Source organism: Salmo trutta, chromosome 13 (assembly GCF_901001165.1).
Source record: "Salmo trutta chromosome 13, fSalTru1.1, whole genome shotgun sequence".
NCBI lineage: Eukaryota > Metazoa > Chordata > Actinopteri > Salmoniformes > Salmonidae > Salmo > Salmo trutta.
This window is the reverse complement of record NC_042969.1, coordinates 53,161,680-53,304,444: the sequence shown is the minus strand read 5'-3', so window position 1 is coordinate 53,304,444 and position 142,765 is coordinate 53,161,680. Positions and strand designations below refer to the sequence as shown.

Here is a 142,765-nt window from a genome sequence, read left to right as displayed (position 1 = left end):
GAACTTATGGAATGATTTGTACCAAATGCAATTATCTTAGTTTTAAAGATATTCAGGACCAGTTTATTACTGGCCACCCCATTGGAAAACTGACTGCAACTCTTTGTTAAGGGTTTTAGTGCCTTCATTAGCTGTGGTTGCTGATGGGTATATACAGTATGGTTGAATAATGTTTAATGCCAGTGGCAGGTCATTGGTAAAAATAGAAAAGAGTAGAGGGCATAGAGAGCTGCCCTGCGGTACACCAAACTTTACATGTTTGACATTAGAAAAGCTTTAATTAAAGAAAAGGGGTTCTATTAGATATATAGCTCTGAATCCACAATATGGAAGAGGTTGAAAAGCCATAACACATACGTTTTCTCAACAACAGGTTATGGTCAATAATATCAAAGGCTGCACTGAAATGTAACTATACAGCTCCCACAATCTTCTTATTGTCATATGGGCTATTTTTTAGCCCTTTCCTGGGTAGTTTATCAGAGATAGACATAATATGGAAAAGAGCAAACAAAGAAAGAGAAAAAAAATACATTCAGCAGTTCAATAATCAGTTGGTGTATGGTTATGTGTGTGTGCTGCGGGGTTGAAGCTATGAACCCATAGGCTTGGCTCTCTCATCCCTTCTAGGCTTTTGGGAGGGAGGGTGGACAATGAGCTTGTCATAGCTGATGTAAGCAATGTCCCCAAGCGCTCTGGCAGCTTTCATGGCTGGGATAAGTTATTTCCTCTTCTGGCGCACAGCTTCAGGATAGTCCTCGTTGAGGATTATGTACTTTCCTCTCAAGTTCTTGGCTCTTTCCAGAACAGCTACCTTGTCCTTGAACCTCAGAAACTTGAACACTTTTGGCTTGGGCCTGTCACCTGGGCCGGTGGTGGGTTTTCCGTCCACAACAATGTTGTTCCGTCTTGATTGTCCCTCGAGATAATTAGATTGTTCCGTCATTGTTGTCATGGGTTCACATACAGAAATTATGTCCTCTCACAATGACTGACAGATTTCTGTCATCTTGCCGTTCTCCTGTTGAAATATCATACTCATTTCGGCTTTTCATCTAGTAGAATTCGGTGCACACATTTTCTTTTCACTGCCATTCTTGCACTGACTCTATTATGCACACTCACTGAACTCTACCCACACACTCACACATACTACACTGACACTCCAACACATGCACGCACGCACACACACACACACACACACACACACACACACACACACACACACACACACACGCATGCACGCACACACACACTACATATGCTCACACAAAAAGTAAACACACACACACGCATATTGACACCACACACACATAGCCTCGCTGTTGTTATTTTTTTGAGTTACCATTATTTAGCAAAACAAATAAAAAATAAATTTTAACTGTTCTATGTTTTGAAAGGCCTCGTAAGTAAGCATTTCACAGTAAAGTCTACACCTGTGGTATTCAGCACATGAGACAAATACATTTTTTTTCATGTGATTTGACTATTGAGGAAGAGAATCATCTTTCCACACCACCTCACTGGGAATAAAACTGGTTGAATCAATGTTTTTTCCATGCCATTGCAACAAAAAAATGTCACGTGATGACATTGAATCAATGTCGAAAACTGATTGGATTTGAAAAGGTCATCCCCTAACTTTTTAACCTAAGTCCAATGACATGGTAAATGTATTTGTTGATTTCAAATTGAATTGACGTTAGTTGACAACTCAAAAGTAGATGTTGAACTGACGTCTGTGCCCAGTGGGACGTGTGTTTAACAACAGCTGATCATCAGAATAGGTGATGCGCTCCACAAAAATGAACATATAGTGTGGAACATGCACAATTGCACGTTCGATGACGACTTCTCAATATGGATGAGTAGTATGTTGACATTTGTTGCTTACTGCATACTTTTGTACTCAACAGGACGTTCTAAGTAGTATGTAGTAAAATTAGTAAACAGTATGCAGTTTAAGTAAATTGTACGCAAGCCAGATTTCGGACATGGCCATAGTCAATACAGCACACCTGTACCACGTTCTCAGATTGCAGAAAAAACAGTGTCCATGGGCTATCAAAATAGCATAATGTAGGCATACAGAATCCAGAGCCCAGTTTCATAGCTTTAAATCTAGACTTAGGGCTGTGAAAGGAGTGGTAGATTTTTATCTTGCAGACTTATGGCTGCCTATAGTTTTCAAGGGTTCACTTGGTCTGAAACCTTCCACAAGGATAACCATTTCACAACATTGAGGGACACTGAGTTCAGAGACAGGTGCTTGGCACAGTTCACCATCGACTCTCACTCACACTATTGACATTTTTACGCACTGTGCCAATATAAACCAAAGAGATGGCCACAAGAGGATTCTGACTGAAGAGAGTGCAAAGACAGATCAATAGCGCTACACAGAGCTGTGACAAGATGCATGCACACCTGTGATAGACGTGGCTGGATAAATATACTGCATGTTGTGTTCGAATCAACATCTACCAGTTTTGACAAGCCAATTTCTCCCAGGCACAGTATGTAGCATAATCCAATTTCTATAGACTTTGTATGGATGGATGTGAAATCTTTGTCAGCTAGTGGTTTGTGAAGACTAAGAAATGTCCCGTTAAAAGTAGTTGGTGAATGATTTCTTAAATCATGTGTTCTTGATAAGTGACAGCTAAGGCAAATACATTTATTATGGTTCGTTGGACAACAATTCTAGTATGACAACAATTCTACCATGACAACAATTCCATTACTAAGTAATACAATATAAAAACAATAAAAAATAACTTATTCCAAGAAGCAAACCATTCAACAAGCATGCTAAACAGCTCTGTCTCTGCAGTCTCGAGTGCATTGCTGTGCCATGATGAATCGTGATTGGCTACATGAGAAGGAGAAGGAGTATGACCTCTCTAGGACACAACAAAGCAAAAAATGTTTAATCATCTGTATGAATGTCTCATGCTATGTACTCTTCATTTGATAACCAAAACAAATGATTCCATTTCCAATCTGATCCATATCACTCAGAATGTCTCTCAGAAGAAGAAAGAGAAACGTTCGGAGATGATGAGGCTTTTATGTGGCTCCATTTGTTTTATATCTGTCAAATAGAGTATATAATTTAATTACTGCTGTACAATCCAAGCAAGAGTGGAAAGACAAAAATATACAAAATATGGGATATTCTTTGATGGGTAAACCCTTTATTATACTACTATTGTTCATGTTTGATTGTTCAATGTGACTATTACTTAAAGGATGAATATGGCAAGCATACAAGGTGTAATAAAAAGATGATACAGTATACAATAAGTACATGTATAGATTGTACATGAATGTAACATGAAGAGTGCGAAAAGAAACAGGAGTCTTTTCCATAAGCAAAATATGCCACACACTCTGTGGGAAATAAATAATTGTGACATTACCCTTTCACAGTTGACATACAGTGGCTGGCGAAAGTATTCACCCCCTTGGCATTTTTCCGATTTTGTTGCCGTACAATCTGGAATTAAAAAATATTTTTTGGGGGTTTGTATCATTTGCTTTACACAACATGCCTACCACTTTGAAGATGCCAAATATTTTTTTATTGTGAAACAAACAAGAAATAATACAAAAAAATAGAAAACTTGAGCGTGCATTACTATTCACCCCCCCCCCCCCAAAGTCAATACTTTGTAGAGACACCTTTTGCAGCAATTACAGCTGCAAGTCTCTTGGGGTATGTCTCTATAAGCTTGGAACATCTACCCACTGGGATTTTTGCCCATTCTTCAAGGCTAAACTGCTCCAGCTCCTTCAAGTTGGATGGGTTCTGCTGGTGTACAGTAATCTTTAAGTCATACCACAGATTCTCAATTGGATTGAGGTCTGGGCTTTGACTAGGCCATTCCAAGACATTTAAATGTGTCCCCTTAAACCACTCGAGTGTTGCTTTAGCAGTATGTTTAGGGTCATTGTCCTGCTAGAAAGTGAACCTCTGTCCCAGTCTCAAATCTCTGGAAGACTGAAACAGGTTTCCCTCAAGATTTTCCCTGTATTTAGCACCATCCATCATTCCTTCAATTCTGACCAGTTTCCCAGTCCCTGCTGATCAAAAACATCCCCACAACATGATGCTGCCACCACCATGCTTCACTGTGGGATGGTGTTCTCGGGGTGATGAGAGGTGTTGGGTTTGCGCCAGACATAGCATTTTCCTTGATGGCCAAAAATCTCAATTTTAGTCTCATCTGACCAGAGTACATTCTTCCATATGCTTTGGGAGTCTCCCACATGCCTTTTGGCGAACACCAAAAGTGTTTGCTATTTTTTTTCTTTAAGCAATGGCTTTTTTTCTGGCCACTTCCATAAAGCCCAGCTCTATGGAGTGTACGGCTTAAAGTGGTCCTATGGACAGATACGCCAATCTCCGCTTTGGAGCTTTGCAGGGTTATCTTTGGTCTCTTTGCTGCCTCTCTGATTAATGCCCTCCTTGCCAGGTCTGTGAGTTTTGGTGGGCGGCACTCTATTGGCAGGTTTGTTGTGGTGCCATATTCTTTCCTTTTTTAATAATGGATTTAATGGTGCTCCGTGGAAAGTTAAAAGTTTCTGATATTTTTTTATAACCCAACCCTGATCTGTACTTCTCCACAACTTTGTCCCTGACCTGTTTGGAGAGCTCCTTGGTCTTCCTGGTGCCGCTTGCTTGGTGGTGCCCCTTGCTTAGTGGTGTTGCAGACTCTGGGCCTTTCAGAACAGGTGTATATATATACTGAGATCATGTGACAGATCATGTGACACTTAGATTGCACACAGGTGGACTTTATTTAACTAATTATGTGACTTCTGAAGGTAACTGGTTGCACCAGATCTTATTTAGGGGCTTCATAGCAAAGGGGGTGAATACATATGCAGGCACACTTTTCCGTTTTTTATTTTTTAGAATTTTTTGAAACAAGTTATTTTTTAAATTTCACTTCACCAATTTTGACTATTTTGTGTATGTCCATTACATGAAATCCAAAGAAAAATCCATTAAAATTACAGGTCGCAATGCAACAAAATAGGAAAAATGCCAAGGGGGATGAATACTTTTGCAAGGCACTCTATTACCATTGATACATTTTTAAAAACAGTGTGAAGGTTATCCAAGCTGTTAAATGGGTAGGTGAATAACAAATGGATAACCTGTGAAAAAATAAATGGAAAGTTGCCATTGCAACAATCCATGACATTGCATAATAGCTGTGGCTGAGGTGGAAGTGATCCAAGCCTTGATTGCTGTAAGCCTAATGAGCTTCATGAACACAAACAGGCTGCCGAAATACCCCGTCATCCAGGGGCATGCTTACTAGGCTGGATATATATAACATTTCACATTGCATGGCTAATTCCATTCACCTCTCTGTCACATATCCTGGATTATTATGTAGAGCAAGCCACAGCCATAATATGGCTTTAGAGCAAGGAGTGATAGTTTTTGCAAATGTGAACACTACCACTCCATAACCACTGTCTTATACCTGCAATAGTTTTATATTACTAGTCAGTTTACAAACAAATATAGAGATTGGATAGATTTTTGGTTCTCAGGGACCACATTTCAACCATCACAGAAACTAAGGTTAAACAACTATACACCAACTTCTATTTTCTCCAACGTTCTCTAAGATGGTTTTAAAACTACTGGTAATTATTTCATCAGAATTAGGTCCTTGGTCAACCCCTTCAAGTGTTTGTTTGCCACTCTTAAGACTTGTTATCCTATTATTGGTGGATTATTATGGCGGCTTATTCAGTGTTGATTGACAATGTTTTATATAATGAGGCATTTCAGGAGCTTGCACTGTAATATAAGCAGTTCTGCAGACTCTGGTCAATTTATGACAACTTAGTTTAAACTGCTTAATCATTGTGAGAGAACTCGGAGCTGATCTTCCCCAGACTTTAGCCACAGACTGGCCATGGACTGGAGCCATAAAACTTACCATTCTCGTTACATGTACCAGTGAAATATCATTGCTTAGTAAGTGAGCTTATGAAAGTTTGGCTCTCAAATCAACCACGCCTTTTGTCAAACTCACCCACCCCCGGTTTAATCCCCCATTTCATGTGATTGGAATTAGTGGGGTGATTAATAAGCAGAGGAATGACTCTTGAATGTGCCAGTTTAGTGCTTTTGCTTCTTATGTAATAATGCTGCTGGATTGGTTTAACAAGGGCCAGAGTCCCAGAGGAATCTTTTCTCAGTGGAGATGGAGGGGGAAGGACAGGCTCCTTTCCCTTTCAGAGGTGAATATAAACACATAATTCAAAAGCAAGCGTGAGAAGGGAAAGGGGAGGAGGGGTATAAAAAGTGTTCCTCAGCCAATCGCTTTTTGAAGGCACAGTCCAGTACCGGTTTCTGAGAGTCCTCTATGTGTCTTTTGGCTCCAAGCGGGCTGTCATGTGCCTTTTACTGAGGAGTGGCTTCCGTGTGGCCACTACCATAAAGGCTTGATTAGTGGAGTGCTGCAGAGATGGTTGTCCTTCTGGAAGGTTCTCCCATCTCTACAGAGAAACTCTAAGAGTCTCGCAGGAATGTTTATTGTTTGTTCTTATTCTTGTTCTGTTAGTAGTAATATCTCCATCAACATTAGCTGAATATGTTTTTTTAGAACAACTTCTATTGCTCTAACATTTTATTGCTGAAGTACAGTGCCTTGCGAAAGTATTCGGCCCTCTTGAACTTTTCGACCTTTTGCCACATTTCAGGCTTCAAAGATAAAGATATAAAACTGTAATTTTTTTGTGAAGAATCAACAACAAGTGGGACACAATTATGAAGTGGAACGAAATTTATTGGATATTTCAAACTTTTTTAACAAATAAAAAACGGAAAAATTGGGCGTGCAAAATTATTCAGCCCCTTTACTTTCAGTGCAGCAAACTCTCTCCAGAAGTTCAGTGAGGATCTCTGAATGATCCAATGTTGACCTAAATGACTAATGATGATAAATAGAATCCACCTGTGTGTAATCAAGTCTCCGTATAAATGCACCTGCTCTGTGATAGTCTCCGCGGTCCGTTTAAAGCGCAGAGAGCATCATGAAGAACAAGGAACACACCAGGCAGGTCCGAGACACTGTTGTGGAGAAGTTTAAAGCCGGATTTGGATACAAAAAGATTTCCCAAGCTTTAAACATCCCAAGGAGCACTGTGCAAGCGATAATATTGAAATGGAAGGAGTATCAGACCACTGCAAATCTACGAAGACCCGGCCGTCCCTCTAAACTTTCAGCTCATACAAGGAGAAGACTGATCAGAAATGCAGCCAAGAGGCCCATGATCACTCTGGATGAACTGCAGAGATCTACAGCTGAGGTGGGAGACTCTGTCCATAGGACAACAATCAGTCGTATACTGCACAAATCTGGCCTTTATGGAAGAGTGGCAAGAAGAAAGCCATTTCTTAAAGATATCCATAAAAAGTGTCATTTAAAGTTTGCCACTAGCCACCTGGGAGACACACCAAACATGTGTAAGAAGGTGCTCTGGTCAGATGAAACCAAAATCAAACTTTTTGGCAACAATGCAAAACGTTATGTTTGGCGTAAAAGCAACACATCTCATCACCCTGAACACACCATCCCCACTGTCAAACATGGTGGTGGCAGCATCATGGTTTGGGCCTGCTTTTCTTCAGCAGGGGCAGGGAAGATGGTTAAAATTGATGGGAAGATGGATGGAGCCAAATACAGGACCATTCTGGAAGAAAACCTGATGGAGTCTGCAAAAGACCTGAGACTGGGACGGAGATTTGTCTTCCAACAAGACAATGATCCAAAACATAAAGCAAAATCTACAATGGAATGGTTCACAAATAAACATATCCAGGTGTTAGAATGGCCAAGTCAAAGTCCAGACCTGAATCCAATCGAGAATCTGTGGAAAGAACTGAAAACTGCTGTTCACAAATGCTCTCCATCCAACCTCACTGAGCTCGAGCTGTTTTGCAAGGAGGAATGGGCAAATATTTCAGTCTCTCGATGTGCAAAACTGATAGAGACATACCCCAAGCGACTTACAGCTGTAATCGCAGCAAAAGGTGTCGCTACAAAGTATTAACTTAAGGGGGCTGAATAATTTTGCACGCCCAATTTTTCAGTTTTTTATTTGTTAAAAAAGTTTGAAATATCCAATAAATTTCGTTCCACTTCATGATTGTGTCCCACTTGTTGTTGATTCTTCACAAAAAAATACAGTTTGAAGCCTGAAATGTGGCAAAAGGTCGTAAAGTTCAAGGTGGCCGAATACTTTCGCAAGGCACTGTATGCTCAGGAAATGTTATTAAAACCATCATGTCATAATGTCGCACTATAACTTTATGAGACCATTGTAGGAATATTCCCTGCTTGTTATTCTATTTCTCCCACATTTTGTTTATTTATTTAACCTTAATTTAACTAGGCAAGTCAGTTAAGAAAAAATCTTATTTACAATGACGGCCTACTTGTAAGGCCAAACGTGGACGACACTGGGCCAATTGTGCGCCGCCCTATGGGACTCCCGATCACGGCCGGTTGTGATAGAGCCCGGGATCGAACCCGGGTCTGTAGTGATGTCTGTAGCACTGCGATGCAGTGCCTTGGACCGCTGCACCAAGAACATTACCGGAACATTGTGTTATGACATTCCCTGGCAGCATAAGGCGAACCTTAATGTTAGAGGAACTTTCCAGTCATGTTTTTTCAGAACGAATTTCATCCAGACATGATTGCTGAATAATTTTTGGGGAACTTTACTGGAAAAATCATGTCATAACGTCACAGTATATCTTTATGAGAGCATTGTAGGAATATTCCCTGCTTGTTGTTATGGGTGTTTTTAATAACATTTCCATCAACATTAGCAGAACGTTCCCATAGTGTTTTCTCAGAATCATTTTGATTGCTTTGACATTTTGTTGTCACAGTATGTCCTAAAAACATAACTGATACATTGTGCTATTACATTACCTGGAAACCTAATGAGAACATTTGGGGAATGTTCTGTGGTGGTTGTTACAGATGTTGTGCACACCATTTTAGTGAACTTTAGGAGAACATTCCAAGGATATTTAATTTTCTAACATTTGTTGGTATCATCCTAATGTTACAGTAGATAAAACCCTAACTAGAACTTAATGTGAAACTTAGATAATGTTCTGGGAATGTTCCTGATTTGCTGGGAGGCGTCTGACATCCAATATCAAGGACTTATACAAAACCAATATTGTCCACTTACTTTTTTACATTTCAGTAATTTAGTAGATGCTCTTATCCAGAGCGACTTACAGTAGTGAGTGCATACATTTTTTGTACTGGGAATGTTATAATCACATCTACCCATAGTAACTGTAATTTGGTCCTCACTTTCCCAGAAACACACAAATGTAAGCCTTGTTGAGACCAGGGCTGGACTTAACTGCTGGTCAGATTCTCTATTAGAACGTCTGCTACACATGAAAAATAAGATAACATTTTTTTTTTTTAAACATTTAATGACGTAATTGTACTGATGTATCTCAAAGATTTACACACATTACCAAACAGACCAACACATTCTGGATTGCAGAGAAATAAAAACATGTCATGGTTTGTCGATTTTGATTTACTTGTGTCAAATTACCTCATCAATGATTATTTTGAACCGTGAGACTGTTTTCTTTTTCTATTTAGTTTGGACTGTCAGCCTTGCACACACCCCTCCTCTATTGGGTCATATTAGCCGTTTAACCACCAACATGGCTCCCTCTATCATTACAGTGACTAGTCATGTCAGGCACAGTCTGGCACTGTTGGGGACAAGAACCAGAGTCTTGGAGATTGTAGTGTGCTATTGACTAACGCAAGTTTGCACCCTGGGAAACCTTTGTCATTAGCATACATATGTACATACTGCATAGACTCACACTTAAAGATATACTGTGGGATCTTAAGCACAACAAATTAGTATCATATTACACGAATTGGATTCGTAAAATATCCCAAGAATTGCAAAAATCTTATGATAACATACAAATTGCTAAATTCGTTAACATAATGTGAAATGGGTGACGTAATACACAATTGGATGACCTAGTATGCAAAAAACGGGGACCCTTTTTGGCTCGTGATCCACACTTCTAAAACTAGTGGCTGAAATTATACAAAAGTTTGAGAGTGCATCTTTTAAAGTCAAATGTAATTTGATGATCCAGAGGTCGAGGGATATGCTGATTAGAATGACCTATAGCCTAGGCTACTGCTTGGTTATTCATGTAATGACTCATGTGTAGTCAGATCTAAAGAACACTCAAGGTGTCCCTTAAGGCAGTGTTGTCTATGCAGCACTTTTTTATTTATGATGAACAAACAATTACAGCGGGTTCCATAATGCCCCAATGGCATCTGTTCCTAGCCAGCAGCCTGCCTCAGAACACTGTCCAATCAGGCTTTAACAGGAAGTGATGTGACCGATGTAACGTGTACGCTGGGAGTTGGAAAGCAAGTACAGGGAGTGAATCATTGACTAAAGAAATAGAACATGGTACAAACAAGAGAAATGAAAAGCGTACAGACATGAAAACGAAGCAGAGTCAATAACACCTGAGGAAAGAACCAAGGGGAGTGACAGATATAGGGGAGGTAATCAAGAAAGGGATGGAGTCCTGGTGAGTGTCATGATGCCCAGGTGTGCGTAACGATGGTGGCAGGTGTGTGTAATGATTAGACAACTGGCAACAACGAGCGCCAGAGAGGAGGAGCGGGAGTAGATGTGACAGTACCCCCTCCCTGAGGTGCGGGAACCTGACGAGCCGGCTGAGGCGCGGGAACCTGACGAGCCGGTTGAGGCACTAGAACCTATCGAGCCGGCTGAGACGCGGGATCCTGACGAGCTGGCTGAGGCGCGGGAGCCTGACGAGCCTGCTGAGGCATGGGAGCCTGACGAACCGGCTCATGGCTGAGGCATGGGAGTCTGATGAGCTGGCTGAGGCATGGGAGTCTGATGAGCTAGCTGAGGCATGGGGAGTCTGATGAGCCAAACGTGTCTTGAGAACCTCTCGAGTTAGCTGAGGTATGGAAGCCTGACGAGCCAGCTGAGGCATCCCCAGTTGCTTCGGCCGAGGCATGGGAACCTGTACAGCTTGCTGAGGAACGGGAGCCTGATAAGCTGGGCAAGGCACGGGAGCCTGACAAGCCGGCCGAGGCATGGGAACCTGATGAGCCAGCTGAGGCATGCGGAGCCTTCCTAGCCAACCGAGTCTTGAAAACCTGACGAGCCAGCTGAGGCATGAAAGCCTGGTGAGCCAGCTGAGGCATCCCCGGTTGCTTCGGCAACGGCATTTGGACCCGAAGTCACCAGAAAAAAAATACACTCCCTGATGCTCCCCTTTGGTGAGGTGTTATTCTGTACCGTGTACGCTGGGAGTTGGGAAGCAAGTACAGGGAGTGAATAATTTAATAAATAAATAGAACATAGTACAAAACAAGAAACAGGAAAAGCGTACAGACATGAAACCGAAACAGAGTCAACACAGTTTCCTGACCGATTCCGCGTTTGGTTGATGATGTTTGTCCCCCATGAGACACTGTAGATGTGGAAGCGTATTTCACTTCCTCAAAATCCCCAGAATTAATCTAAAATAACTCAAGAAATATTTAGTCCCTAGGAGGGGTGCGTCACTTGAGTGGGTTGAGTCACTGACATAATCTTCCTGTCCGGGTTGACGCCCCCCCCTCGGGTTCGTGCTGTGGGGGAGATCTTCGTGAGCTATACTCGGCCTTGTCTCAGGATAGTAAGTTGGTGGTTGAAGATATCCCTCTAATGGTGTGGGGGCTGTGCTTTGGCAAAGTGGGTGGGGTTATATCTTGCCTGTTTGGCCCTGTCCGGGGGTATCGTCGGACGTGGCCACAGTGTCTCCCGACCCCTCCTGTCTCAGCCTCCAGTATTTATGCTGCAATAGTTTATGTGTTGGGGGGCTAGGGTCACTCTTTTATATCTGGAGTATTTCTCCTGTCTTATCCGGTGTCCTGTGTGAATTTAAGTACGCTCTCTCTAATTCTCTCTCTCTTTTTATTTTTCTCTCTCTCTTTCTCTTTCTCTCCTTCACACCCTCCTTCACACATTCTCCCATGTGTTAATACTATACTTACCTCCTGGTGTAGTGAAAACCGAGTTTTAAGGGCTTACACATCATAGTAAACATGCCTCGCTGGTATTTCTGGAACTGCCTGTAGCCTGTTATCACAAGTTCTCAAGATCTCGGTAGGTAAAGCATGATGGACACATTCCTCCACCCTTCTTTTTCCCAGGAGGCAGAAAGGAACTATCCTCTGCACCCATCTTAGACCACACTATAGGGGTGTCATCTGCAGGCCATAGCGGGGCCCCAGGCCAGTGTGGAAGGGACATATGGTTTAAAGAGGGGCTCTATGGGTGATACACTGTCTACGGGACAAGAGGAACGCTTAATGGATAGATAGATGGTCACTGGCGAATATCGAGGTAAGAGCTTGTTTTAGGTGCTGAGGAATGTAGTGCATCACAACATTACAACATCCATCTAGACTCATAAATCAAATAACAGGATGGAAGAATTCCACTGTAGTGAAACCAATGATTACAGATGAGCAATAAGCAGTGTATTCCCTATCTGTCAAACCACTATGTCCAGGTGTCTGTTAATCTTTAACGGTTTGCTGATGAGAATTTAGATACATATACAATGGGGGAAAAAAGTATTTGATCCCCTGCTGATTTTGTATGTTTGCCCACTGACAAAGAAAGGATCACTCTATAATTTTAATGGTAGGTTTATTTGAACAGTGAGAGACAGAATAACAACAAAAATATCCAGAAAAACGCATGTCAAAAATGTTATAAATTGATTTGCATTTTAATGAGGGAAATAAGTATTTGACCCCCACTCAATCAGAAAGATTTCTGGCTCCCAGGTGTTTTTTATACAGGTAACGAGCTGAGATTAGGCGCACACTCTTCAAGGGAGTGCTCCTAATCTCAGCTTGTTACCTGTAAAAAAGACACATGTCCACAGAAGCAATCAATCAATCAGATTCCATACTCTCCACCATGGCCAAGACCAAAGAGCTCTCCAAGGATGTCAGGGACAAGATTGTAGACCTACACAAGGCTGGAATGGGCTACAAGACTATCGCCAAGCAGCTTGGTGAGAAGGTAACAACATTTGGTGCGATTATTCGCAAATGGAAGAAACACAAAAGAACTGTCAATATCCCTCGGCCTGGGGCTCCATGCAAGATCTCACCTCGTGGGGTTGCAATGATCATGAGAACGGTGAGGAATCAGCCCAGAACTACACGGGAGGATCTTGTCAATGATCTCAAGGCAGCTGGGACCATTGTCACCAAGAAAACAATTGGTAACACACTACGCCGTGAAGGACTGAAATCCTGCAGCGCCCGCAAGGTCCCCCTGCTCAAGAATACATATACATGCCCGTCTGAAGTTTGCCAATGAACATCTGAATGATTCAGAGGACAAATGGTGAAAGTGTTGTGGTCAGATGAGACCAAAATGGAGCTCTTTGGCATCAACTCAACTCGCCGTGTTTGGAGGAGGAGGAATGCTGCCTATGACCCCAAGAACACCATCTCCACCATCAAACATGGAGGTGGAAACATTATGCTTTAGGGGTGTTTTTCTGCTAAGGGGACAGGACAACTTCACGGCATCATTTGATGGGGCCATGTACTGTCAAATCTTGGGTGAGAACCTCCTTCCCTCAGCCAGGGCATTGAAAATGGGTCGTGGATGGGTATTCCAGCATGACAATGACCCAAAACACACGGCCAAGGCAACAAAGGAGTAGATCAAGAAGAAGCACATTAAGGTCCTGGAGTGGCCTAGCCAGTCTCCAGACCTTAATCCCATAGAAAATCTGTGGCGGGAGCTGAAGGTTCGAGTTGCCAAACGTCAGCCTCGAAACCTTAATGACTTGGAGAAGATCTGCAAAGAGGAGTGGGGCAAAATCCCTCCTGAGATGTGTGCAAACCTGGTGGCCAACTACAAGAAACGTCTGACCTCTATGATTGCCAACAAGGGTTTTGCCACCAAGTACTAAGTCATGGGTTGCAGAGGGGTCAAATACTTATTTCCCTCATTAAAATGCAAATAATTTTATAACATTTTTGACATGCGTTTTTCTGGATTTTTTTGTTGTTATTCTGTCTCTCACTGTTCATATAAACCTACCATTAAAATTATAGACTGATCATTTCTTTGTAAGTGGGCAAGCGTACAAAATCAGCAGGGGATCAAATACTTTTTTCCCCCACTGTATATATTTTTACCCTTATTTTACCAGGTAAGTTGACTGAGAACACATTCTCATTAACAGCAACAACCTGGGGAATAGTTACAGGGGAGAGGAGGGGAGATGAATGAGCCAATTGTATGCTGGGGATGATTAGGTGGCCATGATGTTATAAAGGATCATATGAACTGGAAGGACCCTAATAGCCAAGCAATACATTATGACACAATTGCCTTAAGCCCCAAAATATTGCATTGTAACTGAAATGGGATTGGACAAATCAAAGACACATTCTTAATATATAGAACATAATTATAGCAAAGAAAAATATAGCCCAGGGCTGATGGGGACTTATAGGCTGTTGAGAGCAATATACCCAGCAAATTAACCATGGTACTTTTAAATGTAAAAGAGGTACCGCCGAGAACCTTTGGTTTAGTCTTCAAGCGGTCTTGATAGATTTTCATGATTCTAACCACTACCGAAGGACACTGTGTAGATTGTGTGGGTGGTTGTACTTTGAAAATAGCCCAGAGGTAGTATTTGAATGTCAGAACAGTGTTGTTAGTCGAAGGTCAAAAAATCCTTCATGTTTCCTTAATGGAAGCTTGGCAGGGAATGAGAGCAAGGTGGTGACAGCTTTGAATGTAGCCTAACCACTTTCTCTACAACATCAGAATTCAGCTCAACGTATGAATAGAAAGGTAAGTCTCCAAACTGCCTGCACATTGCAAGAAGAGTTTGCACATACGTACCCTTACCTGAGCATGCCTTACAAAGTACATATTGTATACTGTGTAAGAGTGCATGAGCGCATAAGAAATACACTACAAGTCAACATTAAAGCCAGGACACCTGCCTCTGTATATTATTCCTGAAACTCTCAATTCCACACATTTCCACTGCAAGTGCTGTAATTATTATGTTTATTTATTTATTTATTTTTATTTATTTATTTCACCTTTATTTAACCAGGTAGGCAAGTTGAGAACAAGTTCTCATTTACAATTGCGACCTGGCCAAGATAAAGCAAAGCAGTTCGACAACATACAAAAACACAGAGTTACACATGGAGTAAAACAACATACAATCAATGATGCAGTAGAAAAAAATAAGACTTTATACAATGTGAGCAAATGATGTGAGATAAGGGAGGTAAAGGCAAAAAAGGCCATGGTGGCAAAGTAAATAAAGCATAGCAAGTAAAACACTGGAATGGTAGATTTGTAGTTTGAAGAAAGTTCAAAGTTAAAATATAAATAATATGGATAATATGGTGCAAAGGAGCAAAGTAAATTAAATAATTAAATACAGTAGGGGAAGAGGTAGTAGTTTGGGCTAAATTATAGATGGGCTATGTACAGGTGCAGTGATCTGGGAGCTGCTCTGATAGCTGGTGCTTAAAGCTAGTGAGGGAGATAAGTGTTTCCAGTTTCAGAGATTTGTGTAGTTCGTTCCAGTCATTGGCAGCAGAGAACTGGAAGGAGAGACGACCAAAGGAGGAGTTGGCTTTAGGGGTGACCAGAGAGATATACTTGCTGGAGCGCGTGCTACAGGTGGGTGCTGCTATGGTGACCAGTGAGCGGAGATAAGGGGGGACTTTACCTAGCAGGGTCTTATAGATGACCTGGAGACAATGTGTTTGGCGACGATTATGAAGCGAAGGCCAGCCAACGAGAGCGTACAGGTCGCAGTGGTGGGTAGTATATGGGGCTTTGGTGACAAAACAGATGGCACTGTGATAGACTGCATCCAGCTTGTTGAGTAGGGTATTGGAGGCTATTTTGTATATGACATCGCCGAAGTCGAGGATTGGTAGGATGGTCAGTTTTACGAGGGTATGTTTGGCAGCATGAGTGAAGGATGCTTTGTTTTGCGAAATAGGAAGCCAATTCTAGATTTAACTTTGGATTGGAGATGATTGATGTGAGTCTGGAAGGAGAGTTTACAGTCTAACCAGACACCTAGGTATTTGTAGTTGTCCACAAATTCTAAGTTAGAACCGTCCAGAGAAGTGATGCTGGACAGGCGCGCAGGTGCAGGCAGCGATCGGTTGAAGAGCATGCATTTAGTTTTACTTGTGTTTAGGAGCAGTTGGAGACCACGGAAGGAGAGTTGAATGGCATTGAAGCTCGTCTGGAGGGTTGTTAACACAGTGTCCAAAGAAGGGCCAGAAGTATACAGAATGGTGTCGTCTGCGTAGAGGTGGATCAGAGATTCACCAGCAGCAAGAGCGACATCATTGATGTATACAGAGAAAAGAGTTGGCCCAAGAATTGAACCCTGTGGTACCCCCATAGAGACTGCCAGAGGTCCGGACAGCAGGCCCTCCGATTTGACACACTGAACTCTGTCAGAGAAGTAGTTGGTGAACCAGGCGACGCAATCGTTTGAGAAACCAAGGCTACTGAGTCTGCCGATGAGGATGTGGTGATTAACAGAGTCAAAAGCTTTGGCCAGGTCAATGAATACGGCAGCACAGTATTGTTTCTTATCGATGGCGGTTACGATGTCGTTTAGGACCTTGAGCGTGGCTGAGGTGCACCCATGACCAGCTCTGAAACCAGATTGCATAGCGGAGAGGATGCGGTGGGATTCGAAATGGTCGGTAATCTGTTTGTTGACTTGGCTTTCGAAGACCTTAGAAAGGCAGGGTAGGATGGATATAGGTCTGTAGCAATTTGGGTGTCACCTCCTTTGAAGAGGGGGATGGCAGCAGCTGCTTTCCAATCTATGGGAATCTCAGACGACACGAAAGAGAGATTGAACAGGCTAGTAATAGGGGTTGCAATAATTTCGGCAGATAATTTTAGAAAGAAAGGGTCCAGATTGTCAAGCCCAGCTGATTTGTAGGGGTCCAGATTTTGCAGCTCTTTCAGAACATCAGCTGAATGGATTTGGGAGAAGGAGAAATGGGGGAGGCTTGGGCGAGTAGCTGTGGGGGGTGCAGTGCTGTTGAATGCAGTAGGGGTAGTTAGGTGGAAAGCATGGCCAGCCGTAGAAAAATGCTTATTGAAATTCTCAATTATAGTGGGCTTATTGGTGATGACAGAGTTTCCTATCCTCAGTGCAATGGGCAGTTGGGAGGAGGTGTTCTTATTCTCCATGGACTTTACAATGTCCCAGAACTTTTTAGAGTTTGAGTTGCAGGAAGCAAATTTCTGTTTGAAAAAGCTAGCCTTGGCGTTTCTAACTGCCTGTGTGTATTGGTTTCTAACTTCCCTGAAAAGTTGCATATCGCGGGGGCAGTTCGATGCTAATGCAGAACGCCACAGGATATTTTTGTGTTGGTTAAGGGCAGTCAGGTCTGGGGAGAACCAAGGGCTATATCTGTTCCTGGTTCTAAATTTCTTGAAAGGGGCATGCTTATTTAAGATGGTGAGGAAGGCATTTTAAAAAAATAACCAGGCATCCTCTACTGACGGGATGAGGTCAATATCCTTCCAGGATACCAGGGCCAGGTCGATTAGAAAGGCTTGCTCGTTGAAATGTTTCAGGGAGCGCTTGACAGTGATGAGTGGAGGTCGTTTGACCGCTGACCCATTACGGGTGCAGGCAATGAGGCAGTGATCGCTGAGATCTTGGTTGAAAACAGCAGAGGTGTATTTAGAGGGCACGTTGGTTAGGATGATATCTATGAGGGTGCCAGTGTTTGCGGCTTTGGGGTTGTACCTGGTGGGTTCATTAATCATTTGTATGAGATTAAGGGCATCAAGCTTGGATTGTAGGATGGCTGGAGTGTTAAGCATGTCCCAGTTTAGGTCACCTAGTAGCACGAGCTCTGAAGATAGATGGGGGGCAATCAGTTCACATATGGTGTCCAGAGCACAGCTAGGGGCCGAGGGGGGTCTATAGCAGGCGGCAACGGTGAGAGACTTGTTTTTGGAGAGGTGGATTTTTAAAAGTAGAAGTTCAAATTGTTTGGGTACAGACCTGGATAGCAGGACAGAACTCTGCAGGCTATCTCTGCAGTAGATTGCAACACTGCCCCCTTTGGTCGTTCTATCTTGTCTGAAAACGTTGTAGTTAGGGATGAAGATTTCAGAGTTTTTGGTGGACTTCCTAAGCCAAGATTCAGACACAGCTAGGACATCCGGGTTGGCAGAGTGTGCTAAAGCAGTGAATAAAACAAACTTAGGGAGGAGGCTTCTAATGTTAACATGCATGAAACCAAGGTTATTACGGTTACAGAAGTCATCAAAAGCGAGCGCTTGGGGAGTAGGAGTGGAGCCAGGCACTGCAGGGCCTGGATTCACCTCTACATCCCCAGAGGAGCAGAGAAGAATAAGTAGAAGGGTACGGCTAAAAGCTATAAGAATTGGTCGTCTGTGACGTCCAGAATAGAGAGAAAAAGGAGCAGGTTTCTGGGGCCGATAAAATAGCTTCAAGGTATAATGTACAGACAAAGGTATGGTGGGATGTGAGTACAGAGGAGGTAAACCTAGGCATTTAGTGATTATGAGAGAGATATTGTCTCTAGAAACATCATTGAAACCAGAAGATGTCATAGCATGTGAGGGTGGAGGAACTGAGAGGTTGGATAAGGTATAATGAGCAGGGCTAGAGGCTCTACAGTGAAATAAGCCAATAAACACTAACCAGAACAGCAATGGACATTGCATATTGACATTAAGGAGAGGCATGCTTAGCCGAGTGATCAGAGGGTCCAGTGAGATTCAGACAGCTAGCCGGGCCATAGGTAGCAAGCTGGTGGAAGATGGAGGGAGGTCTGTAGTTATTATCTAACAGCCATAAAGGTGTATACACATACAGGTAAAGGATACTCAATGAGGGGCTGTGGAGTTTGATGTAAATCATTCACGACACTGACCTTTGTGCCCACTCAAACATGCTGCCTGGTTACCCAGCACGTCCCTTGCTGCCCGTTTCTGACAAAAATCGACTTGGAAAGTCTGCTGACTCGACCAAGCAGCTGCCCTCAGTATCCTACCCTAGATGTGTGCAGATGGCCGCGGCGGACCACACCCTTCTCAATATCTCCCCAAGTCAACATTCAAATCTGGCCATACCAGCCTGAGTCCCAAACGCTGCCTGTTACATCATGGCCTTGCTATTGGAACTGGAGGGACAGGCATTGACATCGTTTCATAGACATGGGCATGGCCACTTTCCATGTTTAAGACACAAGGTAGTTTCCAAATTCATCTCAAGCACACAACCTACTCATTCTCTTGCCGTCTTCCTCTTTCAACTCTTCCTCCATTCACCCACAGTTCAATGAGCAAACAAGCACTGGGGAAAAACAATAAACTGGAGTTATTGCGGTACACTGGGTGGTATCAATCGCGTTTTTAAAACATTTAAACGGAGGTGTATTTATAGAACCTGGTTCATAATGGCACACTTCCACAAGCAAACAGTCCCGCTTTTCAGCATCTATGGCATCTGGCCATGTCTTCTCTCCCCAGCTGCAGTTATTCTGAACATGCAGAATTGCTCATTTTGGCGTCTCTGTAGATTAGTGTTGTGTAAAGGCAGTATGGGTAAAGCAGACATATTGCAGACATATTGCTTGTTCCGAGGAATGCAATGGTGGAGTTTATGTCCAGACACAGAGAGCTGCTTCAGTGGACACAGAGATCACTGAGCAATGAATGACCCTGAGTTAGACATCATTCTTTAGATTCATTTGTCCATGGATCCACCATGATACTATAACACTAGAATGTTATGTTTTTGTTGTTGTTGTTCTATAAGACATAATAGTTTAAAGACAAGGGACATCTCGGAATCCAGGGATCAACTAACATCATTCAAGCACAGCAGAAACTCAGCGAGACTCCTGATTGACTGTTGAGAAAGGCTGCTTCTTAAAATATTAAACTGTGGGGAATTAGTAGAATCCCCACCATAGAGGAGCAGAGGCTAAATGAAAGCCGTGAGTCATCATCGTGGAAGTGTTCCAGTGTTAACAAGCAGCCTACCCAGCTAACAAATTTGGTTCTTTGGAAGTTGTGAGAACGTATGTTTTTGGTTTCACATTGGTTATGGGAACAAAGCCATGTGTTTCCTGACCGGTAAAACAGAATGTTTTTCAATTTTTTGAGAAGCAAAACTTTTTCTGGAAACGTTTATTTTTAGGCTGCAGGGAGGTTCTGAGAAATGTTACTCTGGTTCCTTGAAAGTTTTCCTGGGAAGATTTATTAAAACGCTGAGAACAGAAGTGATCGGTTATTTGGAGTTTTTGAGTAACTTCCTTAACTTTCACTGAATGTTTCAATTAGACTTTTAATAACACTGCTAGCTTATTTTTTGCTAACTTTTTAGAATTCCAAGCATAAATAGAAATTAATTTCCTTTTTTTTGTGACGTAGCATCAGAGGGATTTGAACCTATGATCTTCTGTTCTCTATCCATGGAATTACTCCATTGCGCCCCCAGATTGGACTTGTATTCATTGTTTTTTTACGCATCCAAAGTTGTTCATTTTAGTCTGTTCAAACAGACCCCATTTCAAAGGAAACAAGCTCTCAGTAAGATCAGGTGCGGGCAATTAGTGGGTGTGGCCAACACACCTGAACACACGATAGAGGATAGAGCGTTTTGTGTATGCTGAGAATGGAATGTATATGTTTTTAAATTTACATTTACGTCATTTAGCAGACGCTCTTATCCAGAACGACTTACAAATTGGTGCATTCACCTTATGACATTATTAGAATGTTCTCTGAACATTACTAAAGTTCCCTTGCATTATTTATGGAAAGTTTTCTTAACGTTCTCAGAACAATTTGAGAACATGACTTTAAATAGAATCATAAGGAAACATAAGTACTGAATTTCCCACAGAAGAACATTGTTTCTTTAAGGTGTAATTTGCAGAAATCACTCCACCGTTTCCTGCTTGCTAAAATCCTAATAGTTTGCCTAATTACAGTTTATGACAAAACAATCTAAACCGCTGTCAAATATCTTTTGAATAATATTGAATAATATTTTCAGCTGTTTGAAGCTGGTGTACAAAACTGAAAGTAAAAGATGCAAAATACAAACTAAAGAATGGAAAGCATAGAAATAGTGCACATAGAACACAGATACTAAAATGGCACCGGAAGAAATGGCAGCAGTTTTACGGGCGTCTAACCAATTGTGCTACTATGTGTTTTTCTTTCACGTTATTTGTAACTTTATTTGTACATAATGTTTCTGCCACCATAATTTACGGCAAAGAGCTTCTGGATATCAGGTCAGCGATCACTCACCTCGGATTAGACAAAGATATTTTCTTCAACAAGCAGGAAGCACAGGATATACTGCGAACACCCGGCAAGGCAGGCATCCCCGTTATTGGCAAGAGAAGGAGACGCACGTACAGAGGACACAGAGCGGGGTGCCTCGTAAGGATCCGGAGAAGACGAGTGGGAAAGCTACCATTACCGTCAATATTACTCGTCAATGTACAATCATTGGACAATAAATTAGATGAGGTACGATCACGAATATCCTACCAACGGGACATCAAAAACTGTAACATCTTATGTTTCACGGAATCGTGGCTGAATGATGACATGGATATTCAGCTAGCAGGATATACGCTGCACCGGCTAGATAGAACAGCACACTCTGGTAAGACGAGGGAGGGTGGTCTGTGCATATTTGTAAACAACAGCTGGTGCATGAAATCTAAGGAAGTCTCTAGATTTTGCTCGCCTGAAGTAAAGTATTTTATGGTAAACTGTAGACCACACTATTTGCCAAGAGAGTTTTCATATATACTTTTCGTGGCTGTTTATTTACCACCACAGACGGACGCTGGCACTAAGACCTCACTTAGACAGCTGTATAAGGAAATAAGCAAACAGGAAACCGCTCACCCAGAGACAGGGCTCCTAATGGCCGGGGACTTTAACGCAGGGAAACTTAAATCAGTTTTACCTAATTTCTATCAACATGTTAAATGTGCAACCAGAGGGAAAAAAATTCTAGATCACCTGTACTCCACACTCAGAGATGCGTCCAAAGCTCTCCCTCGCCATCTATTTGGTACATCTGACCACAATTCTATCCTCCTGATTCCTGCTTACAAGCAAAATTAAATCAGGAAGCACCAGTGACTCGGTCTATAAAAAAGTGGTCAGATGAAGCAGATGCTAAACTACAGAACTGTTTTGCTATCACAGACTGGAACATGTTCCGGCATTCTTCCGATTGCATTGAGGAGTACAGCACATCAGTTACTGGCGTCATCAATAAGTGCATCGGGGACGTCGTCTCCACAGTGACTGTACGTACATACCCCAACCAGAAGCCATGGATTACAGGAAACATTCGCACTGAGCTAAAGGGTAGAGCTGCCGCTTTCAAGGTGCGGGACTCTAACCTGGAAGCTTATAAGAAATACTGCTATGCCCTACAACGAACCATCAAACAGGCAAAGCGCCAATACAGGGCTAAGATTGAATCGTACTACACCGGCTCCGACACTTGTCTTATGTGGCAGGGCTTGCAAACTATTACAGACTACAAAGGGAAGTGTAGCCGCGAGCTGCCCAGTGACACGAGCCTACCAGACGAGCTAAATCACTTCTATGCTCGCTTCGAGGCAAGCAACACTGAGGCATGCATGAGAGCATCAGCTGTTCCGGACGACTGTGTGATCACACTCTCCATAGCCGATGTAAGTAAGACCTTTAAACAGGTCAACATTCACAAGGCCGCAGGGCCAGACGGATTACCAGGACGTGTGCTCCAGGCATGTGCTGACCAACTGGTAGGTGTCTTCACTGACATTTTCAACATGTCCCTGATTGAGTCTGTAATACCAACATGTTTCAAGCAGACCACCATAGTCCCTGTGCTCAAGATCACTAAGGCAACCTGTCTAAATGACTACAGACCCGTAGCACTCACGTCCGTAGCCATGAAGCGCTTTGAAAGGCTGGTAATGGCTCACATCAACACCATTATCCCAGAAATCCTAGACCCACTCCAATTTGTATACCGCCCAAACAGATCCACAGATGATGCAATCTCTATTGCCCTCCACACTGCCCTTTTCACCTGGACAAAAGGAACACCTACGTGAGATGCTATTCATTTACTACAGCTCAGCGTTCAACACCATAGTACCCTCAAAGGTCATCACTAAGCTAAGGATCGTGGGACTAAACATTTCCCTCTGCAACTGGATCCTGGACTTCCTGACGGGCCGCCCCCAGGTGGTGAGGGTTGGTAGCAACACATCTGCCACGCTGATCCTCAACACTGGAGCCCCCTTTGGGGTGTGTGCTCAGTCCCCTCCTGTACTCCCTGTTTACCCACGACTGCGTGGCCAGGTACAACTCCAACACCATCCTTAAGTTTGCAGACAACACCACAGTGGTAGGCCTGATCACCAACAACGACGAGACAGCCTATAGGGAGGAGGTCAGAGACCTGGCCGGGCGGTGCCAGAATAACAACCTATCCCTCAACATAACCAAGACTAAGGAGATGATTATGGACTACAGGAAAAGGAGGACTGAGCATGCCCCCATTCTCATCGACAAGGCTGTAGTGGAGCAGGTTGAGAGCTTCAAGATCCTTGGTGTCCACAGCACCAACAAACTAAAATGGTCTCAACACACCAAGACAGTTGTAAAGAGGGCACGACAAAGCCTATTCCCCCTCAGGAAACTAGAAAGATTTGGTATGAGTCCTCAGATCCTCAAAAGGTTCTACAGCTGCAACATCTGACACCAGGCGGTGTCAGAGGAAGGCCAAAAAATTGTCAAAGACCCCACATAGCCCAGTCATAGACTGTTCTCTCTACTACCACATGGCAAGCTGTACCGGAGCGCCAATTCTAGGACCAAAAGGCTTCTCAACAGCTTTTACCCCCAAGCCATAAGACTCCTGAACAGGTAATCAAATGGCTACCCAGACTATTTGCATTGTGTGTCCCCCAATCCCTCTTTACACTGCTGCTACTCTCTGTTTACCATGTATGCATAGTCACTTTAACTATACATTCATGTACATACCTCCTCAATTAGCCTGACCATCCGGTGCCCCCGCACATTGGCTACCCGGACTATTTGCATTGTGTCCCACCACCCACCACCCACCAACCCCTCTTTTACGCTACTGCTACTCTCTGTTTTTCATATATGCATAGTCACTTTAGCCATACCTACATGTACATACTACCTCAATTAGCCTGACTAACCGGTGCCTATATATAGCCTTGCTACTGTTATTGCCTCGCTACTGTATATAGCCTCGCTACTGTTATTATTCACTGTCTCTTTACTGTTGTTTTTCATTTCCTTACTTATCTATTGTTCAGCTAATACCTATTTTTTACTTAAAAATTGCACTGTTGGTTAGGGCCTGTAAGTAAGCATTTCACTGTAAAAGGTCTAAACCTGTTATATTCGGCGCACGAGACAAATAAACTTTGATTTGAGCTTTGATTTGATATACCCCTTTTTAGACTTGCTTTAAATGAGAATGGCAGATCTATAACTAACATTTCAATGTGAATTTGGTCAGGTTGTCCAAAAATATACATATTTCAGCTTTAATGTTCTTGGAACAATTTGAGAACATGACTTTAAAAAGAACCATGAGGAAACCTGTAGAAAACGTGATGCTGAAGTACCGAAATTCCCACGGAAGAATGTTGTTTCTTAACGTTCTCTGAACTATTTGAGAACACTCCCAATGTCAAACCAGTTGGAAAACGTTTCTAGAACATTACCCAAATGTAAATGAAATGTAACCATGTTTGAACTTTCAGGAAACAGTTTGTTAAAGTAATGAAATACCAAGAAAATAGCATTTTTTTTGTCAAGTTCCTTAAATGAACAGAGAATGTTCCAAAGCTAAGCAACTACCCTGCACCATTCCCAGAAAGTTGTGGGAAAGTTGTATAGAAAATAACCATAGGATAACCATGCTCTCACCACACTCTAAGAAATATATGGTTCTCAGAAAGTTATGCGCTAGCTGGGGACGCCGTGCAATAACACGCTTAGTGTCCGTGACGAGCTGTCAAAGACACACACCAAGCCCAAACACTGCAGGCTGCATAATACACACAACGGCACAGTTCAAACATCAAACATACATAACCAATCAGCACGCCCCCATGAACACACACACTCATGCACACACACTGAGGCATGCCCCACCCTTCACCTGTGGGGTGGGACCAGGGGTGACATTGAGTGATTATAACACAGTGTACCGTAAGATGAATACCGGTAAGCAAGTGTGGTCCCACCTTGTTATCACAGGCGAAAGCAGAGGATGACAGGTAGCCTCTTAAACGCATTAGCTTGTTACCCTCGTAGGGTTCCTGGATACCATGATAAACACACAGTGTGTATCATGGAGGCGTGGTATTATTGGCTCCCTTGATAAAGATGAGCAAAAAAGACTGTACAAAATAAATAATAAAAATACTTAGCTATATTGTATGATATTATGATATTATTTTATACTAACACAATTGCCCAGAGAAAGAGATTTTGTTTAACAAGTAATACATATATATTTTTTTAAGGTAAGGGTCAAAGTTCAAAAAATGTTTAATGAGATTGGAGAACATGTTGGACGGAATCTTAGACCATTCCTCCACACAGAATATTTCCAGATCCTTGATATCCTTCGTCTGCACTTATGGACTGCCCTCTTCAAGTCAAACCACAGGTTTCCAATGGGGTTCAAATCTGGAGACTGAGATAGTAATTGCAAAATGTTGATTTTGTGGTCAATTAACAATTTTTTGGTGGATTTTGATGTGTGCTTTGGGGTCTTGTTGGAAGATTCACTTTGAGCCAAGTTTCACCCTCCTGGCAGATGCAATCAGGTTTTTGGCTGAAAAATGTATTTATTTGATTTATTTCACCTTTATTTAACCAGGTAGGCTAGTTGAGAACAAGTTCTCATTTACAACTGCGACCTGGCCAAGATAAAGCACAGCAGTTCGACACATACAACAACAAAGAGTTACACATGGAATAAACAAACATACAGTCAATAATACAGTAGAAAAAAAGAAAACAAAAAGTCTATATACATATATAAATGTCCTGGTACTGGGTAAAGTTCATGATGCCGTTCACCTTAACAAGGGCCTCAGGACCAGTGAAAGCAAAATAACCCATAACATCAAAGATCCACCACCATATTTTACAGTAGGTATTAGCTATTTTCTGCAGATGCATTGTTCCTTCGAAGGCCAAACCCAGCACTGGTGTGCTTGGTCGAAGAGCTCTTTTTTTCATGTTGTATGACCAGTAAGTTGTTAGTTCATCACAACATCAGCAAGGGCTCTGAGAACCCATTTTAACAGTATAGAGTTTCTCCACTAGATAACCAAATCACTTCTAATGAAATGTGTGTCAGGAGTCAGAACAGTCAGTCCCAGGACGTGTACAGACTACTGGGGATTCTGGTTCGGTCCATATCCAGTTTTACTCCTATCACACCACTGCACATTAGAGTCCCGCGGTACATCCTCCGTCCCTGTGTCTAAATGGACAGAGCTGATAATGGCCACCACTGTCTAGGGGCCACAGTACTCCTTTCAGAAGGGGACCCAGAGTGAGAGGATGGGGACCCTGAGTGCAGTCTGTCGGGTGACCCTATGGTCCTCTCCCAACCCCCTCTGCTCCCTGGGCATTAGCAACAGGTGTGACAGGAGAAAAGCTGTGGGTGTGTCACCACTCAGGAAAAGCTTAAACCGTGTCTGAGTGGCGTGTGTGTGTGTAGGAAACTATAGGGGAGAGATAGAGAATATATAACAGCTCTACAATATGTCTAAGTTCAAAACCAGCAGTGTGAGGGTATTTAGGCAGAGTGTGTGCTCTATAATCATGCTTCTACATGTGAAAGACTGAGAGCAAGTATGTGTCCATGTTGTTCCAGAAATGACTCAATACTTCTATAATGCTCTTCATAAATGGGATGCCAAAACAGAAAATGGTTGGAATGTCACACCAAACACACTACATAAGAAATATTGATATGTTCCGTGACACTTTTTTCCATTTTTAAACATTTCTTCTGATCATTACTCAAGGATAGTAGTCAAATGGGAGTGGAGCAATACCAAATGTGGCAAGAAAATGGAATAGAATAATTTCTTAGGTCAACATCCTCACTCATGTCCTATAACTCATAAACGTCCTGTTTGTCACCAAAACACTTTCCCAGGAACATGTGGTAGGCTCCATTTTGGAATTTAACCACATGTACATGGCAAGGGTCAATCAGAGAGGGACAGTTGTTGATTTACTGTATCTAAAAACAGTATGCCTTCATGGAGTATCTATCAGGTACTGATGTGTACAAAATGTTGGATGACCAAACACACCTAAAATCAAATCAAATCCTCATCTGCAATGGAGTGCCAGCCATTTTGCGTTTATCAAAACGTTTTCAAGGAAAAAGATCTGCTTTGAATTTCAACAGAGTAAAGCCACAATCTTTTTTTCCATATAACCCTCTACGTTTTCCTAAAACATGGTGACTCAATCAAAAATAAATCCATTATCTTTTAAGAGCCACTGCACTTCTGATTTGGCCTCGTTTTCATTAATGCTCATAAAAAATTCTAGCGGCCATGACTGAAGGGCAAACGAGAGTTGTCTTGGGGGTGTGGTTTGATGTGGGTGTTTCTTGGGCGTGTCTTTGCCATTCAATCATAACAAACAAGGACAGTAGCTAGCCAGTTTGAGTTGAAACATTATTGAAAGCAAGCTGGCAACATGCATCAAGCATGTCGTCAGGTTTGCTTGATTATGAGATAACGTTAGCTAGCAGGGATCAAACCTGTCTTCAAGTGCAATGTTGGCTATGCAAATCTTCCTCTCACCTTACACGTTAGGGAGAGACTATGTATTTAGCTATTTACATCACAGTATCATTGTCTAATATCATAACAGTATAGCCTATTAAATAATGACTTGTAGCTTGCTACCTAACATAGAAAATGTAGCTACTTAACAACACACCAGTCTCAGGTTTGACGTTTGACAGCCCAAGTAGAAGCTAGTCAGATGTAATCCATATCCTGGCCATCTCCCCAAGATTGTTGAGCAACTTTATGGAAGCCCATTTTCACTACAGTAGCTATTTCCCGAGTAAGGGCAAGTACTAACCACACGTCTTGTCTGGGGAAGACGTTCCAGTGGGCAAGTTCGTTTTTCAATAATTCCATTGGTCCTCCTAAGGAGAGGTCTCTGCCCACCCGGGGCACCGGCCATGTAAAGCGAACTCGCCCTGTCTTTTCCTAGAAAACACGGGTGCCACCACATCTTAATAGTCAACAGGGGGCATGATTTGTTGACATAATTGTAATCCAAACCCTCAAGTAAGTCATGATGCAGCCACTTACCAAGATTGACTTTATGACCAAAGTGTTCCTATTTACACTTTGTAATAAATTTTGACACTAGAATAAATGTTTCTGACTCATATCAATGCCACATAGGCCGTTTTCAAGTTGGAAAGGGCAGTTAACCTTTAATGGTTCACCTCTTCATCTATATTGATTAAAGGGTTAGTTTGAGATTTTGGCAATGAATCCCTTTATCAGAGTCAGATGAACTTGTGGATACCATTTTATGTCTCTATGTCCAGAATGAAGGAAGTTAGAGGTAGTTTCCCAAGCCAATGCTAACTTGTTAAGTTAGCTTAGCTAACTAAGAAACTCCCGAAAATAGGCTATCACGTTACAGTTTTTCTCAATTGCTAAAACACTAAAACACATTGGCTGAACAAAGTTCTCAGTTGCCTGGACTCATTTAGCTAATTATGCAGTCTGTTGTCAATACCTTAAACCATTTCACATGGTAAAACACAATTTGCAGATCTCACTTAGACTTTTCAGCAAAACTCTAAACACATTCTCATTCTCAAAATACATTCTGCACTCTAATGCACATGTCATTCATACTGGTAAACACAAGTGGCAACAATCAAATACAAATAGAGAAAACATGTCATTGATTGAACACAACCAATCAAAATTGATTTAACCTGTTTCAAATGATGCGACAAAACCAATATAAGCCAGTTCAGAGAGCAAACAGGTTGTTGAAGGTGGGAAGGAGAAAGTCTGAGAATGGATAGAAGAAACAATGTGAGAGGACGAGGACGAGTGCGTATGCGAGGTGGGCAACGAGGAGGAAGAGGAGGAGGAGGGCAAGAAAGAGGAAGAGGAGGACGAAGAGGAAGACAAAGAGTGGAAATATCTGATGGAATTCGAGCAACAGTTATAGACCATGTTCTTGTCCATGGACTGACAATGAGGGAAGCAGGACATAGAGTGCAACCCAATTTGAGCCGATTTTCTGTGTCCACCATAGTAAGGACATTCAGAGAAGAGAACAGGTACAGTACACTACTACTTTTTGTAATTGCAAATTTACTGTTCTACACTATATGCAGCTGTTTCAACAGACATTTGTAAAGTTAGTCACTGTATGTATTGTACTGCATGAATATGTTTTGTAACTGCACAGCTACTTTTTGTAGAATTGCAAGGCTGCCACATGCAGGTGGAAGGACAGCTATATTCACTCGGGAGCAAGAGGCCGTTATAGTTGGCATGGTCCTTCAAGATAATGCAATACGACTCAGAGAAATCCAGGAACGAGTGATACAAGACAACACACACTTCCAGGGAATCGACAGTGTGAGCATTTCCACAATTGACCGTGTCCTCCATCGTAACAGGATGCGAATGAAACAAGTATACAGAGTACCTTTTGAGCGCAACTCACCAAGGGTGAAAGAACTGTGAGCTCAGTATGTGCAAGTAAGTGTACATTCAGAAACATTTACTGTAATCCAGATTGTCTACAGTACTAACACATACTATGTGAATGACATTACTCTTCAGTACATACAATGTATGTGAATCAGAAGTGCATACAGTAGGCCTAATTGTACTCTACAGTATAGCACTGTTTCTGTACGACTTACAAAATCCTACATACAGTATATTGTATTTCTACACAGACAATATTTGACTTGGAATCCTTGGACAGACCCCATGAGTTCATCTTTGTCGATGAAGCAGGCTTCAATCTAACAAAGAGGACAAGGAGAGGCCGAAACATGATTGGACAGCGGGCCATTGTTGAAGTCCCTGGTCAACGAGGTGGTAATGTCACAATCTGTGTTGCTATCAGCAACCATGGTGTTCTACATCACCATGTTACACTCGGGCCATATAACACCCAGCACCTTCTAACATTTATTGCCAATCTAAGAGATATTTTATTTGAGCAGCAGATTCAAGAGCAGCAGGGTAAAGAGCTAAATGAGAATCCCATTCCCACCTATGTGATAGTGTGGGACAATGTCAGTTTCCACCGAGCTGCTCAGGTAAGGGAATGGTTGAACATCAATGGGCAGTTTATGAACTTGTACCTCCCTCCATACACGCCTTTTGTCACGGTTGTCGTCGGTGAAGGAGGACCAAAACGCAGCAGGTACGTGTAGGCTCATCTTGTTTTATTTCACTTTCCAAAATGAATACCAAAATAACAAAACACGAGAATGAACGAACAACCAACAAACAGTCTGGCAAAGCATAAGGCTGAACACAGAACAATCACCCACAAATAACAAACACACCCTAATATATGGGACTCTCAATCAAAGGCAGATAGACAACACCTGCCTTCAACTGAGAGTCCCAACCCCAATTAACACAACATAGAAACACACTCACCAGACTACACATAGAAATACATAAACATAGACCATCAACCAAAAACCCGGAAATACTAAATCAAACACACTTTAAACAAACACACCACCCTGAACCACATAAAACAAATACCCTCTGCCACGTCCTGACCAAACTACAACACTAATTAACCCTTATACTGGCCAGGACGTGACACCTTTCCTGAATCCGATTGAGGAGTTTTTCTCCTCTTGGAGATGGAAAGTTTATGATAGACAACCCTACACCAGAGTAAATCTGCTGCAAGCCATGGATTTAGCCTGTGGTGATATAGGTGAGGAATCATGTCAGGGCTGGATACGGCACACAAGAGGCTTCTTCCCCCGTTGCCACAGGAGGGACAATATTGCTTGTGATGTCGACGAAGTGCTCCTGCCTGACCCAGCCCAAAGACAAGAAGAAGCACATTGATCACATGTTTACTCCTTAGATTTTTGTCCCTTTTAGTATTGTATACTGTAGTACAGTGCATTGTAGGCTGTATACTGTACAATGGACAAATTGTATGGCCCTGAACATTGTGCTTTCCATTTATTAACAGTACTGACTGCTCAATAGATTTTGACTGGTTGCAGGTTCATATCAACGAAGAACAAGAATTACAGTATCACAGAGACAAAGGACAAGTTTGTGAGATGCAGGGTACAGTACTGTAAAAATAGGGGTACAAGGAGGAGGAAGAACAAAAAACTAAATTGCAAAGAGCAAAGCAGAGTAGTAATTTCTGATCAATTTTGAGCTACTATGATAGAACATGTTTTCGTTCATCAAAAGACAATGACGGAAAAATATGAATATTTTTTTAGATTAAAAATGTATTTCTTCCTGAGAATTGAATGTTTTGAACAATGTGTTTTCTATTTTTCGGTGTATTGTTTACTGACTGCTTGAGAGTGTATATCATTTTGATGACTTTGTTTATGATTTGAGAGCAGTGTTTGATTTTGAACACAGGTAAAACTGTTTTGAGGCGAATGTTTCATTTTGCGAGAGGAGTCAGAGGTTATGTAAATAGTGCTTGAAGATGAGGTTTTGTGTTTAATGTTTTCAGGAAATGGAGCAAGGTTTCAGAAATTGTGTTTTAGCAATTGAGAAAAACTGTAATACTAAATTAATTCTCTACCTTGCAATAGGTACAAAGATTGGCTGCAGTTCACACTAGATGTTGCCAGATGGGGGACTGGCATCAAAGACCGACCGAGCGCTCAGGTTCAACTTTCTCTCAAAGCCAACTCCATTGGAAACACTATGGTCTCTCTAGATCTCCCACATCTCCATGTGTCAGTGCTGTGGTGGTGAACTGTGGTTTAATCCCTAAGTGTTGAGGCTGAAAGATGGTTCAATCTCTCTCTCCCCCTGTATATTTCTCTCTCTCTCCCTCCCGCTCCTTCTCTCTCTCTTTCTCTCCGTTTCTCTTTCTAAATCAAAGCTTAGCCGTCTACATTATTACAGCCACAGAACTCCAATACTCAAAGGTTGGTGGCCCATTAGCGGTCTGTGGAGGTGCTGTCCAACCAAAGACTGCTAACTCTTAATGCCACACACAGATGTATTGACCCAATAGCAAAATATGCAGAAAAGTAAGTCGGTTGTGTAAACATCAACTACAAGCCATCAACAACTACTACAAGACGTCCTCTTCTTAGCGGCATACTCTAAATTCTGTTTGTACTGTATTCTGCTCCACAGAAGCAAACACACATACCAACTAACAGCAAAGGACTTGACTCTGTAAAAGCAGTCTTTAGAAAATGACAGGATGTTCATGTGAAATGCAACCATTTGAAATATCTGGATGTAGCCTACTGATAGACGGATTCCCCTTCGCCTGACTAGAAGCTATAGATATTTCATCAATCAATTAGTCTCTAATCCAGAACGATTCACAGCACGCAGGAAAAATATGTCTTCAGGCAAGCACCTCTCAGTTGTTGCCTCGGCTGTAGTGAATGTTTGTGACCAACTCAACCACTCGTTGACAAGCCTCTTTGTGCAAACATGTTCAATTACAAGCTCGCCTTACCACACTTTCTTTGATCTGAATATGCACTGCTGTGAAGTGAACAGATTCAAACAAAAGTCACAAGCTTTATGGACTCCCACTATGGTGATTGAGAAAGGTAGCAGTCATTTGTCTATGTACGGGAAAGCCCTTGTCTCCTATAATAGTCTACTGTACATTATGCAATGTGGAACAGACCAAAATACCCACATTAAATTATCAGACACATGAAAAATCCCTCTGAGAAGCTTTTGTCTTTCTGGTGAGGTTTATGTTTGAGTTAGTGTTTCATTGTCACTGTGGCATTGACACAAAGCCACAAAGCTACAGTGTTATGAGATGGAGCCTGGCAGTGGCTCAACAGATAACAGTTAGGGCCTACTATGCTATCAGTCATTAAATCTTGTTTTTAATGTGCTGTCCTCCACTTCACTCTCCACAGCTCTTGTTGCCCGCGTTAAATTTACTGGTTAATACTTGCCATTAACTTATCTTAATTCAATTTAATCAGCCCATATGTTTCACATGTATATGGAATCAAGAGCAAACAGCCAAACAGCATAAGCGGTCACAGTGAAATTGGACATTAGTTGTCCTCAATGTAACTGTTTAGCACATCAAGAGGTTAGGCACATGGTATCACTTGTATGTTGTTGTTAACATCTATGCAGAGGCCCTTTGCTCCACTAGGAGTTAATTAAGTAAAAGTTCAGTAGGTCATGACATCTATGCATGTGAATAGCCATAGGACCACATAGCATTTGACAGCTACTGTACAGTCGAGCTGTCAAATGCTCGCTAGATAATATCAGTCAGTTAACATGACCTTTATGAAATATGAAGCCTTTACGTGCTTGTTTTGATTATATAAATGCTTCAAAATTTGATGAAGATTATCTCATAGAACAAAACATAAGATTTTCTAAGTCTGTGTTTACCACAGACCTTATTTTCAGTGTTTATCCAAAACCCAACACAAAAGCCCATTCATTTCCCCATAGGCTTTGTTCAAAGAGCCACGACAGAGTTAGTGCCTACAAAAAGATGCCATTACTATTGCTCTCTATAGCTACAGATTACAAAAAACAATCACGCCTACTTGTCATGCATTCTTCAGAGCAAAAATCTTTTTTATAATTTAGAATTAATTCTTCACTTGCACAAGAGAAAAACGGGATTAAAAGTGATTTACACTCATTATTCAACATCACCTGTTCCTCAGCTCACATTAGCATGAAACCCTCAGTAGCTTTTCGCTAATAAAGGTTTAATTAAGGGCTTCATCCGGGGTTGCCCCAGATCTCTTTAACCCAGCTCTAATCAGTGATCACACAGCGTACCATCCAACTAACACACCTGTCCAAAAGAGACCTGGCTCTTAGTTAATTTAGTATGGGTCCATCATGGAGCAGATTTGTGTGGGCCTACACGTGCTGAGGGTCCACCAGTCAACCATGACTTAGAGAGTCGAGAGACAATGCTCAATACATTTTGCTTCAATTAAAAGGTAATCCAGCTAAATCTTTTTCATTGGCTGGATTTGGTGTCTGTGGTCAGTGAGCAGCAGTATTTCTCGTGCCTTTGTCAAAGTCAGAAATTGTCATTGTTGAAATAACCATCCCTGTGCCAAAATGTTGTACATTTCAATTTGCCCTGAGCGTACAGTATACACAGGTATTTTGCTAGAGGTAAAAGTTAAAGAGAGTAGTGTAATTTAAAGTCTCAAATTTTCCACCACTTTCAGCGCTCAGGTACACAATTTGACAGTGACCCTTTAAAAACGGCTGCATGTTTTCTGAGGCAGACTCATTCCCTTTGTGATGCACTGACCGAGCTAGCTACTGGCCAGTGTTCTAGGCTTTCCCCTCGCACTGCTTGCGTCGTCATCAGTATTAATGCAGCTCATGTGGTGGAGGGCCATTATGGGTTATCACACACTGCTACTGTAACATATCTCCCACCCCACCAAAGAGCAATGAACCAACAGACAGGGGGGAAGATATTGAGAAACGCGCATTCCTAAAACCAGCATTGTCTGCTTCAGACCAGTCTCCTGCTGAGAGCATGACGGGTCTAGAATCTGGTCTTCCTTCATGCCTGGTAGCCCTTCTGCTCCACACATACAACCCCCCCTCTATAATAACCAGCCTCGGCTAATGGTTTTCAGAAAAACACATTTTACAGCCCATAATGCATGAAGATGAGCTTTATTGTTTGTGTTAGCAACCTGGACTCCAGGGTAGACGTAACAAAGTAAATGTAAACCTGGGACACTCCAATATGTTACGTTTCATTTGATATATATTAATTTGTGGATGTCCATCATCCATTTCGTATGATATGTTACGAATTACAATTCCTACAATATGTTGCGAATTGCACTTCGTACAATAAGTTAATCACTGGCAAAAATCCTTAAAGAGTCCAACCACCCAAGCCATTCTGTTCTCCATGCTTCCGCACGGCAAGCGATACCAGTGCATCAAGTCTGATCCCAACAGGCTTCTGAAAAGCTTCTATCACAATGCCATAAGACTGCTAACTAGCTAACTAACTAGCTAACAAAATGGCTACACAGACTGAGTTGTCCTTTGTATTTTAATCTATGCACACAGGGCCCTACACACTATGCACACTGATACCCCAACACACATAAACACTCACTCTATCATTTGCTCACACACACATAATACGCACATACATTTAAACTGACTCTGCACACAACCACTCGCATACAATCATTATATATGCTGCTGCTGCTACTCTGTTTATCATATATCCTGGTGCCTTGTCCCCTTACCCCTATACATAGAGTCTGAAGTTTACATACACCTTAGCCAAATACATTTAAACTCCGTTTTTCACAATTCCTGACATTTAATCCTAGTAAAAAGTCCCTGTCTAGGTCAGTTAGGATCACCACTTTATTTTAAGAATGTGAAATGTCAGAATAATAGTAGAGAGAATGATTTATTTCAGCTTTTATTTCTTTCATCACATTCCCAGTAGATCAGAAGTTTATATACTCAATTAGTATTTGATAGCATTGCCTTTAAATTGTTTAACTTGGGTCAAACGTTTTGGGTAGCCTTCCACAAGCTTCCCACAATAAGTTGGGTGAATTTTGTCCCATTCCTCCTGACAGAGCTGGTATAACTGAGTCAGGTTTGTAGGCCTCCTTGCTCGCACACGCTTTTTCAGTTCTGCCCACATATTTTCTATAGGATTGAGGTCAAGGCTTTGTGATGGCCACTCCAATACCTTGACTTTGTTGTCCTTAAGCCATTTTGCCACAACTTTGGAAGTATGCTTGGGGTCATTGTCCATTTGGAAGACCCATTTGAAACCAAAGTTTAACTTCCTGACTGACGTCTTGAGATGTTGCTTCAATATATCCATATAATATTCCTTCCTCATGATGCCATCTATTTTGTGAAGTGCACCAGTCCCTCCTACAGCAAAGCACCCCCACAACATGATGCTGCCACCCCCGTGCTCCACGGTTGGGATGGTGTTCGTCGGTTTGCAAGCCTACCCCTTTTTCCTCCAAAAATAACGATGGTCATTATGGCCAAACAGTTCTGTTTTTGTTTCATCAGACCAGAGGACATTTCTCCAAAATGTACGATCTTAGTCCCCATGTGCAGTTGCAAACCGTAGTCTGGCTTTTTTATGGCGGTTTTGGAGCAGTGGCTTCTTCTTTGCTGAGCGGCCTTTCAGGTTATGTCGATATAGGAGACATTTTACTGTGGATATAGATACTTTTGTACCTGTTTCCTCCAGCATCTTCACAAGGTCCTTTGCTGTTGTTCTGGGATTGATTTGCACTTTTCGCACCAAAGTACATTCATCTCTAGAAGACAGAACGCGTCTCCTTCCTGAGCGGTATGACGGCTGCATGGTCCTATGGTGTTTATACTTGCATGCTATTGTTTGTACAGATGAATGTGGTACCTTCAGGCATTTGGAAATTGCTCCCAAGGATGAACCAGACTGATTTATTTTGATTTTCCCATGATGTCAAGCAAAGAGGCACTGAGTTTGAAGGTAGGCCTTGAAATACATCCACAGGTACACCTCCAATTGACTCAAATTATGTCAATTAGCCTATCAGAAGCTTCTAAAGCCATGACATCATTTTCTGGAATTTTCAAGCTGTTTAAAGGCACAGTCAACTTAGTGTATGTAAACTTCTGACCCACTGGAATTGTGATACAGTGAATTATAAGTGAAATAATCTGTCTGTAAACAATTGTTGGAAAAATGACTTGTGTCATGCACAAAGTAGATGTCCTAACCAACTTGCCAAAACTATAGTTTGTTAACAAGAAATTTGTGGAGTGGTTGAAAAACAAGTTTTAATGACTCCAACCTAAGTGTATGTAAACTTCTGACTTCAACTGTATCTACCTCTATCGATCCAGTATCACTGCACATTGTAAATAAGGTACTGGAACTGACCCTGTATATAGTATGTTTACTTACTTTGTGTTCTTCTTATTCTTACATCTTGTGTTTTTGTTCTACCTTGTTATTTTTAGTGTTACAGTGTTACATTATTGATTACTGCATTATTAGGGTTAGGGCTTGCAAGTAAGGCATTTCACTGTACTTGTTCATGTGACATTAAAACTTGAAACTAGGCTAGGGGTTATCCAGGCTGTATCACAACCAGCCATGATTGGGAGCCCCATAGGGCCACGCAGAATTGGCCCAGCGTTGTCCGGGTTTGGCCAGTGTAGGCCGTCATTGTAAATAAGAATTTGTTCTTAACTGACTTGCCTAGATAAATAAAGGTTAAATAAATAATAAAATAAATAGACGTTAAGGTTAAACGTTAGGTTAAAGGGTTAAGGTTAGGGGAAGGGTTAGCAAACATGCTAAGTAGTTGCAAAGTTACTAATTAGCTAAAATATTAAAGTAATCCGTGATGAGATTCGAACACGCAACCTCTAGGCATTTGCACAACCACAAAACTTTTGGTTTTGCCTTAAGTAACCTTCTGTCTCATGTAACTATACCAAACGTAACATATCATACTCATTTGAGTGTCCCGGATTTACATTTACTATGTTACGTCCAGCCTATGAGACCAGGCTGGTGTTAGTGCAGTGGAGTGGAGTTGAGCAGCAGTGCTCAGAGGAATTTCGGCCACCCTGTTAAGCTCTTGGATGTTAAAGGTAGACAGTCTGGTGTTCCGGGGGTAGCACAGTGGGGCATCCACGCCAAATGCAAAGAGTCATAGTAGTGGCCCTGGAGTGCTGGAACAAAGCCAGCATGTAAACACTGTGGATGAAGCTGGTCTCTTCCATTGACTTCATATTCTTATTCACGTTCACACTTCTTCACTGGATTGATGTTAGGCCTGGGGTCCTGTCAAACACTCCAGTGTAGCTAATGATGTGATGAAAGAAAGAGCAGTTGTGTCATTATCGCTGTATCTGTGAATGTGAGATAATACTGTATTCTGAACACACATAATAATGGATTTCCATTCTAAGCTGTGGGTCTTCGCTACAGTTCTTTTCACATACACACACACACACACACACACACACACACACACACACACACACACACACACACATACACACACACATCAGTGGTGTAGCACAGTTTTGTATGTGTGAGGGGAGGGGACGGGGCGGGCAACCCCAAAAGAAGACAGCTAAATTCCTGCAATTCTACACATTTTGCCATGGGCCAAAGATTTTTTTTGTTGCAGTTTTATTGTCAATATCATGCTATTCTACACACCCTGCCATGAGTGAGAGAACATTTTGCTATTACACATTTTGCCATGAGGCTGAGATGTATTTTTGCCTGTTTAGAGCACATTTCCTGCAGGTGGGGGTCCTTCAGGGGTCCCTTTGGCCCCTCTCCAGCAATGGCAAGCGTAGTCTCTCTGACCAGCCATCTGAGAAGTGTGGCATGGCCATGTGGAAAAAGAGCATGAGGAAGAGGGAAAGAACTGTGAGTAATAATAATTCATATAATTTGCAAAGCACTTTCATCACACCCAAGGCAGCGGATTTGCATCAATAGAGTGTATGCATAGGGGCATATTGTCGTTAGTAAGGTTGGGGGTTCTTCTGTACTGCTGCAGTCAAAAGACAGGCGCATACTGTGACTTGTACACTGAGTGTATAAAACAGTAGGAACACCTGCTTTTTCCTTGACATAGACTGACCAGGTGAATCCAGATGTAAGCTATGATCCCTTATTGATGTTACTTGTTAAATCCTTCAACGATGCTCGGTTTTTCACTCTAAACAGTTTCCACTGCATATCAAGAATAGCCCACCACCCAAGGACATTCAGCCAACTTGACACAAATGTGGGAAGCATTGGAGTCAACATTGGCCAGCATCCTTGTGGAACGCTTGACACCTTGTAGAGTCCATGTCCCGACGAATTGTCCCAATATTTGGAAGGTGTTCCTAATGTTTTGTACACTCAGTGTAGTACAGAGCATTCGGAAAGTATTCAGACCCCTTCCCTTTTCCACATTTTACATTACAGCCTCATTCTAAAATGTATTATATACATTTTGTTCCTCATCAATCTACACACAATACCCCATAATGACAAAGCAAAAACAGTTTTTTAGAAATGTTTGATAATTTATGAAAAATTAAAAACGGAAATACCTGATTTACATAAGCATTCAGATCCTTTGCTATGAGACTCGAAATTGAGCTCAGGTGCATCCTGTTTCCATTGATCATCCTTAAGATATTTCTACAACTTGATTGGAGTACACCTGTGGTAAATTCAATTGATTGGACATGATTTGGAAAGGCACACACCTGTCTATATAAGGTCCCACAGTTGACAGTGCATGTCAGAGCAAAAACCAAGCCACAAGGTCGAAGGAATTGTCCGTAGAGCTCAGAGACAGGATTGTGTCGAGGCACAGATCTGGGGAATAGTACCAAAAAATGTATGCAATTGAAGGTCTCCAAGAACACAGTGGCCACCATCATTCTTAAATGGAAGAAGTTTGGAACCACCAACACACTTCCTAGAGCTACCGGCCAAACTGAGCAATCGGGGGAGAAGGGCCTTGGTCAGGGAGACTTTGTTGAAGCACCTTTTTGGTCTGTAATCACTGCCAAAGGTGTTTCAACAAAGTTCTGAGTAAAGGGTATGAATACTTATAGAAATGTGATATTTCCATTTTTTTATTTTATTCCAAAAAATTCTAAAAACCTGTTTTTGCTTTGTCATTATAGGGTATTGTGTGTAGACTGAAGGAAAAACAAAAATGTTATACATTTTATAATAAGGCTGTAACGTAACAAAATGTGGAAAAAGTCACGGGGTCTGAATCCTTTCCGAATGCACTTGGTTAAGGTTAGGGTAAGTGTACACTTGCGTAATGAAGGGCATTGACCCGATATCTGAGAATAGAGCTTCAGCTTTGTTTTCACTAACTGTTCTAAATGCTGATATTGATGGGGAGGGATAGGTTTCCCTTGAAATGGACAGATAGTCAATTAATCTAGTCCAGCACTCATCAACTAAGAGACTGGTAGCATGGATCACTGAGCACAATTGGTGCTTCACAAAGTGATTGGACCAGTGGCTTTGTCTGGGTTGGCTTGGCAGCAGGAAGAAAAGGCACCAAAAAACAAACAAACAAAAACATTTGTGTTCACTTGTGATTTGTTATGAAAGTGAGTGATCTGGAAGAGCAAATAATATCATCAACGCCAAAATGAGTTATTCTGCCAGAACATTCATGTTCCCCTCTGAAGATAATGCTACACAAAAACATCTCTAGCCCTCTAAAGCCACAGGATATTGTCATATCCCCCAAGATACAGTACAATATACAGTATTTGATCTCACTGAGTGAGTCGTCCTCTCTTGTCTGACACTGGGCCACATTCTATCATACAAAGCATCACTCCAGTGCAATTTAAAAAATATATTTCTATTGTATTTTGCCATATTGACACCTAAAACACTTTTTAAATAAACCTCAACCTTTCTGTTCAGCCTAATTTTGAACAGATTGAAATGATTAGCATCAATAAACAGACTAAGTTTAACTCAAAATGAGAGATGACAAAAATGCAACAGGGTTTCCGAAACTGATTTGTTTGTGGTCGCAGCACAAGGAGAGGCATGGAATGAACGGGGGAGTTTATTGGATAAAGAAATGTTAGATAAAGTCTGGTTTCGGGCCCCACTTCTACTTCCTGTGGTCTTTGTGTTCCCTACTGCTGACCCAGCCAGTCCAAGAGAGTGCCGCAGTGTCCTGAAAGGAAAAAACATTGCTACAGTTATATAGTGAACATGCTAACACCCTATACTAAACTTATATACAGTACAGTTATATAGTGAACATACTGACACCCTATACTAAACTTATATACAGTACAGTTATATAGTGAACATACTGACACCCTATACTAAACTTATATACAGTACAGTTATATAGTGAACATACTGACACCCTATACTAAACTTATATACAGTACAGTTATATAGTGAACATACTGACACCCTATACTAAACTTATATACAGTACAGTTATATAGTGAACATACTGACACCCTATACTAAACTTATATACAGTACAGTTATATAGTGAACATACTGACACCCTATACTAAACTTATATACAGTACAGTTATATAGTGAACATACTGACACCCTATACTAAACTTATATACAGTACAGTTATATAGTGAACATACTGACACCCTATACTAAACTTATATACAGTACAGTTATATAGCGAACATACTGACACCCTATACTAAACTTATATACAGTACAGTTATATAGTGAGCATACTGACACCCTATACTAAACTTATATACAGTACAGTTATATAGTGAACATACTGACACCCTATACTAAACTTATATAGAGTACTGTTATATAGCGAACATACTGACACCCTATTCTAAACTTATATACAGTACAGTTATATAGTGAGCATACTGACACCCTATACTAAACTTATATACAGTACAGTTATATAGTGAACATACTGACACCCTATACTAAACTTATATACAGTACAGTTATATAGTGAACATACTGACACCCTATACTAAACTTATATACAGTACAGTTATATAGTGAACATACTGACACCCTATTCTAAACATGTACAAGTAATGGGGTTCAGCCAAAAGGTACGGCATAGTAATAATCACAAAAATACAGCAGAGACCACAGTCCAATAAACGTATGTTAATCTAACGAGGCGGGGAAGTGGAATTGGTTCCTTCACTGAACCTGCTCCTCTCCCAACACAACTAAATCAAGTATCCTGTGACGGCAGGCTTTCCGTTAAGCAGTCAATTAAGTGATAATGCCCTCGAAGCCGGTGTTTGGAGCATATACAGTATTGGCACGGGTGTTTTTAGGCCCGAGACGAAGTCAAACCGTGCCAATATATCCTCCAAACAGCAGCTTCGAGGGCATTATCACTTTTACACAATGTGTTACCAACATATTCAAATAATGATTGACATATTTGAATTAAAAACGTTATTTTGCTGAATTTAATCATACTATATTTCATCCTTCCACAAGATATAGTGCCGACACAAATCTAGGGTTGCTACCCAAGCCGGCTGGTCGTTCGTTCTATCAGTTCGGTTGCTAGAGATGCGACCCAGTCGTTCAGTCTTTTTGTTTTGTATCTATGGACGCGACCCAGTCGTTCGTTCTAAATGTTCCATTGCCATACTGGCAATGTTATTATCCCTTGCTTGCTAGCTTGCCAACTACAGCTAACTTACAGTCACATCAGAAAGTGCAGCAAGAATATCAGCATAGTAGCTGCATTTGCATTTGTTTACGGTAAGCTGTTTTCTAGTGAATTTATTTGCATACATCCATAACAATGAGCTAATGAGACGCAATTTCGACTGGCATTGAAAATGTGCTCACTAGTCAGGATACTGATGTTCAGAGGAGCTCGCCAACAACACAGCTAACACAATCAATTGAAACTGAAGCTGGAAAGACTGCAAACTAGCTGCGTTTCATTTGACCTTTTTTCAATTTACATTTATTTGTATATATCCATAAAAATGATGCCAGCTGATTCATGATTTTGACTGGCTGAGAAACGCTGCCTGACTGTCTGTCTCGTCCCGACACGTTCATTACTACGGGACAACTGGATATCAAATTTGAATATTGAAACAATGTCGGAGAGACAGACAAGGTTTATACAAATCTCTGCTGTTGAAAACTAAATATTAGTCTAAAAGAAATGTGAGATAATGTCTAGATGCTTTTATAATGGAGATCAAGTTTATAAATTGCCTGGCTGGGCTGATGAGACAGTGGATTTTGCAGTCAGTTGGAACAGAGTAAATAGGCATTTTAAAGTCATAGATTTAGCAGGTGGTAACCTGTGGAATAGACACCGGCTGGAATGCGGTTTTAACCAATCAGCATTCAGGATTAGACCCACCCCTTGTATAAAGTGGCGTAAATTCTGTGGCTTTTGGGTACACACAGTAAATAACTGCAAACAGCCAGCAGAGGGATAATTAGAGCATGTGCATTGCCAATAAAAGTCTGCAGTGACGGAAATATACAAACACAGGCCCACCGCTCAGTACACAGCTGCATCCAGGCAGCCAGCACAATCGGAGCATCACTCATCCTCCATACACAAACCACCCTCTTAATGGAACCACTGAATAGACCTGTTATCCTCTCTCGTGGTGATACAAGAACAGACTCCTTCAGGAAGTGGAAAGGATACATCTTGGCAGTCGTGTGAGAAATGTGGAGTGTGTTAAAGGTGATTATGATGTCACGCTCATAAATTATTCTGGACACAGTGGAAGGCATGCAAGGTTTACCTAACAGCCTGTTGGTCAAGACATGCGTGCCTGTGTCACCGGACCAGTTTAGTGCACCTGAATTACTTTAGCAGCACTGTGGCCTGCAAGGCAATCTCATTCCGCCAGGCACGGCAACCTTAACAAGAAAGCATTTTCACCATAAAATGGGAGAGGATTTTGTCAGTCTGAAATCTGCATACAGCAGGCCCACAAGGGAATCGTATTTGAATACAGGAAGTACTAATCAGCAGTACATTCTAAAGGTGGAGGAAGAGACACTGCCGCTGCTCTGTGCTCTGACAGTCTTGGATAGGATCCAAAATCCCCTGAAAAGCAAGAGCCCCAGCTCCCATGGGGCAATTCCCTTACATTATCCGCAGAGAGGTGCAATAGAGCCTCCCCTTCTATCCCAACTGTATAACTTTAGAGGTCAAAGCATAGATCCAACATTTTTGTCAGGCTTAGTAATAATGTGCTTTGGAGCTGTGCAGGCATTGGATTCGTTTAATTGCTTTCTAGAATGATTTCCCTGTACTGTGTTGCACATTTTCTTGTCACTCCTAATCTAATATTTTTGAGGTATTGTGCTATTATCATCATCTTGCATTAAGCTGAATTGCCATTTTGCAGATTTGAACGGTCTTATTGACAGCTCATTTCCAAGTTTTACACATCTTGTAAACACTTTGCGAAGATGAAATGCTAAATTGCTCAGAAATATACATGAGTGGATGTAAAAGCCGTATATGCAAGTCATTTGGCACCTTTCTCCTCCCAGACTGGCTGTGGTTACAGTGCCAGCGCCAGACATACATCACTCCTGTCAATTGTCAGATGTGACCTTGGATTTCAGTAAGGCAGCATTTGAGGTCTACGGAGACTTTTCCGCACAGGGAGTCAATGGCGTGTTTCCAATGCTTATGCGCTGTCCCTTATAATAGCTATGTCCTTTCTTTGGTGCCAGTGACCTCTCCATCTTTTAATCCCCCAAATGCAAAAGGAAGACATATTCAGAGCAAAATACTATTCCATGAGTACAAAATCATTGGTAAAAAAAAACATTGTGCACAAAAAGCTACTGTACAGGTATGCATCCATTTCATTGCGCTTGAACGAGAGGGCTTTCTATAATATTGGGTTTGATCCAGGGAAGGCACAAATAATGTTAGTCTACCCATTGGTTGGATGCGTATCTCCTGAAGATCTAAAAATAGATTCTGTAGAAGATCTAAAAACATGTCAAATGTAAACATGTCCATCGTGGCCAGGAGCATGGAGCAGACATGAGTCTATCCAGTAGTATTGGTGCTCTTTCTGTCTGTTTGCTCCCTGTTGAGAGGTCTGTGAGGTGGATGCACATACGCAGGCGTAATCAGAGCCTGTTAAAACCCTATCTAGAGATAGGAGAGCTGCCTCTGGTTTGGTTTTTCTGCCCAAGGCCTCAGTGGGAGGCTCGCTGCGTGACTTCCCAAAGTTCCTCCTCCAGACAAAATGGAAATCAAACTGACTAAGTGCATCCGGAAGACAAATTCATGCGCATTAAAGCAAGTCAATGAAATGTGAATCTCATTCTTATCACAGGGAGATGTGTATGTAGAGGCGCCGGACTACTAATAGTACTGCCAGACAATATAACATTATTTACCATGTCTCTCTCTCTAGCATTCGTTATCTATCTCAATCTGAAGCAGTCGAAAACTAGGGTCAGTTGTCTGAGTGCACTTTGGCATCTCCTCCTCCTGTACCGAAATAAGGTTATCACTGGCCATTTCTGTATAGTGTTACTTTTCGGTTTTCACTTTAAGTGCTGTGTTAGCATTCTGTGCTCATACGGCGAGCCTCACCTTCTTTGAGATTTTCTTAAGCGATGCCTTCCGTGTGCGCCAGTACTCTGCTCTCAGCTATTAGATTAGTCAAGATCCACCAAGGTGCAATATTCTGTTCCATTGTGGCCCCTGAGTAACTATGAAGCTGTTGAGTGAGAGAAAAAAGATTCTCGGGACCTGGGACCTGTGGGTCAGAGAAAAATGGAGGATCAATCAAGATCATATAATGCACACTGAAATTGTTGAGAGCCAGTGTGATACTTTTATATATGCATTTCCACTCGTCATCTAAAGTCTCAGAATGAGAGACTAAGGTAATGGACCTCTGATCAAAAGAGATAAAAGAGATGTGAGTAATGGAATGGAGAGTGGGTTTCTATAAGCTGTGAGGCAGCTCCCTCTACAGTTATCTCTACACCGTACACGATCGAGACGTGACAGAAGCCTAAACGAGGCCCGTTATCATTCCCTCCACTCATATTTATTTAGATGAGTGATTTAACATAGATTCCACTTGTTACTTCATATTGGTTGAATTACAATAGAACCCAATATTTATTTGTACATATATTTGACCAGGGGTTTCATTAAAACTGTGTGTGACTGTCAGAGCTTTATCTTGGGGCTAAGATTGGTGTTCTGTATATCCTGCATGAGGTCTGCTTGCCAAGTTTGCTCTTTACACCCATTCTAATAAACACCCATCTGTTTTTAAACGATCTGGAGATAAGATGCATTACAAAATGATTCAGCTTCAGTCTATTTTGGAAGTCTAAAGAAGTCAGTTGGGTTTACTGTCCCTAATTCTGCCGAGACAGAATCATAAAGTCTCCATGGAAATTCAGAACAACTGGAGATTTAAAAAGACCATAGAGCAACGTATGTTACTTTCTAATGAATAACACACAAAAAATACTATTGAAGTGCATTGTAATCTGCAATATACTGTACAGCAATATATGGACAGATAAACCCCCAACACAATGTAACCAGTCCTATAGGACATTCATAAAACATAGTCTTGTTGTGCTGTAACAGGCACCGTATAGAAACCGAGACACCTCATTGGTTTTTCTGGTGGGGCGGGGCGGGTGGGGCAAGCGGGGGTGTTGGATGGGGGGTTTTATTGAAGGAACGATTCACCCATTTTGAATGTTGAAGCGATGTTCTATCGATTCCCGGGGTCATTTCATGTTGCCATGTGTACCTGAGCAATTCGCCATTCAAGCAGGCAGAAATACAGGCAGAAAATGATCACATGATGATCTGATCATATGATGCAAAACTTGTCATACCGGCTTTATTTCTGCCTGCTTGAACGGCGAATAACTCAGAGACACATGACATGACCCCGGGAATCGATAGAACATCACTCAGATATGCACAAAATACGATATAACATTCAATATGGGTGAATCTTTCTGTTAAGTAGACCTCAGCCAGCTGTTATTGTATTGGTGCCCATGGGAGAGCCATAAGATTTAACCAAATATTACAGATTTCCCCCACACACAGTAACGGTAGTACATTTTGGGCAAATTTTATGACAAGCCAAACGCTTTCTGAACCCAAACTGACATCTCTCTAATAAATACATTATGAGAAAAACAACTTTGTTTGAGGTCTGCGGTCGTTCTCAAAGCGCATGAAGCAGTCGTATCTGCCTGCTGATCGCTAAGCAGGGGGGAGCATGCGCTGTTTTCTAGCTCGAACTTTGCGTCCCTTGAAACCGAAAAGGACGAAGTAATGAATGACAAAGATTTTAAATGAAATGTTCTTTGTTACTGTAATCATTGTGTGTGTTCTTGGGCTTAATTGTGTTTGATGATAATGAACTAGATGATAAGTGAGCCTATAGCCATCCATTTCAAGCAAACTGGATTGTTAGCTAGCTACTAAGGAACCATTTAATCAACCTTGTACAGTACCAGTCAAAAGTTTGGACACACCTACTCAATCCAGGGTTTTTTGTTATTTCGACTGTTTTCTACATTGTAGAATAATAGTAAAGACATCAAAACTATGAAATTACACATGGAATCATGTAGAAACCAAAAAAGTGCGAAAACAAATCAAAGTATATTTTAGATTATTCAAAGTAGCCACCCTTTGACTTGATGGCAGCTTTCCACACTCTTGGCATTATCTCAACCAGCTGCACCTGGAATGCTTTTCCAGCAGTCTTGAAGGAGTCCTCACATATGCTGAGCACTTCTTGGCTACTTTTCCTTCACTTTGCGGTCCAACTCATCCCAAACCATCTCAATTGGGTTGCGATCGGGTGATCGTGGAGGCCAGAACATCTGATGCAGCACTCCATCACTATCCTTCTTGGTCAAAAAATAGCCCATACACAGCCTGGAGGTGTGTTGGGTCATTATCTTGTTGAAAAACAAATGATAGTCCCATTAAGCGCAAACCAGATGGGATGGCGTATCACTGCAGAATGCTGTAGCCATGCTGGTTAAGTGTGCCTTGAATTCTAAATAAATCACAGACAGTGTCACCAGCAACAACAAAAAAAACAACATCACACCTCCTCCTCCATGCTTCATGTGTGGGAAAGTAATTTTTCTAATCACCAAAGGAGAACCTTTAGGGAACATCACAGTTCTGAGAACGTTCAATTAACCCAATAAAATAACATAATGTTTTGGTGTGTTAGAGAACATTTACGGTGCATTCAGAAAGTATTCAGACCCCTTCACTTTTTCCACATTTTGTTACGTTACAGACTTATTCTAAAATGGGATGAAATTGTTTTTTTCCCCCCAATCTAAAGACAATAACCCATAATGACAATGAAAAATAGGTTTTTCTAAATATCACATTTACATAAGTATTCAGACCCTTTACTCAGTACTTTGTTTTGGCAGCGATTACAAACTCAAGTCTTCTTGGGTATGACGCTACAAGCTTGGCACACCTGTATTTGGGGAGTTCCTCCCATTCTTCTCTGCAGATCCTCTCAGGCTCTGTCAGGTTGGATGGGGAGTGTCGCTGCACAGCTATTTTCAGGTCTCCCCGGAGATGTTAAATTGGGTTCAAGTCCGGGCTCTGGCTGGGCCACTCAAGGACATTCAGAGACCTGTCCCGAAGCAACTCCTGCTTTGTCTTGGCTGTGTGCTTAGAGTTGTTGTCCTGATGGAAGGTGAACCTTCGCCCCAGTCTGAGGAACTGAGCGCTCTGGAGCAGATTTTCATCAAGGATCTCTCTGTACTTTCCTTCGTTCATCTTTTCCTCAATCTTGACTAGTCTCCCAGTACCTGCTGCTGAAAAACATCCCCACAGCATGATGCTGTCACCACCATGCGTCACCGTAGGGATGGTGCCAGGTTTCCTCTAGACGTGATGCTTGACATTCAGGCCAAAGAGGTTAATCTTGGTTTCATCAGACCAGAGAATCTTGTTTCTCATGGTATGAGAGTCTTTAGGAGTTCCTGAGTGCAGCAGCGGTCTAAGGCACTGCGTCTCAATGCAAGAGGTCCCTGGTTCAAGTCCCAGTCCCATAGGGTGGTGCATAATTGGCCCAGCGTTGTCCGGGTTTGCCCGGGGTAGGCTATCATTGCAAATAAGAATTTGTTCTTACAGTGAGGGAAAAAAGTATTTGATCCCCTGCTGATTTTGTACGTTTGCCCACTGACAAAGAAATTATCAGTCTATAATTTTAATGGTAGGTTTATTTGAACATTGAGAGACAGAATAACAACAACAAAAATCCAGAAAAACGCATGTCAAAAATGTTATAAATTGATTTTGAAACCTACCATTAAAATTATAAACTGATCATTTCTTTGTCAGTCGGCAAACATACAAAATCAGCAGGGGATCAAATACTTTTTTCCCTCACTGTAACTGACTTGCCTAGTTAAATATCATTTTTTTATGAAAAGTGCCTTTTGGCAAACTCCCTGCGGGCTGACATGTGCCTTTCAATGAGGCTTCCATCTGCCCACTCTACCATAAACGCCTGATTGGTGGAGTGCTGAGAGATGGTTGTCCTTTTGGAAGGTTCTCCCATCTCCACAGAGGAACTCTGGAGCTATGTCAGAGTGACCATCGAGTTCTTCGTCACCTCCCAAGGCCTTTCTCCCCCGATTGCTCAGTTTGGCAAGAAAGGCTAGCTCTAAGAACAGTCTTGGTGGTTCCAAACTTTTTCCATTTTAGAATGATGGAGGCCACTGTGTTCTTGGGGACCTTTAATGCTGCAGACATTTTTTGGTACCCTTCCCCAGATCTGTGTCTCGACACAATCCTGTCTCGGAGCTCTGCGGACAATTCCTTCGACCCCTTGGCTTGGTTTTTGCGCAGACATGCACTGTCAACTGTGGGACCTTATATAGACAGGTTTGTGCCTTTCCAAATCATGTCCAATCAATGGAATTTACCACAGGTGGACCCCAATCAAGTTGTAGAAACATCTCAAGGATGGTCAATGGAAAAACGATGCACCGGAGCTCAATTTCGAGTCTGATATCAAAGGGTCTGAATACTTATGTAAATAAGGTATTTCTAAACACCTGTTTCCGCTTTGTCATTATGGGGTATTGTGTGTAGGTAGATTGATGAGGGAAAACAATTATTTAATACATTTTCGAATAAGGCTGTAACGTAACGAAATGTGGAAACAGGGAAGGGGTCTGAATACTTTTTGAATGCACTGTACATAACGTTCCCCTGTAAAAACCCACCACCCGCCAACCCCCCTTTTACTGTTACTCTCTGTTCATCATATATGCATAGTCACTTTAACCATATCTACATGTACATACTACTGTCATGACTTCCGCCGAAGTCGGCCTCTCTCCTTGTTCGGGCAGCGTTCGGCGGTCGACGTCACCGGCTTACTAGTCACCACCGATCTATGTTTCCCTGTTCGTTTTGTTTTGTTTTAATTATACACACCTGTTTTCAATTCCCTGATTATGTTCCTTATTTAACCCTCTGGCTTCCCTTTTTTCCTTGTCCGTGATTGTTCATGTTTGGTGGTTGTTGGAGGTGTTTCTCCCAAACCTGTTATTTTGCTGTGGGAGAATTTTGATTGTGGTTTTTGAGTAAACACGTTTGTTTGAACTTATCCCTGTGTCCTGCGCCTGACTCCGCTACTTCTCCAAACGAAAGCGTTACAGAATCACAGACCATTTTAATGGAGTCAGCAGGAGCAGCCAGCCCTCCTCTCCCAGTAGAGGAGCGTGTCCAGCAGCACGAGTTACAGAGTCTCGGGACAGCCATGGATCGCGTGCTGCAGACCATGGAGAGATGGGAGAGAAGAGGATTTCCCTTCGACCCAGCCACACCACCGCCACCCGCACCTCTACCTACACCCATGCCCACCCATCCGTCGTCAGTATCCAGTGGGATTCGGCTCTCGCTCTCAGGAGCGTATGACGGAACAGCTGCCGGGTGCCAGGGGTTCCTACTCCAGCTGGAGCTCTACCTGGCAGCTGTCCAGCCAGCCCCTTCGGGACGCGAGAGAGTGAGCGCCCTCATCTCCTGTCTGACTGGTAAAGCCCTTGAGTGGTCCAACGCCATCTGGGGAAGGGAAGGCCCGACTCTGGATGACTACGAGGACTTCTCCCGCTGCTTTCGGGCAGTATTTGATCATCCACCTGAAGGGAGAGCGGCGGGGTAGCGCTTGTTTCATTTAAGACAGGGGATGAGGAGCGCTCAGGAGTTTGCGCTGGACTTTAGAACTCTGGCGGCGGGCGCGGGATGGAATGAACGGGCCCTGATCGACCACTACAGGTGTAGTTTGCGAGAGGACGTTCGTAGGGAGCTAGCCTGCAGGGACACCACCCTCAACCTGGACCAGCTGGTGGACTTATCTATCCGGCTGGATAACTTTTTGGCCTCCCGCGGACGTCCGGATCGGGGTCCGTCAGTTCCATCCCCCAGCCCCTTAGACCTATGGAGTTGGGAGGGGCTGCGACGAGGGGGACCGGAGGGGGGACCATTCCCTGCACTAGCTGTGGCCGCAGAGGGCACACTGCTGGTCGGTGCTGGGGAGGTTCTCCAGGAAGTCGAGGTGGCAGCCGGAACACTGGTGGTTCATCTCAGGTGAGTAGGCACACGACTCACCCAGACCCCCTGTTGCTCACATGTGGTTATCTATAGGTTATCTATATGCCGATTTGGCATATTCGTGAGACTCAATTACCACCCCATCGACCGGGGGATTGTGCGATAAATCTCCGGGTGGGCGCTGCACTTCCCAGGAGTCACGTGTATCCTCTGTCACAGGAGGAGACGGCGGCTATGGAGACATATGTCACCGAATCTCTGGGACAAGGATACATTCGGCCCTCCACTTCACCTGTCTCCTCGAGTTTCTTTTTTGTGAAGAAGAAGGATGGAGGTTTACGCCCGTGCATTGACTATCGAGGTTTGAACCAGATTACGGTAAAATACAGTTACTCGCTGCCTCTCATCGCTAGTATGACAGAGTCATTGCACGGGGCGCGCTTCTTCACAAAATTGGACCTCAGGAGCGCGTACAACCTGGTGCGTATCCGGGGAGGGGATGAGTGGAAGACAGCATTTAGCACCACTTCTGGGCACTATGAGTACCTCGTCATGCCGTATGGGTTAATGAATGCTCCATCTGTCTTCCAATCCTTTGTGGATGAGATCTTCAGGGACCTGCACGGGCGGGGTGTAGTGGTGTATATAGATGACATTCTAATATACTCCACTACCCGCGCTGAGCATGTGTCTCTTGTACGCATGGTGCTTGGTCGACTGTTGGAGCATGACCTTTACGTCAAGGCGGAGAAATGTCTGTTCTTTCAACAGTCCATCTCCTTCCTAGGGTACCGTTTTTCCGCGTCAGGGGTGGAGATGGAGAATGACCGCATTTCAGCCGTGCGTAATTGGCCGACTCCAACCACGGTAAAGGAGGTGCAGCGGTTTTTAGGGCTTGCCAACTACTACCGGAGGTTTATCCGGGGTTTTGGGCAGGTGGCTGCTCCCATTACCTCCTTGCTGAAGGGGGGACCGGTGCGACTGCAGTGGTCGGCTGAGGCGGACAGGGCTTTTGGTCACCTGAAGGCTCTGTTTACCACGGCTCCAGTGCTAGCGCATCCTGATCCCTCCTTAGCGTTCATAGTTGAGGTGGACGCGTCCGAGGCTGGAATAGGGGCTGTGCTATCTCAGCGCTCGGGTAAGCCACCAAAACTCCGCCCCTGTGCTTTCTTTTCGAAGAAGCTCAGTCCGGCGGAGCGAAACTATGATGTGGGGGATAGGGAGTTGTTGGCTGTTGTCGGGGCTCTGAAGGCGTGGAGACATTGGCTTGAGGGGGCTAGACACCCTTTCCTCATTTGGACTGACCACAGAAATCTGGAGTACATTCGGGCAGCGAGGAGACTGAACCCTCGCCAGGCAAGGTGGGCCATGTTTTTCACACGCTTTGTTTTCACCCTCTCCTACAAACCAGGTTCCCAGAACGTGAAGGCAGACGCACTGTCCCGGCTGTATGATACAGAGGAGCGGTCCACAGAGCCCACTCCCATGATTCCAGCTTCTTGCCTGGTGGCACCGTGGTATGGGAGGTGGACGCGGACATCAAACGGGCGTCACGTGCAGAACCCACTCCCCCCCAGTGTCCCGTTGGGCGCGTGTACGTTCCATTTGATGTCCGCGATCGTTTGATCTGTTGGGCCCACACATCACCCTCCTCTGGTCATCCTGGTATTGGTCGGACGGTGCGCTGCCTTGCGGGGAAGTACTGGTGGCCCACGTTAGCTAAGGACGGGAGGGTTTATGTCTCCCCCTAATGTTTTCTTTTCTTGGTATTTCATTACTTTAACAGAAACATTTACTAAAAGCTCAAATATGTTTACAATTTTAGTAATGTTCTAGTAATGTTCTCCAACTGGTTTGGCATTGGGAATGTTCTCAAAAAGTTCAGACAACGTTAAGAAATAGCATTCTTCTGTGGGTATGTCAATAATTCAGCATTGCATTTCATACAGGTTTGCTCATGGTTCTAAAATCATGTTCTCAAGTCGTCCCAAGAACATTAAGAAACAACATTCGTCTGTGGGAATTTCAGTACTTCAGCAAAACGTTTCCTTCAGGTTTCCTCATGCTTGTTTTTAAAGTCATGTTCTCAAATTGTTTGAGAACGTTAAGAAAACTTTCCATAAAAACTACAATAATTTTCTGGTAACATTCAGAAAACTTTGTAAGAATCTTATTTAAAAACATATACATTCTGTTCTTGGCATCAATAAAACTCTCTATCTTCTATATGTTAAGTGTGATCTTAATGAAGGCTTGTTTCCTTTGAAATGGGCTCTGCTTGAATAGACTAAAATCAACGGTTTTGTATGCATAAAAAACATGGCATGCTAGCTCCATCCTGGTGGCTCAGTGAACTAATTACAAGAATGAAAATTATAGGTTCGAATCTCACTGATGCCATGTCACAATAAAAAATGAATGTGTTCGCATGATTAAATCCTAAGGAAATGAATTTCCATATGATCTATCATTGCGTTAAAATAAAAGTTCACATAAGATAGCAGTGTAATTAAGTCTTATTGGAACAAAAACTGTTCTCAGTGTTCATAAAACCTCCAAGGAAAACTTCCAAGGAACCAGAGTAAAAGATTATCGAAACCTCCCTGCAACCTAAAAATAAATGTTTGCAGAACAGGATAAATGCTCGCTTCTATTCTCAGAATGTTTAAAAACGTTTAGTTTTACCGATCATGAAATGCATGGCTTCGTTCCCACACCCAAAGTGAAACCAAAAACATACCTTCCCACAACTTCCAAGGAACCAAATGAGCTAGATGGGTACTCTCGGAAATCCCAGACCTAGCTGGAATATTACGGGAGGCAACCCATCTGACTAAAATAACTATTATGACATCCTCACTGTGTACTGATCATCTCTGTAGTCAACTGCTGGAGATGTCTTAGAGCATTGCTATAGTTATATGGAAAGAGGGATAGACAGTCTGAATCTTCTTCCCGTAGACTATTGAGATTCAATGGAGTGATAAAGACAAGTGCAATGTCGCCCTCCAGTGATAGGAAAATATAATCCGTGAAATCACCAATATTATTTGTAGACACATTGCCGGGTTGGCATTTTTGGGCCTATCAGGTATGACATGCAACCTTTCATAAAATTATATATCAATGTCTTGGAACATGTGGCCTTGATAAAATCTAAGAGAAAATTGGTAACTTCTCATTCGTAACAATAAATATTGCATGTTGCCTAATGGGCCCATCAACAGCTTAAAATTAAATATTTGTGCGTTCTGTTGCCTAAAGTCGAAGTAAAGCTGCATCACAGATTATCCATTATATTGACCAGATGCTCCAGTGGTCGCTCTAACAATTAAAATAAATGTCTTCCAAAATGGAAGGCAGTCGGAGGAGATGATAAATTGTAGAAATGGGCGGGGTTTAAGACTTTGTGTCTGTGGTAAATAGTGACATCCAGGCACAACACCGATATAGTGTTTTTTCACAAAGGTGCAGTGATGTCACGCGTCCTACTTATGTCAGTACACTCGTAACAACGGAATTAACTATTTTTAACAAAGAAATCAACATTTCCCAACTGGCTGATGATACTACTCTTTTCTTAAGAGACAAAGACCAGGTCGCCCATGCCCTTAATGCTATAACTGCATTTTCTATTGCGTCAGGATTAAAACTGAATGTTTCGAAATGTGAAATCTTATGTTTATTTGACTCTGATGATAAAGAAATAGAAAATATTCCTGTAAAGAACTGTGCTAAATATTTAGGAATACATATGTAAAAAAAAACACTTAGTCAGACAACATATGAATTTCTCTCCTAAAATTAAGAAAACCAAAAATATATTTAATACTTGGCTACAAAGAGATCTTTCTATACTTGGGAGAGTACTTCTGTCCAAGGCAGAGGGACTGTCTCGCTTTGTGTACCCCTCATTATCTTTATTTGTAAATCCTGCTACTTGTAAAGAGATCAATAAGACCTTTCTTGACTTCATCTGGAAAAATAAGTCTCACAAACTAAAAAAGTCAGTCCTTTCTAATAAGAGCTGGAGGAGGTCTGGAATTGTTGGATTTGTGACATAAATTACACTTCCAAGATAAACTGGTTGAAAAGATATTTGATCAATACTGATTCAACATGGTATTTCATTCCAAATAATGTGTTTAATAAGTTGGGAGGTCTTCAATTTTTACTGAATGGAAATTATATTCCTGATAGATTACCCGCTAAATTGGCTAGGTTTCACCAACAAGCTTTAATGGCCTGGAAATAGGTTTCCTGAACAATGTTTCCCCACAAAAAGCTCTTTTGTGGAATATTTCAGACATAACTGTAAGGAATAAGTCATTGTTCTACCCTAGCTGGCACGAGAGGAATATTGACTTTGTTCTTGATGTTTTCGACAACAAGGGTAATATTCTCACATATGAACAACTTATAACATTGAAAGAGTTTCCAATACCTTTCAGAGAGTTTATTTCTGTGATCAAAGCCGTTCCCAGTGGTCTAACTACACTAATGAAAACTCATCTTAGCTTTGGTAATGATCACAAAGTTTATCCAGAACTCAGATTGGAAGGCGTGGGCTTACTTGAGAAATCTTGTTGTAATAAATATATAAGACAAATTCTTCATTCACAAAACCAACTTACAACATTTTTCTGGAACATGCTTATTCCTGACATTGTCTGGAAAAATGCATGGTTAAGGCCTTACAAATATTGTATACCAAACAAAGTTAAGGAAGTGCACTTTAAAATTTTACATAAGATATATCCATGTTATTCTATGATATCCAAATGTGTGGTGTAGTATCCCAGGAGGTCTACCCCGAGGGATGGTAATAGAGGGGAGGTACGTGAGGCGACATTGGCTCCCTCTGCTGGGAATACGGGAGCTGGGCACCCCGACAGGGACAGCTCTAAGTGGAGGTAATTAGAGGAAAGTGCCAACCAGCCGTGGAGGCCAAATAAAAGGAGCACGGTGGCACACCGCGGGAGAGGAGGGGGGAGACCGACACCAAGCAAAAGTAGTGAAGGACCGAGCGAAACTTAAGTGATTTTCTTTGTTATATTTATTTTCTGTCTTAGTAAAGTTGTTTTTGCGGATTAAAGCCTCCCTGTCTCTGTGTCAATCTCTGCACGCTCAACCCAACACCCCACAGTTTACCACAGTAGCTATTGATGATATCTGTGTTTTCTGTGAAAAAGGTGAGAATCTGTCTCACTTGTTCTTTGAATTTAAATTTGTCATCATTTTGGGGAAACCTTGCAAAATACTTATTTACCATTATGAACACTACCCATGTTTTTGACATGAAGGATATAATGTTACTATTGCAATGATAAGACCATTGAAATGATTGTTATTTTTTTATTTTTTTATTCTTGTTGCCAAATACTTAATACACAAAAAAATCAATTCTATACCAACTTTTTTTTTGATTGAATGTAACTATTTTATTAAAACATGAACCCTACTGAATAACATTTTCCTGAATAATTCGTTTTTTTTTTCAATGATTACAACTGCGCTAGAATTGTTTATTTATTTTTTTATTACTTGATATTTTTGTATGTTAGCATTTTCTCATTATTAATACCTGCGTTCTGTTTTGTTTGATGTAACAATGTAAATTGTTCTGTATTTTGAATTTTAAAAAAAACTCGTAACAGAATCATCAAACATATTTAATCAAATAAGCCACATGTAGCAAATAAGCCATTATAGGTTTTGTCAACTAAACACTCTCATTGACCTCCATTCAAAAACTCCTCACTTGGTGAGCGAAAAACACAACAAACTACACCTGCCAGAGAGATTTTCGGCCAAGTTCTCCCCCTCACTTCGCCTCTTCTCTGGTTACATTCCATTCTCCACATTGAATGCTTCAAGTCTTCTATAATATCATGGCGGTCGACAAACAAATGTTTAAAGTGCATTCTGCTACCTACTGTGTTGGAATGTATGATCAATCATGATTGGGCCAATTCTGTACTACCTTGAAAATATATATATTTTTTGGAGAAATGTCCTCTGGTCTGATGAAACAAAAATATAACTGTTTTATCCGTAATGACCATTATGTTTGGAGGAAAAAGGGAAAGGATTGCAAGCCGAAGAACACCATCCCAACCGTGAAACACGGGGTTGGCAGCATCATGTTGTGGGGGTGCTTTGCTGCAGTAGGGACTGGTGCACTTCACAAAATAGATGTTATCGTGAGGGAGGAAAATTGTGGATCTATTGAAGCAACATCTCAAGACATCAGTCAGGAAGTTAAAGCTTGGACGCAAATGGGTCTTCCAAATGGACATTGACCTCAAGCATACTTCCAGAGTTGTGGCAAAATGGCTTAAAGACAAAGTCAAGGTATTGGAGTGGCCATCACAAAGCCCTGACCTCAAACCTATAGAAAATCTGTGGGCAGAACTGAAAAAGCGTGTGCGAGCAAGGAGGCCTACAAACCTGACTCAGTTACACCAGCTCTGTCAGGAGGAATGGGCCAAAATTCACCCAAGTTATTGTGGGAAGCTTCTGGAAGGCTACCCGAAACGTTTGACCCAAGTTAAACAATTTAAAGGCAATGCTACCAAATACTAATTGAGTATGTAAACTTCTTACCCACTGGGAATGTGATGAAAGAAATAAAAGCTGAAATAAATCATTCAACTATTATTCTGACATTTAACATTAAAATAAAGTGAAGATCCTAACTGACCTAAGACAGTATTTTTACTAGGATTAAATGTCAGGAATTGTGAAAAACTGAGTAAATGTATTTCGCTAAGATGTATGTAAACTTCCGACTTCAACTGTAGTTCTACCAATCTGTTTTACAGCCTCTGCATATGATACATCATGAATGATCCTATTTCTGAGCCTTTCTAGCAACTCTCTGTACCTGGCATCCACCAAACGTTACACTGTGTTCTCCCCCACAATTACAGCACTTAACCTTCACATTGCTTCCACATTCACTGTAATCATGTGCACCTCAACACATATTTTATTTATTTTACATTGAGCAGCTACATGTCCCATTCTTTGGCATTTAAAACACCGCAGTGCATATGGGACAAATTCTCTAACATTGAAACTAAGGAATCCTGTCTGTACTTTTCCCGGCAAGACTTTCTCAAACCTCAGCATCACTGATAAGCTCTCACTTGTTTGACCCTTTTTCCTACTGATCAACCTTTTGGCCTCAATCACTCTGCCTCCCTTCACATTTTCTTTCATATCATCTGTGGACATAGATATTGGGACCCCAGTGATGACTCCCCTCAATCTAGCATAAGCACCAGGGACATGGCTTTTAAACTTCTTTCCATTAAGTTTTTCCATTTTCAGAATCTTCTCTTGCTGAGCCTGGCTACCACACAATATTAACAATCTACCATTTCCAGTGAACCAGGCTAATTTCACTTCACCTACCTCTCTCTACAGCATTAGTTAGACGGATAGGGTGTAAGTGAGACCCTGTGGTCTCATCAAACACTATCACCATTTTCCACTCCAACACATCATTACTCTTGATTCCTACCTTGTCCCTCTTGATCATTTCTTTACTAGATGATCCACAGCTTTCTGTATCATGATCTCTCTTCTTTCCACTACCGACCATTCTGGTGCTTGATCCTCATCCTTCTGCTCCATACCATCAGAACTGACACCCATATCGTTAGCATTCCACCACACCTTTTGCTTCACCAACCTTTTCTCCATTTCCTCCATTTCGTCTGCAGTACTAGCCACCATTTCCATCCTCCAACCCTCTCTCACCTCCAAGTTGTCAGTTCTAGTAATTATATTTCTATGCATGTATTAATGAAGTGTCACGTGCTCGGAAAATACACTTTACTGCAATAATTATTCAGCATAGTAAACAAAACCAATAGTAGGCTTATACAATCGGCATTAACTTTAAATTAATCAGAGTTGTGGATATATCCTACGTTAAACACATTTAATGTAGACAACATTTTTTATTTCAAATTTGATCAATTTATCTATTTATGTAAGCTATTTAAAAATCTCGTGTCTAATACCAACCACGTCCCCTTCCGCTTCGAATGGTTGCATTCTCTACCGTGAGGCTGTTGCTATAGTAACAGATACGGAGAGCAGACAGTAGTGGCGCTGGTGAGCGACAAATAGCGAAAGGTGTTGAGGGTTTCTGAATGTGAAAGCGTGAGGAGGAAAGACGTGCGGATAAGGAGGCTGCAAGAAGGGGGGAAGTGACGGGTCTGCTTGAAAAGAAAGAAATGTCGGAGAGGATCGCTTCATCATGTGGAAACCTTTATGATACCACTTCACTCCTTCTCCAGTACTGCAATGGTGAGTTCACCTTTGAATTGCTTGCAGCTCTGAGTCGACAGGTTTTTATATGAACCGTGGCACATTGCTGGGACTGTAGGTTTGCATGCACCTGTTTGCAGGTTCCCTACCAGTTTACACGAAACAGAGATGTAGCTCGAGCTACAGATTATTGAATAGAATGTTAGCTTGCATCGTTAGAATGATCTATGATCTATCTATCCATCCATCATAGAGCAGGTTGTCGTGAACTTCGTTAACCCACTGCTATGTTGTGATAGGTGTAACCCAGAGCCATGTATTTAGAAAAATATTTGGTTCTGGTGTAGCCGACCTGCAAACCCTCTTTGACTTTATGTAAAATATTTCCCGACTGGGGGAAAACAGATAGGCTATCTCTATGATATTTAATAGTATAACTATTTGCATATTATGGTTTCACTGTTTCAGATGAAGTGTAATTGCCTTAGAGAGAAGAGTGGCAAATGAATTACACTGTTGTGGCTTCGTCTCTCTGTTGTAAATTAGAGAATGGTGTTCACTTTTTGAGGGGCAGCAGGGGCTGGACATGACTGTAGTGTAAAGGGTGATCATAACAATACAGCCCATCAAAGAAAAGCTGATGCAATGATGCTGTAACTGGCCACATCACAAGACCAGGTTCATGCACGTGAGAAGAAAAGAAAACACACACCTCTGGTAATGTCTTTTACTCTACAGTATTTAGTTATATTTTATGCACCCATGCTATCCAATACAATTTGACATGGTTCACAAATCCAATTATGCACGTAAGCAGTGTGATACAATTGAACTGCGAGTAAACATAGGATATTTGAAGGGACAGTGTAGCGTACCTAAATAGACTTGAAAGGTAATTAATGTATTGCTGAACAAAAATCTGTGAAACTCAGGTTCTGTGTATTGGGCTACATGCAGGTCTAAAAATAGCCTATAAGTAGAAGATAGCCTACCATATTGAGTGACAGGTGGACAGACATGGAGAAAGGCATGTCATCTGTTCAAATGGCCAGGCTGTCCTGACCCTGTAACCATGAGAAGATATTTCCCATGGCAGGGTCTACTATGCACAGTACCCAACCGGGGTCCAACCGGAGTGTCCTGCCATGGTCCAACCGGGGTGTCCTGCCATGGTCTCCGTTGGCCAATGCCTACCCAGCTAGGACATAACGTTCTGAGAACCATATGTTTCTTAGAGCTTGGTGAAAGTGTGGTTGTCCCATGGTTATTTTGCATACAACCCTACCACAACTTTCTGTGAATGGTGCAGGACAGTTGCTTGGCTTTGGAACATTCTCAGCACATTTAAGTCACTTGACATTCTAAAAAAAATATCTTGGTATTTCATTACTTTAACAGAACGTTTCCTTAAAGTTGAAACATTGTTACATTTCATTTCAATTTTGGTAGTGTTCTAGTCTCGTACGAACCATCCTGATCTCGCAAGCTTACATTCTGTTTCACTACACGGATACAGTTTGGTCACGACAAGATTCAAATCATTTGAGCCTCTCCATTCTATCCGCTGTATGACCAGACCAATCAGCATCCTCTGATAATCTGTGGGCACAGAAGTCGAAAATCATAACAACAATGGCTGCTCCTGAGGAGGTTGGTGTTTATGCTGCTATAGGAGCAGTTATATCAGAACTGGAGGACATATCTTCATTGAAAGAACAGCAAATAACTGCACTGAAAGATTTTCTCAGGGGAGATGTTTTCAAATCACATTTTATTTGTCACATGCGCCTAATACCAGAGGTGTGGCCTTGAATCACATGACTTGGACTCGAGTCACAAATATGATAACTTGCAACTCGACTGACTTTAACACCAATGGCTCGTGACTTAACTTGGACTTGAGCCTTTTGACTCGAACTGACTTGATACCCTCCCCGAGCCCAAATATAAAAAATTATGCTATTAAAAAAAAGTGTGTAGCGCATCAACTCTTCATTTAACGGATTACAGTTTGGACAGCAGCCAATCAAATTGTGCCAGTGGAGAAAATGTTGTGCGTGGAAGTGCAGAGGAACGTCGGCGGGTGAATTCAGATGGAGCCCTTGGAAAGATGATACCCCAAATGTATTATTTTCGGATATAAAGACTACGCTGTAGTCAAGAAAAAATGGATTGCAACTTGCAAAACATGCGGGAAGAAACTTGCGGGGCTACTGCCGCCACTCAATTACAGATTTGAACAATACCAGATGAACAAAAGTGTCACAAGTGAACCACAACAGTCTCCAATCTGACAGTTCATGGAGACCCGTGTAGGGCAGTACAGCATGAATCATCCACAGCAGAAAGCTATCAATAATGCAATACTGTCTGACCTGGTTATCGATTGCACCTTGCCTCTCTCTATTGTGGAAAACAAGTGTTTAGGTCACTTTCTGTCAGTGGTTGACAGTAAGTACAGCCCAGTGTGTCGTAGAACATTGACATCAAAAGTAGAGAACCTCGCTACAGAGAGACGTTCAAAACGGAAAACTCAGTTGAGCAACACGGGCCATGTTTCAGTCACAGTGGACATTTGGTCTGACCGAAAGATGAGGGGGTTCCTGCACTGTGTGGAGAAAGATGGAGAGAGGATACAGGTCAAGTCCAATCTCTTGGCCAGTGACCGCTTCAAAGGCCAACACACGGCCGAAAAGAATCTGTGAGCAATTTGAGGCCATATGTGGTGAGTACAGCATTAAAGATAAATTGGACTATATCATTAGTGACAATGCTGCCAACATGAGAAAAGCATTCACGGTGTGCTTCCCCATTGAACAAGAAGATGAAGTACATGACGAAGATAACCTTGATGACCCAGAGCTCTGGAATGACCTAACCCAGGAAGACCAGCAAACAGTGGATGCTGCTATTGCAAAAACAACTGTGTTTGTAGTGTTTGCCAACACTTTCCAGCTGGTGGTGGGAGATGGTTTGAAAGAAACAAAAGTGATGACTCCTTCTCTTTCAAAGTTATCAAAAATCAGCACTGCTGCATACAAGCACAACATTCAAAGAGGTGTTTGAGGCTGAATTTGGGGAAAGAGGCATCCCTGCTGCTGTCAACACAAGATGGAACTCAACAAAGGGACAAGTGAAGGCAGTTATCCAATGTGACCATCTAAAGCTCAGTCATGTTCTAGAAAAGGCTGGGCACAAGGAGTTGTTGTTCACAGTACGGAAGTGGAATACGTTGAAGGAGTTGGTGGACATCCTGAAGCCATTTGGAGAAGCAACAGATATGACACAGGGGGTGAAGATAGTCACAATCAGTTCTGTTGTTCCCTCGGTCCTGTCCCTGAATCACCACCTGGAACAGTGGAAGCCTCACGTCCATTTCCTGAGCAGCCTGGTCAGAAGTCTCCAGGCATCCATGAACCAAAAGATTTCTTGGAATCTTCCTCAATGTGAAAATGGCCAGGGCACAAGATGGAATCACTGCCCCCTTTTCAGATCCAGTCTACCTCAAAGCAGCTGCCTTGGATCCGGCTTTTTCTCTGATGTGGGTGGAGCACCATGTGCTGTTCAAGGAGGAGGTCAAGGAGGAGGTGGCACAAAGAGTGAAAGGTAAATTATTATTGAGTTTAATGTAACTTTTTCTCATAATTTAATCAAATTGACTGCAACAGTAATACTTTTTCAGTTTACCCCACTGCATCACCAATACTCTAATACCGGCCTTTTTGTTTTTTTTATAATTTGCCAGAACTGATTCTGAAAGATGCTGCAGGGACTGAGCAAGCTGTGCCTCTTGTTCATGAGGAAGAGCGAGAGGACCATAGTCTTGGACAAGAAGAAGGGCTGTTTGCAGCATACTGTAAGAGGCAGAAGAAAGCTGTTGGGACCACTCCAGCACTACAGCTAAGTCACTACGTTGACATATGCGAAGGACAGAATGCCCTCTTGTTCTGGGCAATGAACATGAAGGCTCTTCCTTCACTGTCCCGAAGGGCCATCAGGGTCTTGGCAGTGCCTGCGTCCAGTGCCCCGGTGGAGCGTGTCTTCAGCAATGGTGGCATCATACTGCGGCCTTGTGCACAAATGACTGACAGACTTTTATCGAATTTGGTATTTGGGCAAATGCAATGCATCATAGGGCCCTGAGATAAGAGAAAAAATGAAACTGTTTATGCATTACACATACACTCACACACATGTAGTCTCCATGTTCAGGTTTTATCTCCCATCTTAGGGATCTGTATTTGTTTCTCAGACATTCAGGCCAGTGTTCAAATTGTAGGCCTACTTGAATTTCAGTAGCAGTTGTTTTGATGTACCTTTTAATAAATTATTGTAACTTTATGGCAGGATTGATTTGGGTGTCTAGAGTATATCTGGAGAGAGAGAGATTTTGTTTTTGTTGTCATATTGATGTGTCTTTCTCATGGCTACCCATGTATTTCCATGGAAATATAAAGTTTATTTGGAAAGTAATAAATATTGTAATAAACCTGTTGTTGAGGTTATTCACTGTAGCTCTGTTGTTTTACTAGATCTGTGGTCATAGCCAATATTCGTACAGTACCCTTCTACTGTCACGTCCTGACCATAGAAAGCTTTTATTTTCTATGGTAGAGTAGGTCAGGGCGTGACAGGGGGTTTCATCTAGTTTTATTTTCTATGTTGTGTGGTTCTAGTTTCTGTATTTCTATGTTGTTTTTTTGGGGATGATCTCCAATTAGAGGCAGCTGGTCATCGTTGTCTCTAATTGGGGATCAAATTTAAGTTGTTGTTTTTCCCACTAGGTTTTGTGGGAGATTATTTTGAGGTAGTGTATGTTTCACCTCTTCGTCATGGTTTGTTATTTTGTTTAGTTGTTTATTTGTATGTCTTGCATAGTTTCACAGTTATAATAAAATGTGGAACGATACACACGCTGCGCCTTGGTCCGCTCCTTCATACGACATTCGTGACATCTACTGCCCTTGCAAGTCATTGCCACTCTTTCCCCTCGGTTGGCACACAGTCTTACATGGAACAGGTTCTGGAATGGGAAGGGAAAGAAATCCCCCTTGACTTACACCTGGAACACCTCAGCTTCTTGAAGTCATTTTTGAAGGGCATGGGTCCAAACATGACTGAGCAAGCAGCAGACAGGATTATCAAGTCCATTGGTGTCCTCAAGGACTTGATGGACACCACAGATGCTGAGTTAGCAGCATTAAAGTCTAGTGGCATCCATCATGCTGCTCGCCAGACTGGGGACATTCTAGCCTTTGTGGAGGTTGTCAGGGAGGCAGAGTTGTTCAAAACCCAACCAGGCAGAGTTCACAGCATTCCCTGATTTAAACCGAAACATTCTCTCAAAAGTGAAGTACAGTGAGTTGTTTTTGATTTGAAACAACTTAGGTGCCAGGCTAGCTGGGGATGTGGATGGCTTAGTCTGACCATCAAACCCTGTCTAAGAGGTAGACCGTGATTGGGAGTTAAGGTGCAGGAGTAGGCTAAATACACTAATAATGTCACTGTAAATATTTCTTATTAACTTGTATTTATCAGTACAACTTTTAGTCTGTTTTTATCTGTCTAACAAAGTACAAATCTAACTTTAATTTATGCTTCTTGATTAATTCATAATGTTGAAATTAAACGACACCACTGACAGTCTTGAGCAACAGTTATGATGGTTTGCATTTGGACAACTAACAACATACAGATGGTAACAAAGGCTCATTTCAGAGCAGTCATTCAACTAACTAACTATTATAGAACAACAATGTTCGCAGCACAAATTGTGCCTTAAGTTACCTTCTGTCTTATGTACTGTACAGTGCCATGAGAAAGTATTCACACCCCTTGACTTTTTCCACATGTTCTTCTGTTACAGCCTGAATTGAAAATGTATTGCATTTAGATTTTTTTGGCACTGGCCTACATACAATACTGCATAATGTCAAAGTGGAATTATGTTTAATTAATTGTACAAATCAATTAAAAATGAAAATCTGAAATGTCTTGAGTCAATAATTATTCAACCCCTTTGTTATGGCAAGCCTAAATAAGTTCAGAAGTAAACATTTGCTTAACAAGTCACATAATAAGTTGCATGGACTCAATCTGTGTAACAAATAATAGTGGTTAACATGATTTTTGAATGACTACCTCATCTCTGTACCCCAAACATAATTATATCTAAGGTCCCTCAGTCGAGCAGTGGATTCCAAACACAGATTCAACCACAAAAATCAGGGAGGTATTCCAATGCCTCGCAAAGAAGTGCACCTATTGGTAGATGGGTAAAACAAGAAAAGAAAAGAATACATTGAATATCCCTTTGAGCATGGTGAAGTTATTAATTACACTTTGGATGGTGTATCAGTACACCCAGTCACTACAAAGATACAGGCGTCCTTCCTAACTCAGTTGCCGGAGAAGAAGGAAACCACTCAGAGATTTCACCATGAGGCCAATAGTGACTTTAAAACAGTTACAGTGTTTAATGATTGTGATAGGAGAACTCTGAGAATGGATCAACAACATTTGTAATTACTACACAATACTGACCTAATTGACAGAGTGAAAAGAAGGAAGCTTGTACAGAATAAAAATAATACAAGACATGAATTCTGTTTGCAACAAGGCACTAAAGTAATACTGCAAAAAAATATTTTCAAGCATTGTTGTGGCTGCATCATGTTATGCATATACACTACCAGTCAAAGGTTTTAGAACGCCTACTCATTCAAGGGTTTTTATTTATTTTTACTATTTTATACATTGTAGAATAGTGAAGACATCAAAACTATGAAATAACACATATGGAATCATGTAGTAACCAAAAAAGTGTTCAACAAATAAAAAAATATTTTATATTTGAGATTCTTCAAATAGCTACCCTTTGCCTTGATGACAATTTTGCACACTTGGCATTCTCTCTGATTTGTTTAACACTTTTTTGGTTACTACATGATTCCATATGTGTTATTTCATAGTTTTGATGTCTTCACTATTATTCTACAATGTAGAAAATAGTAAAAAATAAAGAAAAACCCTTGAATGAGTAGGTGTTTTAAAACTTTTGACCGGTAGTGTACTTGTAATTGTTAAGGGCTGAGGAGTTTTGCAGGATAAAAAAGAAACGTAATGGAGCTATGCACAGGAAAAATCCTAGAGGAAAACCTGGTTCAGTCTGCCAGACACTGGGAGATGAATTCACCTTTCAGCAGGACAATAACATAAAACACAAGGCCAAATCTACACTGGAGTTGCTTACCAAGAAGACATTGAATGTTCCTGAGTGGTCGAGTTACAGTTTTGACTTAAATCTGGTTGAAAATCTATGGCGCCACTTGAAAATTGTTGTCAAGCAATGATCAACAACCAATTTGGCAGAGGCTGAAGAATTTTGAAAAGGATAATGGGCAAATGTTACACAATCCAGTTGTGGAAAGCTCTTAGACTTTGAATCTGGTTGTGGCTAGGGTTAGTCCGTTGTTGATATAGTCCAAAAAGTTTTGCATGTCGGCAATCAAGTTTTCAAGATATGTAACTTTCAACATACAGAAATACAGCCGTTATGATGCTTTCAAAGTTATATCTCCAATTTCCATGTGTCCTATTTGTGCTTGAAGTTCCAAAAAGTTGACCAATAATAAGCTGGAAATGTTATTTAAAGTCTCTTATTAAAACATTCAGTGAAAGTTTTAAGGAAGTTATTCAAAAACCTCAAAATAATCATTAATAACCCCCCCCAAAAAAAAATTCAAAACAGTGTCACATACATTATGTTTTATTGTCACATAGGTGCAGTGAAATGAAGGATCCAGAGTAAAACGTTGTCAGAACCTCACTGCAACCTAAAAATGAACGTTCCCAAAACATTCAAAATGATCACTTCTGTTCTCAGAACATTTTTAAAAGTTTACTTTTACCAGGTTATGAAACGTATGGCTTCCTTCCTACAACCAATGTGAAACCAAAAACGCATGTTCCCACAACTTGTGCTAATGTGCCAAATGTGCTATTTGGGTAGCCTGGATGTGCTGCAGACTTAGGATCTGTTCCAGGCTGCGGATCACCCCAGACGCTGGAATACAGAGGGGAGCAGCTCAGCTCCTCTGCCAAAAGGAGGTTGAATTGGCTTTGGAACCATCTTGGTCAGGGTTGACCAGCTTCTTTACTGGTTGCTGTGTGTGTGTGTGTGTGTGTGTGTGTGTGTGTGTGTGTGTGTGTGTGTGTGTGTGTGTGTGTGTGTGTGTGTGTGACCAAAGCTCGAGTCTGGACCCTGAATGGTCTGCTGCTGATGATTTAGCTCGTAGTGTCACTAGAGGTTAAGCAGTTCAACAGCTGAGATAGCAATTGAGTGTACAGGTATATTTTATCCTGCAACAAGCTATTGATTTATTATGAATGCGAACAATAGAAGGTAAAAAGGCTTGCAAAGTTAAATGTACTTTTAACTTGTGACCATCTGGCCCATTTGTCTTATTGACTGACTCAGATGGCGTGCCACAACAATGGCTCATCTATTTGAAAATCTCAGACAGGTCAGCAGGTCAGCGTTCAGGTGTCTTAACCGTTTTCATGGTGTGACAGCTGGTAGTGGGATCCCCTCTCTAGGGTTCACTCACATTGTTACTCATGTAGACGTTGGTCCCAGTGGTGTGTGTGTGTGTGTGTGTGTGTGTGTGTGTGTGTGTGTGTGTGTGTGTGTGTGTGTTATTGATAGAGAAGACCTCAGTGACTTCCTTGGAGATGAAGGCAGGGGGCTAAATTGTGTCTGTCATTCTGTCATTGATATTATGTACAGTATGATTCCAGCCATGCCACGGTGTGGCTGATGTGAGCACATACACATGTATCTGTGTGTTAGTGAGTGAGTGTGTTTGTGTGTCATGAATGGAGGAGACTCGGATCCCAGCCACTGCAGTCTCACTTCCTGGTAGTGCCTGGCTGTTTCTGCAGCAGAGTATAGGTCTGGCCCCCAGCCAAGCCAGCCTCCCTCCCAGCCTCAGGCTGCATCCCACTGCTGCTGCCGCTGTGGAGGCAGGGCTGCAGGGAGCAGTGTCCTGTTACAAACTGTGACTCGCCTGTCTCTTTGTGAGCTGCACGTACCACTAGGGAGGAGGAGGAGAATAAGGGGGGGGAGTGTTGGTCCAGGAAGAGGGAGGCAGAACAGGCACTGGCTGTAGAGGAGAGGAGGGGAAAACCCTACATAAGAAAGAAGCCCAGACTTGGCATCCCGGGAGCCCCCAAGAGAGCTAAGGAGAGGAGAGCAGGCTGTCTGAGAGTGACTGGCTGGCTGGCTGAGTGACTGAGCATGACAGGTAAGGGAAGGCAAGCAGAGCCCAGAGCCCTATGAATATTTCAGCAGGCTTTGGTTTCGCCCCCGACCTCCATTGTCCTCTCGCATCACACAGGGTCTCATCCCTCTCCACCTTATGCCATATTGCTAATCTTCCCTCTTCCCCTCCCATTCCCTCTCTCCTCTCCCCATTTAGTCATTTTCATATTATATCATTAGTAGCCATGCATTTTTACCACTGAGGCCACCTGCTTTAACTGTGCTAGCTGTAGCTGTCCTTTGCCTGTGCTGTGTCATCTGTCAGAGGCAGTAAAGAGAAAGTTATTGAGTATGCATCATAAGCCTGCAGTCTGTCGGACAGCTACTGTGTGTAAAGTGTGAGGGGGAAGGCTGTTTCATTAACAAAGTAATGTGATGGTGTTGATGTGGACTCATTGTTGAATAATTAGGTAGGTTTAAATGAATGAATGATCACACTTAATTCATTACCAGAAACGTTTCAATGAGGTGTTTTAGTTTGTGACATGGGGATGGGTGGAGTAAAGCTTCATAGCTGTGGTTGTTTTGTAACTTGGCAGTGTTATTTACATTTGCTGCAGAGGCGATTTTAAATCTTATCAATGCTTTACTCAGCAGATTTCAAATTGTGACCAAGGTTATAAAGCACGCCATGGTTAATTGACAGCATCAGCCAAGTAATTCAATTTGGGAAAAGAATCTTGCTGATTATTTCCCTAATGAAAAACGATTACCTAAGTCCCCATAAAATCCAATAGGTATTTGTCATGTCAGAGTATCCAGTTTGACATTTCCCCTCCTGCTGAATAAAAACCTCTTACAGATGTTGGGATTTTTAAAGTCAAACTCTCCACTTTGCCCAATTTTGAATATGTGTGTTGTTCCACAATATTTCTGACTGAGAGATGAGATCATTGGTTCCACTGGGTCTGACAGGCAGAGTAAATAGGCATGTCAGTCAGAGTTTGCATTATACTCAGAAATCATGTTGGTAGTACTGCATGACAGAGATGCATATTAGTCCAGGTAGAATTGTCGTATGCAAATAAATGGCTCTTGGTCATTTGAATGGCATATGATGATAACGAATACGGGAATGTTATCAACTAACAAACAGTCGTCAACTCAGCATTATACTGTATGTACAGCATGCTGTTGCATTGTCACAAAATCTGATTTAACAGCATTGTTTTGTTGAAAGACATTTGAAAACATTGTCAGACCTTTCAGTTACAGGGCATCCTATCTGATATTGCACAGTTAAGCATTGGAGCTGAAACAGAGGATTAAATTGGACAGCCAAACAATGTCATCCAAGTGAAGGACGAGGGGTTAGGGTCTATCTAGCATCACACAATGGCGAAGGTGCATGAAGATGTAGTAATTCAGAAATGACGTCATTGTTTTACCACTATTCAATTAGTTTTTAAAGTACGGCGCGCGACATGGTTCAACGCGTTAATGAATCAGCACAATATACTTTTTCAAATTGCCGGTGTCTTGGAGCTAGAACTGGGGTACCCAGGTATAATGTGCTAATGACAACACACAAAAGAGTAAAGGAGGCCAATGTACAATACAGTTAACTTAGCAACCGAGGCATTTGTGTTAAGTGCATTGGGGGCCATCATCTTTATGCACCTCCGCTATTCTTCAGTGATGTAGAGAAAAAATCTTCAAAACGGGGTTGGCCTCAATTTTGTTTCAAGCAAATAAAGCTTTTCATCTCTGTCAGAAACCCCAGCACTGTCATTTTTGGTGTAGGAATCTAAGACCAACATATTGTTTGTCAAGGAAGTAGCCTAGTGTAATCTTTATTAGCAAAAACAAACACATAAAGCTTGGAGAATTATGCAAATTCCTGCTACTGCAGTGGGTGAACAACAAAACACCTTTGTTCCATGTTCCTGACACCATCTCTTATCTGTCATTCTGTCCGTTTTTCCTTCTCCCGCTCTCTCTCTCTCCCTCCCCATTTCCCCCACTCTCTCTCCCTATCTCCTAGATGACAACGTGTCTTCGGGCAGCACCATGGATGTGGACGACCGCCTGTCCCACCTGGAGCAGCGTGTCCAGTTGCAGGAGGATGAGCTCCAGTTGCTGAAGGCTGAACTAGCCGATGCGCTGCGCAGACTGGGTTACTGTGAGGAGCTGACCCAGCCTGTGGCCGGAGCTGGGGGGAGGAGGCCTACCGTGGCCGCACCCACCAAGAGTGAGGGGCTGGGGAGCTAGGAGGCTGGGACCACGTTAGACCATCGTAGTCTCGTCGACATACAGTTGAAGTCAGAAGTTTACATACACTTAGGTTGGAGTCATTAAAACTTGTTTTGCAATCACTCCACACATTTCTTGTTAACAAACTATAGTTTTGGCAAGTCGGTTAGGACATCTACTTTGTGCATGACACAAGTCATTTTTCCAACAATTGTTTACAGACAGATTTTTTCACTTATAATTCACTGTATCACAATTCCAGTGGGTCAGAAGTTTACATACACTAAGTTGACTGTGCCTTTAACCAGCTTGGAACATTACAGAAAATGATGTCATGGCTTTAGAAGCTTCTGATAGGCTAATTGACATAATTTGAGTCAATTGGAGGTGTACCTGTGGATGTATTTCAAGGCCTACCTTCAAACTCAGTGCCTCTTTGCTTGACATCATGGGAAAATCAAAAGAAATCAGCCAAGACCTCAGAAAAACAATTGTAGACCTCCACAAGTCTGGTTCATCCTTGGCAGCAAATTTCAAACGCCTGAAGGTACCATGTTCATCTGTACAAACAATAGTACGCAAGTATAAACATCATGGGATCACGCAGCCGTCATACCGCTCAGGAAGGAGACGGGTTCTGTCTCCTAGAGATGAATGTACTTTGGTGCGAAAAGTGCAAATCAATCCCAGAACAACAGCAAAGGACCTTGTGAAGATGCTGGAGGAAACGGGTACAGAAGTATCTATATCCACAGTAAAACGAGTCCTATATCGACATAACCTGAAAGGCCGCTCAGCAAGGAAGAAGCCACTGCTCCAAAACCACCATAAAATAGCCAGACTACGGTTTGCAACTGCACATGGGGACAAAGATCGTACTTTTTGGAGAAATGTCCCCTGGTCTGATGAAACAAAAATAGAACTGTTTGGTCATAATGAAAACTAACTCTTTGTGGAGAAATTGTTAAATTAAAGGGACCAACTACAAATGCTGTTTATTTTTTCACTTTCCATATGTGATATATTCTTTCTTGTATAGTCAAAGTTGTATAGTCAAAGTTCCTTTTTGGTGGAGACTTGCAAGCCGAAGAACACCATCCCAACCGTGAAGCACGGGGGTGGCAGCATCATGTTGTGGGGGTGCTTTGCTGCAGGAGGGACTGGTGCACTTCACAAAATGGATGGCATCATGAGGATGGAAAATGATGTGGATATATTGAAGCAACATCTCAAGACATCAGTCAGGAAGTTAAAGATTGGTCGCAAATGGGGTCTTCCAAATGGATAATGACCCCAAGCATACTTCCAAAGTTGTGGCAAAATGGCTTAAGGACACAAAGTCAAGGTATTGGAGTGGCCATCACTAAGCCCTGACCTCAATCCTAATGAAAATGTGTGGGCAGAACTGAAAAAGTGTGTGCGAGCAAGGAGGTCTACAAACCTGACTGTTACACCAGCTCTGTCAGGAGGAATGGTCCAAAATTCACCCAACTTATTGTGGGAAGCTTGTGGAAGGCTACCCAAAACGTTTAACCCAAGTTAAACAATTTAAAGGCAATGCTACCAAATACTAATTGAGTGTATGTAAACTTCTGACCCACTGGGAATGTGATGAAAGAAATAAAAGCTGAAATAAATCATTCTCTGTACTACTATTCTGACATGTCACATTCTTAAAATAAAGTGGTGATCCTAACTGACCTAGTCAGGGTATTTTTACTAGGATTAAATGTCAGGAATTGTGAAAAACTGGGTTTAAAAGTGTTTGGCTAAGGTGTATGTAAACTTCCGATTTCAACTGTATTAGCTGTAATAGGAGAGTCTAGAAGCTTGATATGTGAGGCTACTTCTACTGAGGATGTTGCATTATAAACCTGATGCACAAGGCGTGGAGAGTGTTGGTTGCCAGCCAGGGGGAATTGTTTTTAGATCGTCATACCAAGGATCATTTGGCTATGTGATTTGGAATCAGCTTAAGGTATCCAAAAATATATATAAACATTTGTTGATTTAAGCATTTAATTTGGCCCATAGAAACGCATTGAATAACAGCTTCATACATGGATAAACAGATAATAAAAATAATTTTTAAAATCTAAGAAAGATCAGGAAACTATATTTTTACATGTATTTAAAGATGAGACTTGCAATGGAGATAAACCATGTACTGTATGTAGTCTTTGGTAAGAATTTGCAGTGTCGATTGAAAAACTTCAATAACATACATCTGTTTACTGAACCATTCTTCTCTCCCTCTTGATGCCAGTGCGCCAACTCCTGCAAGCCTTACCATCCAAGCCTCTCACTCTCAGCAATGGTTATGTCCAGCAGAAACGTATGGGGGGATACCCTTCCTCCCCCTCTTCTCCCAAAAAGGAAGTGTCGCTGTCAATCAAAAGGTAAGACATTGTCCGAATGTGTGGATCTAATACTGTTTATCTTGGTATACTTCTAATGTGCATTTCCAAACTCAACCTTAGGGTGGCAGTGTGGCATTGCATCTACTGTAGAGTAGGCACTGCAAACTAATGACTGGGGACATTTCTTGCCTTTCATATCCCTCTCAATACCCTGGTTCACTCTTCACCCTCCCCCTCTTTCCACTTCTCGTCTTTTTCCTCTCCCTCTTCCTTCTTCCCCCTCTCACCTATCCTCCCCCACCAGGAAGAGCATGTCGACGGAGCGCCTCTCCACGGCCAGGAGAGAGACGGTGTCTGACAGCAGAAGCAGAACCACCTCGTCCAGCAGCTCCGCATGCGGCAGGAGCAGGTGACAGTTTGAAACAAGCACAGACACCGCTAACCCTCTCAACACAGACACTGACTCAGCTAAACTTCGAAACACTGACACAGCAATCACTCCTGCTCTTTCTGGCTAAATGAGAGATCATGGTGTGCAGCCAAGCAACCCCTCTGACTGACAATGATGTAGTCATTGGCTAGAGAAGACCAAAGCAGGGAGCACCTTAGCACTGCATTCTCACATACTGTAAGTTTATGCTTAGGCCGCTCAGTGTTACAGTTAACTATGTCCATCTTTTAACAACAAGGCATCTGTAGCCGTAGCTCACGTCGGTGCTAATATACATCTGTGCATACATCATATACATCTATACAGTCGACCCGACATCTGAGAATGGGTGTACAGCTCATCTCTGATCTCAGGGGAAAATATCAAGAACGCTTGCCACATACTGAGCAGCCATATCTGCCTCCCTTGCCAGATATACTGTAAATGCCCTTTCTTTCTCCCTTTTTGATCAGACAGGGGACATATGGTGTGGGTCTGTGTTCTTCCCAGCTCTTCCTCGGGCTGACATTGTATTCTGACAGTAGAGGTCCCAAGGTCTCGGTGTGGTTTTGTTGTTGTCCAATTTAGGACACTCTGATCAGTAGACCGATCGTTGTTTTTAACCTCTCGCTGTTCAGATCAGATGACAAAGGATCATTAAACACTTGTGGGAATGCACCACGGATGCATTGCTGTGTAACACCGTGGTGTTGTATTTCTGTGGAGAGAGCATGTGAATGCACGCTGTATGTTAGACTGGCTTGAATCATTTAGACCCGTGTATGTGTAATGTTTAGGGAGGAGAGGAGACAGCTGGGGGAGGGAGGTGATATGATCTCTCTATGTTGACAACATACGTATAGAAATACAGATCTGCTGATGTGTTTTAACATGTACTTCCATCATTTTAGTCCAGTGTTATGTAGGTTACTGTATTTAACAGCATCATTATTGACATACATCTAAGTAATGGTGAACACAGCAGTTGATTAATAAAGGAAGATGGAACAGTGTATTCACAGTCAAATGCATGGTTGGTTGCTTATACCGAACATAAACACCCCACACCTGCTCATTGTTTGAATAGTAGATAACAATATCTGATTGGTTTTATAGAGGTGCTATTAAGCTTTGAAAGACAGATGGATACAGTCAGTCCGTCCACTCCCTCCTCCCTCAATGAGCTCGCTCTGCTGAGGGTGTCAAATTTCAGGGGTGTAGGTAAAGGAGGTGTGGTTACTGAGCAGAGGGGAGGTCCAGCAGAGTAAGGAAGTGCCTCCCCATTGGTGGAAAAAGTGCCCAGTAAAGTTAACTGAATCAACAAGGAAGCCTGTTAGTTGTCGACAGGGTTCTGTTTTGTGAACCACCTTGCCAACACTGTGCTGTTACCTAACGGAAAAGTTACCATGAAGAGATCACCCAGGTAAAGGAATGCTTTATACTTAAACAGTTTGCAGTTAGGAAGGAGATTGTTTAAAAAGCCATTTTGGGTGGATGGATCGTTTTTTCCAACAGGAAGCAGTAACTTAAAAAAAATAATTGTGGTCATGCAGACCTTTTGATGGTTTTATTTTCAGCGGGGTTTGGGGAGGGGCAGCACAGAACAAAGGTCAATTGTGATTTACAACAAACTGTTAAAGGTGCAATATGCAGAAATCACTCTGCCATTTCCTGGTAGAAGAAAAACTAATAGTTTGCACAGAGAACATATCTTCTTAGACTTGCTTTCAATGAGTGAAGGATCTATAACTCACATTTCTATAGGAATTTGGTCAGGTCGCCCAAAAAGTAACATATTGGCTCTTTAAGAGCCACAACGTTTGGTCTAAATGCATATTGTTGCGGTATGGTTTTGGAAGCATAAAGCACCTTATCTTTCATATCGGCAACAAATAATTTTCAAAAAGCTTAAAGTTAAATTGATACACACCTTTTATAAGGTTAGGGTTATGGTTACCATATTTCCATGTTACAGCGCTGATTACTGAAGACAGACGGAAGAAAGAGGCGACCACCTGTGCTAATTTGCTTTCTAGCACGCTCCGAACACCTGTGTGTAACGGAAAAAGTACGCCAGAAAAGGGTTGTAACTGAAAAATACTATAGGCTGCAACTGTGTTAAAACAGTGTACAATAAGTATATATTTTGCATTTGTGAAATTATTTTAATGTGATGTGAAAGTAGAGGGCTTTGTGTTTCCAAAACCGTATTGCAAGCGAGTATTATTAACGTTACTAAACATTAAAACAGTGTAGGGATTGTAGTTCACATGGTCCCAGGTTAGCTTAATATTGGACTAAAGGAGCCCAACAGTACTCCTTAGTCCAAGGACCTTACATGTTCTGTTTAAAGGGTGAATTGGCTCTGGAAGCCAAAACAACCAAATACTCCATCTAGACGTGAATCGATTCTCAATTGCGTTACGGTTCTAGAATCATAAATCCCTCTACTGTCATATAACCTCAACATTATTTCACAATTATTTCACAAAACACTCACTGTACACTGTTTGAACCGGTTTTAACAGTTGCAGCTGACAGTATTTTTCAGTGACAACACGTTTTGTCTGTCTTCTGTTTACACACAGGTGTTCAGAGACGCAGATAGCTGATTTAGCACAGGTGTCTTCCCTCTGTTTTCTGTAAACCAGTGCTGTAACATGGAAGTATGGGTGCGTGGTGACCCTATAAAAGTGTGTAGTAATTCAACCTTTCTTAAAAATTATTATTTTTTCGCTGATATAGCATATATAAGGTCCTCATGTTACCAAAACTGTATCGCAAGCGATGCGTGTTAACGTTGACAGAGCATCAGGGCTCTTAACTAAACCCCCTGATCGTAAGATACCTTTGTGAATAGACACTAGAGTTGGCGTCTATGAATAGGCTAGTGGGAGCGCTGTCCTGTTCCAGTTTTGGGCAGATCCTAATTACATTACGGGTGTGTGAGTCAACAAACCAAAAAGAATGGGCGTTTTCCCCACATGGGCTTGATTTTCTATGACAGAGAGGGGCTTACTTAACATTCCCCCCTCGCTGTTGCAATGTTTCAGTTTCATTGTCATCGTGTGTGGCTGGTTTGGATTACTGATTCTTCTTGCTCTGCAGAATGACTATTGATTGGCACTTTTGCTCATCCACGTGCATTAAACATATCGACTGACGCACCCTGATTGCAGACTGGCTCGATGGTATAGCTGAGCCTGAGGACGAGGAACAGATTGAATGTATTTGAATGGCAAATTTGATTCAGGGGTCTGAACGCATGCAAATACTGGTTGAGGAAGAGCTCATGATATCCTGTTTGACCACTTTTCTATCTCTCTATGCTGACTTGTCATACAGTGTTTGATACAGTAGGCTCTCAATCACTTCGCGGCTGGGATAACACAGTTCACTGAGTGCCTAGCATTAATTTGCTCTGAAAATCTCAGCCGTATTGTCTGAGTGCACAGGAACTTGACTAAAACCACTCTCCCCGCTGCTGCAACACCATCCAGTAATTGCCTGAAACACTCAAACTGCAAGACCACTACATTATTGGCCACAATTTCTGTTTGCTTTATGCTAGACAACTGTTCACATCAGTACAGACTCCAACATGCATGTATTTTACTAATTGAGACAACACAATCGTATCACACGTTCCATGTCCTCTCGTTTTCCATGTGGAATGTAGCCTTGCTCTTTGTGAAGTCTATGCAAAATGATGTAACGCTACAACAATCTGTACAGAAGGCCGTTCTGGATGTGTTCTCTGTTGCGGTAGCACCTGGAATTTACTCGATAATGATGCTAGGCGATAGAGTATTTTCTGGTACTTACTTCAAAGAATTCAACATAATAAGGTGCTATCTTGTACCAAATGTTGCAGATTGCTACTTGTTTTAATGATTTGAAAAGAAACACACGGATCATAAATAATTACGAAGTAAATGCCTTTGTGGCTTTGGATCTTTCAGTGTTTCTCATTGGACACAACAAGGCCTCTCCTCTTTTTGAAAGCAGCAGGCAGGGAGACAAACAGGTATTTTCTTGGCCACTTTAAAGAGAGCCCTTCCTCGGCTGTCTCTGGTTGCCCCACAAACAACCAGTCTCCAGATGTAATACACTGTAGTGGATGAATGCTCTGCCAAGGACAGAAATATAAAATCCTCACTGTTTACTTCACCCTTTTATGTTCTCAGTCTGTCAACCGAATTTGGTACTTGGTGTGTGTTGTGCCTTGCGAGTATCCCAACTTTTTTTATTGTCCCGAATGTACTACAATACATTTTCAGTTTGAATAGCAAGAATGTTATAAAGCAAGCTGTCAAAGAACAATCTTCAGTAGTATTGTAATTGTATCCACAGTCTCCCTCCATACTGAATAACCTACTGCACTATACTTTCAGATGGTTAAGATGGCCTTCATGGCTATTTCATGCAATTCATGTTCCCTACAAACTGAGAGGGATTGTTTCTCCTAGAGTCTCTCTTATCTTGCTTATCATCACTCCTGTGACTGTGTTGCCATGGTACTCTCAAACTGTCCTACCTCAGCAATCTGTCAGTGGCCTTGACAGAAACTCATTACTTTTCAGCTGCTGTAGGGTAGTGCTGGAGAGGCCACTCTATAGGATATTGACTGTCGTCTCTGTATCTCTCTTGCTCTTTATTTCATTCTCTACCACTCTCTGTCTCTCTCACAATAACTCTCCTTGTTTTTCATTTCTCGGCATGGCACCAGTTGTATTTACGGCTACCCCTAACGCATCATGAATACAGTAATTTCCCTTCCGCATTGTTTGCTCCTGTGAATACTATATGTAATATGGTTATGTTGTCTATATGCGCTACAGTATGAACTATTGCTTTTAATCTTGCAGCACTATTTGAATAATGCTAAACGTGCATTGTGGAGCTGGTAAATGGGCTCTACTGTAAGTCTAATGTAGATAAATAAAAAGTAGGCGGTCAGGAATAAAGGATGAGGTCACTGAATAATTTAGTCCATTGCAGCAACACCATGAGTTAAAAAAGTGCATCTCAGGAACGTCAACTGCTCAGTGTTTTAACAGTCACCTTGATGTGTATAACAATCCACTGATATCTGTTCTTTTCTCTTTTTTTCTGTTTCAGCAAAGAATGCGCTGTCAATGCAGGTACGTCTTAGCACAGCCACAGGCGTGTGTGTGTGTGAGTGATTCCTTTACCATACTCGGCACCCTTTTTATACCTCACAGTTTGACTAAAGAATACAGTGTTCCTAGCAAGATAATTCATTATATGCAAACAAAAACATCATTTCCAGGCGCTGAGCATTTTTATTTTTTATGTAACCTTAATTTAACTAGGCAAGTCACTTAAGAACAAATTCTTATTTACAATGACGGCCTAGGAACAGTAGGTTAACTGCCTTGTTCAGGGGCAGAACGACAGATTTTTACCTTGTCAGCTCGGGGATTCTAGTCCAACGCTCTAACCACTAGGCTACCTGCCGCCCCATAACAAATAAGCATTGCCCAGGTTACTACACGGAAATCCATGAAACAGGAGCACTGAAGTAAAGAATGAACATGTCCAATAAACAACAACCAATAGCCTGTCTGTTATTGTTGGGGGCTGTATTCATTTTTAACAAGCCAATTACCTGCATTTTCCCTTGTCCTCTGAGTGCTTGGGTAAATGACTAGGGACCGCAGAGCTGCATGGTCAGAGCCAGAGAGGACAGCACACTGCTCCGATAATGAGCTCAATTGACTCACAGCAGCCGCAGCACTATAATGCAAACCATAACCGCAATTAGTTTTTATATGTCATGTCAGCCAAGAGAGACGGTATTACCCTGAGTACCCTGAGTAATTGTAGTGCCTCAAATAAAAAAAATTCTGCAAAGCTTCAGAACAGTTTGAAATGACATACACTAAAGCTATATACGGTGCATTCGGAAAGTATTCAGACCACTTGACCTTTTCCACATTTTTTTTTTATCCATCTACACACAATACCTCATCATAACAAAGCGAAAACAGGTTTTTAGAAATCTTAGCAAATGTTTACATAAGTATTCAGGCCCTTTGCTATGAGACTTGAAATTGAGCTCAGGTGCATTCTGTTTCCATTCATCATCCTTGAGATGTTTCTACAACTGTATTGGAGTCCACCTGTGGTAAATTCAATTGATTGGACATGATTTGGAAAGGCACAAACCTGTCTATATAAGGTCCCACAGTTGACGGTGCATGTCTGCGCAAAAACCAAGCCATGGGGTCGAAGGAATTGTCCGTAGAGCTCCAAGACAGGATTGTGTCGAGACAGATCTGGGGAAGGGTACCAAAAATGTCTGCCGCATTGAAGGTCACCAAGAACACAGTGGCCTCCATCATTCTAAAATGGAAGTTGTTTGGAACCACCAAGACTCTTCCTAGAGCTGTCCGCCCGGCCAAACTGAGCAATCGGGGGAGAAGGGCCTTGGTCAGGGAGGTGACAGAGCTCCAGAGTTCCTCTGTAGAGATGGGAGAACCTTCCAGAAGGACAACCATCTCTGCAGCACTCCACCAATCAAGCCTTTATGGTGGTGGCCACATGGAAGCCACTTCTCACTAAAGGCACATTACAGCCCGCTTGGAGTTTGCCAAAAGGCAACTAGAGGACTCTCAGACCATGAGAAACAAGATTCTCTGGTCTGATGAAACCAAGATTGAACTCTTTGGCCTGAATGCCAAGAGTCACGTCTGGAGGCAACCTGGCACCATCCCTACGGTGAAACATGGTGGTGGCAGCATTATGCTGTGGGGATGTTTTTCAGTGGCAGGGACTGGGAGACTAGTCACGATCGAGGGAAAGATGAACGGAGCAAAGTACAGCGAGATCCTTGATGAAAACTTGCTCAGGACCTCAGACTGGGGCAACGGTTCACCTTCCAACAGGACAACGACTGTAAGCACACAGCCAAGACAAAGCAGGATAGGCTTTGGGACAAGTCTCTGAATGTCCTTGATTGGCCCATCCAGACCCCGGAATGGAACCCGATCGAACAGCTCTGGAGAGACCAGACGCTCCCCATCCAACCTGACAGGCGCTCCCCATCCAACCTGACAGAGCTTGAGAGTATCTGTAGAGAAGAATGGGGGAAACTCCCCAAATACAGGTGTGCCAAGCTTGTAGTGTCATACCTAAGAAGTCTCAAGTCTGTATTTGCTGCCAAAGGTGCTTCAACAAAGTACTGAATAAAGGGTCTGAAATACTTTTTTAATTTGCAACAATTTCGAAACCTGTTTTCGCTTTGTCATTTATGGGGTATTTTGTGTGTGGAAATTTAGTGGAATTTTTTTTTCATAATCCATTTTGAATATGGCTGTGACGTAATTAATATTGTTTAACTAGGCAAGTCAGTTAAGAACAAATTCTTATTTACAATGACGGCCTAGGAACAGTGGGTTAACTGCCTTGTTCAGGGGCAGAACAACAGAGTTTTACCTTGTCAACTCGGGGATTCAATCTACCATCCTTTCGGTTACTGGCCCAATGCTCTAAACACTAGGCTACCTGCCACCCATAACAAAACGTGGGAAAAGTTAAGGGGTCTGAATACTTTCTGAATTCACTGTGTTTAGCTTCAGTGATTCAATGCACAAGTCCTGCCTCTTACATGGGTGGGGGAACAGAATTTCTTTGAGTGCTTATGTTCAAAAGGCTGTTACATTTCACTACCTACCATACATGCTATCATGCTTGCAAGGAACGGTATAGAGTGTTTCACCATAAAACATTATTTTTTTTAAATCCCTCACCTTCATGTTCTTATCTCGCCCCCTCTCCTGTGTCAGAGGATGGCTATGTGAGGATGTTCCTGAGGGGTCGGCCAGTCACCATGCACATGCCTGACCAGAAGAGGGACAGCTACAGCCTGGACCACAAGGGGGCGCTGCCTGAGCACAAGCTGAAACTGCAGTGGGTGTATCCTTCTGTGACTGACAGAGAGTAGTGCTGCTAGGCATGCAGGGGTGTATTCACTAGGAACTAAACAGAACAAAACAGGAAGGGACCTACCTGAATTTTTTCCAATATAAACTTGTTTTTGTTACACATTTTCAGTTTGCTAGGGTTGGACTAATGATTACACCCCAGATGGTTTGGGACAATGGCTATAGAAATATAATGCATATTTTGAGAAAGGACATTTCAGTGTTTCATTACTGATGTCACAAGAATATATGACCACTTTACTATTTTGTATAGTTGATCACTTGTGTTTGACTTTATGGCCCCTGGAGAGTAACGTCTTTGGTTTGTATTGTACTTACCTCCCATACGTCTGAGATGGCATCAGCCTCCTACTGTTCAACACTATGGTTGTTCAGACAGGATTACTGTTGTGGTCCTTAACCCTCGGTTGTCCAGGTATGGGTACAGGGGCAGAGACTGCCGCTCCAACCTCTACCTGCTCCCCACAGGGGAGATAGTCTACTTCAATGCCTCCGTGGTGGTGCTCTACAATGTGGAGGAACAGCAGCAGAGACATTACCTGGGCCACAACGACGATGTCAAATGGTAAGGCTAGTTAGTGTGCTTGGTTCAGCATCTCCCACTACTATAACCTTTGGTTGACTGGCGCAAGCACAACTTTTCTTCAGGAAATCTACCTTTTCTTCTTCGCCTTAGCTTTCACTGCAGAGGGTGATGCCGCAATGCACGTGATAGGCTTCGCAAAAGGGCAAGAGGTTTCATTTGGAATAAATGTAGCTAAATGTGATTGCTCACTGTATGGCATTCACAGTTTCATCTGATAATCATCAGCTATCATTTGATTGAAACCGGGGCAAGGTAGATTTGAATTTTCCAAGGCTTACTGTGCAAAGATCTTCCTTGAATGACACATTGATTCAGGATAAACTAACTCTATTTAAATTAGGTCCTGTTTGAGGCAGTGTCTCCTGTGCAAACAAAGGTTGGGCTGTATATGGTAATATCCTACTTGCACAGTATCATTTTCATACATGTTGGGCTACAGCCTACTCTTTGATATGCCTGACCAGCATACTTTTTCAGTTGTATTGTAGACTAATGTTTTCAGTATGGCTATAATAACGTCGAATTTACCTTCAAAATGTGCAAATGCGTTCATGAAAGTTATGTATCGTCACAACACTTATACTTCTTCAAGGGCCTTTTATACCAGTGTGTTTGTTTGTAGGGACCATTATTTTCTTTTTGAAGTATTATTAACTTACTAATGAAGGGTGAAATATATGAGTTGACGTAGACTGCATTACAGGCCATTGAGTATAGACACTGAAAAACAAACAAGAAGTCCCCAGAGGACAGTGGGAAAAGTTAGCTTAGCCTTACGACCACAACACTGTTACTGTGCGTCTTCCCTGGCAGCTTAGGCATCCATCCAGACATGGTCACCATAGCCACTGGACAAGTCGCTGGAACCTCCAAAGATGGCAAGGTACATTTTAAAAATCAACATTTTTCTTCTATTCTGAAGGAATGACCTCTTGTGGTTCACAGTAGTATGTACATGACTGCGGTGTTTCCAATTTCTCTCTCTCAGACCCACTCTCTCTCTCTTTCCTTAATTTCATTATCAGCTGTTAGAGGGCAAGGTACATTTAAAATCAACACATTCTGAAGAAATGACCTGTTATGTCCTCTATGACCATCTTATATATTTCACTCTAATACATGACAGCACTGTATCCAATTTCCTTCTCTCACACCCACACTCTCTCTCTCTGTCAGCTGTTGCCTCCTCATGTGCGTGTGTGGGATTCGGTCAGTCTCAATACCCTGCATGTCATCGGGATGGGTGTGTTTGACCGGGCGGTCACCTGTGTGGCCTTCTCCAAGTCGGTAAGCACTCTACAACGTGATTACAGACCTAACTTTGAGAAAGTAATTCATATTAATTCATTATTACTTTGAAAGCATGTTCTATGACAATAGGGCAGCATACTATGCATTCTGACCCTTTGACTTTTTCCACATTTTGTTACGTTACAGCCTTATTCTGAAATGGATTAAATCGCTTTTTTCCTCATCAATCTACACACAATAACCTGTAATGACAAAGAAAAACAGGTTATTAGAAATGTTAGCAAATTTAAAATAAAAACTGATATCACATTTACATAAGTATTCAGACCCTTTGCTCTGTTGAAGAGCCTTTGGCAGCGATTACAGCCTTGAGTCTTCTTGGGTATGACGCTACAAGCTTGGAGTTTCTTCCATTCTTCTCTGCAGATCCTCTCAAGCTCTGTCAGGTTGGATGTGGTGTGTCGCTGCACAGCTATTTTCAGGTCTCTCCAGAGATGTTCAAGCCTGAGCTCTGGCTGTGTCACTCAAGGACATTCAGAGACTTGTCCCGAAGCCACTCCTGTGTGCTTAGGGTCGTTGTCCTGTTGGAAGGTGAACCGTCGCCTCTGTCTGAGGTTCTGAGCACTGGAACAGGTTTTCATCAAGGATCTCTCTACTTTTCTCTGTTCATCTTTCCTGACTAGTCTCCCAGTCCCTGAAAAACATCCCCACTGCATGATGCTGCTACCACCATGCCTTGCCGTAGTGATGGTGCCAGGTTTCCTCCAGACGTGACACTTGGCATTAAGGCCAAAGAATTCAATCTTGGTTTCATCAGACCAGAGAATCTTGTTTCCCATGGTCTGAGAGTCTTCAGGTGCCTTTTGGCAAACTCCAAGTGGGCTGCCGTGCTTTTTACTGAGGAGTGGCTTCCGTCTGGCCACTCTACCATAAAGACCTGATTGGTGGAGTGCTGCAGAGAAGGTTGTCCTTCTGGAACGTTCTCCCATCTCCACAGAGGAACTCTGGAGATCTGTCAGAGTGACCATCGGGTTCTTGGTCACCTCCCTGACCAAGGCCCTTCTTCCCCAATTGCTCAGTTTGGCTGGGCGGGCCAGCTCTAGGAAGAGTCTTGGTGGTTCCCAACTACTTCCATTTAAGAATGATGGTGGCCACTGTGTTCTTGGGGACCTTCAATGCTGCAGACATATTTTTTGGTACCCTTCCCCAGATCTGTGCCTCGACACAATCCTGTCTCGGAGGTCTACGGACAATTCCTTCAACATCATGACTTGGTTTTTGCTCAGACATGCACTGTCAACTGTGGGACCTTATATAGACAAGTGTGTGCCTTTTCTAAATCATGTCCAATCAATTGTATTCACCACAGGTGGACTCCAAGTTGTCGAAACATCTCAAGAATAATCAATGGAAACAGGATGCACCTGAGCTTAATTTTGAGTCTCATAGCAAAGGGTCTGAATACTTATGTGAATGTGATATTTTTGTTTTTAATAATTCTGCACACATTTCTACAAACCTGTTTTCACATTGTCGTTACGGAGTATTGTGTGTAGATTAAGGGGGGGAAATAATTTAATCAATTTTAGAATAAGGCTGTAACCTTTTATATGTTAAATATCCATAAATTGTCTGAAACAAATAGAGCCATTTATTTACATGAGATGTGTGTGTATATAGCGCTGACAAATACCTGTGCTTCAACAGAATGGTGGTGCTCATCTCTGTGCCGTCGACGATGCCAATGACCACACCCTGTCTGTGTGGAACTGGCAGAAGGAGAAGCAGCTGGCGGATGTGAAGGTGATGAATCCTCAGACTATAAATACTACAGTATGCATGAGGGGAGCTGCTTTCCTTAGTATTTCATGGTGTATCACTGCAATAAAGACTAGTCTTGATTGATCGCTTATCATGAATAAAGAAAAGTGACGGCGTCAGCAGTGTAGGCTTGGGTATGAGTAAGGGTTGTAGTCTGTGGTGTGGTCAGTCACCATTGTCTGCCAGTTCAGAGGTCTAATTCTCCCCTCATCCCCTTCAGTGCTCCAATGACTCAGTGCTGGCCGCAACCTTCCACCCCATGGATGCCAACCTGATCGTCACCTGTGGGAAGTCCCACTTGAACTTCTGGACCATGGACGGAAACACTCTCACCAAGCGCCAGGGGCTGTTTGAGGTATGTGGATGACCGAAATACAACTGTTAACTTCTGTTTCCTGTTACAACTGATAACTGTAAAAAAATATTATATTGTGTACACAAAGTAATTATTGAATTATAACAGAACTGTTAAACCTTTTCTCCCAGAAAAACGAGAAGCCCAAGTACGTGCTGTGTGTGGCCTTTGCTGAGAACGGAGACGCCATCACAGGAGACTCCAGTGGGAACATCTACGTCTGGGCCAAAGGTCTGTTTGAAGACAACCGCCTTCTCAGCCACTGTAACTTAGTGCTCTGCAACCAGTCATTCAATTCACACATCGATTTCATTACTTTCATGAAAGCAATTTATTAAGAATAAAGTACCAATCACACAAGTCCACCTCAAACGTCCCTTCTTGAAGCATATTATTTGACAGTGGTTTGTGATTGACAGGTGGGAACCGGATCAGCCAGGTGGTGGCGAAGGCCCACGAGGGTGGGATCTTCTCCCTGTGTGTGCTGAAGGACGGTACACTGGTGTCCGGCGGAGGGAAGGACCGCAGGATGGTGCTCTGGGACCACGACTATAACAAGCAGAGTGAGATGGAGGTGAGGGAAGACTCGGAAGGATGAGTAAACCTAATGCAGATAAGGACATGCTGTACTCTATATGAGCCAAAATCCAGACTGCTGAGGTCATCACTTCCCTTGACTGTTTCCTTAGCACATGACGGTTACAAAGACCAAGTGTTTGTTAACTAAACTTGGCAAAAAAAGAAATGTCCCTTTTTCAGGACCCTGTCTTTCAAAGATAATTCGTAAAAATCCAAGTAACTTCACAGATCTTCATCGTAAAGGGTTTAAACACTGTTTCCCGTGCTTGTTCAATGAACAATAAACAATTAATGAACATGCACCTGTGGAACGGTCGTTAAGACACTAGCAGCTTACAGATCGGTAGGCAATTAAGGTCACAGTTGTGAAAACTTAGGACACTAAAGTGGCCTTTCTACTGACTCTGAAAAACACCAAAAGAAAGATGCCCAGGGTCCCTGCTCATCTGTGTGAACGTGCCTTAGGCATGCTGCAAGGAGGCATGAGGACTACAGATGTGGGCTGTTCTTTTGTCCATCTTAATCTTTTCTTTTTATTGGCCAGTCTGAGATGTGGCTTTTTCTTTGCAACTCTGCCTAGAAGGCCAGCATCCTGGATTCGCCTCTTCGCTGTTGACGTTGAGGCTGGTGTTTTGCGGGTACTATTTAATGAAGCTGCCAGTTGAGGACTTGTGAGGGGTCTGTTCAAAAACAAGGACATTTCTTAGTGACCCCAAACTTTTGAGCGGTAGTGTAGGTGTCTTTTGGGTAGTCGTAATGCAACTTGAGAATGACAGATGAGATGTATAGTTTTATGCTTGTTGCTGTCGTATGTCCTCTCTCAGGTGCCTGAGGCGTTTGGGCCAGTGAGAGCCGTGACTGAGGGGAAGCAGGGGGAGCTGTTAGTGGGGACCACCAAGAACACCATCCTTACAGGCTCCTTCCCTGAAACACTCAACCCTATAGTACAGGTACACAACCTCTCAATTTCCACTGTAACTAGTTATTTCCTACGCATCAGTAGGAAGTATATATCTGTTTTTACCTGTTTTATAACCCCCATATTTCTCTTCTCTCCCTTCCTCTCTTACCATTCTTCATCTGTCTCCATTTTGCTTTTTCTGCACACGCAATACCCTTTCTCAAAATCTCACCTCTCTTGCCTTCTCTCTTAATCTCTCAGGGTCACACAGATGAGCTGTGGGGTCTGGACATCCATCCTTCCATGGAGCAGTTTGTGACTTGTGGCCAGGACAAGCAGGTCCACCTATGGGACACCAACTCCCATCAGCCTCTCTGGAGCAAGACCATCGAGGTTCTCAATCTTCCAACTCTTCTCTGTAGCTAGTCTCTTTTGAATATACACCAGCTTCAAGAAGAGAGTTGTAGTTTGACGTAGTTGGTCCTGCTGAAATGACAAAGGCACCTGAAACAACATCTAGCTGTTTAGTGAATTTACATCAGTCCATAGTAACTGTCCTGACTTAGTGTCTTGTATGTGATGGTGCACCATGCAGCCCTGCTGATCCTGCATGTCTCCCTCCATTCCCCAGGACCCAGGGCGCTCTGCAGGGTTCCACCCCAGTGGAGCTGTGCTGGCAGTGGGCACCATGACAGGAAGGTACTGTACATCCTCAGACCCTCACACATTGGCTTACCAATCGTCTCTTATTGGACAATGAAACGCTAACGGCACATGTCCCCAATTCATTTAGACAGGATGAAGGATTTGGTATGGAATTTGAGTACATGGTGTCACCTACAGTATACTTCCTCATCCTGTCTGTAGGTGGTTGGTGCTGGACGCTGACACCCGAGACCTGGTGTTCATGCACACTGATGGCAACGAGATAATCTCTAATATCAAGTACTCACCAGGTACTGTACAAGACACCGTCATTTACAATATAATACTGTGTATCCCACCTTAAATATACACATTTTTAATGGCTCCAATAAGTCTGAACAAAACAGTATAGGATTATACAGTATTCTTATCCACCTCCTACATCCCCAATCTCAAAAAAATAACTCTCCTGCTCTTAGACGGCAACTTCCTAGCCGTAGGTTCCCATGACAACTTTGTTTACATCTATGCTGTGATGGAGAATGGCAAGAAGTACAGCCGCGTGGGGAAATGCACTGTAAGTAAGAAAGGCAATCCCTTTAATGGAAAATTAAATCCCTCTATTTTCTGAACTATTACACTAACATTTTTGTGCTTTCTTTACTTTTTTTCCTCCGTAGGGTCACTCCAGTTTTGTCACCCACCTGGATTGGTCCGTCGACAGCCAATACATTGTAACCAACTCAGGAGACTACGAGATCCTATTCTGTGAGCCTCTTTTGTCCAAACGGATAACTCTGTCTATAACTATAGTCTATGTAGTGTTGTGGTACATTCAAGCTCGTCTTCTGTTTCTGGTAAAGGGGAAGCTTCAAGTGGCAAACATGTGACGAGCATGGACCTAGTTCGTAATGTGGAGTGGGCAACCTCCACTTGTGTTCTAGGCTTCAGCGTCTTTGGTGAGTTACCACTTCCTGTTTGGGGTAATGATGGCAAATCCAAGAAACGAAACTTATATGCTTCAACTGTAACTCACTGAGTTCTTTACAGTCAGTTCAGGTCACTCTAGCAATTGCAGATTGTGACAGCAGTCCAATCACTTTAAAATGGAGCTGTTAGTCTTTGCAGTTGTATCAAGTGGAAGTCTCTTGTTTCCTGCCTCTGGGCTGGTTTGGTTCGCAAGTAAACAGTCTACCCACCTTTTGCGGAAGTATGCATTGAAAGTATAGGAACTTAAGCATTACCACCGCGACCGGTGGGAAAAAAAGTTTACCCAGCTATTTTGTTTTACTGCATATATCACTGGTTCTATCTAGGTGTTTGGCCTGACGGTGCTGACGGCACGGACATCAACGCCGTGTGCAGGTCACATGACTCCTCCCTGCTGGCCTCTGCTGACGACTTTGGCAAAGTGCACTTGTTCTCCAACCCCTGCTCCCAGCCAAGGGTACGCTTGTCATCATTTACATCTTATACGCTTTATTTGAGTATTTTCTCATCCATCTAAGTTAACCTGTTTGCATCTAAACATATGTAAGTTAATCATTCAGGGGGAAATCCTAACTTCCAATAAAACATTTTTTTATTAAAGTGGAAATTAGGATTTTTCCCTCAGTGGATTAATTGTTTACTTATGTGTCCATCTCCCTTCTCCCTCCTTGTCACGACATGCAGGCCCCAAGCCATACCTATGGTGGCCACAGCAGCCATGTGACCAACGTTGCCTTTCTCCACGACGACAGTCACCTGATCTCCACCGGAGGGAAGGACACCAGCATCCTCCAGTGGGTGGTCGCTTAGACAACCCCGCTGCATCAGTCTCCATCGTCGCCTCCTGCCCACCAGAGGGCAGCAATGCTGTGCCTATAAAAACACCCACCTTTAACCCTCTCCTCTCTGCACATACGTTTGATGGTACTGTCCTGAGGTGCCACTTGGTGGGGCACTGACTTCAGAGAATACGCATGTCGAGACTATTTTAAGGCTATTTAAACACAGTTGTAGCTGCTATTTATGTTGCAAATGTCTATAAAGGTATATCTGAGTGGCTGTGGTATTCTAATATTAACTGTAATGTGGTGGTGTGACACCTAGCACTTAATACATATTTAGGAGTAAGCTTAAGCTGTGCTTTGCCTTCGTTTTGTTAATAAAGTTTCTAACCCAATCATGTTTGAATACTCTGATACTCTGATACTGAGCTATTTACCAGAGGCGGTGAACAGCAACTTTAAAAGGTAACGCTAAAATAATGATGTTTAATGTACAATTGCAAACCATTTCTGGTCTTCTGACTTGCTTTGGCGCTACCGTTATGTAGTCAATCTACTACAGTATACTCGTATCACTTCCTACCAATGAAACATACAGAAGTTTCCAATTTACACCCTAGGCTTTTTCCACATGCCTAGAAGATACGTACTTCATTGTATTTTCAGAAGCGACCCCTGCTGTGTATTTCTGCTGTTCTCTTTAGACAGTCAACATGCTGACAACAATAACATCCCTTTTAACCTATTTGTTTGAAGGGTGAAGGCCTAACCTGTTGTTATTGGTCATGAGGCGGATGTGGTGGTGAACTGTCAACACGTGCCTGATTAGCAAGGAGGAAGAAGGTCATAGTAAACCTCCGAAACAGCATTCATGTCTCCTCAGGATCCTATTTGTTTTGCCCTCTGTGCTTCAATCGTATGGATGAAGTCATGTTTTTTTCCTGTAACCCCTAGGTAAACAGACAATGTTCTTGATCACTGACTATTTGGAATCCTATTTTACTCAGTACTTCAAAACACTTAAAGGTCATAGTTGGCAAATGCACTTTCAAGTACTTTGTTGTGGAGTGCTTTGCACCAAAAACCTCTGCAATCCTATTTGTGCATCAAAGTAATTGTTGTCCCATTTCAAATTTTAATCTGTCAACTATTCAGAATACCTCACTCATCGTTTTGAAAACATTCCCATGTTTTCCTGAAAACAAACAGGAAAATTGTGGGGCATGTGTGTTGACTGTCTACATATACCAAACCCTGCTGTACTGTATTATGTGAACCGGATCTCTCCAAACCCAAGCTCAAGCAGGAAGGTTAGTAGATTTTAATCTTCAAAGAGGAAGTGCACATCTTTGATGCTGCTGTGGCTGTGTCGAAGCCCTGGTGTGTGGGAACACTATTCTGCCTCTTTCCGGGCCGCCTCAAGCGGCTCCCTCCCTGGTCCTCAGTCACTGAGGGTGGGGGTAATAATATTGACTTCTTGGGGGATATGGAACCATATTGCTAACATTTCTCGAGTGGAATTAGGTGGATGAGACTCCCAGCAGCAGGGCCGAGCAGCCGCTTGTTGAGTGGCTTTTGCTGTGTCTTGTTTTACACGCTTTGTACAAAATAATAAAATGCAGTACTACAGGATATTTCTTAACGGAGCTCTTTATTAGCTAGCTACAACTTGCATGTTCACGTATCTCCAAACATGATCAACTGACCATGACCTAACCATCTGGGTGGTCTTAACCAATCATAGCACAGTATGATATGGCGGTAAAATGCATCCAATTATAATTCAGTATGTTTACACATACGAATATTACATCCCCCTTCTTTTAAAACAAAAAATGTTTTACATATTCTAAGCGTTTCTTTTGAATACATGCTCTGTAGTTTGAACTCAAGGTAAGTAATTTATATTGCATACTACACCAACTGAATCAACAGACTCTGAACCAATGATCCAACATACTGTTACTTTTCAAACAAGGGATTCTCAGCAACTCAGCTTTCCCTGTAGAAATGACATCTTAACATTTCAAACAAATACAGTACCAAAGCATTTCAAGTGAACTTTCAATAACAAGTTTACAGCCTGGAACTCTTAGGGCAGCGATCCACCTACACCCTTTGACATTTCACAGGTCTAGGACAGCTCTGGGCTTGACCTCTCTTCCTGACCTTGTGCGATATGATGCTGAGCATGCTTCTGTGTCAGTCAACAGCTCTTGTGGTGTTGCAGGTAAGTATGGTGTATGTTGTGCTGTGTGTGTGTTTAGTCCATCACGTTCTCTTTCAGGGGAACAGTTCATCTCATCAGTGTGTTGTTCTTTTGTGTTCAGTAGGTGACGACGATAGCGGCGGTACACCGCTCCTTCTGCGGTGCGGACGTGATATGAACGTTCAGTGTCAGCTGGCTGGATGACGACTGCTGGCTTCTAGAGGCCATGCTCCTGGATTCTGACTCTCCGTCGATCAGTGGTGGCAGTGGTCTAGCTGACCTGTTGTAGTATCGCTTTTGTTGTTGTCTCTGTGCACGTTTTTCATGCATTTCCTTGTAGCTGACGACCTCAGGTTGCAGGTGCTGGGAAGGGTTGAGCGAAGTCTGCGGCTCATCAACAGCTGGGCTGGTGATTTGAAGTTGTCAACTGGAGTGTTGCGGTATTCAAGGAGACTGAGGTAGGGGTCTCTCTTGTCTGCTTTTGCTTTGTCCATGAGTGATTTAGCAATCTGCACAGATTTTTCAGCACGGCCATTACTTTGAGGGTAATGTGGGCTTGTGGTGACGTGTGAACTCCCATGCTTTTGTGAAGGATTCAAACTCCTTTGATTTGTAACATGGCCCATTGTCAGATATTAAAGTCTCTACAATGCCATGCGTGGCAAAGTCTGCTTTCAGCTTGTGTATCACAGCTGCAGATGTGGTGCTGTGAAGCTTGTCGAGTTCGAAGTATCTGCTGTAGTAGTCCACTGTTACGATGTAGTCCTCGTTGTTCCAGGTGAACAGATTGGTTGCCACAACCTGCCAGGGTCGGTCTAGGATACAGTGAGGTAACATTGACTCTTTGGTGTTTGAGGGGAGTCGTTCAAGACGGATGGCGCATTTACCAACAATGTCCTCTATTTGTTTGCACATTCCGGGCCAAAACAACATTTCCCGTGCTCTCTGTTTGGTCTTTTCCATGCCCATGTGTCCAGCATGGATCTTTGTCAAAATCTCTTCTCTGAGACTGGTAGGAATAATGATTTTCTCTCCTTTGAAAATGATTCTGTTGATCTGTGATAGTTCATCACGATGGTTCCAGAATTCTGAGACGCTCTGAGGGCATTTTCTCCTCTCCTCAGGCCATCCATCCTGTATGACTTTCCTCAGCTGTGAGTTTTGAGTCCTTTTCTGTTTCTGCTTGGATCTCCTTCAGTTTTGTGTCACTAACTGGTAAGTTGCTGTACACAGTGTGCACTTGCATGTCCATGCCTTCACTGAGGCTGCTGTCCGTGTAGGTAAGAAACTTCCTGGAGAGTGTGTCTGCGACAGGGATGTCTTTGCCTGGACGGTGAGCGATTGTGAAGTCGTATTTTTGTAGTTGAAGGATCATTCTCTGTAGCCTTGGCGGGGCTGCGGCTAGTGGTTTCCTCATGATTGACTCAAGGGGCTTGTGGTCGGATTCCACAATTACTTTTCGTCCATACACGTACTGATGGAAACGTTTACATCCGAACAGAATGGTGTAGAGCTCCTTTTCGATTTGAGCGTAGTTGATTTCACAGTCTGTGAGAGATTTGGAAGCGTAGCCGATGGGCTTTCCTTCTTGCAGTAGCACTGCACCTAGTCCATACTTCGACGCGTCCACTTGGAGTCTGAGCTCTTTGTTGGGGTCGTAGTAGGCAAGGATTGGTCCTGGTTCTCTCGTGATCAAGTCTTTCACATTCTGGAAAGCAATGTGTTGTTTGTCCCAGAGAAACTCACTGGACTGCTTTAGCAGTTGACGCAGGGGTGAATTAGCATTGGAGAGGCTGGGTGCGAACTTGGCTAAGTAGTTGACCATGCCAAGCACGGTTTCCAGCTCTGCACGGTTCATTGGTGGCTCCATTTCTTTTATGGCTGAGATCTTCTGTGGATCTGGCTTGATTCCATTCACAGTGAGAAGATGTCCGAAGTAGCTGATCTCTTTAGTGCCGACTATGCTCTTCTCGGGGTTGAGCCGGACTCCTCTCCTGCGGGACCTTTGCAGCATCGCGCGGAGCTTTCGGTCGTGCTCCTCTTTGGTTCGACCATAGACAAGGATGTCGTCCACAATTGTCACAACTCCGTCGAGGCCTTCGTACATTTCGTCGATCTTTCGCTGAAACTCGTCTTGGGCTGAGATAATCCCAAAAGGCAGGCGACGGGACCTGTAGCGTCCAAACGGTGTGTTGAATGTTGTGAGCTTAGATGACTCTTCTTTGAGCTTGATAGCCCAGTAGCCTGATCTAGCATCCATGACACTGAAGTAGTGTGCTCCCGCTAGCTTGTGTGTGATGCCATCTAGCGTCGGTAAAGGGTAATGGGGGCGTTTGATAGCCTTGTTCAAGTCTCTTGGGTCGAGACATACTCGGAGCTTGCCTGTGCGTGGTTTCTCTACCACCACTAACGCGTTTACCCAGTCAGTCGGTTCTGTAACCTTGGTGACTATGTCAGATTGCTCCATGCTCTCCAACTCTTTCTTCAGACGGGCACGGAGAGCAAGGGGAATTTTTCTCGGTGGGTAGACCACATGGGTTGCGTCTACGTCTGGGTCAAGGTGAATGGTACATTCTCCTGGGAATAATCCTATTCCTGTAAAAACATCAGCAAACTCCTCCAGTACATTTTCTGTCTCTACTGGTGCTGTCACTGATACAACTAGCTTAATGAGGTCCATATCTAAACATGCTTTAAGACGTAGCACTGCAGGTGCTCTAGTGTCAACAACGTAAAAGTCCAACATGTCACTTTCCTTGTATTTGCATTTGAAAGTGCATGTGCCTTTTACTGGGAGCTGTTCACCACCATAACCAGTCAGTCTGCGCATGGTGGGCTGTAGCTCGCACTCAGATGTCAAGCTGTGGTACTTATTCAGAAGAATAATGTTTACTTGTGCACCAGTGTCTAGTTTGAACGTTAGCTCCACATGGTGTTTGTACTTACGCCATGCATCGGGTAAGTTTGTAGACTCCCAGTCCATTCGAGGTGAAGGAACTCCTGCAAAATCCATCTTTTAAGACCTATTACTCTGACACCATGTCTTGTTTTGCACGCTTTGTACAAAATCATAAAATGCAGTACTACAGGATATTTCTTAACGTAGCTCTTTATTAGCTAGCTACACCTTGCATGTTCACGTATCTCCAACCATGATCAACTGACCATGACCTAACCATCTGGGTGGTCTTAACCAATCATAGCACAGTATGATATGGCGGTAAAATGCATCCAATTATAATTCAGTATGTTTACACATATGAATATTACACTGTGTTTTCACTCAAAGATTAAAGCCCAGGCTCAAAATAGAACAACTTCATTAAAAGAAAGTCTAGATCATTTACCCCATCTCTCCCCCTTGAAATTCCCCATAAGGTTGATGACCAAAATGACATTCTTTGTGGTATAAATTATGATTTGGCAATTTTGAATAATTTGGTTACCATAAAGTAGGTCTAAATGTTTTGAAGTGCCTGTTGCATATCAGATGTCGAAATCAGGGAAAACAAGTAATTTATTTTATTTCAGGATATTTTACATTGACAAATAAGGTAAAAAATCTTAAAATATCTTGATATTAGATACATTACTCGTATTAAGCCTTTTTAGGGTTAAAATAATAATTTAGCATGGTAAGGACCCACCCCATCCACCCACCCACCCCCCACTAATTGTAAGTTATTTATTACTCAATATAAGATTGCTTACATTTGAACTTTTTGCAGTGTAAATAAATCTGAGCTGCTTTTTTTTCTGTCAGGACCATGGGCTCAAAGACAGATGGATGTCTCAGACTCATTACCAACATATTTATCCATATTTAGCCCTAATACTTAAGTCTCTGATAAACATAAAATATTACAGGTTTAGGCAAGATTCCAAATCTAGAAATGGAGAAATACAAATATAACAATACAAATGAAATGCTACACCTGTCTCAATTCACTGCAATTGGCTTGTCTGTGTTTCTTTTGAATTCTTTTGAATAAGTTTCTTTTAGATCTCACCGCAAGGTGCCTGTCTGATGGGTTAACATTTGTAGACCTAAGAATGGCCACAAGGGGGTTATGGCCTCAGTCCAATATCAAGATCTATGAAGTGTGGTGCCCATTGGATGCCCAGTAGTAATTCAAGTCAATAGCCAATTCGGTGGAATCATTAATCGGGTTATCTCTTGAACCATTCAAGAACAGAATATTTCTGATTTATGTCTCCCGTATACATTTTTGGATCTCTGTGTATAAATATAATTAGAAGGGAATGAATCCTCTTAAAACAAAGTACATATTTTTAGTAGGAAAGTGGGAATAACTGTTGGATGTTTACCCCTTAGAGATGGTGATTCAGGACAGAAAATAAGCAGATAGGCCAAAACAGATTCCAAGTAAAACCGCAGCGGGTGGAAGAGTTTGACTTGGGTCTCCCACAAAACATAAAATGATGCTTGACATCTATTTGACTCTTTGACACACGTCTAGCCTGTGCTGAGTCTGTTTACCATGCTTCTGAACACACTGTGTTCCCATAGCCCACCCCACTGGAGAGAAGCAATCTCCCTTTCACTCTCAACGAGGACCATTTAATTGATCACCTTCCAGTACACAAGCCTGGGAAAGCTGATACGGCATGTCTTTCTCTCTGGTCTTGTGTGCAGTATTTATGTCGGCCATTATGAATCAATCTCCAGCTGGATATGCAGAAGAGATACACTGGGATTCCTTTTCCATTTGTGGCTCGCTTGTGAATTATAGATGTGCCCTCACCTAGGTGCCCATAAACGTTCTCTCTTCTACTTTATAGCCCTGACATCCCAGCAGACTGGATGAAAGACTAATTGGATCTCACACCATCACAACGTAGACTCACAGGTCATGTGGACAGATGCAGTGATGCAGTTTCTACAACACCCGAGTGACCACTGAGATGAAAAGTCTACAGTGGGGTCCAAAATTGACAGCCTTGATAAAGATAAGCAATAATGACTGTATAAAGTAAATAATTCAAATACTGAGCTATATTGTACACTCCAAAAAATTGGGAAATGATATTATTTGATACTAATACAATTGCGCAGAGAAAGACATTTTGTTTAACAAGGTAGGGGTCAAAATGATTGATTGTTTAGTATTTTGTCCCATATTCCTAGCACACAATGACTACATCAAGATCTTGACTCTACAAACTTGTTGGATGCATTTGCATTTTGTTTTGGTTGTGTTTCTGATTATTTTATGCCCAATATAAATTAATAGTAAATAATCGATTGTGTCATTTTGGAGTCCTTTTTATTGTAAATAAGAATATAATTTGTTACTAAACAATTTTACATAAATGTGGATGCCACCATGATTATGAATAATCCTGAATGAATCGTGAATAATGATGAGTGAGAAAGTTACAGAGGGTCAAAGATCATACCCCCAAGACATGCTAACCTCCCCTATTATTTGTAATGGTGAGAGGTTAGCATGTTTGGTGGTATGATCTTTGACAGATTTCAGACCCCACTGTATTTCCACATCATATACTGTGAGCAGGAATGTTGTTGTCATCATGTGGGAAAGATACCTGGGTGAAAAATTCTAATAGATACCTACTATTTGTAGATACCTGCCCTGGGTGAAAAATCCCCTTATCTATGTTTCAGGCTTTAATCCTCCATGTAACAATAATTGAATGTTTATATGTAGTATATAGATGTGTAATGTATGCTTCAGGATATACAGGTAGGAAATATTTGTAAATCCTTAGGTAATGTTTATCACGTTTCAGGTAAGACCCAAATGCAGACTGTGTTGAAGTAACAATGTTTATTACAGCAACAGGGGCAGGCAAACGACAGGTCAAGGCAGGCAGGGGTCGATAATCCAGAGTAGTGGCATAGGACGGCAGGCAGGCTCAGGGTCAGGTCAGGCAGTGGTCAGTAATCCAGAGTAGGTGCAAAGGCACAGGATGGCAGGCTCAGGAGCAGGGGCAGGCAGAGTGGTCAGGCAGGCGGGCTCAGAGTCAGGACAGGCAAAGGTAAAAACCAGGGGAGCGAGAAAAAGGGAGACTGGGGAAAAACTGGAGCTGAGACAAACCGCTGGTTGACTTGACAAACAAGACGAACTGGCAACAGACAAACAGAGAACACAGGTATAAGTACCCAGGGGAAGATGGGCGACACCTGGAGGGGGGGTGGAGACAAGCACAAGGACAGGTGAAACAGATCAGGGTGTGACAGTTTGTAGAAACCTGCCTGGGTGAAAAAGTCCCTTCTTTAAATGTGGAAAGCTTTACGCTTCATTAATGACATTTATGGTGTGCTTATAGATGCCTAATGAATGCTTCCTTATACAGTTAATGTAAATCCATTACCAAATGTATGTGTAATTCATTCTCACTGTGACCTCTGTGAAACATTCTCCCTGTGTAGACTGGATATAGTATTTATGACCTCTTCAATAGACCTTCTATCAATACTATAGTCTGGGTTATATCAGAATTTCCAAATCTGTTTGATAGCTCAGTTATTTCGCCATTGATATCCTCTATCCGGTGAGCTCTGCCCAGTACAAAAGGACAGGGAACACAGGGTAATTTCTCTCCAGAATACATGTACCAGTCTCCTCTCTGGGAATATTTCACATATCCAGATACTACTTTTTTAATTATGCTAACTTTTTATTAATCAATCATAGCAGTCGGCCTATGTTATGAAGTCATGGTCAGTAAAGGCTATTTTCTCTTTACAAGAGACTACAGCATCATTAAAGCATGGTGATGCAGCAGTGTTCTGTCCAACATTTTGTTTACAATATGTGTTACTGAAAAATTGTACTCAAAAAAAGAGCCTGGGTCAAACCCCAAGCCAAGACAAAAAGACACAGCTAGTAATGTATGTCCATAACAATTAATTGACACTACAAGGGATCCATACACTGTGCTTTTGAAGTGGAATGTTGATGTTTCTGTATTGAATGGCTGCTAACTGGTGCATGATGTACACTGAGTGTACAAAACATTAGGAACATTTTCCTAATATTGAGTTGCACCCACCTTTGCCCTCAGAACAGCCTCAATTTGTTGGGCATGTTGACTCCAATGCTTCCCACAGTCGTGTCAAGTTGGCTGGGTGTCCTTTGGGTGGTAAACCATTCTTGATACACACGGGAAACTGTTGAAAAGCCCAGCAGCGTTACAGTTCTTGACGCAAACCGGTGTGCCTGGCACATACTACCATACCCTGTTCAAAGGCACTTAAATATTTTGTCTTGCCCATTCACCCTCTGAATGGCACACATACACAATCCATGTCTCAAGGGATATCAATCCTTCATTATCCTGACTCCTGCCTTTCATATACACTGATTTGAAGTGGAATTAACAAGTGACATCAATAAGGGATCATAGCTTTCACCTGGATTCAGCTAATCAGTCGATGTCATGGAAAGAGCAGGAGTTCTTAATATTTTGTACACTCAGTGTATATATCCTGCAGTGCCTTGAAGCTTTGCAGTCCCCGACATTTGTTTACTGCTTGGCCCAGTGCTTGTAACGGTAGAAAGTTCAGGCTTTTACAGGATTGAATGGCTGCGCATTCTGAACTCAGAGTGAACCAGATAGCTGAGATGGGCTCTGAGTAATGTAGTAATTGATGTAGGCTACACTGTTGTATTGTGTGTGAACTAAAAATGGATACCGGTAAGTGGATTATTTTGTTTATTTTTATCATGGACACAATGTCCTCCTCCTGTCACGGTGTTGACTCATGTCCAGAACATACTGGGGGACTTGGTGGGAGGAGCTCATAGAATATAGAAAATGTCTTTTTTATGGTGGAAAAACTTGCATCTAGGAAATAAGCATTTGATCTGACGTGGAAATCTGTATAAGCTACAATGCATTGCTCCATAGGCTACTGTAGGTAGGTTACTATGACTCCAGACCTGCATCTGACAAACCCCTTGCCGTTATCTCTCCTGTAGATTCTAATGGCCCAAGGCTATCTATCTCCGTGTCTCTTTGGAGGTTTGGTTTGATCAGAGCTGTTTGTGCTGTGCATTTGACACATTCCATTTGCCACAGTAGTGGGTTGGCAAGGCATAGTGCGGTACACTCTTGCGGTACACTCTCTCATTCGGTACAGTGCGGTACACTCTCTCATTCTTTCTCTCTCTCATTCTCTCTCTCATCCTCTCTTTATCTCTTGAGTTCATCTGGTGTAACACATGATGAATTTCTCTGAAATGGAGCTATGCACCGTAAAATAAGGAAGGTAGCTCTTTTAATGGACTGGAATGACTCTGTTGTTGCTAGGATTGAGACCCTTTAGTGTGATGTACAGAAAGATGGGCCTTGATTTCATTTCACATTGAATCCCTCTTTTGGTGTTGACCATTACTTTCCAATCATTTAAGGTCTTGTTCATGGCTGCAATTGAATCACTATCACTCTCACTCTCACTCTCACTCTCTCTCTATCTTTCTCTCTCCACCACCTCATTACATACAGTGCTGGTATAACAGTTTATTTGAAGTATCCCACTGTTAAGGTGAACCTGTAAATGTTCCAATATTATGAGTATGAAGTACTGTTTTCATTCAAAACTATGCCCCGGGATCCAGCCCAAAACCCCATCTTGGCTGTGACGGTAACAGCACTTAAATCTTTTCTGAGGTGCAGTGCATTCGGAAAGTATTCAGACCCCTTGACTATTTCCACATTTTGTTACACTACAGCCTTATTCTAATATTGATGAAAATATTTGTTTTTCTCATCAATCTACACACAATACCCCATAATGACGAAGTGAAAAATGTTTCTTAGAAATGTTTGCAAATGTGTTAAAAATAAAAATAAAAAAACACCTTTTTTACATAAGTGTTCAGCTCCTTTGCTATGTGACTTGAAATTGACCTCAGGCGCATCCTGTTTCCTTTGATCATCCTTGAGCTGTTTCTACAACTTGACTGGAGTCCACCTGTGGTAAATTCAATTGATTGGACATGATTTAGAAAGGTACACACCTGTCTATATAAGGTCCCACAGTTGACAGTGCATGTCAGAGCAAAAACCAAGCCATGAGGTCGAAGGAATTGTTTGTAGAGCTACGAGACAGGATTGTGTCGAGACACAGATCTGAGGAAGAGTACCAAAACATTTCTGCAGAATTGAAAGTCCCCAAGAAGACAGTGGCCTCAATCATTCTTAAATGGAAGAAGTTCAGAACCACCAAGGCTCTTCCTAAAGCTGAGCAATTGGGGGAGAAGGACCTTGGTCAGGGAGGTGACCAAGAACCCAATGGTCACTCTGACAGAGCTCCAGAGTTCCTCTGTGTAGATGGGAGAACCTTCCAGAATGACAACCATCTCTGCAGCACTCCACTAATCAGGCCTTTATGGTAGAGTGGACAGACGGAAGCCACTCCTCAGTAAAAGACACATGACAGGCCGCTTGGAGTTTGCCAAAAGCCACCTAAAGGACTCTCAGACCATGAGAAACAGATTCTCTAGTCTGATGAAACCAAGATTGAACACTTTGGCCTGAATGCCAAGCATCACGTCTGGAGGAAACCTTTAGTGGCAGGGAGTGGGAGACAACTCAGGACCAAGGAAAAGAGGAACAAAGAAAAGTACAGAGAGATCCTTGATGAAAACCTGCTCCAGAGCGCTCAGGACGTTAGACTGGGGCAAAGGTTCACCTTCCAACAGGACAACGACCCTAAGCACACAGCCAAGACAACGCAGCAGTGACTTCGGGTCAAGTCTCTGAATGTCCTTGAGTGGCCCAGCCAGAGCCCTGACTTGAACCCACTCGAACATCTCTGGAGAGACCTGAAAATAACTGTGCAACGACACTCCCCATCCAACCTGACAGAGCTTGAGAGGATCTGCAGAGAAGAATGGGAGAAACTCCCAAAATACAGGTGTGCCAATCTTGTAGTGTAATACCCAAGAAGACTTGAGGCTGTAATCGCTACCAAAGGTGCTTCAACAAAGTACTGAGTAAAGGGTCTGAATACTTATGTAAATGTAATATTTAATTTTTTTTTGTCATACTGTACATTTTCAAAAAATTCTAAACCTTTTTTTGCTTATGCGGTATTGTTCGTAGATTGATGAGGGGGGAAGAATTTAATACATTTTACGATAAGGCTGTAACATAACAAAATGTGGAAAAAGTCAAGGGGTCTGAATACTTTCCGAATGCTCTGTATATCCATGTTTTAGTTTTTTAAATTATCTTTCATTTGAGGATTTTGTTATGGGAACATTAAGAACTGAAACAATCAATGGCAATATGTTTTGCCATATTGAGTCTTAAAATCAACCCAAACACTTTATAGTGTTAGAAATAAAAGCTAAAAGGTATTTCCATCCCTCTAAAAAAAATCACAAGTGAGTGTTATTTTTCAGCTCCACTGCTATCCAAGATTATTACAGAATATACCAGGGGCGCCACTTTAGTTTTAGAAGTGGGGGAGACATAACCTGGCGGGAGGTCTTCCCCCATAATTGTTTGGGGCATCTAAAGCTCATTTCCTGCATTTTTACAGAATCCAATATGCGGTCTTCGTTTAGAACAAAACATAAGCAAAAATGCCCACAGTCATCAAACTAGGCAAGAGATCAGTATTAAATATGTTTAAGTGATTCATTAGACTGAACTATATCAAAGGTAATTCAATAATAAATATTGTGTTGTACCTTTAACAAATAATCTAATAAATTAACAACTCTTGAAAAAATGTTGATTGTCTTTATTAAGACATCCTCTAGATCAAATTTCAGACAGACCGACCAGCCAGCCCAAGCCGCCTGCACGCACGACCCCCACCAGTCTACTCAGTAACTCAACTCTCTCTCAACAGTTTCCTTCCCTGTTCACAGCTTGAATTTTGGGAAAGGTTGGGAAACAAAAAAAACACATTCATCTCAAATATACATTAACACACAGAAACAGCAAAATCCCCCGTATAATTAATCTCATAGGACTAATAGTACTGTAGTTCTTTTTACACACTATAGCTGGGTCACACCGTCCTATCACTAGGGGTACCACTACCCTGCAGCGCACCATCCCAACACACCCCACTCAGCTTTAGGATCTTAGTGAAACATCCAATATTGGCTTCGGGTGTGTTAGGCCAGACTGACAACCCACAGGACGGCAGACCACCAGGGCCAGGACTGAGCAGCACAGCAGCTAGGGATTGCCTAAATAGGTATCTCCCCTGACGTGGGCATGTTTTCAATACAGACTTCTTTCGTTTTACTGTATTCCATATAAGGCATCCAGACCTTATGAAAGTTGCCCAGTATACCCTTAATCTTGTAATAAATCAAATCTAGTGATACATAACTTGACATTGTGGGAAGATAACCAACCTTCCAATTAATGGCAATGCACTTCTTAGCTGCTATAAATGCTTGGTTATGCAGTCTCCTCCGATAACAGTTTCCAGTATCAACGTTTCCAAGCAAACAAAAACAGAGAGAAGGGCATATCTGTGGACATGCTGAGATAAAAGAACACACGCATAACATATGCAAATATGTCCCTTTGGGGTTGTACACCTCCAGCAGAGGAATGACATGACTGCATGTAATTCAGTTTCACTGGCATACAGTACGTTCTATGGATGGCCTTAAACGGCAGTCATTTATGTCTGAGATTATATGAACATGACTGGGCATTCAAACATATCTGTATACATTCATCATCATCCATAGCTTATACCAGGTCTCCTCACATTTTTGTTTTACATGTTTGGTTGTTTTTCTTAACATTCTTTTTTGTTTTGTGTCATAGAGGCTTTTCCCAATCAAACCTTGATACAGTTTGGATATCAACTGTGGAGGTTTGTCAGACTGCCTTATTAAAACATGATCTGGCTTGTCCAGTGTTTGCTGCACAGAGAGAATAAAGTGTTGTATCTTCAAAACTTAATTTCCCTCCATGGCATTCCCTGGCTGCCTGACCCTGCTGAGACACCTGTCGCCATCTGATCCTCCTAAAACGAGGCATGATAAAGAATTACCTTGGTGTACTTTTAGACATTGATTCTATTCTTGTATAATATAATGGTTCAATAATTGAAATATGCATTATTCCCAGATCCCAGACTGTAGCTTTAAGCTTAAGCTGCTGTCCTGTACAGATCCACAGATGATGCAATCTCCATTGCACTCCACACTGCCCATTCCCACCTAGACAAAAGGAACACCTATGTGAGAATGCTAATCATTGTGGGCTCAGTCCCCTCCCCTCCTGGCCCTGTCAGGGGGTATCATCGGATGGTGCCACAGTGTCTCCTGACCCCTCCTGTCTCAGCCTCCAGTATTTATGCTGCAGTAGTTTGTGTCGGGGGGCTAGGGTTAGTCTGTTATATCTGGAGTATTTCTCCTGTCTTATCCGGTGTCCTGTGTGAATTTAAGTTCTCTCTCTCTCTCTCTCTCTCTCTCTCTCTCTCTCTCTATCTCTCTATCTATACACCTGAGCCCTAGGACCACTTGGCATGATGACTCCTTGCTGTTCACCTGGCCGTGCTTCTGCTCCAGTTTCAACGGTTCTGCCTGTGTCTATGGAACCCTGACCTGTTCACCGGACGTGCTACCTGTCCCAGACCTGCTGTTTTCAACTCTCTAGAGACAACAGGAGCGGTAGAGATAATCTCAATGATTGGCTATGAAAAGCCAACTGACATTTACTCCAGAGGTGCTGACCTGTTGCACCCTAGACAACTATTGTTATTATTATTTGACCATGCTGGTCATTTATGAACATTTGAACATCTTGGCCATGTTCTGTTATAACCTCCACCTGGCACAGCCAGAAGAGGACTGGCCACCCCACATAGCCTGGTTCCTCTCTAGGTTTCTTCCTGAGTGTTGGCCTTTCTGGGGAGTTTTTCCTAGCCACCGTGCTTGCTGTTTGGGGTTTTAGGCTGGGTTTCTGTACAGCACTTTGAGATATCAGCTGATGTAAGAAGGGCTATATAAATACATTTGATTTGATTTGTACAACCTGTTCACTCATGACTGCACGGCCAGGCACGACTCCAACCCCATCATTCAATTTGCCGATGACAAAACAGTGGTAGGCCTGATCACCAACAATGACGAGACAGCCTATAGGGAGGTCAGAGACCTGGCCGTGTGGTGCCAGGACAACAACCTCTCCCTCAACGTGATCAAGACAAAGGAGATGATTGTGGACTACAGGAAAAAGAAGACCGAGCACGCCCCCATTCTCATCGACAGAGCTGCAGGGGAGCAGGTTGAGAGGTTCAAGTTCCTTGGTGTCCACATCACCAACAAACTAACATGGCCCAAGCACACCAAGACAGTCGTGAAGAGGGCACGACAAAACCTATTCCCCCTCATGAGACTGAAAAGATTTGGCATGGGTCCTCAGATCCCTAAAAAGGTTCTACAGCTACACCATCGAGAGCATCCTGACTGGTTGCATCACTGCCTGGTATGGCAACTGCTCGGCCTCCGACCGCAAGGCACTACAGAGGATGGTGCGAACGGCCTAGTACATCACTGGGGCCAAGCTTCCTGCCATCCAGGACCTTTATATCAGGCGGTGTCAGAGGAAGGCCCTAAAAATTGTCAAAGACTCCAGCCACCCTAGTCATAGGTACCGGAGTGCCAAATCCAGGTCCAAGAGGCTTCTAAACAGCTTCTACTCCCAAGCCATAAGACTCCTGAACATCTAATCAAATGGCTACCCAGACTATTTGCAGTGCCCCTCTCGCCCCCTCCTTACACTGCTACTCTGTGGCTCAGTTGGTAGAGCATGGTGTTTGCAACGCCAGCATGGTGTGTGCAGCGCCAGGGTTGTGGGTTCGATTCCCACGGGGGGCCAGTACAAAAAAATGCATGAAATTAAAATGTATGAAATGTATGCATTCACTACTGTAAGTTGCTCTGGATAAGAGCGTCTGCTAAATGACTAAAATGTAAATGTAAATATATATATATACTCTCTGTTGTCATCTATGCATAGTCACTTTAATAACTTTACCAACATGTACATACTACCTCAAATAACCGGTGCCCCCGCACATTGACTTTGTATCAGTACCCCCCTATATATAGTCTCGCTATTGTTATTTCAATGCTGCTCTTTAATTACTTGTTACTTTTATCTCTTATTCTTATCTGTATTTTTTTTAAACTGCATTGTTGGTTAGGGGCTCGTAAGTAAGCATTTCACTGTAAGGTCTACATCTGTTGTATTCGGTGCATGTGACTAACATAATTTGATTTGTAGCTTCTGTGGGTCTACCCATCAATTCAAAATGGAACTTTGTATCATTCACTGATATTGTTAATACAGGCATACTGCAAAATTCACCTGAGCTCCGTGGACTGGTCTTCCCTGGCTGTCTGACCCTGCTGGGACCACTGTCAACATCTGATCCTGCTAAGGCATGAGCATAGTGTTGTGTACTCACTGCACTAGAGGGTTGCATTCCCGCAGGATGCCTGCAGGTCTCGACAGAGATCGGGCGATCAGACAAATGACTTTGGGATGAAAATATTTTTGTTGTCCCACAGATTATTTGGAAACGGTCCTCTTTCTGCTTTGTATGCGTTAGCCTACCTATTGTATTAAAAGCACATATTTTTCGCATTATTTACACACTCAAATTCACTGCTTCAACATCAGTAGCCTACATCTCCTAGCTGGGCGTGAGAGTTCAAGTGTGCCTAGTATGTGTGGTCTCTCTAGTGTGGGTGCCTACACGGGCGCAGAACCAAGTGGCAGTTAACTTGAATATGAAATTAACTTAAATATGAGTAGAGACTGGGTCAGTCAATTACTAATATACTAATACTCTTAGTAAAAGTATTTATCTTCAACTCGCAATCTGTGGATTCTATTCAATTAGATTGTATGTTAAACATCACAGCATAGTTATATGGTGCATAGAAATCCAAAGAGTGTGGCCAGCAGAGATGGGTGGGATGGGCTGAGGGAAGCTCAGGGTTGGGATGTGGAATTGGAGACAAGTGGGAGTGGAGTTCCTGGGGGGGATAGAATGATGGTCAGAGATAAAAGTCAAAATAATAAAGTCAAAATAAAACATAAGTTTGAATGACACTGAGGGGCAGTGTTGTTACAGTTAATGCCGGTTTGCCTGAGGCTGATGCCGTGCTGGTGTTTGTACACATGCAATATACACACACTCTTATTCAAATGCAGACATGTGCACATACACGGACACACATACATGTAAATAGTGCCATACATGCACTCAAACATATTCAGTTGGCCTTGCTGTCTTTTGTTTTTTGCATTGTTTTATATTTTCTGTTGTCTTTTTTTCTCTTTTGCACATTTTGTTGGTGCATTGGGGGGGCGGTGGGGGTGGAGAATGGAATTATTTTATTTATTTATATTTTTTTTCTCAGGGGGGGTCTGTGGGGGGGGGTTGGATGGTTGAGGGGCAGCTCTTGGGGAACTGTGGGGGGGATCTTGGAGGGCTAGTGGCCTGGTAGTTGGGAGCTTGGGCCAGGTCCCCATTTTTGACCTTGTGGGAGATCTGTCAATGTGCCCTTGAGCAGGGCATGGACCCTGGTTGCTTCTTGAGCAGGGCGTTGATCCTGGTTGCTTCTTGAGCAGGGCGTTGATCCTGGTTGCTTCTTGAGCAGGGCGTTGACCCTGGTTGCTTCTTGAGCAGGGCGTTGACCCTGGTTGCTTCTTGAGCAGGGCGTTGACCCTGGTTGCTTCTTGAGCAGGGCGTTGACCCTGGTTGCTTCTTGAGCAGGGCGTTGACCCTGGTTGCTTTTGTGTGTCGCTCTGGATGGGAGGCTGTTAGATGACTAATGTGATGTAGTTGTTAAGCGGCTTCACTGCAAGTATATTGTATGTTTTAAATATTCAATAAAAAAATATAATAAAAAATATGAAAAATAATATGATTAGACTAGTTTACTACAGTATCTGTAAATAAATATTGATAATGGAAAGAAGTGGAGGGCGCTCAACCAATATGAGTCAAAGTGCAATCAAAAAATGTAATAATCATTGAAAAGGAAAAAGGCACAACGCGCACATAGGTTAGGTTACTATGGTGAGCGACCACTGCACCTTTTCATTTTCAATTAAAATTGATTACCCATTTTTTTGTCTCTGCTTGCAAATCGTCCTCCTTAAAGGTAGGCTATATCCAATAGGCCTATGCAAAACGCAGCAAGTCTTGCTGTCATCATTTTTGCTGCTTCCAGTTCAGTAGTCATACCTGTGCTTGTGGTCTCAATTAAATAGAATAGGCTATAGCCTATACATGGGCGGAGGCACGGGGCAGTTATCTTTCCAAGGAAATGTACTTCCTATAGGTCTATGATTAGGCTTTTGTTTCCTATATTGCCTAGAAATATGACTGAATATTCATCACCCATATTTCTCCATCTGAAAATCTTCCCACTCCTAATAGGTAGGCTATAAAAATAGCTCAAGAGAAAGTGCAAGTCTCTCTCTTCAAATTACGTCTATCATATTGGCTGACATAGCCCAATAATAGATAGCAATGTAAGGGCCATGTGAGAATCTCTGGTAATTTAATCTATTTCTTAAGTTATTTCTGAGCATTTGATATTGCCTATGGGTGCAAAATTGCTGGGTCCATGGCCGGCAAGTGAGCTGCGTCACATACGCCTAAAATAATAACATTGTGGGACTGTGGTTGGGTTTGGGACCAGTTCTTGCAGTAGCAGGTAGGAGTTGGACAGGCAGCCAGTGGGAGCAGTAACGTTAGAGCTGTTTATTACTGTGTGAAAAGTAGGGAATTAGCTAGGGAAACTGACAGATCAATAACATTACATTGCCATACTGACTAATTAAACTAACACTGCACTGAAAAATCATCAGAATATCAATCTTCAATCATTTGGCCGATGGTTTCATCGTTTGATTCAGGTTTAGTGTGATTGAGAGAAAAATAATAGCTAATTTTAGCCAACTTTTGGCCAGCACTCTCTCTAATGCTACATCAACTGGTGAAAGCTAGCCAAGTTAATTCACTTCTGAAATGGAACAAAACAAAGGCTAGAAAACATTTCCGTACAACAACAGCTCTTAGATAGTAATAATAGCCGCCTCATATCGCTATCTGACAGATCATTAGAGGCTAGTGCTGACCTGGCTGTGGTAGCTACTAGCTAGCGTAGCTTATTCATTCACTTCAGTTGAGAGGGGATGAAACATTAGCTAACGTTACATGTCAGTTACAATACTAGCTTAGCACTGCGAATAAACACTAGTTTTGTTTTTTTCTGTTAAGTTAAACAGAAGTTACCTTGCCAGCTACATCATTAAACTAAAGAGTAGCCAGTCATACACACTGAACTTTGCTCAACTCTCCCATGCTGGTCCAGCCAGCCTTCCAGAAGCTTTTCCTTCATACAGCATGTCAGCCCGCTCTGTGATGTCAGGACCATCCCAAATCCAGTCAGCTGAACACGCCAAACAGCCTACCAGACCGCTTGGAGGCGTCCGCATGGTCTTAAAGCCCATTGTTCCCGCTTTTTTTTATCACATTGCAATGATAAAACTGTGGGTGACTAAAACGCAGAATGTGGGAGGTGTGTGGGAGGGGCATTACCCCTGTCCCCAGTGAAAATTGCACCCCTGGAATATACTTTATCAGTGGATGAAAAGTTAACAAAAATGTTAGTCTTCCTGTAAACCTACTCCCCCCCCCCCCACGATGATTTTTTTCTGAAATGGAGCTATGCATCATAAAATGAGGAAGGTAGCTCTTTCAATGGACTGTAATGCCTTAGTTGTTGCTAGGATGGAGGCATTTTAGTGTGATGTACAGAAAGACGGGCCATGATTTCAACAGGTTTCATTTCACACTGGATCCCTGTTTTGGTGTTGACCATTACTTTACAATAATTGATGTCCTGTTCATGGCAGCAATTGAATCTCTATCTATCTTTCTGTCTCACACACGAAGGCACGCCCTCTCATATAAGCACGCACTTTTTCTCTCGCTCTCTCGCTCTTACGCTCTATTTTCCCTCTCAATTACTTTTTGGGGTTTTCCACAGAAGTTAAAGAAATGCAATGTCCGATAAACAACTGATGGCAAATACGAAGCATTCTGCCAGATACACTACAATGTGCAGACGCGTACCGCGAGTGCAGTGTCCCAGTGGCGCCATCTACAAGGTGAGCAAAGAAGAAGTCGACACAGCGTCGGACTCTCTCTCGGAGGAATAAGAAGTGAGGATTACACAGTTTACTCAACGAATCAGTTGTACTATAGACAATGTAGTGGAGGTAAATTGACACCGAACCTACCTGAATGTAAGTGTTCCACCGTGTATTTAATGTAAACTCTTAAGGCCAATCTAGACTTTAGAAGTGCGCGCTCCTGTTATCACCTGCTTGAGTAAGGATGGGCATTTATTTTAGGCATATGTTTTGTACCATAATTACATGTATCATTGCCTTTTTATTTTAATAGATCTCTCTGTTTTCTATCTATCTATATCTATTTAGGGTAAGCCAATCGAAAGTAACGTAATAGTGAGAATTCCTGATAAGATAACATTTGCAATTGTTGATGGGTCTAGTGAAACGTGAAAATGAAAGTACTATATTGGCAGCATTTATAGTAACTTTGTTTAAAGGTTTTACTATCTCTACTTATTTAACAGTAGCAAAAACAGTTAATTGAAAGCACGTCCTTAAGAGAATTGCTCTCCTGCTATACAAAAACATATTCAATTGAGTATTAATGGAGTCAAGTCCAATGCACATTGGGGGTCTTTTCTGAAAACATTCAGCACAATGCAACGTCTTGTTCCTTCTATAAAATTATCATTGGCTGCATTGATGGTTGTAGTATTTACAGCAGAATCTCACCCTTTAAAAACTCTGTATTGTATTCAACTAATTCCCATTTCTGAACAAGGAGAAACGATTACCCTTTAACGGGTTGAGCTACTGACCTTCAAGTTTGCTAAAAGCTCTGGAATGATTTACACTGGCTTATAGACGGTGTCGTCTTACCAAACCGCTGCAATTAACTGCTACTGCTCACTTTCCGTGCTTTTATAAGCCATTTATTAAAACATTGTAGGCCTTTACAGGTATATACTCTCCAGTGGCGATGCGTGGGTAAAATCAGTGGGGAAGCCAAGCCATAAAAAAAGCCATATTACACCAACCCTATGTGTTGTGATATGTGCGTTCTTTGCTCGAGAACCTGTTAGTTCATAAGCCACACCTTTGTTTCATCACAAAACCAGAGAGCAGCATCTGTCTGGTGGAGTCCACAAAGCCTGACGCTGGCTGCAACCTGGTCTCAGAGCATTTCGTATTATTTAGTATGATATGTTACATTTCGTATGGTATGTATTAGTTTGTGCATGTCCATGACCCATTTCGTATGATATGTTACGAATTACAATTTGTATTATATGTAGCTAAAAAGTAGCAAGTTGTTGAAAAGTTGCTAATTAGCTACAATGCTAAATTTGGCCGTTATAACATTCAAACTCACAACATTTGGTTTGCTAGATGTGTATATGCCCACTGGAAGACAACAACATAACGAGATGCAACAACTAAAGTTTTTTTCTGTCAATAACGTTTGGCTTTTGATGTGATGTGAATGGTGTAAAACCAAATCCAAACTTGCTACCCTTGACACTTTTTATTGATGCAACAGGACCATTCAGAGTTGAGCTCACTCAGTTTAGCTCAACGCTGATTGGCTATTATTGTATCATTTTCTTATCAAGGGAGGCCAAATGCTTGCTGGCATCCCTTGCATTCAGTGCTACAGGCGGCAACAATATTATACTAGTTTTGAACAGACAGCATCAGATAGATGGGCTGCAGAGACAGAGGGGCGCAGTTTCGCTCGCTCAGATGCTTTCTCCAGTGAGATACATTCAGCCTCTTGCAAATTGAAGGACAATTATGAAACACAGAGAGATGAATGCTAAATTATTTAATAAAACAAATTATTGGTACATTTTTGGGGGAAGCCTGGCTTACCTTGGCAACCATGAATACACGCCACTGATACTCTCCACAATACCTCATACGTTTAATCGGGCACATCCTTTCAAATCCTAGCTTAAAAAGGGATAGATCAGCAATTTAGATTTTCTTTTTTTTACATTTCCTTACCTTGAAAGTGGTGTATGGACAACGAATGTCTGCAATCCACACTTTGGTTTAGTTACACTTGCCACTGCAAACAATTAGCAGCACGAGCATTGTGGGATCAATGTTACAGTCACTCCTGGTCCATAGACTGGAAACAAATATCTAAATATATAAAAATGCTATCCCTTTAACTTGGTGAGTTATAGTACAGTACTCTTCTTATGCACTCACTGTGTATTGGGTTGTATGCTGGCACTGTACCTACTGTAGTGTACTGTACCCCACTGAAACGGAGCTGGGGAGGGTTTTACTGCCTCATTGACTGTGTTTTCATGGCATCATATTAAATCATGTCCACACACAATGACTGGTGGTTGATCTCTTCCAGGTCAACCACTCATGAGGGTTCATTCAGTAGCTAGTCCTCCTGCCTCTGCCTGCCTGCTTGCAGGCCTTTCTCTCCGGGGCTGGGTCCTCAGTATCCAAGGTCACTGAAGGGGGAAGCACTCACACATTTAATCTAGCCGAGCTAGAGCCACTTGATTGCTCACAGTCTCACACGGGGGACGTGTGATAAGCATGGACACTTAAAGCTGCAATATGTAACTTTTTGGGCGACCCGACCAAATTCACATAGAAATATATGTAATAGATCTGTCATTATCATGGAAAGTAAGTCTAAGAACTGGTAGAGCTGTTCTATGTGTGCTATTTCTATGCTTTCGTTTTTGTGAGTTTTACTTTAGGTTTTGTACACCAGCTTCAAACAGCTGAAAATACAATATTTGTAGTTGTGGAAAATATATTTCACAGCGGTTTAGATAGTACAATGATTCTTCTCTACACTATACTTTCTTGTTTTGTCACATGAACTGATATTAGGTGAACTATTAGAATTTTAGAAACCAGGAAAAGACGGAATGATTTCTGCACAGTGCACCTTTAATAGCCTGACAAGTGAAGTGGTTATCGTCAAATAACGAGCGGGGAGCCTCAGCCGGCCCAACCACAGCTTGGTCTAATTGGATATTGTTTTCCAGGCAGAGCTGGATTGCCTGCTTAGGTGTTGTCATTGGACTGTAGTCTCTAATTTGTTGTGAAGGCCACTGAGGTCCACTGAGAATATGCCATGAAAAGACTTTTGACATGTTTTCAAGTCTCTTGTGGAAGGAGTTGGATTTTCAGCTTAATGATGATGCATTGAAACTTTTCAATCAACATACCTACTTTTCATCCTAACTCTACATCAAATCAACACACAAAGTATGAGCTCATATGTGACCCGTTTTAGGAAAGTAGGTGTATGTCGCAAGTCACGACTACCCAGGAGAGCCATTTTAACGTTTTTATTTTTTTTTATCAAAATTTGTTTTTTTTGGAAGAAATGCCTACTGGAACATGTGAACTTTCATGTGCCTTAATAATACAATTGTATGCCATCTGTAAATACGAAATCAGTGGAATTAGATTATGATAGCTAAAGAGATGGAGAAAACACCTGTCTCCGGATTACATCTTCAAACTAAGGGCAACCCTGGCATGGCATCCGTGACAGGGAGACGCGTCCATCATGCATGATGATGTACATGGGTAAGATAGTCTAGCGTTAGCTAGCTACATTTTCAGATATTACATGTTTCTAATTTTGACAGAAAGTTGTTTCATTTCAAGCTAAAGTGTACGGTTAGCTAGCTAGCTAACTTTAGCTGTCTGGCTCCCTAGCTGACATTATTATTCGTATCCCAGAGCCGTTTGAATTGCTAGTTAGCACCTAAGGTTAGCTAGCTAACATTGAACCTGGTTGGTTAGGTCCCAGCAAATTCATGCAGGGTAGTAACAACATGATTTGGTACTATGTTAATTGTTGTTTAACTAGCTAACGTCAGCTGGCTGGCTTGTTAGCTAATGATGTGTGTGATGTTACACGTTGTTTATCTAGCTAGGTTCATTGTTTAGTTCACAACACCCGCTCTTCACTAGATACCAAAACATTCAAAGGCCATTTTCTCAAAAGTGAGTTTACAAGTTCATCAACTTTCAAAGCAGAATTGCTTTCCCATTGTTCCTCAAAAATATAGTGTATGATATACTGTTTTGTAATGCTGAGTCTCTACTTTTATCCAATGTAAAAAACACAATTTCCAATGTTGCTACATAAGACCGAATCCAGGTGGTGAGTCACATATGCTACTGTGAAAGCTCCAAATGCTTTCAAGGGACACATCTCCCCATTGTTCAGGCATATCCCTAGATTTGCTGTACCCTCATGAAGCTAACTGGAATTTACATTGCAACAATCCATCTAGTTACATCTCCCATGCTTGTTTGTGTTCTATTGGTAAAGTAACAAAGAAAATATTTGTATATTCAAATATTAAAGGACTTATGCCCTTATGCCCATCTGTTTTTTTTTCTTCATTTTTGCTTTATGACAGCTGTGACCAATACCATGCCTTATTTTACATTTTTAAGTCAGATTTTTCATATTATAGAATTTCAAAGGTTTCATTCTGGTTTTCAGGCTTGATGACCTTTGCTGCTGTTTCTGACATCCCAGGTTTAGCACCTTGGTCGGGGTCAATTCCATTTCAGCTTGCTCTGATCAGAAAAGTAATTCATGCTGAACTGACTCTATTAACATTGGGATTAGGGATGTTAACGGTTAACCGTTAATCGGCCCAGAAATACATTTGACCGGTCATGCATATTGATTTATTGGTGCATTTGCATAATTTAGTGGCATTAAATTGGCCACTAAATGGTATTTTAGTTAGTCGTCATGTATCTTATTTATCACATGCACACAGCATACATACAGCATACATACTGTACAGAGCCTAGTTTGAGGAGAGGAATAGGCTATTACCTGTCAGCTGGTATTGGAGTAACACGTGCTTTTATAAGCCCAGCCATTGTGCATTGCGCAACAAATAACTATTCTAAATGCAATTGCGTGTTAAAAACTGTTTTGATGGCCACGATTAAATAGAGGTGCTTGTAATTTAAGCCCGCATCCCATTCGCCATTCGACTGCATAGGCTATAGTCAACAGTAGGCAGCTATCAGCGCGTCACCCACCACTTTGCAACATGAGCTTGACGCAGTATAATTGTTTGAAACCTGAACGTTTTACTTTACTTCAAATAATGAGGCATGTCTTACCTTGCTTCATAGTAGCCTAGTGAAAATCCAACCTTCATTCCATTAACCATAATTTCTCTACGGTTCTATTGGTTTTCATATCAACTTTCTTCATTGTCCAGAAGCCAAAGGCACAATCCTAGCCATGTTAGTTGTTGCTATTAGATTCCCCATGTTTCTAAGTTTTAAACTGAGATTTTCATCCCTGTCACAAATGGATTCGCTCGCATTAGGTTCACTGTTTAAACTGTGTTTTCCTGTGAATGGCATTTTGTCAAATGTTTGAAAATTACGTTTTATTAGCTGCTTCATTACTTGAGTTGCTTGTTCAATAATAACCTTATAGCCTTTTGACTTTAAGACGATAGGCTTGCTATCCCCTCCCCCCCAGAAACCATGTTTTGCTCCCCTTTCCACCCTGCCTAGCAACACAAGTTGGTTGTCATTCCCCACTCCCCCATATCTCTATCTGCTCACCCCCCCCACTCCCCCCACCACTTATCCCCTAAGACACCCCCACCCCCATAAACATTCAAGGTTGCTTGTTAACCATGAATGTTTTTACATCCTCCCTCCCTCCCTCCTGGCGAACCAGAGAAAACCCTCCCCATACCACCTCTTCCCTGTGGGCCTGAAAGGATGCATAGTATTTTTTGTTGGTCACATCATTTTACTGTTTGGGAAGATGTTTACCGTTTGTTGACCGTTTAATGAGGGTTGGCTAGTTGACTGAAATGTGCATCCCTAGTTGGGATTGATCAACTGTACGTTCTGTCTCAGTGTCTCAGATGTGTTATGTAAACGGGATTACCATGTAAGAAGTAATACTAACAGATATTTGAAAACCTCTTTGACCGTGTCTCTGTACACCTTTGTGTAAAGATTTAAACACGTGTCTCCAATGTCCCGCTAGAACAAAGAAGCAGCCTCCCAAGAGAGGAACGCTGTGGCAGAATAGTGTGTTTACTGAGACACGGATGATGACCTCATGGACAACAAGCATTTCGAGATGGCGTCAGGTTGTCAGCACTTTCACAAAGACATCAGAGAGGGAATACAAGCCTCCGAGTGGTCTGCACTCTGTGTGCACCTGCTACCAGCACTTTACCTAATCTGCAGGCCATCGATTACACAGCACTCTGAAAATGTAAGTGCATGTGGATGAAATATCATATAGGTAGAAAGCCTCTGGGTTAGAGGAGGAAGATTTCTTCTTCCGTGGTTGGAAAGTGCAGTCATAGATCCAGGGTACTTTATCCATGAGTGCTGTTGTGACAAACATTATTTGTATTGTGAAGGGGCAATGGATTGGCATAGCAAAAGGGTTGGTTTAGTTTTGGTGAAAAATGATGGTGGAAATAACTAATCTATCCAAAAATCTAATTGAGGGACCATTTCTAAAGGGGCCGAGGACCATCCTTCCTGTCAGAGGTTGTTTTTCTTTCATATTCACTGGCATGGGGAACGTTGCTTGTAAACTGGAGGATTTCCTAACTTTGAGTGGTGTTTTAAACAAAAGATGGGAAAAACACACATAGCAAAACATGCCAATTTGAGTTAGTACTGCCTCAGATTCTCTGGCACTTCACAAAAACCTTTTATGGTCGGCTAGGCCTCTTTCCACCTTTTTAAATATAAAAAATAATGTGTCCTTTCTCACTGTGAGGACAGAGGAAAGCTTGTTGGGGACTTGTATTCTTGACCGTTAATCAAGTAATGTGTGGTTAATTTGGGCACCCGTCCCGTACTTCCTTTTTGGTAATATAAAGCTCATTCTGGTTCTGAGCTCCCATGGGGATCACACAGCTGGTTACTAATGCACACACAGACAACACACATACATGAACTAGGGAGCACCGTGCTCATCAACCCACAACAGCACCATAGTCTGTGTATTACGATCATGTCTCATTAGGTTTCATTCTCTATCCAGGCGCCTGAATGCCTGGCCCTGGTCACCAGCATTATAAGAAAGGACTTCACACAAACGGTATGAATTTGAGCTTTGATCTGCAATAATTTAGTTTGGTTTGAGCTTTTATGTCCTCATGACACGCTGCTTGTGTCCCCCAGGATAGTACTAATTAACTAAACTAAACTAAGTTGGACAGAACAGGAAGGTACACAGGGACTGACAAATCCCCAGCTGCACCCATACCTCCTCCACCCCAGAGCCAGACCTCTATTCATTGAAGTGATCTATTTGCACTCTGGCATTCGCCTTGTAGTACCACCGTGTATTTCCTCTTGCGGGCAGCTGTTTTCTTTGTCTAGGAAGTGTCAGTGGCATTCTTCCACTGTGTACTCTGGGTCTGCTGCCATTTCAAGCCTGTCAACCAGCAGGCTGATAACAGTTACTTGTGGGACTTTGGCTCAGGGAGTATTTCAAAGCCTGAATTCAGACTCAAACAAAAGCAGCTTTCAGCTGTGATTACTCAGACTCATAAAGTGCTGGCGTTTACAAAAATCCCACAGACCTTGTTGATCTGTGGCAACTTGAATGCCCCGGTGTGTCCCTGGAGCTGACTGGTACTTCAGCATCCTACCTCAGAGAGAGAGAGGAAAGGGTGATATGTCAGATGTCTTGTAAGAACCTCAAAGGGTTTTCGGCTCAGAGTGTGGCCACAGTCCAACACGCAATAATTCATTTCCGGCACAACAAGCTGATTGGGCCAAATTAAGGCTCAGCCAATAAAACCCACCGGTGGGAATTTGGATGGAAAATGTGGCACTTTTATTGAAGTCATTAATTTTCCCTGCAGGAAGCCTGCCCAGGGCTTTATAGAGACCCAACATTGGCTCTCCAGCCAAGCGTGAAATGAGCAGCCTGCTAGGCCAGGATTAAATACCTGCTCTCTGCTTAGGGCCAAGTGAAGGTTGCTGTAGCCGACACCGCACACGGGCTGGGCTCCCTCTCATCAGTCACAGGCTGTATTAAGTCACAGGGGTGATGCAGGGAGCTAAGGACACTGTGCTGCAATGGTTTGCACTGCAAACATGGGGGCCAAGGGCGATGGCAGCTGAACTTGCCCTTCATCTCATGGACAGTACAGTATTTCAGATCATAATGTCTGTGGAATGGGACGAATGGGTAGCTGACCTTTTATTTAACCTTTATTTAACAATGTGTCGGTCACTTTAAATTGACAGACTTTGTCATGGTATGAAACAACAGATGGCCACCATCCAAATACAGGTCAGCGTTCAAGATAGAGAAATGATAGAAAAGTAATAATACAGTTGAAATCGGAAGTTTACATACACCTTAGCCAAATACATTTCAACTCAATTTTTCACAATTCCTGACATTTAATCCTAGTAAAAATTCCCTGTCTTAGGTCAGTTAGGATCACCACTTTATTTTAAGAATGTGAAATGTTAGAATAATAAGAGAGAGAATGATTTATTTCAGCTTTTATTTCTTTCATCACATTCCCAGTGGGTCAGAAGTTTACATACACTCAATTAGTATTTGGCAGCATTGCCTTGAAATTGTTTAACGTGTGTCAAACATTTCGGGTAGCCTTCTATGAGCTTCCCACAATAAGTTGGGTGAATTTTGGCAAATTCTTCCTGACAGAGCTGGTGTAACTGAGTCAGGTTTGTAGGCCTGTTTGCTCGCACACACTTTTTCAGTTCTGCCCACAAATATTCAATAGGATTGAGATCAGGGCTTTGTGATGGCCACTCCAATACCTTGACTTTGTTGTCCTTAAGCCGTTTTGCCACAACTTTGGAAGTATGCTTGGGGTCATTGTCCATTTGGAAGACCCATTTGCGACCAAGCTTTAACTTCCTGACTGATGTCTTGAGATGTTGCATCAATATATCCACATAATTTATAGTTCTATTTATGTTTCATCAGACCAGAGGACATTTCTCCCAAAAAATCTTTGTTCCCATGTGCAGTTGCAAACCGTAGTCTGGCTTTTTTATGGCGGTTTTGGAGCAGTGGCTTCTTCCTTACTGAGCGGCCTTTCAGGTTATGTCGATATAGGACTCGTTTTACTGTGAATATAGATACTTTTGTACCTGTTTCCTCCAGCATCTTCACAAGGTCCTTTGCTGTTGTTCTGGGATTGATTTGCACTTTTCACACCAAAGTACGTTCATCTCTAGGAGACAGAATGCGTCTCCTTCCTGAGCGGTATGATGGCTGCGTGGTCCCATGGTGTTAATACTTGCGTACTATTGTTTGTACAGATGAACGTGGTACCTTCAGGTGTTTGGAAATTGCTCCCAATGATGAACCAGACTTGTGGAGATTGACCATTTTTTTTCTGAGGTCTTGGCTGATTTCTTTTGATTTTCCCATGATGTCAAGCAAAGAGGCACTGAGTTTGAAGGTAGGCCTTGAAATACATCCACAGGTACACCTCCAATTGACTCAAATTATGTCAATTAGCCTATCAGAATCTTCTAAAGCCATGACACAGGCACAGTCAACTTAATGTATGTAAACTTTTGACCCACTGGAATTGTGATACAATGAATTATAAGTGAAATAATCTGTCTGTAAGCAATTTTTGGATAAATTACTTGTGTCATGCACAAAGTAGATGTCCTAACCGACTTGCCAAACGATAGTTTGTTAACAAGAAATTTGTGGAGTGGTTGAAAAACGAGTTTTAATGACTCCAACATAAGTGTATGTAAACTTCCAACTTCAAATGTAAATACTCAATGAGTAATGATAACTTGGCTGTATACACAGGGTACCAGTACCAAGTTGATGTGCAGGGGTACAAGGTAATTGAGGTAGATATGTACAGTCAACAGGATAGATAATAAACAGTAGCATCAGCTTATGTGATGAGTCAAAAAAGTTACTGCAAAAAGGGTCAATGCAGATAGTCCAGGTAGCTATTTGGTTAACTATTCAACTAACTATTTAGCAGTCTAATGGCTTCGGGGTAAAGCTGTTCAGGGTCCTGTTGGTTCCAGACTTGGTGCATCGGTACCGTTTGCCGTGCAGTAGCAGAGAGCAAAATCTATGACTTGAGTGGCTGGAGTCTTTGACAATTCCTAGGGCCTTCCTCTGACATCAGTTGATCAGTTGTCATACCAAGCGAAGATACATCCAGTCAAAATGACCTTAATGGTGCTGCTGTACAACTTTTTGAGGATCTGAGGTCTCATGACAAATCTTTTCAGCCTCCTAAAGGGGAAGAGGTGTTGTCGTACCTTCATGACTGTGTTGGTTTGTGTGGACCATGGTAGCTCCTTAGTGCTATAGAGGTCCTGGATGCCAGGAAGCTCAGCCCCATTGATGTACTGGGCCATACACACTACCCTCTGTACCACCTTGTGTGGACCATGGTAGCTCCTTAGTGATGTGGACACCGTGGAACTTAAAGCTCTCAACCCGCTCCACTAATGCCCTGTTGATGTGAATGGGGGCGTGCTCGGCCCTCCGTTTCCTGTAGTCCATGATCAGCTCCTTTGACTTCCTGACTTTGATGGAGAGGTTGTTGTCCTTCTTCTTATAGGCTGTCTCATCGTCGTCGGTGATCAGGCCAACCACCGTTGTGTCGTCAGCAAACTTAATGATTGTGTTGGAGTCGTGTGCTGCCACGCAGTCGTGGCTGAATAGGGTGCAGGAAGGGACTAAGCACGCACCCCTGAGGCGCCCCCTTGTTGAGGGTCAGCATATTTAAATCGCAAGTCACGTATTAAGGTTGGTAAAATAGTGTAGATGTAACTGTAAACAATAAATTACAGTTTTATCTGATATGATCAAATAAATAACTCACAGAGGTGTGGAGGCCGCTGTGCTTCAGCTGTGTGACTCCTGTAACTTAGCATCTGCTTCATCGGACCATTTCCCTATTGAGCTGGTACTTCCTGTTTGAGAATTTGCATGTGAGCAGGAATCAGGAGGATAGAGTTATGGTCAGATTTGCCAAATTGAGGGCAAGGGGGAGCTTTGTAAGTGTTTCCGTTTGTGGAGTAAGGTGATCTAGAGTTTTGGTCGACCTCTAGTTGCAATGGTGACATGCTGGTAGAAATTGGGTAAGACAGATTTCAGTTTCCCTGCATTCAAATTAAATCTGTTGGGTTCGATCCCAGGCTGTGTCACAGCTGGCCGTGACCAGGAGTCCCATGGGGCGCTGCACAATTGGCCCAGCGTCGTTTGGGTTAGGGGAAGGTTTGGCCGGGGGGGATTTCCTTGGCTCATCGTGCTCTAGCGACTTCTTGTGGCAGACCGGGTGCCTGCAAGCAGACTTCAGTTGTTAGTTGGACAGGTTTCCTCCGACACATTGGTGTGGCCAGCTTGCGGGTTAAGCAAGCAGTGTTTTAATAAGCAGCGCGGCTTGGCAGGGCATGTTTCGGAGGACGCATGACTCTCGACCTTCGCCTCGCCCGACTCCGTTGGGGAGTTGCAGCGATTAGACTAGATCGTAACTACCACTTGGATATCATGAAATTGGGCAGAAAAAGAAATAATAATAACAATATATATATATATATATATATATATGTTTCATAGGTACTGTAGTAACCTAGATGAGCCAAAGTGCGACATATGGTGAACTAAGTGTGTGTGTGTGTGTGTGTGTGTGTGTGTGTGTGTGTGTGTGTGTGTGTGTGTGTGTGTGTGTGTGTGTGTGTGTGTGTGTGTGTGTGTGTGTGTGTGTGTGTGTGTGTGTGTGTGTGTGTGTGCTCTGCATGGGAGATGTGTATGTTTGCTCTTAAGACCTTTACCAAAACAAAATCCTGACATAATCCTAATTAGGGGGCTAAATGCATGTTGATGACTGAGCACACCACATAATCTAGACGGTGATAACTGCCCTGACACCTAGACTATCCCTATGGTTAGCAAGGCTGTAACAGTCTACTGTGTCGTCATGCCTCCAACGCCCATTCTGCGCTGGTTTACATCTATGAAATAGGAACTGAAACCAGAGTGTCTATTGAGCAGCAAACACGTTGCTTCCTATGATCTTATAATAGAAACAGGATCTCATGCCCATGAAAGACGTATTTGCTGACCCTATCGAGCCCACGTTTCAGCTGATCAGTGAGTCGGATGAAACAGAAAGAAACAGATGAGACCATGATCAAAAGCCAGCCTCTGTAAAGTAGAGCATTTTTTTTGTCAGAAGAGTAGAGACTGGGTAATGAATGTGTTCCTGACCTGGTTTTAGCGCCTCTTATCCATCTCCCTCTCGCTGTTCCTCGCTAAATAGAATTTTCTTGCTCCTGGTTGGGTTTGGGGCACTTTTTATCTTGATATTTTCACCAACTGCCTCATCTTTGATAGAAATGACAAACACACATACACACATACACACACACACACACACACACACACACACACACACACACACACACACACACACACACACACACACAAAGCTTTGGTCTTATGACATTCAACGACTCATACTTAAAGACAGTATGGTCAGAGTGAGTGATGATAATGGTAACTATCTCTTGCCCACCGTACTAAGTTTGGATTGCTTGTTGTGCCACCTATATGTTGGTCATGACTCTGTTGCCACCCTTGCGGTTTTGTTTGGCCGTGTAATGTACTCTTATGAGTACATTTTTCAGTTCCAGCTAGTGTACAATACAGATACAAGCACAGCTGGTAGGAGCATCCAAACACCTAGTTATCAGTAATCTAATGTAAAGAATGTATAACCATGACTCATCTGTAAAAGGAGTAGCCTAACATTTGAAGTATATTCATGGTCAACTCTGGTATCCAGTTAGACTAGATGGGAACCATTGATAAGTCTGTGTCATCACCTATGCGTTAAGAAAGGAATGCTTTTGTGCCGGAGTCTGCCCACGTGGGTACCAATCCCGTCTCAGTCCTTCCTCTCTGTATATGTTTCCCCGTCATTGTAAATAAGAATTTGTTCTAAACTGACTTGCCTGGTTAAATAAAATTAAAATGTAACCTACATTTCTGACTATCACTGTCTAAAAAACAATTAAATATACAAAACATTCTGGCTAACAATTAAGTACTTTACTGTGATTGTTTTCAATTAAAATGTTTTTCAAAAAGAAACTGAAATAGCTTCTTAGCAAAGAGCAATTTCTAAAGCAAGAATTTTGCTAGGACTGTCTGGGAGTGGTCTGAGTGGGGAGGGAAAACTGAAAACTATCTGTTATTGGCAGAGAGGTTTGGAACTCTTAATGGTCTATTAACTCATTTCAAATCAAATGCTATAGTTTACCCCCTGGGGATGTCACCAGGCAGGCCAAAACTCCGTCCCACCTAAACAGGTTGAAATTTCAGGCTGTCTTTTCAAACAGCTCTTACACTAAAGGGGCATTATCATAATTTTCGCAATTTCACAGTATTATTCCAACCTCCGTAGTGTGAATAAATATACAAGGAAATAACGTTTTTTGACTGCACTGGGCCTTTTAAAGGATTTCTTTTGAGAATCTGAACATGGCACGTTCTATAATATACTTCCTGTTACCTAGTCACCTTACACAGCCCTGATAAAGGCCATGTCGAATTTGTCATTATATGAATCATTTGAATGTGAACATCTATTCATTGTGGGTCTTGTAGAGTTGTACCCTGCTCGGCTTCCTTGTGACAAACCAAACTACGTGCAGTTCTTCATTTGAACAGATGTTGTGTTGACCGTTGCAAAAAGGAGAACATTAGATCACTTCAAAGCCATCACCAGGCCAGTGCGGCCACACAAAGTGCCTGTATCTTCACATCTGAGTTTGGCCTCTGGCAAACATACTCCAAACAGTGGTGACAGAGGTTTTTGAAAACAGATGCCCTCAGCAGTCAGCTAGCTCTGGTTCAGTTGAGTTCGGTACAGGACGTTGTGTGACACCAGAGACTCAGCACAGTGTGGCCTCTCCACCAGCTGGAAGAGCAGGATTCCCCGGAGAGCACAACAACATATGAGCTCAAATGTGTTGAACCTAAAGAAGCTCTCAACTCTTATCCACATTCTGTAGATAGCATTGCTGTGTTATGGTACAGTACATTAAGAAAATAACACCCACGTACTCTTATCGCTCCTATGCAATACATGTAAAAGATACCAACAGTTTGACAGCTATGCTGCCCCTCATCAGGGTTTCATCTTGTACAGTAAGTATACTGTATGTTGTGATGTCACAATAACTATTTCCAATGGCAGTTGGAAAATCTTACGACTTTCTTACGACTTTCCTTTCTTTTGATGAAAACGATGTGTGATTCATAGCTAGACGTATGAGTGGCAGCGTCTGCATTATGTTGGTTAGATATTATTTTTCCACTCCACCAGTTATGATGTCAGCGGCAGCTGCTAGCTTGAGTTATGTCATATCATTTCCTACCCACACGGCACACACTGGTTGAATTAACCTTGTTTCAACGTAATTTGTCGACGTATTGTGACGTGGAATCGATGTGGAAAATACATTGGATTTGAAAAAAGCCATCATCCAGCACTGTTTTCATCTCATGTCAACCAGCGTTGTAAACATTGAAATTAGGTTAAAACGTCAACTTAAAAACATTGTCAAGAACTGCAACGCTGCTGGGTTTTTCACACTCAAGTTTCCCGTGTGTATCATAAATGGTCCACCACCCAATGGACATCCAGCCAACTTGACAATTGTTTGAACCATTGGAGTCAACATGGGCCAGCATCCCTGTGGAACGCTTTTGACACCTTGTAGAGTTTATGCCCCGACGAGTTTAGGCTGTTCTGAGAGCAAAAGGGTAGGGGGGGACTCAATATTAGAAAGGTTTTCTGAATGTTTGGTATACTCAGTGTGTATTGGGCTGGTTGACAGTATGTAAAATATCATATTTGATAAGACATATTTTATTTGAGATAGAGGAGTTACTTTTAACTATTCAAGGTTATTCAAACTTCAACATAATCTCAAACACCCCAATATAGGCTATATTGAATATACCGTAGGATGAAAATATTTTGTACGTTTCTGTGGAATTTTCATTGAAATTCAAATGTATACATAATTCTGATGATTATGTTTAAATTAGATTGATGTAACAACCGGTTATGTCAATGTATTTAAGTTGAAGTTTTACCCTAATTTCAATGTTTACAACGCTGGTTGACATGAGATGAAAACAGTACTGGTTGATGACTTACTTAAAATTCAATGTATTTTCCGTGTTGGGTCCACATCAGGTTGACAAATTACTTTTAAACAATGTTGAGCAATGGAGCAAATGGAGCAGCTGCACCCCCACTTTCAAAATAGGGGTGAAAAATTGGCTTTTTGTTACACCCTCTTTTTTTACCAGAAAATGAACATGATCCATTGGGTAATTTGTCATTTTCAATGATTAGTAATGTTTTGAGCTAGTATGTATTAAAATAGATATGCCAATTTTATATATGATATAATAATTAACAGATTGCATTTTGCACTCCCTCCCCCGTCGCCTCAAGATGAATGGTTTTGACCACTCTAAAGTTTTGCTTCAGTGCAGTTAGAAAGCACTCGTGTGCTGCACCGCTGTTGTTTTAAAATGAAAAAGCACCTGAAAAATAACATTGTTTATCTATTTTCTTGTGCTGTTGTTACATTTGTATCGTTGTTTAATGTCCGATGCACTCAGGGTGTTGTCGCATATCATTTTAGCTGCGTGCGCCACAAGCAAATTCATTGGATCCTTTCACGTTGCCTGTATGTCTGCTTTTCTGTATCGCAGCCTCTGACTCTGTGGCTGGCCCTTCCTTCAGCCTACCAAAGGTTGCACCTTTGCAGAAAACTGCATGCCCTGTAGCTGTGCCTGTATGCGCCTTTGCGCAAAATAAAAATGCACGGGAAATGTTTGATTTGATTTGGTTTTTGATATTTGTATCTCGATGAAACAGCTCTGCTTAGCTTGGTAAGTAATATCGACCAATTAAGCCATTTCTACTCTTGTTGCGTCAAATGTGTATGCTGCTGAGACAAGTTAAGTGTGCCTTGAATTCTGAATAAGTCACAGACAGTGGCCACATCTACCACTGTGGGTGGGATTGTCAGGGGAGGAGCAGGGTATATGTGAGTCACAGGGTTGATAGGGTTTCAGACCTGTCAATTAATTATTGGGGGTGGGATTTTCAGGAAAGGGAGTAGATTAGCAATTTAGTCCTTTAAACACTGTTTCAATATAAAAAAAATTGTGGCAAACCTTGTTGGTCCTCTAGACCCCCTGCCCAACCAATGGGTAATCAAGTATGTATTTGGGGATGAAATTACACATACCAGAATGATGTACATTTATTCTGATTTTTTTTTACATTGTTTTTAACAATGATATTTTTTGTGCTTTGATTGATTATTTGAATAATTATCATCTCACAATCATGACTAACTGATGAGCCCATTTGTTATTCACACTTGTGGAACTGTTGATAAATGTATTCCCATTAGAATACAAAGTCCAAGTCCAAGTTCTTCAGAGACCAGAGCCAGAGAGTTGCAGACGACATGATCCCTTTGACCTTTCCCTGTGCTCTATGCATTCAGTCGAACACAAATAACCCTTAGCTGACCCCTCTGTTTGTTGTCTATTTAGGAGACCTGCCAAACCCTCTCGTAGTATCCTCTCACTGATCTGCCCTAATGAATGAATAATCATGCAGCTCAATTTTAGACCCATCATTCTCTCTCTCTCTCTCTCTCTCTCTCTCTCTCTCTCTCTCTCTCTCTCTCGTGTTAAGTGAGGGGAAACAGAAGCGCCTCTCTCTCTCTCTCCCGGGCATTGCTGGTGGTTTATTGAAACACTGCCAGGTTCGTGCTCACCACCCCTACTGTGTTTATTGTTGTGCAGCTGATTCGATAATTCAGGGTCTTTCCCACCCGACCTCAGAGAGGGGTCCTCGCCGAGGCCATCAGGAAGCCTATGTGTTTACACTCATTATTAAACTGGGCCGTCTACTGGGACGACCTATCCAAAACACAGACTTGTGAATGCCTGCGACACTGTCCAACTGGTAATGTCACTTGTCCAACTGGTTATGTTACAGGGAGTGAACAACCATCCTTACCATTGCTAATATTAAGTAATGTTGGGTCAGTATGGTGATGGTATAGATTGCTTATCCGCACTGATCTGGAGTGAGGTCGTCACTACTATTGAGGTGAGGAATAGGAAAACCTGATCTTAGATCTGTGCTTTGAAGCATATATTGGAGTGTATTTTACTATGTCACTTGTGTCAAAGAAATTCTACTTTAGAAGTTTATTACAATCTCAAAGTTTCCCTATGAAAATGTCATAGGCTAAATGAATGTAAACCGATTATGAACTGTCTGTTGTGGCCCTAGCTTCTCAATTGTCCGTTCATCATAGGGTTCACCAAAAGGGTTACTTTTCTATCAGAAAAGGAATAGTTTGAATAGTTTTGAGTGGTTGCTGTGCGGCTTGGACAGCCATCGCCAAGGTTAGATAGAACTGTCCGAATGAGACTCACATCCTTGTGTTTTCTGTCCCAATCCAAGCAACACTGACAATTTCTCCCGAGCTGAAAATAGATCAAATGATTATATTATGGTAAATGGTTTTCAGACTTAACAGTGTCAGTTAAGTATTATGTGCTGTTTGAACATTGGCCAGGGGACACTGCTAATTCAGTTGAACAAATGCACTTATTCATGTGCAGTAAAATGGCGACTGTCGTTGGATCTAAAGAGCGCAAGTCACCATTATGAAACGTACGAAGGTTGGTCAAGTAGATATAACTGTGAACAATAAATCACAGTTATCTGATATGTTTCAAAGAAATAACACCCAGGGGGATGGAGGCCGCTGGTGCTTCAGCTGTGTGACTCCTGACTAACCTGAAGCTAATGGTCCACTAACCTAAATGTAACAAAGACACAAACCAAGGCCTATGTGTTTAGTGAGTTCAATACTGTGCAAGCTCTGTTTTCATTGGCATTAGGATTAGTTCAACAAAGCTGACCAAATAATCTCAATAGACCGTATCCTAGTGTTTTTCCTGTGGCTGTATATATCAGAATTACTAGTTCATGATGGTACAGTTTAGAGTCTAATGGGCTAAGATTAAGAAGACCATGTCTAGGCTCCTTCGTCCTGGATTTACCTGTGTTGTTGTGTTATGCATTGAATTGTTAGCCGTAGTACTTTTACTCCAGTGTTTCATTGTCAACGTGAGTGTTTGGCTAAACCGCCAGCTAGTTTCCGATTCTCCTGAACACACCGTCGTCTTGTGTCTGAGTGAGAGCTTTCTCACTATGTTAGGTCCATCAGGTTTTGCTCATGGTTAAACCGCTAGACATCCAGAAATGTTCACTGGGAGCTTCCTGTAATGTTAGAGCTCCTTGTTAGAGCACTTGTATTTAATCACGCTTTGAGACCTGTTATGCTGTGGTTCTATGGAAAAGTCTTGTCTATTGTTCATTCATTATAGAGGGTGACCTACATGTGCCCCAATTACCAGAGTACAATGGCACAGACCAACAGCACTCTTGTGTGAGTTAGGACATCATGATAACTTCTACACAAAGGTGGCGCCAAGATCGTGGTAGGGCTCACAATGACTTTGTGAAATTAGACTGAGTTAAATTGGGATCCATCATTCATCAACGTTTTCAATTAGTTTCAGTTACCCACTGTATTATGGCATAAGAGCACATTCTCATGCACGCTATAGCTGAATATACCCGGGGAAAGACATCCAACGTATATACCCCCTTGACAATGGAAATCTCTGAAACAAAAGTAAACAAAAGACCTATAGACCACAATCAGTTGAACGGAAATGACATTTGTAGGAGTGAGCAAAACGTGTGGGCTAAGCACATTTATGGGAGTGAAGGGCGAATGCATTGTGCGGGGGTGCTGGGCGCGACAGCCAACGTGGCGGGCTTTGTGTGGCGGGGCTTCGATAATCCTAGATGGCAGCTGATCAAACGCCACGCTTTGTTGCACAATGTGTTCCAGGTTAGCACAGGCTCCCCTAGTTCTCCCTGCTGCTCCCACTGGAATATATAGGCTGTGTGGCCAACAATGTCAAGCCCTCACAAACCACTGGCTAGCATAACATCCAATATGGCACAGGTTTAGACAGAGCACAATTCCAAGGGTCATCCAGCCAAGCAGGCCTGGGCTCGACTGACGAGGTAGGAGGACACAGGACAAAACACCCTTCTGATGAGTTATATCATACAGGCTGAGGCTTGTAAGCCAAAGCAAACGGTTGGAAGACGTTGAACCTGATGAATGTTGTCAGTACGCCTACAACCTTCAAAAGACTAGCGCAGGTATGATGATAACATCAGTGTGGTCACTGAGCCATGAAGGAAGAGTTATCAACACGGTCTAAGTATAGAAAATGTATATACCCAGGCAAATAATGTAAAAATTAAAAATCAACAGGGTGAGCATTAATAGAAAAACTGTGCATGATTAACTTCAAAGTCAACCCAATATCAAGCATGTTAAGTCCAGTTGTGTCTCAGGGTCAGGTAAAGATCACAACTACATTATATTGTAGTTGACATTGCAGTGTTAAGATTCCTCCCTCGCATGCAAACACTCGGAGATAAGCGTCTGAAATTGACAGTAGGCACAAACCACATTCTTCAGTGTCAGTGTTCATCATTTTTTTTCCTGGAAAGAAACCAGATCCACATAAGCTTTAAATCTGGGAAAACCAAAATAACCCCAACAGCATAGAATGTAAAATCCTGCCATCATAATATTAGTGCTGGCACTGATGTATGCAAGTGTCATTAGACATTTCGGAGGATGAATTGAAGCCTACTTGCATTATCTTTCCTTACAGCATTACTCTAGCCTGTCTCTGCTACTCAGCACCTCTCCACTGCTCCTCCCCGTGGTAGATAAATCAATAAACAGAGGGAAAATTCTTGACATTATTTTACAATGCAAGTATGACGGTTAGGGTGTAATAGCTATAAGCATGCTGTGTAAATCCCCAAGAAAACAAAAAAATGTGCCTGTAATTGAATGGGGATAGGAAAATGACACCTTGATGCAACACATAGTGGAGTTACACCATGTTGTGACCTGGATACACTAGAATTATGTTGAATTATTAACATGCCCTGTCTTTTACTTTTCCGTATCCTAGTCATTAGGGGGTATTCCCAGGGATAAATGTACCCGTAGACCATACACGCAAACACACTCACACACACGCACACACGGACGTACTTGCAAACTGACGAGAATGATTTACATTATTGGTCCCTCGTCACCATGACTGTGTCATTTTATCTGTCCTATTGTGGGTACTTACAGAAGCCGTAACGCTAACCAGTTTTTATCATGGCTTGCTGACTACGTGTTTTGTGACCCAGTTATTCTGCTGTATATCAATAGGAGTGTTCCCATTGAACTGTATTTGACAAGGTCACCATAGGAGTGGTCCATCCTTCCTTTCACTACAAAGACTAGCATGGTATCTTTCAGGGCCATACTGTAACTACTGTTCACTGTTCACTACTGAATATTATGCTACTAGTGATTGGTGTAGTTTCCATCAGAATTGTGACTAATTGGACCAATCATGACAGGTGGATAAGACAGGGCTGTCCCTTGTCTGTATTTCTGTTCAAGAAGGAGGACCTTGGAATGTGGCTGTGGTGATTGCTGTGTTTTCAATAGAAAAGTAAACACTTTCGTATCAAGTATGTAATTATACTCTTGTGTAAAGCATACGCTATGAGTAAAAATATTAGAAACTGAGAAAGACCGGAATGATCTAAGAATAAATAGTAATGGCTTCAACATGAAAACAAGCAGAGAGGTGAGGAGTATTGGAAGTTCAACGTTAGACTACATACCAGAAACAATAGGCAGCAGAAAGCTGATATAGAGTAACTTGAGAATTGAATGCATCTGACAATTCAATTCAAGTGCATAAACCTGAACTGTATGTGAAAAACTGACTGGGTTGGAAAACTGAAACGAATTGGAATTAGCAAGAAACACTATCTCACATGCTCTCCTTTCTTCTGTTTCAGGTGGGCAGAGCCTGAGGCCTGAGTTAACAGATCTCCTGCTGCTGCTGTGTGCGTGGCATGGATCGTCAGTGACTCTCTTGGAGGAAGTGTGTGTGTTGATTGGCCTTTGAAGAGGTCTCATCCAGCACAGAGTGGCCCGGTCCTCCACCCCATCAACCTCCCTACCCCCCTCTCCACAGCTAGCGACAGACCCCGGACAATAGTCTCTCCAAGATTTATGAGGTCCTTGTGGGGGCCTGGCTCTTTGTCAATAAGAGGGGTTTTATTTCACCCTTCTCCTTTTTTTCTCTTCTTGTCTTCTTCCTCTGAAAAAGGTGTGGGACCCAACTGTGAAATGGAAGACGGCTGTTTGACATGTGAAGCCCGCCTGGAGAAAACGTCTGCTTTCAGGCCTGGATATAAGGAATTACTCAACAACAAGAAGGAAATGTCACTGTACGGAATGTCGTTTTCCCTCTTTCCTTCTCATTAACAACAACATGTCGGATTGTCCTGACCCTGCAAATGCTTAGTGTCAAAATAACAATGCACCTACAGAATATGAGGACAATGTGCAACATTTCCTTCTGCAATGTGGACTCGAAGATCGACCAGTACTTCCAGCCTACGCTGTACATCATTGTCATCGTCCTGGGCCTGCCCACCAACTGCATGGCTCTGTGGGCTGCTTACTTGCAGGTGAAGCAGAAAAACGAGCTGGGCATCTACTTGATCAACCTCTCCGTGGCTGATCTCCTCTACATCGGCACCCTGCCCCTATGGATCGACTACTTCCTCCAGCACGACGACTGGATTCACGGCCAGAATTCCTGCAAGCTCTTCGGCTTCATCTTCTACACCAACATCTACGTCAGCATCGCCTTCCTCTGCTGCATCTCCATCGACCGATACCTGGCCGTGGCCTACCCACTCAAATTCGCCAAGGTCCGGCGGGTCAAAACCGCTGTGCTGGTCAGTTCCGTGGTGTGGACCATCGAAATAGTGGCCAACTCTGCACCCCTCTTCCACGACGAGCTCTTCCAGGACCGTTTCAACCACACCTTCTGCTTCGAGAAGTACCCCATGCAAGACTGGGTGGCGGGCATGAACCTTTACCGGACCTTTCTGGGTTTCCTGGTTCCCTGGCTGCTCATGCTGGGTGCTTACCGGGGCATTCTGCGGGCGGTGCGCGGCAATGTGTCCACGGAGTGCCACGAGAAGGCCAAGATCAAGCGCCTGGCTCTGAGCCTAATCCTGATCGTATTGCTATGCTTCGGGCCATACCACGTGCTCCTCCTGTGCCGCAGCATCCTCTTCCTCCAGAAGCCCTGCGACTGTGGCGCAGAGGAGGACCTGTTTGCAGCCTATCACGTGGCGCTGGCGCTCACCAGCCTGAACTGTGTGGCTGACCCCATCCTCTATTGTTTTGTTAACGAGGGCGCACGCCATGACGTTGGTCACGCGCTCACCACCCTGCTGGGGGTCTTCAAGCGGAACTCGTCCTCGCCAGCTGACGCACTGACAGCTGGATCTGTCACCTTGGAGACACCACTGTCCACTAAAAAACAGATGGGCCTGTACAGCGAGGTCAAGGCCAGCACCTACAAGACAGAGCTGGTGGCCCTCAAAGAGGACTGTCTTCAGATGACCATACTCAGTGTTAAGAAATGAACAGCCATCCTGATCCGCAATGGGCGGACATGAGAAAACACAAGACTATGTGGAAGTGGGGGATGATTCAGTTTATGTAGAATAGAACGTGGGAGAGATTTTAGAATTCTCATGTGAAATCTTTTAGCTGTTTTATCAGTTTTGGGGATGACACCTCATATTATGTACCTCAAATGGTAAACTGTGATTGAAATGTGTTTGATACAGATGAAAATAATCAAATCAAGATTGACCACGAGTACATTGTGACGACCGTAAGAAAGACCACAGTAAGTTCAGTCGCATAGATGTGATGCAAAGTGAAACTAAGGATGTTTGCCATCAAACGGTTTCTTTCTCCACCTCATCATCTATAGTAGGTATGTGTTCTGGGTGGGACAAGGTTATCTAACATTGGATTTGACATGTTTACATTTCTCTTTCAATGAGCCTCCAGATGCCTTGTAACAGCTCCAAAAATCCTAAATGTGTTCTGTCAGCCGGAGAGTGAAGCACAATGCTATGTGTCTTTGTGCGACAATTTCACTGGGAAATAAATTGAGTATATCATCGTTTCAACTGTGTTGTGTCTGCTGTAATGGTACATTGAACAAATATCATGTCAGGAAACCGAAGTCGGAGGGTCAACTGTACGGTTGATGTGTTGCCGTAAAAGCATTAGAGTGTTGACCATGGGCCTGATAACAGTGTTGTCTCGGTGTCTTTCTTCAATGTTCATTGTCATACACTTAAGGCTACTGTATATTGTCTTGCAGTTGGTGCCTATTTGAATAGATAGAATAACAAACACCTAAGATTAATGTCACCATTGACATTTCTTGTGTCTTGTCTGTCATATCCGAAAATCACACGTAATGACATTCACACTGCAATATCACACCATTCCCTGATGTGAGAATGAGGATGATGGGTAATTCCACTGTTCCCCCGCCCTGTGCCTGATGGACCGTCGATGGGACTGTCACATTGTTGCACGCTGAGGGTGGGTGTTCTTGAGATATCAGGGAGACATAACTCCTAATGGTGACAGTACAGAGCAAGTTCAATAAATGTGAAATAAAATACAAATAAATAGATCCAGGTCTACGCTACATTGGCATTGCAAGACCTGCATGATGTGCCTATTTAAAGTAAGCAGGGCAAGGCGGTTATCACCCTCATCATCACCGCTTACCTGCTAATGAACCAGTGAGATTCCTAATCAGATGTGATCACAGCTCTGCCAGTGAAATGTTTCCCAGATCAGATTGAGGCCATCTGCAGCCTTTCACTCTGCCTCCATGGTTTTAATGGTTTTGCTCAATGACATGGAAATGATTAAGGTCATTAGTCCAAATACAATGGGCGTCTTATCTCCGAGAGGCAGGTTATGTTTTATTTGATATTACTGGGTTTAAAGCGAGCCTGGTGACCTACTTTGTTAAGTCAATATGGAAATACGAATGCGTGTTTAGATTAGATTAAGCTATGTCTTAAAATTGATTTTGAATCACCTAACTGTGGAAAATTCTGGAGGAGGTGTAAGCAAGTGACATACACTAGGTTTGTCTGGAGTATGTACAAAATGTTATTTCTAAAGGAGCTCTCGTCAGAAAAATACTCCGGGAACGAACGACCAGTAAAATATCACAGCCTTAGATTATTCCATTCCACTGATGTTTGTTGTTGTTATTGGCTTAGGCCTCTTAATCAGATTTAATAATGGCCATGCTGTAACCGAAACAGTCATTTCTGTATTATTACACTTGTGTAATCTTAGCATGACAGCCCACCACTTGCTTTAGTGAGCACCGCTTAGAATCGGCGGAACAAATCACGCTGCATTGCTTTCAACTCATTTTACCACAAACAGGTCTCTCCAATGCGTCCTGCCAACCTACAGATAAAACACAAACTGCAGAAACAAGATCTTCCATTGCTAATTCATTGGCATCATAAACCCATGTGAATCCTGATATTTGTAGTGTATTGCTACTGTATTTGGGATTGTCATGCATATAATAATTGGTATACTATATTACTCTCTGAGGAACCCAAGCTTGAAATTACTGTAAGTTTTTACCCAAATTAACCCATTAATTTGTATGGTACAGTAGGACACACTGTAAGAGCAGCCTGGTCTCATAGACTAGTCATAACATAGTAAATGAAAATACTTGCCACTCAAATTAGTATAATATTTTATGTTTGGTATGGTATTAAAGTGTCATCAAACGCACATCCTTTAGTGGGGTGCAAGGTCAAAGAATAAAAGTTGGCATAAAAGAAATAGAGCTCGCAAACAAAAGGAGGGTGGTTGGTTGATGTGGATGGGTTGCCATATAATGTGACCGTCTAGCAAACCAAAGGTTGCATGTTCGAATCTCATCACGGACAACTTGAGTATTTAAGCTAATTAGCAACAACCACCTAGTATATTTTAGCTACTTTGCAACAACTTAGCATGTTAGCTAACCCTAACCTTAACCCTTTAACCTAACTCCTAACCTTAACACAAACCCCTAGCCTAGCTAACGTTAGCCACAACAAATGGGAATTGATAACATATAATATGTATTTCAAATTTGTAACATATTGCACGAATTGCAGTTCATAACATATCATACGAATAGTACAGTGAAGGAAAAAAGTATTTGATCCCCTGCTGATTTTGTACATTTGCCCACTGACAAAGAAATGATCAGTCTATAGTTTTAATGGTAGGTTTATTTGAACAGTGAGAGACAGAATAACAACAAAAAAATCCAGAAAAACGCATGTCAAAAATGTTATAAATTGATTAGCATTTTAATGAGGGAAATAAGTATTTGACCCCTCTGCAAAACATGACTTAGTACTTGGTGGCAAAACCCTTGTTGGCAATCACAGAGGTTAGACGTTTCTTGTAGTTGGCCACCAAGTTTGCACACATCTCGGGAGGGATTTTGTCCCACTCCTCTTTGCAGATCTTCTCCAAGTCATTAAGGTTTCGAGGCTGACGTTTGGCAACTCGAACCTTCAGCTCCCTCCACAGATTTTCTATGGGATTAAGGTCTGGTGACTGGCTAGGCCACTCCAGGACCTTAATGTGCTTCTTCTTGAGCCACTCCTTTGTTGCCTTGGCCGTGTGTTTTGGGTCATTGTCATGCTGGAATACCCATCCACGACCCATTTTCAATGCCCTGGCTGAGGGAAGGAGGTTCTCACCCAAGATTTGACGGTACATGGCCCCGTCCATCGTCCCTTTGATGCGGGGAAGTTGTGCTGTTCCCTTAGCAGAAAAACACCCCCAAAGCATAATGTTTCCACCTCCATATTTGACGGTGGGGATGGTGTTCTTGGGGTCATAGGCAGCATTCCTCCTCCTCCAAACACGGCGAGTTGAGTTGATGCCAAAGAGCTCCATTTTGGTCTCATCTGACCACAACACTTTCACCCAGTTGTCCTCTGAATCATTCAGATGTTCATTGGCAAACTTCAGACTGGCATGTATATGTGCTTTCTTGAGCAGGGGGACCTTGCGGGCGCTGCAGGATTTCAGTCCTTCACGGCGTAGTGTGTTACCAATTGTTTTCTTGGTGACTATGGTCCCAGCTGCCTTGAGATCATTGACAAGATCCTCCCGTGTAGTTCTGGGCTGATTCCTCACCGTTCTCATGATCATTGCAACTCCACGAGGTGAGATCTTGCATGGAGCCCCAGGCCGAGGGAGATTGACAGTTCTTTTGTGTTTCTTCCATTTGCGAATAATCGCACCAACTGTTGTCACCTTCTCACCAAGCTGCTTGGCGATGGTCTTGTAGCCCATTCGAGCCTTATGTAGGTCTACAATCTTGTCCCTGACATCCTTGGAGAGCTCTTTGGTCTTGGCCATGGTGGAGAGTTTGGAATCTGATTGTTTGATTGCTTCTGTGGAAAGGTGTCTTTTATACAGGTTACAAACTGAGATTAGGAGCACTCCCTTTAAGAGTGTGCTCCTAATCTCAGCTCGCTACCTGTATAAAAGACACCTGGGAGCCAGAAATCTTTCTGATTGAGAGGGGGTCAAATACTTATTTCCCTCATTAAAATGCAAATCAATTTATAACATTTTTGACATGGGTTTTTCTGGATTTTTTTGTTGTCTCTCAATGTTCAAATAAACCTACCATTAAAATTATAGACTGATCATTTCTTTGTCAGTGGGCAAACGTACAAAATCAGCAGGGGATCAAATACTTTTTTCCCTCACTGTACTTCCTACCATATCATATGAAATGGATCCACAAATTAAAACATACCATACCAAATGTGACGTATCATACTCATTTGAGTCCAGGTTGGTCAGAGGTGCACCTGATAAGATTGTGATCAGGAAAATGTGAAAACAATGTCTGTTGTTGCTTTCCTTCATGATGTCATGCTAAACTGGTGTGCTATTGAGCATCGTAATCAGGTTTTGTCGTGCCGCACTTGATCTTTAACAATGGTCAAAGGCCCTTTTGGGGTGTTGTGTCAAAGTCAACACTACATTTAGTGTGCTTTTCCCCGTGCTGTTGGTCTCAACATATGCTCTGATGGAATTAAGTCATTTTTCTCTGAAAAAAATATAGTAGGCCCCCATATGAAAATGTGTTCACTATATCACAATGATACACAGTGGATACATTTAAAGCAGTGACGTGTGATATTGTGAATTTCCATGCAGAGCTACAAATAACCTCTTACTGTATGTAATTACTGTCTCATTGTGCTGGCTTTTTCAATTCACACAAGCATAATTTTCTTTACCACAGTATTTTGTGATATCCTCTGTAAAACAAAAGTGTGTCCTTGAATCTCATACACGGGTTTGCTTCCCAACACGTGCTGTTGAGAGGATAAAGATAACAGGGCTGTATTTATGGAAACGGTTGTTTTCACCAGATGTAAAACATTTTAATCTAAGGTTTCGTATTCATATCCATTCCATGAAATCTGATCTCCAGCTAGGATAACTTCTCTTTACATAGTTGAAATGTGGAATAATTTTAAGTACAAAATATTTACATATGAAAGAAAATGTATTTTTCTATTTATATGACATACACTGTATCAGAATGGATCCTTTACCCAGTAATACAAATTGCTTAATTATTTCATTGTGATCTAGTTTGGTGGTTCCTATTAAATTACCTAATGCACTGAATTGGCAAAATGTAATATAATTTTGTACAAATGTAGAATAGCATTAGCATAGACCATTGAAGCAATTTAACACCAGGACAGACTGTATACTTTTAGAAAAAAGGTTCTACCTAGAACTTAAAATGGTTTTACGCAATGGCGTCCCATGGCTATTGGACCTAGACCTTCAGTGGGGTTTTTTTTTTCTTACAACATGTTGTACCAAACTCAAAAATCAAGAGAAATTACAGAAACATAGCATCGCGTCTTAATGCGCCCAACTGAATCATACAGGCCTGAGGCTGAGCCGTTAGAGTTGAGGTGTTGTATCACTGACCTACACATAATACCCCATAATGTCAAAGTGGAATTAGATTTTTTAGAAACGTTGGCAAATTAATAAAAAATGAAAAGCTGAAATATCTTGAGTGAATAAGTATTCAACCCCTTTGTTATGGCAAGCCTGAATAAGTTCAGGAGAAAAAGTAGCTTAACAAGTCACATAATAAGTTGCATTGACTCCCTCTGTGTGCACTAATAGTGCTAAACATAATTTTTGAATGACTACCTTATCTCTCTACCCCACTAATAAAACTATCTGTAAGGTCCCTAAATTGAGCAGTGAATTTAAAACACAGATTAAAACACAAAAACCAGGGAGGTTTTCCAATGCCTCACAAAGAACAGCAACTGTTGGAAGATGGGCAACAACAAAAAAACAGACATTGAATATCCCTTTGAGCATGGTGAAGTTATTAATTACACATTGGATGGTGTATCAATACACCAAGTCTCTACAAGATACAGGCATCCTTCTTAACTCAGTTGTCGGAGAGTAAGGAAACCGCTAAGGGATTTAACCATGAGGCCAATGGTGACCTTAAAACAGTTACAGAGTTTAATGGTCATGATAGGAGAACTCTGAGAATGGATCAACAACATTGTAGTTACTCCACAATACTAACCTAATTGACAGAGTGAAAAGAAGGAAGCCTGTACAAAATACAAATATTCCAAACATGCATCCTGTTTGTAGCAAGGCACTTAAGTAATACTAGGGGAAAAAATGTGGCAAAGCAAGGAACTTTTTGTCCTGAATACAAAGTGTTATGTTTGGGGCCAATCCAATACAACACATTACTGAGTACCACTCCATATTTTGAAGCATTGTGGTGGCTGCATCATGTTATGGGTATACTTGTAATTGTTAAGGACTGGGGAGTTTTTCAGGATAAAAAAGAAATGAACAGAGCTAAGCACAGTCAAAATCCTAGAGGAAAACCTGGTTCAGTCTGCTTTTAATCAGACATTGGGAGATGAATTCACCTTTCAGCGGGACAATAACCTAAAACACAAGGCCAAATATACACTGATTGCTTACCAAGAGGACATTGAATGTTCTTGAGTGCCTAGTTACAGTTTTTACTTAAATTGGCTTGAAAATCTATGAAAATCTGTCTAGCGATATTTTAGCAATTTCAATACATTTGCAAAAGATTATAAAAACATGTTTTCATTTTGTCATTATAGGGTATTGTGTGTAGATGGGTGAGAAAAAAAATATTTATTCAATTTTTATTTCAGGCTGTAACACAACAAAGTGTGGAGTAAGTCAAGGTGTATGAATACTTTCTGAAGTCACTGTACTGTAGATAGAAGGCATCTGCTATTCAACTTTATTAGGGCAGAATTTTGGAGTGACAGTGGAATCAACCAATCACATTTTGACTTGTAATAGGTGGGACCGGACAAAAACGTATGGAATCGTCCACCTTCTCAAAGGCCGACAGGTCACTGCGCAATAGCGAGTAGTAGTTTTCCCACAGTCTAGCTAGCTACCGGCTGCAGTAGGTGTTATTCTAGCCAAGTACAGTATATCTCAACACCACAATATTACATCCGCGGAGTTGAGTGCAGACTAGAGTTTTTGGAGTGAACCTCCGACTCCTTCGAGTCGCTTCTGCCCTAATACATTTGAATGGCAGACACCTTTTATCTAACTTCTGAGGGCCTAGCCAATGGCTCACTTAGCTAGCCAGATTTATCACTCCAGAGACCGCCAAAGAAAAATCCTGATTCGATCTTATTTTTCTCTTCAGCATTAACCCTTTCCAAGACAAACTAAAGAGATTAGATCAGAATATCATTGAAAATAATAATATAATTAGAATATCATTGAAATATTATTGAAAAGATAAAATAGAAATGAAAAGGACATTTACAGTTTAAAACTACAATTATTTTATAAATCCTTAGGCCTTAGGCATAGAAGGCCCTAACTGTTCCCCACTGGGCTATCCCCAAGGTAGAACCCCTTGAAGGACCCTTTTGGGTTCCGTGTAGAACCCTTTCCACAGAGGCTTAAACTTGGAACACAAAGGGTTTTTCAAAGGGTTCTGCCACAGGTACATCTGGAGTGTAATAATATAATAATAATAATAATAATAATGTTCCATTTAGCAGACACGTTTATCCAAAGCGACTTACAGGCATGCGTGCATATATTTTACATATTGGTGGTCCCGGGAATCAAAACCACTATCCTGGCGTTAGAAGTGCCATGCTCTACCAACTGAGCTACAAAGTGTAGGCTGCTCCAACTTGGTGGTCTATGGGATGATTATGGGCCAAAAAGAAGGAGCAGGAAGTCAGCCCTAAGACGCATCCCACTTCCTGCTGGTGTCATCGTCATGGTGATGGCTCGTGGTTCGTCACACTGTTGGGTCACCGGGGAGACAGGATTCCAGCTGGTCCCACAGTGTTGAGTCCAGGGGGACCAGAGGAGACAGAGACAGATTCAGGATGCGGTCATGTTTCCCGCATTCCTATCCCCTCTGTAAACACACCCTCCAAGAACTCCGTGTTCTGCACCAGTGGGGAGCCTGAGAGACAGACAGAGGGAGAGAGAGAGCGCGAGAGAGAGAATGGTGGATGATGACGAAGCGTACAAGCGACAGGCCTAAATCCCTAAACAAAGAAATGGTCAGACTGTTGAGACATAAGGTACTTCATCAACAGGTTTGCTTTGGAAGTTGGCTCGTTATGGCTAATTGTATGTCAAAAGTGAATTTGAAAATGTAAGCCCCTGTAAGTCCTCTGGACAATCTCTTCAGCGCACAGTACAGGCTTGGAGATGGGAATGACCTCTTAGCATTGCTGTAATTATTTCCTGCCAAGCATCATGCACTGCACGGCCTTAATAAAGAGCAACTGCCTTTAAAAACAACAAATCTCTTTGAAAATCTGGTCAAAAACAGAGTTTGGAACATATGTGCGTCACAACGGATAAATGAAGGCTGGGATGATGTCCATTTGCCCCAAATATGGGGTGAACAGCTGCGGTGATTGCACTCTATCCAATAGCATAGACCATGAGACAGACCTGCCCAGCAACTCCGACTTTGTTTACAGACATGTTGCAAAATAATTCTACTTGAGAAATACTGCACCAAATTGCGGCACTAAAACATGTTGCAAATTTTTTTACTTGAGAAATACTGCACAAAATTGCACAACTGCCAAATTTACTACAGATTTCTTGAGTTATCTTACATTCATTCTGGGAATTTTGAGGAAGTGAATTAGGCTTCAACATCTCGTGGGGAACAAACATCATTAACCAAATGCGGAATCTGTCAGGAAACACTTCCAAGACTGAAATCTCGTTTTTCTAATGAGCAACAGAAAAACACGTACCAGTCTGGGTGTTCAATGGCTCTTTAAGTACATTACAAATTGACAGTGTCTTGAGAAACACACATAAAGCTGTCTTCTCACATTTTGAAATGCCAATGGTGATTTTACAATGCAATTGCATGGTGATGATTAAATCCTCTTTCTTTCTTTCTTTCATGATTAAATTGGTGTGATTGATGGGTCTTGCAGTAATGGGAGACTTCAGGAAGGAGAGAACAGTCTGTTGGAGAGAACTGAGAACACGCAGTGCCATTGGACATGACTGTAATTGGCTATGTGCTGCAGAGATGTGGTATCAGTAAACATAATCGACTAAAAACAAACAACCAAAATCCTAAGCACATATCTGAGTGTGCAGCACAAACTTAATCAATTTGTATTGTCTACAAACTAATTTTTTTTCAAGAGTTTCAAACTATTAACAGATCTGTGGGTTTTGTTGATTGTTTTTCTTTGCCTTAGTTACGTGTATGATTGTCTAGTACAGGTTTTCGTAGGCTATGGGTACGGAACCAAAGTGGGCCCTGGGCATGTGAGTGGTGGGCGGTGAGTTATGAGAATCAATTTATAATCACAATTATTTATTCTTAATTTGGGTAGTTGGAGGACGATTTGTGTCACAGAAGGATGGTCCGTTTCTGATTTGGGTCTCGAGCTGAATTTCTTTTAGAAACCGTGGTCTAGTGATTGATACCCAAGGGTGGAATAAAACAAAAAAACTCAC

The 142,765-nt window shown here is 42.2% G+C and overlaps 2 protein-coding genes and 1 long non-coding RNA gene across 9 annotated transcripts; 2 read left to right on the top strand and 1 right to left on the bottom strand.

Annotated features, from left to right (window-relative positions):
- Positions 1 to 38,698: 38,698 nt before the first annotated feature.
- Positions 38,699 to 54,876, bottom strand: LOC115206007 (uncharacterized). Its single transcript, XR_003880726.1, has 4 exons — positions 54,405 to 54,876; positions 45,662 to 45,827; positions 41,187 to 41,254; positions 38,699 to 38,905 (listed from the first exon to the last, which is right to left on the bottom strand). It is a non-coding gene; the product is annotated as an uncharacterized LOC115206007 (long non-coding RNA).
- A 4,939-nt stretch (positions 54,877 to 59,815) lies between these two features.
- eml2 (EMAP like 2) lies at positions 59,816 to 90,527 on the top strand. 3 transcript variants are annotated; one of them, XM_029772511.1, is made up of 23 exons: positions 59,816 to 59,986; positions 71,254 to 71,460; positions 73,729 to 73,861; positions 74,127 to 74,231; positions 79,374 to 79,396; positions 82,064 to 82,193; positions 82,638 to 82,787; positions 83,622 to 83,691; positions 83,834 to 83,848; positions 83,985 to 84,095; positions 85,767 to 85,862; positions 86,101 to 86,235; positions 86,367 to 86,466; positions 86,655 to 86,809; positions 87,639 to 87,764; positions 87,977 to 88,108; positions 88,347 to 88,414; positions 88,583 to 88,671; positions 88,840 to 88,937; positions 89,041 to 89,128; positions 89,224 to 89,319; positions 89,677 to 89,807; positions 90,035 to 90,527. In XM_029772511.1, exons 1-23 carry the CDS (start codon positions 59,914 to 59,916, stop codon positions 90,158 to 90,160), a joined length of 2,457 nt encoding a protein of 818 aa, XP_029628371.1. In that variant the 5' UTR covers positions 59,816 to 59,913; the 3' UTR covers positions 90,161 to 90,527. The 3 variants fall into 3 exon arrangements, with proteins under 3 accessions (XP_029628371.1, XP_029628372.1, XP_029628373.1); XM_029772512.1 differs by lacking the exon at positions 83,834 to 83,848 and having other exon boundaries at positions 59,818 to 59,986; XM_029772513.1 differs by lacking the exons at positions 59,816 to 59,986; positions 71,254 to 71,460; positions 73,729 to 73,861; positions 74,127 to 74,231 and adding an exon at positions 75,549 to 75,675.
- A 19,621-nt stretch (positions 90,528 to 110,148) lies between these two features.
- LOC115206005 (G-protein coupled receptor 4) lies at positions 110,149 to 133,779 on the top strand. 5 transcript variants are annotated; one of them, XM_029772509.1, is made up of 2 exons: positions 110,149 to 110,515; positions 131,572 to 133,779. In XM_029772509.1, exon 2 carries the CDS (start codon positions 132,076 to 132,078, stop codon positions 133,219 to 133,221), a length of 1,146 nt encoding a protein of 381 aa, XP_029628369.1. In that variant the 5' UTR covers positions 110,149 to 110,515; positions 131,572 to 132,075; the 3' UTR covers positions 133,222 to 133,779. The 5 variants fall into 5 exon arrangements, with proteins under 5 accessions (XP_029628369.1, XP_029628368.1, XP_029628366.1 ...); XM_029772508.1 differs by having other exon boundaries at positions 110,149 to 110,569; XM_029772506.1 differs by having other exon boundaries at positions 110,149 to 110,626.
- The last annotated feature ends 8,986 nt before the right edge of the window (positions 133,780 to 142,765 follow it).

Bases quoted from the DNA above. Each gene is read 5' to 3' on its own strand.
- eml2 (XM_029772511.1), top strand. From the start codon at position 59,914: ATGTCGGAGAGGATCGCTTCATCATGTGGAAACCTTTATGATACCACT. The intron at 79,397-82,063 runs GTACGTCTTAGC...CTCCTGTGTCAG, and splicing joins AGAATGCGCTGTCAATGCAG to AGGATGGCTATGTGAGGATG. The intron at 86,467-86,654 runs GTCTGTTTGAAG...TGTGATTGACAG, and splicing joins CATCTACGTCTGGGCCAAAG to GTGGGAACCGGATCAGCCAG.
- LOC115206005 (XM_029772509.1), top strand. From the start codon at position 132,076: ATGCTTAGTGTCAAAATAACAATGCACCTACAGAATATGAGGACAATG.